The sequence below is a fragment of the Barbus barbus genome, assembly GCF_936440315.1.
Source record: "Barbus barbus genome assembly, chromosome: 25".
Classification (NCBI taxonomy): domain Eukaryota; kingdom Metazoa; phylum Chordata; class Actinopteri; order Cypriniformes; family Cyprinidae; genus Barbus; species Barbus barbus.
The window spans coordinates 7,620,421-7,753,809 of NC_136753.1; the positions used below are offsets into that span (position 1 = coordinate 7,620,421).

Here is a 133,389-nt window from a genome sequence, read left to right on the forward strand (position 1 = left end):
GTGAGCTCGTGCAAATTGTAGCCTCTTTTTCCTATTTGTAGTGGAGATGAGTGGTACCCGGTGGGGTCTTCTGCTGTTGTAGCCCATCCGCCTCAAGGTTGTGCGTGTTGTGGCTTCACAAATGCTTTGCTGCATACCTCGGTTGTAACGAGTGGTTATTTCAGTCAAAGTTGCTCTTCTATCAGCTTGAATCAGTCGGCCCATTCTCCTCTGACCTCTAGCATCAACAAGGCATTTTCGCCCACAGGACTGCCGCATACTGGATGTTTTTCCCTTTTCACACCATTCTTTGTAAACCCTAGAAATGGTTGTGCGTGAAAATCCCAGTAACTGAGCAGATTGTGAAATACTCAGACCGGCCCGTCTGGCACCAACAACCATGCCACGCTCAAAATAGCTTAAATCACCTTTCATTCCCATTCTGACATTCAGTTTGGAGTTCAGGAGATTGTCTTGACCAGGACCATACCCCTAAATGCATTGAAGCAACTGCCATGTGATTGGTTGATTAGATAATTGCATTAATGAGAAATTAAACAGGTGTTCCTAATAATCCTTTAGGTGAGTGTATATTGAATTCCTCATGTGTTCTTTTGATTAAATGTGCATTAGAAGTGCATGTAAATATTTACTGCAATTGTTTCAAAGAAATTAATTAATGTCAATTTTCCTCTATGTTTATTTAAAGGTAGGGTGTTTTAATGCTAAAAACAATAATGCTAAGTAGGATACTGTCAAATTTGAAATCAAATAAAATGGCATTCTGCATGTTCTTTAATGTCCATGAGCCATTTTTCTCAAGTACTGCTAGAAAATAGAAACTTGTTGTGTGGGCAAATTACATAGTTCAGCCAGTTGAATTAACTTAACATTACAAGTAAGATTAACTATTCTTGAAAAAGTAACCTGGCTGCCTTAAAAAAACAAGTTAACTCAACAAGATGCTTAGTTTAGCCAATTTTTGTTTAGTTTGCACAACTTATAATTATAAATTTGTTCAACAAAATGCTTAGTTTAAATAAGTAAACGTTTGTTGATCTCACAAATTTTATGTTGTTTCAACTTGGATTTAGGTTAGCCCAACTTGTCTTGTTGGTTAGACAAAGTATAAAGTTGATTCAGCTTCACCTTTGTTAACCCAAATATTAATTATAGGTTTAAGGAACTCCAACATATGTTTAAACAACAAAAGTTTTTTAGCTTATTTAACACAAGATTTTAAGGCAGCCAGGATACAAATTATTTTAAGTTGAATCATTTTGTAAATTTTTACAGTGTAGTATTGATATCAGTGATGCTGGCCTTCAATCATAAAGATGCCATTAAAGAAATATTAAATATATACAGTCTTTGTTGTTTGTACATTGTACATTTGAAGATTGAACGTGAAATTATTGCAATATAAAAATATATTTAAAAACTTTAATGTTAGGTGGGATTAATCGCGATTAATTTTAGAAAAATGTGCGATTAATTAGTTAATTTTTTTTAAATTGATTGACAGCACTACTATATATCTAATCATCCCTTTTCTATACTTCTACAGAACAATCAAGTGTTAAATTTAATGGATGATCTGCCACAAACTGTCTGAAGTGCGTCACCCGGATACAACAAGCTGGTAAGTGGCACACTTCCTCTGAAACTCACCTCAGAACAGACAGCACATTGTCCCTGTCCCTGTAGGGATCATCCACACGAATCGAGCATTCTGTTCCTACAATTTGATGCTGCCCTCACATCCATCCAGCCCTTAAGCCATCATTTATCTGTGGCAAATGCCATCCTGTGCCAACCTCAAGGGTTACACAAGGAAAGTGGCCCTGGACAGGACCCTTTTTGCCCTGTGTAAATTAAGTTGCTATTGAACTGGGAAGATTAAAGATGTATGCAAACCAGTCAACACTAACAGTTGACCCAGACGTCTGGAGATTCGAATCACCTTTAAAACAGCAAAGATTTGTTCAGGAGGTTTGCCTTTGTTTATCTATAATTAATGAGTTAGAGCCTTTCTCCATCTACTCCATCATCAGAGTAGTTCAGTTTAAGTGAGCATGATTTAATTTTCACCATCGGAGAGAAGAAACAATTTAGGAACTCATTAATGGCTATTTGAAAGTACATTAATTTAGCTAATCTCATATAGGATGGGATTAGATCACTAAGTATGGAATTGATGAAATGAAATAAGGAGCGTTTGACATCAGGCTGCAGGGGAAAATAAATTAAAAGGGATGGCAGGTTCTGAGAGCTCTCTGAAGAGATGAGCAGGTCACAGCAATAATGCTCTTTAAGCAGAGCAGTTTGACCTTCACAAACCCCTTCTTTTCATCTGAATCTGACATTTAGTGACAAGATAATATTCTCTCTGAATTTCACCAGCTCCCTTTCAAACACACACAGACGCGCGTTTTTATAATTAGCTTCCTGCTGATAGAAGTTCAGGATATTGGTCCCCTGTGGAGAGGTAATGTGTTAATGTTTCTTAGGGAAGTTGTATCAAGGGATTCATTTAACGGTGAACTGCGTGGAGCCCCTGCAGCTTGTATATCTAACGTAACTCTCACACATTGTCTCTTTCACACTTCACACTCCCATTTCATTTTGTTCGAAACTACTCGAACAAAATGCGAAAAGGCGAAGCAAATAAATTTCTGTATTAGATGCACACTGACTTTTGCAGTTATGACTCAGGAAATGCTTTACGGTACTATATTTTGCATAGCCACTGGGGTACATGGAAAGGACAAATCTTCCCATTTGTTACAGAAAAGCTTTATTATTCAACTTAAGTGTTATAAATAATAAATCATGATAAATAAATGAAAGCTCACGTGACCTTTTACTAGGCAGACATCTGTGTTTTTTGTGGCACTTGCCTGTTCCAGTAAATGTGAACGAGGAGTTGGTTTTTCAAAATTCAGTTATTAAAGTTTTCTGTTATTACAAACCACAATGATGATTAAAAAGCAGGCAAACTTTTCTTTTCTAAATTTAGCTTTCTCTGCACAGAAAATGGATGTTCTTTCATTGAAATAGAATAGAATTCTCAGGGCATTTGAAGCAATCTAACACCTCCAAAGAGCAGCATCGGGCAGCAAGCTGCCAGTCATCCACACAGCTGGGTCAAACCAGATTAAACTGCTTTATTTGTGGGGAAGACCTCTGCCAATACCAATGAGCTTATATGCATCGAACATGAGCAAGTCCACCCATAGCTTTGATTCATTTTGGACTTTGTTTGTGATGATGGATCAGGTGGAGGTTTATCTTTCAGTAGTTTCCTTTTATAATAGACTTGTTACACATCACAACACATTTATTACAGTATTATAAACCACTCCAACTGCCATTCTAATATTCGTCAGAAGTAGAATAGAATGTATTGAAAGAAACACAATTAAAAAACTGTAAAACCATTGAACGCTAACGTAACATAAGGTACAAGATTTTTCCAGTCAAAGGTTCCACTGCAATTTATAATCTTATTGCTTCGTTTTTCAAACACAAGTGTTAAACAAAGCCATAACAATGTTAACAAGGTCTTATCTATAAAGAATATTAAAACAGATATACACATCCATTGTGCTCTCTTCTGTCTTTGATGGGTTTACTCCACACCCCCCACCGTTTATCCACTGTACCCATTGCAATACTCAAGTCAGTCAGGTCAGGAAAATATTTGAACAAGTTTAAACGGAGAACAGCAGGAAACAATCATTGACAAAACATCATATATAAAGTTAGAGCCAAATGTGAAATACTGTGAGAAAACCTTATTCTTCCACAAATAGCTAATAAAAGCTTTAAAAAGTGTCAAAACGTTTTAAAAGCTTTCCTAGACATATACGATGGTAGGTATTTTGCATTTGGCTCCTTATATTTAAGTCTTATTCTTTGATGTGAGATAATCTGGCTTGATTATGAAATGATAGATCATGCAATAAAAAAAAACAAAAAACAAGAACAAAACCTGAGTCGGTTCATCTAAAAATTTGTTACATTTCCATAAATGCACAGCGCCCATTTCTTCATGTCTTAAAGACCACAGTAACTAATCTCTCAATGTGTTATTGTGTACCACAATAACCGATCTACTGATGAAAAAAAACTAATGGCTAACTCCGATTATAGCCATTGGCTTCTTTAGAAACATTAGTTACCATGGATTATCAGTGAACACTGACATTTCATTCTGATAATTTGACTGATATTCTATTTTAAAATATACATAATATAGGCAAGCCCTCAAAACAAGTTTGGCTATTAGGCTAATATAAAAGAGATATACTGAATATTGTTGAGTATTGTTATATTATCTGCAATTAGATGTTGAAAATGAATCCTCCTTTCATGCTGTTTGTGGTAAAACATGCCAGATTGTGCAGAGGATTAGCATTAATCTAATATTTAATCCATATATAAATTGCTATAAGTATAGATTGTCCCTTTTACTTAATTTCAATTTCAGAGGAGGTAAATGGGCAAAACGTGTATACATATAGAAGTCAGTTCATTTTAAACTCAAGCCTGTGAACCTCTCCGAATTCATTTTTCTCAGTTTGGGAGGCAGATGACCATCCATTCGTCCTCCGATTCCAACTCCACCCACCCCGACCCCTCCAGCCAACCTTTGCAGCTTCGGCGGCAGATCTGTCACCGATTGGCTGATGGGGTCAGCCCCGCCCACCAAGCCCAGCTTGGAAGCCAGTCTGTCCTCATTGGGGCTCAGCACAGCACTGATTGACTGAAGCCTCTCTTCTGCCACGCCCGGAGCCGAGCTGATTCGCTGGAGTTTGACGGGCAGGTCACCCAGTTTGTAGGTGATCTCTGAACTCATTCGCAGAAGCTTGCGGGGCATTCCGTCCCGGATGGGAGCCTCCCGTCCTGTAAGCCTCTGAAGTTTGGCAGGCAGTTTGGTGGTTGGCATGGGGGTTGCTATATTGATGGAGCCAGTTTCTGCATCGCTCTGAAGTTCCAGACCTTCAAGAGTGCCGCTGCCCTCCGTCACCCCACCTGCGCTGTGGCACAGAGAGGGCGCCGTCAGAGGCGAGGACAGGAGCAAACTCTCCTCTTGTTCTTTAACGCTGTGCGGAGGTGTAGGAACCTCAAAAGTGCCATGAAACTGCGAATAGTCGACCTTGAAGAAACCGTCCTCCAGAGAAATTACCGGGAAGAATCGGTGACCCCACAAAACCTCGTCCTCTGTGTACGAAGTACGAGCCTGGCATGTCATACCTAGGATAATACAAGAAACAAATTAATTTAATAAATGAAACAAAGTGTGAGCGAAGGCGACGGTGCAACTTATTAATAAGAATCTACATCAAGTTCTGTGCAACAAATCTGTTTCAGAGGAGTGTACTGTGCAACAATGGTTGGGTGACTAAAACTAATAGATGCATTACTGACAGGGTGTGCACTGGGTGATTACTGTTGAGCAACACCCCACGGGAACGTCTGTTCACGGTCCATTTGGTTGCATGAAAACAAGAGCTTTATCTGTGGGAAATTCATTAGATCTGTGTATCACCCACACCAGCGAACATCCCTCCTTAATTAAAGCGTGCAAAGCCTTCACTATAAAGAGCTCATTTTATGAACCCCCTAACAAGCGAACGGATTTGCAACACGGCGTTCTACATCAGTCAATAGCAAGGAATATAAGATAAGACAATTGCCGACTGAAAAGCAAGAGTACTCATGATGACACAAGAAGGGTGCATTTTTCTTCCATCTGCAATTGCAAAGACAGTCCCTTGAAATCCACCATCTGTATCTCCATGACTCCATACAGGAGTGTGGTTCTTTGTCTACCTCTGTGCCTCAGTGCAGTAGGGGCCAGAGGAGAGGAGATTTGAGATGTTTGCAGGAGAGATACAGTTGAGGACTTTGTTCAATACAGGCATTTGAGCAGCTGGATGAAGGTGCTTAGAAAGCGTGACAGAAGGAAGCAGACACGGTCTAAAAAGAGACGGTTGCCGAGTGCACATTATAATAAACCTCAGACCTAAATATAAAAACCCAGCAAGACAAAACATACATTATACATTTTTGAAACTCAAGATCGTTCTTTTTTTCTCACGTCGCCGCCTACGACCATCGCACACCTACACACTCTCACACACACAAACACAGGCACGGTTATCCTCCCTTACTACAGTAAAAAAATCCCTGCTTTCTGAGCTGACAAATCCTGGGCTTAGCAGTATAACATAATATTATTCATCTTATGAAATATTTAACAGGCTTTCTGCTGTTTGCTGGGAGAGGGGAAGGTAAGGTCTCTGCCGGAGTTGAAATCCAGTCTGGCTCGCCGCGATTTCGGCTTACATAATCATTCCATATTCTTCTATTACGACAAATTTCATTTCTGCGTTTGGGAGGAACGTTCGCGCACATTAGCTTCCACCAGAAAATAAAAAAATTGGTACCGCTACACTCCAACATCTGACAGTTATGAGAACAATTTATATTTCCAAGAGGGATAATCTGTTTCTATGGTGACCATCATCAAGTGTTCGGTTCCATTGCCACAGAGGTGCTCTGCCTGACCTGTTTCTGTCATCTCTGTCTTTCTCTCTTTCACTCGCTCCCTCTCTGTCATTTTCCCCAACTCGCTCCACATTCCCTCCTGTCCATTTTAGTGTCTCTTCCTAACACACCTATAGCACTAACCATCATTATCATCACGACTCCCTCTCGGTCCCTATCTCACACTCTCTCTTGTTGTCTCTCTCTCTCTGTGGTGTGAGATAACAGTAAACTCTACTATCGGGCTGCTCTGAATGGTAATTGACCATGCAGCTGGGCCCAATTCTCTCCTGTATCACGCTGACACACAGTGTGTGGTCCTGAGGGTATGAAGCAGTGCCTCCCTTTTGATTTGCTGAGGCCCCTTGGGACGGTTGCGCCAAGCTGCCCTGTTTACTCGCACTGCTGAAAGTACAAGAAATAAAACTGGAATTCTCCAACCACAGGCCAAGAACTAAAAATAAAAAGTCAATGAATAATGCCAATACATTTTTCCTCCAAGCATAAATGGTTAATATTCAATGCTACTCAGTATGTACCAAGACAACTGAATCTGTCTCAGCGTTATTTGAGACACTGTTATAGTTTTTATTAATAGTTTGAATTAGTTTTTTTTTTAAATATTCATTTTCATTTTAATTTTAGTTAAAAGTTTTAGTAAATTTGTTGTATGTTTTGGTAAATTGTATTCGTTTTTTTAAAATACGTTTTTATAGTTTTAATTAACTTTTTTTGGTTTTAGTTATTTTAGTACATAAAGTTAAACTAAATGAAAATGAGTTTCTTGAGCAATTAGCTGAAAAAAACATTTAATTTGATTTCAGTTAATGTATATTTTATTTGAAGGAACAAGAAATGGTTTAGATTGAATTAACTATAATATCCCTATTTTGGCCATTAAACAGCAGGCAGGTGTCAGGCTGGTCTAACCACCATGTTATTATTTTGACCTGGACAATTTAGTGACAATAACCACCTTATCAGGGATCTGATCAAATGTGACAAAGGCAGTCACAGATGCTGCAATCATTCAATAAATAATACTCTTAAAACGGCACATATTTCAGATGTTTTATCTTATTTACGTCATATTTAAAAGTACAACTGCTCTGTCACAGCAAGGCTTGCGGAGAAGTGTACAGATTGCATTTAATCAAAATTGTTTAACACCACAATCTTAGCATCAGGCAAATCTGAGACATGCTCTTTAGTCAAAGCACATCAAAACAATCTAGAATTACGTTTTTGTTTTTTGGTGTAGATATGTTGGATAAGTAGTTTGAGGAAATGCCATGAAGTTTGAAATTGAAAATTTCAATGAACACTTTAAGATGTAATTTGCATGATGGGGAACAGGGATTGGAAGCTCTCCACACTGAAAAAAATCATATAATTGATTTTTTTTTTCCTTGTTTTTTTTTTTACCAAAAATATCCAAATACCCTTAAAACAAAGATTGATTTGGGATTTAAAATTTGTGTATTTCAGTATTCAGTATTCAGACTTCAGGAAATGTATTTTGAATATATTTTACTTATAACCCTGATCTATAAGTGATATTTTAACAATCAATAAATGAGTTTTTGACATGAAACTTTTTCCAAACAGTGACAGTTATTCTGACAGAAAATTCTAGATTTAGGAAATTTTTAAAAATAGGCCAATACTTTTCACATAATGCCACTCTTGAAACAAGCAAACTTATAATTTCAAAAATCGTAAAGTCTAGATTAAAAAAATGCTAATGGGTTGAATAAATGACTTGAGAATTCTTGAAACTAAGTATAGCCACTCAAACAATTAATGATTGTAATAATGAAACTCTTGATAGAAATAATTAGGTGAAATGCAGTCTTGTGTTGTGGCCTTGTATCAAGCAATGCTTTAATTACAAATCTAGTTTTACAGTCTTAATTCACCATGTTATTCATTTCTGCAGCTCAGCTGGGATCAATAATGCTGAGGTCAAAAGTTTGATGTCTACTGATAAAATATGTCTCATAAATGCATTTTAGATTGAATTAGTAAATATAATTTAATTGGTTTTAGAAATAAATAACAAAAAGGGTCATGCAAGTAATTTTTTTCTGTTTTTGCTTAGTATCAGGAATATTTTTGCTATATTTAAGAGACGCATTTCTGCAGTGTAATGTGAAAAGCTGTAAATAATTTGACAGATGTGAATGCTGGCACAGCTGTCATATTTATCTCTGAGGGCAACGGATGGCTCTGGGGTGTTCCTCTAAGACTCCTTGGTCTTGAAGTCGCTGCCTCTCTGCTTGAAGGAAATTAATGTATTAATGTCTAAATCTTCCTCCTGCCACATTGTGAGAATCATATAGAGAAGACTGGGATTAGCTGTCACACTTGTTACTCCAGAGTCCGTTTCTGTACAGGAACACACACCTTACATTTTCAGCTAAAAAAAGCTATTTCCATCGTGATTGTCCAGGAAGAAAGATACAGTTCGCTGAACATACCTTTAGTGACAACATGCTCTAATAACAGTGCTGGGGTACAACAATGTGTAAAAATTGTACCTTTAGGTCTATAACAGCTCGTCATTGAGGGAGTATGCTCGAAGGCACATCTTTGTACCTTTTTATCCCTAAAAGGTTCATTGTAGTAACGTAATCACATATTTTACAACTCATATGCAGCTTTTAGGGGTATATAACGTACAAAGTTGTCCTTTTAAGGGTACTGCATCAGTGACAAACTGTTGTATCTCTTAAGGTACAATTTTTCCACAATTTTTCTGACAGTGTGGGTTGTTATCGCAATTTGTACCTGCCATTTAAAAGCCTATCACTGTCTATTTAATGGCTCTTCAGCTAAATTTAAAAAGTACAATTCATGAAACGTCAAAAATATAAAATCTAACATTGTTTTTGCCAGCAGATTTATGCTGTCCTTTTACAGAAATGCAGCTATTACAGAAATATGAAATGTTGTAATTTTAGTTTGAAAGACAGAAATAATCCACACAACACCAGTCCATCAATTATTACCTTGTGAAGTGAAAAGCTGTGTGTTTGTTAAAAAAAATCAATCAATCACTGAGATGTTTTAACTTTAAACCATTACTTTGGGCCAAAATATGATTCCATTATCCATAATAACGCTTCTTCCAGTAAAAAACCCTGCTGTCTTCTCACATAGTCCACCAACATATTTGTTTAGAACTGTTTTCACTTACAAACAGTGCATATTTCTCTTCTGATTCAGACAATATAATTTCACTGGAGAAAGCATTATTATGAATAGAGGACTTGCAGCTTTTCATGTCACAAGACGTTATTTGATGGACTGGAGTCATGTGGATTATTGTGATATTGTGATCTGTTTGGACTCTCATTCTGACGGCACCCATTCACTACAGAGGATCTATTAGTGAGCAAGTGATGTAATGCTAAATTTCTCCATATCTTTTCTGATGAAGAAACAAAATTATAAATTCATCAAACCAACATACAAAAACAATTAGCTTACTGAGATGTAGCCCTTGTGACAACTAGCCCCGGTATCGGCTATGTGAAATGTGAGCTTTCATATACTGAGAAGCGTCCAAACAAAGACTTTAATCAGAACTGAAGGACACAAGAACACACGCACACATACAGTATACACACATGCAGAACGTATTTGAGCTGTATTCCCACATGCACATGCCATAAACCTAGCCATAATTACAGGACATAATTCAAAATGTATAATGAATTATTTGATAAGTAGTAATTAGTATTTGATTTGTGAGGCTGATAAACACAAGTTTCGTCTCCATACTTCAAACAGCCGGTGAGACTTTACTGTATGGAGACCGCTTAAGAAGGGGCCGATTTAGTTGCTATGGAAACTGATTCACAATGGGGAGAACAGAGTGCTGACTAACTACATAATTCTGCTTTTTTTCCATTCTTTTTTTTTACCCACAAATCCCTTCACTTTCTGTAGGCGGAATATTCAGATGTGCCATCAATAAGGAAGACCGGACAGCATATATGATTGTCTTGATTATGTTAAATAAATCACACCATGGAAGCATGCGATTCTGAATCTAATTGGATATGTACATATACAACATGTATGCTGCAGAGATTTTCCGCTGTTGCTTGGTCGAATGCTGTTTCTTACTGTAAGTGCGTGCTGTCTTGTATATGGATGGATCAATGTGTTTGACACTGCAGGCTGAGAAAGTAAAGGTGAGCTGTGATTTGATTGACAGGTGGCTTAATCTCGAAGCATGCCAGACTACAGAACCATGAGGCAGAGAGCAAAATGAAAGACTAACTTTGTATATCATTTCTTACATAACACATCAATCTCTCTCTCTCTCTCTCTCTCTCTCTCTCTTTCCATCTTTGCTGCAGTAGACACCAACATTCATTCTTTTATATCATAAAAAGCCGATTTGCACCAGCAAACTGGCTTCTGCAGACTGACTCACACACACACACACACACACTGAACCTCACATCTGCAGCACATCACCCAAACACCTTCACCCTGCACAAATATTCTACTATTGCACAAAAAAACGACACACATGAGCAAAACATTAAAAATATAGGGATTTGGAAACTTGACTGCATGCACTGGTTTGTAAATAATGTGTATGATTTAATTAAAAGAACCATTTGCGTAATATTTTTTTTCTATTTGACAAAAACATTTGCGCATATTAAAAATGTATAGTGTGGAAATGTACTGTAAACATTCAGTGAATCAAATTTTAGCTTTCAGATATTGGTTTCTGTACATTTTTTGGCATCTGCTTTGTGTGTGTGTTATTAAAACTCACCGGTGGTCTCCACAATCCCCTCTAAGATGACAACAATCTCAAATTGCTCTGTTTGCATGGACCTGAGCGAGAGGTCGTAGAATGGGCTCTTGGAGTCGATTACATGGCAGATCGTCAGAGGGGACACTAAGAAAAGCTGGTCGGCTCCAGTACTGAAACCAACATCCAGCTCAAGTTGATCCAGAGGCAAAAACTCCCCTTCAGGAGTCTGGCGGGACTGTAGGGAAAGGTAGAAAAATAGCTACTTAGGACAAAACAGGGAAATGATGGAGTGAGAGAGAAAGACCGGGTCTAATGCATCTACAGTGATCCATAAAGGACTGTTGCATCCAAGTGGCATAGAGTGATCAATAATTTGTCCACTGTAGGTGAACAAATCAAATTACAGGTCTGTCTCATTTGTCTCAGCTTGAGGTAGCTAATGCTTGTATTAAGTTAAAGAGTGAACCCTTGCTTGAACCCTTCAAATATTCATTGATATGCTTTTCTTCTATAGCCACAGGTTAGGATTGAAATTCATTGATGCATATTTCTAACCTGCACATATGTGTTCCCTTTTCTTTTGAATTGGTTCCAGTCGTATACTCACTTTGAGTAGTTTGCAGCGTATTTGCGCGGAGACCATATGGCTGTTCCGCAGGTTCCCCACTCGGAACATCAGGGTCAGTTTGCCGTCACGCATGGAAATAACTGCGTGCTCGCTGAACATCAGCGTCTCTGCGCGTTTCTTCGGCTGGGACATCTTGATGAACATGCAACCGATCAGAAAAGCGTCCACTATAGAGCCTAGGATGGACTGGAAGAGGAAGAGAATGATGCCTTCCGGACACTTGTCTGTAATGTAGCGGTAACCGTATCCGATAGTGGCCTCAGTTTCGATGAAGAACAGAAAAGCGGAGGGAAAGTTGTAAACGTTGGCCACGCACGGTGAGTACTTGTCATCGTGGACCTGGTTCAGGTCTCCGCGTATAAAGGCAATGACCCACCACATAAAAGCCATGAAGAGCCACGCCACCGTGTAGGTAAGGATGAAGATGAATAGATTCCAGCGCCATTTGAGATCCACGAGCGTGGTGAACAGGTCCGACAGGTACCGGCTGGTTTCTCCTCCCAGGTTCCCGTGCTGGACGTTACAGCGGCCGTTCTTGTCCACAAAGCGCTGACGTTTCTTTTTCTTCTCGGGGGCCGCCTGGTTGAACCCGCCGCCGCTGGACGAAGTGGTCACCACTTGATAATCATCCCCAAATTTTTTCCGCAATGCTGACATCCTTCACGGTTAAAGTTGTCCCAGATATAGGCTGCGAGAATGCTTGGCGTGCTTGTTCCTGACAAACTGTTTTCGGTTTTCTTCACACTTCAGATGCACCAGTCTCTCGCATTTCTGGGCGGATGATTCCAAAAAAGTTATTTTTAGGTCTTACCGCAGGAGTTTGTCAATAGCAGCGCGCTGGTCTTGGGATGGAGCGATGCAGATCTCCTTGTCTTCTCCAAATCCGCATATCTAAAAAAAGATTCACTCAGCCAAGGCTGTAAAATGTGGAGAAAAAAATGGATGCGAGTAATTTGTAATCTCAGATTGGCTTGGCGCAGTCACTTGTGCGTTGGCACCCTCCTCTACCTTCATCCACTACTTCTGTTTCCCCAGGTGTATCGCACCAATTTGATAAGATGGTAGTTGGTAGACGCCCTGAGGATCCTGTCCAAGTTTTAACTCACCTCCTCTGCTGTTCCTCGCAGCTGGCAAGCTTTATTTGATTCTGTTCGTCTTCTCACCGTTCTCGGTTCCTGCGCACTGCGCGCCTCCTGCTCTCCAACTCCATCTCCAGCCCCGACAAATAAGACAAACTTCTCCGAGAGGGTGGTGGAGATGGGAGGTGGGGGAGGGATGAACACGTGTTCTTGTGTTGGATACATCTTTTTTGCTGCGCTTGTAATATGCTTCTCTGAACAGTAACGTAATCTCTGCCAATATGTAGGATGCGAATTAGAGGAGCGGGGGGTGTTTGCTGACCCACCTAATTAAGTCTTGTTAATTAATGTCCCCCAATGGAACTCAAAATATAAAGTTAAATATAAATTGCGTTTTCAGACGTTGGTAATCACAAGTTTCGAATTTGAATTAGTCGTTAAATACATGCTTTTAAACACAGTTTGCATTAGGATGAGGAAACAAACCCATAGCAACAGCAGCTGCTTGAGCGCTTTTGTACAATGACAAATTTACATATCACAAAAAAGTGGGTTTTCCAAAACGGGTTTTCGTTACAATTTAAGGTGTCTTTGTTACAGTGTAATTATACATTTAAGTACTGAGTAATAGTAATTAACTGCATGTACTTACTAAATGGTTAGGGTTGTAATTAGGCATAATGTATTTGTATTATAACAGTAATTAAATGTATAACAGGTGTAACACCTTAAAATAAAGTTAAATTTTTAGTAAATTGTTGAACTTTTTTTTAAAGAACCTTCACAAAATATTAAGAACCTATAAAGAACCTTTTGTGCAATGGAAAGGTTCTATGGATGTTAGGTTCTTTATGGAACCACTGATGCCAATAAAGAACCTTTAGTTTTAGAAGCAACTGCATCCAGAAATTATAACTATACAATCAGATCATCCTAGAAACAAGACAATGCAAGAATAACAGTGTTAATTCAGGACTTGAAATGGTAAACAGATTTGCACACGTTGAATGAGCTGTCAGAGCAGGTAAAGTTGTTGTAAAGGTGTTACGTCCATTGCGAAATAGTAATAACCATATGTTACAGTTTAGAGATGATTTAGTTTTATGGTTTAATCTATTTTCTAATAATAACACAGTTTGAAGTACTTTGATCTTGCACCGATATTTCAGACAGAAATTTCTGTAAACAGTCCTACCCAGAAGGTCAACTAATATTTCGCACCAATGTAGAATTTATCAGAAAATAATTCATGTCCAGCCTTTAATATATTTGGCCCTTTATGTGTCAAAATGATGGATGAAGAAGATACAGGTGATGAATATACCGCCACAGCAGTGTCAGATAGAGCAGAGGGAACAAGCTTTCTTTAACAAAACACATTCTTCATTTGATAAAGCTTCTGCCAACTGTTATGACCAGGGCTTATTTATGACCCAGCCATATTGTAATTTTCTGACACTATCTAAAGAAAAACGCTCACTATATTTCTCTCTGAAACCGTATTTGAGATCTGTGTGTCCTTTTGCAACTCTGAGATTTTCAATTTCAAGCCAGGCGGGGAGCTGGAAGATAAGGACACAATTAGTGTATTATTTTGGAGTCATGCAAATGACTCTCAGTCTATAATGGACTGACTCTGCTGCTCTGGAAGTGTCAGCACTATCCACAATGGAAGACTGTGACAGAACGTCATCAGCTACACTAATGGGGATGGGGTTTTCACAGTGATGCCATAGACTCTTAAATAAAGGTTCCAAAATGGGGTTTTCACAGCAATGCCACAGAACAGGGGTGGGGAACGTTGAACCTGGAGGGCCAGGATCAACATTCACCACCCCTGCCACAGAAGAAACATTTTAGGTTCTCCAATTATTTAGTGGAACCATTTTTTCTTAGTACGAAGAATATTTAAAAAAATCTAAAGAACCTTTTCCACTATGAAGAACCTTTTGCATAATGGAAAATTTCAGGGAACCATCAAAGCCAATGAAAAACCTTTATGTTAAGAGTGTAAAAGAACCATTTTGGCTTCTCCAAAGAACCTTTTGAACAGTATTTAGAAGAACCATTTTTTTCTTAGTGCAAAGAATATCTAAAAAAAATCAAAAGAACCTTTTTCCACTGAAGAACCTTTTGCATAATGGAAAATTCTAGAGAACACTCAAAGCCAATAAAGAACCTTTATTTTTAAGAGAAGAAACATTTTTGGTTTCAGTGAACAGTTCTTAAAATACCATTTTCATTTCTTAGCATAAAGAATATTTGAATAATCTAAAGAATCCTTTTCTCTCTGTAAGAACCTTTTTTTGCAATGGAAATGCCGATAATGAGTGTGTATCTCTCCCATTCTCTTCCCCACCTCAGTTCTGCTCTCTCTATTCATATTATGTAGTAGGTTGCACATTCACACATGCACAGTGTTTGAGCTCTTTTGGAAGCAAATACAAAAACAGGATGTGGCTATTTTAAGCCCTTCTGCTGAACCTGCTAGTTCAGGCTATTTTGTTATTGTTTTTGGAAGCATTCAAATCCAAGTGCACCATTAGGATGCTCTGTTTGTAGTGAAGTATCTGGTTAGTGTAGAACAGGCTTAAGGGTGTCTGTGCCAAGGACAATCCCATTCACATGCAAACACCAACGGCATGCTTACTAGACCAAGCATCAGACACAACATGCACTTGTCTGAATGCTGAAAAAGCACATCGTGATCGTTAACGTAGCGCAACTGCTTCATGCCAGCTGAGGTTTTCCTCAAGACACTAGCTCGGTCTTCTCCAGAAAGCCTTAATGACCTAAAGAAACAATTATACCGCTGGAGGACGACCGACAGAGCATAATGAAAAGTGATGAAATGCGTCCAGACAGCTTCTAATGATGTCACTGGTGAGAATGACACATAACGATTGGATTAATGCGAGAGGACTTTTACCACCACTGGCGCTATAACTAAAAACACCCTTTCTGACTCTCGACAAGAAAGTCTGCCTATTTGTTTACTAAATAGATTCATCAGCACAGTGGGAAGCTAATGACAGGTTGAGAAAAACCAATCAGTAACTCCTATTTCTCTCATGTGATAATCACTAGATGGCAGAGTTCGTCAGAGTGATGCCTTTAAAAGCCCTGACATTAAACATTCCTGTCCCCAGAGCTTAGAAAGAGAAGCAATGTGAAGACTGTACCAACAGATAAATATCAACCAGCCAATAAATCTCAAGCATATCACACATTTTTGCTTTCAGATCAGAACTGCTCTCAGCTATTTAGTAAGCAAAATGCATACTGTTATATAACTAAAGATACATCATGTTACAATATATCCCAGTCTTGTTTGACAAAAAATGTTTATATGGAAAATATACATGACCTGCCTAGTAATCGTGTAGTTGCAAGACACACACTCTTAAAAATAAAAGTTCCTTATTGCCATTGATGGTTCGCTAAAGAATCTTTAATATCCCCATTGCACTAAAAGCTTCTTTATAGTGGAAAAAGGTTCAAATGTTCTTCAAACAAAGAAAAATCTAAAAGTTTTTTTGGGGAACCCAAAATGGTTCATCGCTCTGAAACCCCTTTTTAGAACTTTTATTTTAAACAAATGCAAAGCTTTTAGGAAAATGGAGGCATTTTTATTCATATTACGAGGAAACAAATATGCACAAATATAAATGTTATTGCCAGAGGAGTCACGAATCTCAGGTAATTTTAACAGATTTGAACTTCTACCTGATCAACATCATCATAAGGTTCAGTTTCTATTAAAATGCATTAACATTTTGCTGTTTTTCTCTCCACAATCATCTCAGATGCCTCCTTTGACTTGTTTCTATCTCTCCTGAATCTCTCCATATGACAAATTTCTGTACCCTTCCATCTGTAGCCTCTTCTACCCATAACCACCCACACTTCTTCCTCCTCTCTCTCTCTCTCTCTTTCCCTCTTTACCTCCACCGCCCTCCACCACTGAGGGAGAAAAGCAAGCGCTCAGTGAAAGACATTTCAATGTGCACAGAAACACCCAGACAGGAATAGCCTCAGTGCACTTCTCTCTCTCTCTTTCGCTACTAGATAGGTCTGATGATTCATATACACATAGAGAGGGTGATACGGGACAGAGAGGACATGTAAATTAGGCTTCGTGTGAGGGGACCCTCAGTGCTGCTCATAAGACCCTCGTTTATGGACTCACTCCAGGAGGCGCATTGTGGGATGTTTACATTGCGCAGATCCTGGCTGTTGATTAAAAGGCCAGGTTTGAGAGGCTCTAAGCACCCTCCATGATCGATTCTTCCTCCCACTACTGAATGTTTCACAAAAGGGGCTTATTATATGCCTGATATCTAAGAGCTTTGATGCTGTTAAGTGCTTGTTCAAGACGCATTTAACCCTGAAAGAGCATAAAATAAAACATGACTAAGATGTGGTGATTTCAAAGACATATAAATACTATAACCAGCAGTTAAAGGAGCACAGGGTGATTTATTGTGGAAGTACAGTCAATTGCTATAGGGGCGCACAGATTTTCACCTGAGACTGTGTAAACAGAAGCATATTAGAAAGATTACCTTTAACTGCCACGTTGCACAACCCCCTCGGTGGCTTCTAATGGAAATATCGCTCCCATATATTTCCGTGGTAATCCTGCTGTTCTCTATCCATATGTTTACAAGGACATCACTCATTCCTGAGGGTTTATAATGGTTTCATTAATTATGGATTTCCATCTTCAAGTTAAATCCAACTGTGAGTCACAGCACGGTGACTCAGTATTTGACCAGGTTGGATTGTTTAAGCTGATTGTCTGATTAAAATATGTAAACGGGATCTTGTATAATCAACATGGCTGTAATTAAAACTCTTTTCTGCATCCATACGACAGCAAAGAAAACAGCATTCATTTGGATGCATTTTAGGAGCAACTCTGCCCTCTGCTGCGTGCATGACTGCAGACCACCTCATCACAAATGATACTCAGTTCAGGTTTCGGCTAATTAGCCTGGAGTTATCTTGAGCAAAACACACATTAATAAAAAGGAAACAATATGTAATACTTCAAAGTCAAATAAAACAGGACTAATTCATCTAATGCAATAAGATTAATTTGCAATTAGTTTCCCAGCGTTCTGCAAGCCATTGTAACATTTATTCCTTAAACCTTAGTATCTATTTTATGTCACTGGTACTTACATGAATTATTAGTAACTAATCCATTACTGACAAGAATATTTTTTCCCCCAATTTTACTAGTTTTGATTAGATGCAGATCACTATCTGTTCCACTGATTCTGGTTACTATTCCAGTTTTACTAGCAACTATTCATTGGGTATTACCCAGTCAACCAAAAATATGTTTTGCTAATATTTCCATTGAGCTATAAAAATGTTATTGCTTAATGTTCTTCTTAAACATCCATTTTGTACGTTTTATAAATTTTTTTTCTCTCGTGATTATAAGAATGTAAAGGAACATTCTATTTGATCATTTTGATCAAAATTTTACTTTTTACTTGTTACTTTTTTACTTTTCCAACTAAACTGCTTCAGGAAAAAAAGTTCCATAAAAGATGCATTAAATGTTTTTCTGTGCTAAGATTTTGAAAACATTATTAAATACCAAAACAAACATTCTATTAATGTTACTGGTTCATAACTTTGAGAGAACCTTATTAGAACATTAGCCAAAGTTAGTTGTGTGTGTGTGTGTGTGTGTGTGTATATATATATATATATATATATATATATATATACACACAAATTTTTTAAGTACTAGTAATTAACTGAATACACACTCCTCTCTGTTGGAATGAGTAAGTTTGCACTTTATTTTAAGGTCCAATTCTCGACATTAACAAACCATTAACTATTTATTTAGCCTCAATCAAGTCCTAATTTGCTGCTTATTAATAGTAAGGTATTGTTAAGTTAAGGTATTGGGTATTAGGGATGTAGAATATGATCATGCAGAATATGTGCTTTAGAAGTTCTAATAAACAGCCAATATGTTAATAATAGGCATGCTAATAAGCAAATAAGGAGAATTGGTTACCCTAGTTTCTAATAAAGTCATATGACTATAGTACTATTAAAAAATAGGTCGCCTATAATACATATCAGATCTTTAGTAGGCTACTATCTAGCTCTTTAGTATGCTACTATCTAGTTAGATGTTAGTAAATGTTATGTGACTCCCCATTTGTAAAACTTTATAGTTTTGATCGTTTTCAGTTTGTGTCAAAGGGGGCGCAAGGTGAACGAATCCCTCTGTAAGCGCCGCTAACACTGAACTCTAGTCGCTGGGGATGAGCTCAGCCCTGATTGTGTGTGTGCTCAGCAGTCAGACCCCTGTCCTCCACAGACCAGAGCCCCTAATTACCTAAACAACAGGTCCGAGAAGAACCATCCTCTTTACTGCATGTCGGCCCATAAATTCTGTCCAGCTCTTCTTTGCTCTTGTGACTTCAAAGTACTGAAGGAAACTTCAGCCGCTGTTTTGTGCGCACCTGCTCCGCTCTTCCAGAGGACCTCGGAGAGTAGTGCAAAATGAATTCAACTGTTTTTAACGACACAGACAGCGCTTTGTTTTCCAATAGAAGCAGCGAGAGCTTTCGTTCGTGCTGTAATTTGTCCTCGGTGGTGACGGACAGCGGGTTTGTGTCCGCGGCGCTGGACGAGCGCAGCGTGTTCATCATGCGCACGGCGCAGATCGCGGTGATGTGCGTGCTGGCGCTCACCGTGGTCTTCGGCATCTTCTTTTTAGGCTGCAACTTGCTCATTAAGTCCGAGGGAATGATCAACTTTCTGGTCACGGACAGAAGACCGTCAAAGGATGTCGAAGCGGTCATCGTGGGATCGTACTAGTGCGTAAAAGTTTCACGGACAGATGGGACGCGCGCATTGGTAATGTGTGAAACTATCCACATTGCCCTCCAGAAACAAAGAGATGAAGAAGAAATTGGCACATTACATGTATGATTAAATGTTTACCGTTTCCACTGGGGAAAAAGTGCGGTTTACGAGAAAAGCGAAGGTGAAAGAGAACCTTAAGACCTGGTGACTGAAAAGAACATAAAAAAAGAGGAAACATCACGACATGGACTGTTTTGCTCACTCCGTGGGCCACGAGTGATTAATGCGCATGTGATTAATGCTTGTGGAACAAACTGCTGAGATTTATGTGGGTAAACACTGCGTACATTGAGTAATGCATTTAAAGTTTAAATGAAGAAATATTTTATACTCCGTGTGTAACTAAAGCACTTCTTAAAGCTGGATATATAAGTCTGTTTTGGGCAATAGTCAGTGACAGATGTCTTTGTTGTGCTACAGTATCTTATCTAACTAATTTACTGTTAAATTACATTTGGAAATTTGTATATGTTGTCCAGCAAAACTGTGGTTTGCACTTATTGTAATGCTTATGGATGAATTCTGTATGGTGGATTTATTACAGTGAGATAAACTTGCATGCTGACAAGACCCCACTGTTCTTTCAAATAGTTTCTTAAAGTGAGAGGAAAAACACACCCAAAGAATGCAAGAGAAATATCTTATAGCAACAACATGACTAAATAATTTACTTCACTTAAACTAAGATGACACTCGGGTCACACTCACATCTTTTTACCAGTACAGATCACCCCATTACCTTAACTTTGTATGCCCTGTGCAGTGTTTGTATACCTTAAGGCATATTTTCACTCTACTACATACATCAGTATGCCAGACAGCTGTGCAAATGATAAACACCAGAATGCAAAAAGTGTCATGAAATGGGCCAGTACTCGAGTTTAACCTTTTGAGTTTTTACAGAAATTTCAAGGGGCTCTTGAGTTAACAAAACTCCTTGTGTCCTTGTCTGCGTTTGTGCACTTTAGTTTCAAGAGTGTCCACATGTTACACTGTTATATAATATATATATCTCAGAGAAAAACCCTTTTAGGACCCTTTTTCTTTCTTTAAAAAAACAAACAAAATAGCTGGTTTGGTGTTTTCAACATCTTCTGAATGCTAGGAATGAATGTTCAGTCATAATAAGAATGGAAAATAAACAATAAATAGCCTGAAATAAAAAGAAACAAACATATTTTTTGGTTCTATGCCAGAGTTATTATAGCGTACGCAAACTACACTAACTATACAAAATATTTGTTACTATAAATATAAGCTTTCACTGAAATAAAAATCAAGATTAATTAAAAAACAATCTTGAAAGACAATATTTTCAATCTGAATAATGAAATTAACTAAAAATACAGACATTTAAAATATATACACAAAAGACAAAAGCTTAACAATATGACTAAAACTTTAACTAAAATTTAAATTCTAAATATTAACCAAAACTATAATAGTTTATCAATGATATTAAAATACCACTGTTCCATGGAGCTCTTCATGTGGAATCAGACCAAGGCCAACATCAGATATTTTTATCTCATTCTAGCCAGTATCTAAGCAACACACATTATCTCTGTTTTCATTCAGCTTGTCCAACTCCATATCCAACACAAAGCCAAACGAGGCAGATTCTAGGCTATTGTTGATAGAAAAATTGTGCTCCCTCTCTCTCTGTTTGGTTTGGTTTTGTGATGGTGGAGCTCATGACGCAAAGCAAGAGACGACTGAGACGTTTGCATCAAAGAAGTCAGGTCTAATATCATCTCCAGATCAGCGGGTAAAGAAAGACAGATGGAAAGCACTAAGCGAGGGGGAAAAGGCCAAACACTGAGCTGGCCCATTAACTGCCTTGATGGATTTGCACACTAAAACTTGCAAGAGCATCTGCTGGTTTAATTTGTTCCATGGATTTATACCTTATACAAAGCAAGTCAAATTGACTAAAATTATTTTTCAAAGTTGTAAATAAAACATTTTTTTTCAGTCTTTCTACTTCAAAATTACAAGATTAATTTGTTACTTGCTGTTTCTTTGAGATTATTTGTGACAAAGTAAATCTTATACCAGCATTACTGGTCTATATTTCCGCTCAGATTTTATTTATTTATCTTCATTTCTTCTTGTTTTCATAATGGGAAAAAAGCTGTTGTTTAAAAAAAACAAAACAAACAAACAAAAAATCCTGTCTCCTAGATAAGTTTTCAGTACTGTTTCCCTGAATATTTTTCTTTTCCCTTATATGTGACCCTGGAGCACAAAACCAGTCATAAGTAGCACAGGTATATTTGTAGCAATAGCCAACAACACATTGTATGGGTCAAAATTATACATTTTTCTTCTATGCCAAAAATCATTAAAGATGACATTCCATGAATATATTTTGTAAATTTCCTACCATAAATATATCAAAACTTAATTTTTGCTTCGTAATATGCATTGCTAAGAACTTCATTTGGACACCTTTAAAGGCGATTTTCTCAATTTTTCGATTTTTTTTGCACCCTCCTATTCCAGATTTTCAAATAGTTGTATCTCAGCCAAATTGACGCATTGTCCTATCCTAACAAACCATGAATGAATGAATGAATGAATGATGCATTTATATAGCGCTTTATTGTGTATTGCTGTACACCCAAAGCGCTTTACAATCATGTGGGGGGTCTCTCCTCAACCACCACCAGTGTGCAGCATCCACTTGGATGATGCGACGGCAGCCACAGGACAACGGTGCCAGTGCGCTCACCACACACCAGCTACAGGTGGAGAGGAGAGAGAGTGATAGAGCCAATCAAGTGTATAGGGATTATTAGGAGGCCATGATAGACAAGGGCCAGTAGAGGGAATTTGGCCAGGACACCGGGGTTACATCCCTACTCTTTACGAGAAGTGCCATGGGATTTTTAATGACCACAGAGAGTCAGGACCTCGGTTTAACGTCTCATCCGAAAGACGGTGCTTTTTGACAGTATAGTGTCCCCGTCACTATACCGGGGCGTTAGGACCCACACAGACCGCAGGGTGAGCACCCCCTTGCTGGCCTCACTAACACCTCTTCCAACAGCAACCTAGTTTTAACCAGAGGTCTCCCATCCAGGTACTGACCAGGCTCAACCCTGCTTAGCTTCAGTGGGCAACCGGTCTTGGGCTGCAGGGTGATATGGCTGTGGCCATACATCAACAGAAAGTTTATTTATTCATCTTTCAGATGATGTATAATTCTCAATTTCAATAAAATTTCATGACTGGTTTTGTGGTCCAGGGTCAGAAATACAAACTCAAATGCATCAACAAAGAAGAGAATTTGCTTTCATACATAACCATATCAATAATAATCATCAATGACGTGCATGTTTGTGATGGCATGGTTGCAATTCCATTAATTCAAGCCCAGGGCTGGAACTTTATTACACCTTTGTGAATTGGAGCTCTGTTATTAGTTTATATAGTGTATTTGCAATTTGATGTTTTTTTTTTTGTTTTTTTATTTTGTTGTGTATCAGACAGATTAGGAGTCAATTTTGTCAGACACACAGCAAGCCATGGGTGTAATTTTTTTATTCTGCAGAATGATTACATGTCTCGCTGGCCTTTCGTGAAAACTAGCCTTGGGGGTGACAAGTAAAAAGGCATCATAGCAAATGCTTTCATATCGACTGCCACTCGCACTCACATCTGCGCTGTGCATTCTGAAGCGGAGCGCCCTTAGGCCTTAACTGGGATCTTTAGAAGCGCTCACCCACAAACTGCAAAACAGACGATTCCATTAGTTTTTATGTCTTTGCGAATTGCAGCACATTATGACTTTATGTGGAGGCTTTTTTCCATTTTACAAAAAAGGAAAAGCAAGCACATAAGTAGGGCTAGAGTGAAAAATTAAAGAATTAAAAATAAACAACAAAACCTGATTTTCTTTGTTTTTATTTAAATTGCAAATTTATTGCTTTTTGCATAAATACATTCTTACAAAATTATTTCTGATAGCGTTATTTGACACAATATACCACCTCCTGAGTAAGCAATTCCAGTGTTGTTTTTCATCCCTGATTATTTAAATGGCAGGAGAACAAGTAAGCAAACCACTCAACCTCCAAATCAGCTGGTTTCAGGACGGGATATCATTTGTGACAGTTGCACTGCACGAGTCAAGGCGAGTGAGACAAGGTTTACCTCAGACATACCTTCACCTCAACAGAAACATCATTAAGAGAGACACTTTGTCACCAAGTCATGCAAGAACATGTTTTTTTTAAGGCTAAAAATCAAAAACACGGACAGCGTGATCAAACATGCATACACAAATCTGCCTTTTACCTTAAGATACCTGAACAATCTAAAAACAACAGGGTTTGAGGTCGATAAACTACCTCTGGAAATGGTCAAATCTCAACGAACCAGAATTAACATCCACTAAAAATGGAAATGGAAAGGTCTTAAGGAAAACAAATTATAGGAGCCTGTTGCCACAGATACAAAAAGAACACACTCACACATGAGGCGGCAGTGCATTAATACTCCATATATACATGAGACAGACCAGTGCATTAGCGCTAGCTGAAATGAGTCGCTACAGGGCCTGCTAATCTAATGAAGAAGAAAACAGTAATCATGGCCTGGCAGAGTCTGCATCAAATAATTAAAGTCATAAATTAAATCCACACTTCTACACTCTCTGACCTTCTCCCAGGCTCTCAACAATGCTTTAACACGGTCACTCTTCATCAACCCCAAAACAGCTATTGTATTAATGATTTCCCCCATTAAAACGCTCAATAGAGCAGCAACTTCCAGCTTTAATAAAGCACGACTGCAAAGGGACTGTAGTCTTTGCTACGCGGAGGCCCTAAATCAAATTTATTTAATAGATTTAAACTGCATCTATGTGTTGCCACGCTGACAATGAATGACATCAAAAGGGCAAAAAGCAGATTTAATGCACTATTGTAATGATAAAAATTCTGTAATAAAAGCCTTTTACAAGACAAAATAACTGAATAACAAGGAGACCCTGACTTCACTAATGTTATTTTTTTTTTAATGTAGTCCATTACGAAAAAGTCATTGTGCGTTGAATTGAATTGAATTTGTCAAATTAGCATGAAAATATGAGAAATCTTCTAAAAATAAAACATTGTCCTTAATTGTTTTACTTGTTGTTATCCAGTGTCTGAATGACTAAAAATGTAATTTAACTAGTATTCCATTCTTTGTGTTTGTTTTTGTGCTTATTTAAAAAAAAAAAAAAGGTTTGATCTGTAGTTCTATTAGTAACATTATTTGACAACTCCATCTGCCATTAAAGCAACAGTTCACCCAAAAATGATGGCACTTATTCACAGCAGAGGACCCATTGGTGAGCAAGTTTCTCCAAATCTGTTTCGTTGAAAAAGCAAACTCATCTACATCTTGGATGGCCTGAGGGGGAGTAAATGTTCAGCAAATTTTCATTTCAGGGTGAACTATTTAAACTTGGAATTGCCTCCTTGTAATTGCAAGTTAAATGACAATGGAGGTGTCCACAGATGGGCGGCAGTTGAGGAGCATCAGGTGAGATACCATATAAGAGTGAGCGCAGCCACTATGCCGTTGAGTATAGCCATACTGTAGCCCATGTGGAAAGAGTGTCCGGTCATTCTTCTGCAAAACCAAAACACAAACATCCAAAGCATTAGTTCACAGCGTGGCTATAACAAAAATCATAATGGTTGAATATTGTCCTTGATATTTTGATTTAACATGAAAATACTTATTTTGGACAAGTGCATGACATATTCGTAACAGTATGTAGCCTAAATGACTAAAGTTCAGAACTGTGTTCTTAAATTGCATCAGAAAATTAAGTGTCTAAACAGTTTTACACTGGCATGCTTAGGAGCTTGAAAAATAAAATGCTTCAAAAAAAAAAAAAAAAAAAAAAAAAAAAAAAAAAAAAAGGAAAATAAATTACACTTAGAAATCAAGAAACATTCTAATATTACTAAAGCAGCCACAGCAAATGTACAGCTTTATTAGGAAACTTTTTGATCCTTTAAGGCTGGAATACACTAGAACTTTAAAATTTGAACATCGACTAAGTAAATAGTTCCTGAGAACATCATACACTGAACGACTGACAAATCACATACTACCAGTCTTTTGTCATTCTGAACACAACAAACTCATGCAAAACGTGAATTGTTACTAGGAGAAGAATTTATGAAAACAGTATAACATTGTCTCAAAATATCAAACATGATATCCGCTGGCTGGATGAATCACAATCTAAAGCCCATCATAAACCTCACACTAGTTTTGTGGGAATCTGTTAAGTGACAAGACAAGAAAAGTCATGTGGTGTATTCCAGCCTTTTGTTCAGGCCTACTACTTAGGTCTGGACTCCCACAAAATCTTCAATATAATTAACGAAGCAGTTTACGCTGTGATGTAATTTACACTGTCTGTGCCTTGATGATCATAATGGGATTGTTAATGTATTGCTGTGAATCCACCATAATGCTTTTCACTTTGATTCCAAAGTAATCTGTTTAAAAACATCACTTGAATTCTTGTGCACAACTGAAATCTGTAAATTGTTACAATGCTCAGCTGCTGCAAAATGCACACTGCAAATCGAAACCTCTGATGCACTGTATGAGGTACTGTAATCAATACACTTGTAATCGTAACAGCTGTTATAATAATCTAAATTATTTATCTGATTAAATGTACAGCTACATGATGTAATACCACTTTTTATTTTATCACTCAGTCAGTCTGTTACTCTTCTAGAGGTGTCTAACTCTAATGCAGGAAGTTTAAAAGCACATGGAACAAACAAAACTGAGGACCGTGTATGGAACATAGACAAGTGCATTGATCATATCAGCTGGCCATTACTTTACTCTAGTGAGTGCAGAGGCCCATAAAAATCCCATTGTGAGGCATCCAGATGTCCCATCTTATCCACTCCCATGAGTCCTCTTTAATGGCTAATTTGAACATGCTTTTAGAGTAGCAGGTTCAGGAGTGCAGATCTGCACCAATGGGACAAATTGTTCATGTTTTGTTCAGTTAATCCATTTAAGAATGCATTCAAAATGCAAATAATACATGCATAGACTTTTAGAATGAGCAAGAAGGATACAACTCTTCTAAAATGATCATGTTTTTAATTTCAGAATTTTAGTTTGAAGTGTTAGTGTTAGATATATAAATAAAATAAATGACAGAATGATCCAATACCATGCCCTGATATCATAATGAAGAAAGTGGAACAATATTTTATAATTATTATTTTATCTAAAATTCTTCACTGTTTATTAATTAAAAAATAAATAAAAATAAAAAAACTTTCAAAAATGACATTCCACCCGATGAAATCTGTGTTGTGACCAAAAAAGTTATGTAGTGCCACCATAGACTGTAAAAAAAGATGGACGACGCGTCTCCGCTTCCTTCCATTATAGAAAAGTGAAGCGAAAACATCTATGTCTATGATCTCAGTATGCCATTGTGAGTAAATGACGTCATTTGGAGCCCGAGTCTGCGCAGTAGAGCTTCGTTTGGAGCCCGAGTCTGCGCAGTAGACTCCCGCAGACCCAATCAACCATAACGACACGCCCCGTTTTTATAGCATCAAATTACTAGCTAAAATCAAACTTACAACAAAAACAAACAATTGAACATATATCAGCGTGCTAACAACTACCTTAAATAACCAAAATCATATTTTGGAAAATTGTATTGGAAGTGCAATTAATTTTTTTGTTATGACTCTTAGTCATAACAAAAATGACTAAGAGTCATAGTCATTTTTGACTATGACCCCTCTCCATTCGTTTACATGGAGAGGGCGGGGTTTATGACCTGTACTGCAGCCAGCCACCAGGGGGCGATCAAAGAGCCCGCAGCTTCAATTTTCACGACATGTGAGACACACTTGGGTGCCAGCAACATGCAAAAACACAGAAAAAAAAAAAAAGAGGACCTCTGCAGACCCTCTCATGACGGTCAAGGTCAATACTGAGTCAAGGTCAATATTGAGTCTTTTTAAATTTTTATGACAAAGAAAGAGATCAGGTTGTAAAATGTCACGTGGTGCAAGTCCACAAAAACCTAAAGATTTGTCTATACCCAAATGGGACTCTCCTATTTTCTACAGAAAAAAAAAAGCCACAAAAACACGCATCATTTGGGTTTTCAATGGTTATCCACTTGCTAAGTCACAACATATTGAATACGGTTTCCGGGTCAATGCTTCCACTTTGTTTCAATTGAGAATATTACCATAACAGCCATTTATAAGTAATGCATGTTTATAGCCACAATTAAGCTACGGATAAATACTCACTACAGTCGCCAGGCTCACGGTGTCCAGGACACCAATATTTTAATGATTCATAAAAAAATTTATCACTGTCTGGCCAACTAACATTGCACTATGGAGATAAGGGATAGGATCATGATTTTTTGATAGTGTTACACACTGTGAGTGTATATTAACACCCTTTGTTGTTTGCTTTTATGATCTGATACAGCGTTTGGACTCGGAAACTGTGGCATACGCTGCATGGCATCAAAATTAACAAGCAGATTTCTGAATTGCTTCAGCTGGACTTGACCATGGCATATTAGGCTCATTTTCAATGATAAGTCTTAATCAGCCATATCACTCCCTCAGATACGGCTCTATCAGCTTGTGTCTGTTAAAGCCAGGAAAGGTTCATCTATCCCAAAGACACAACAGACTTAATGACACAATTTAGACAGACAGCAGCCTTGACATGGAACATTAGGGAGCCAAGCATTTCCCAACTAATCAATGGGGAAAAACAGTTTGGGAGCGGATTATAATTAAGGCCATCCATTCAGATAATTCACAGATGTGAGATCTGATCAGGGAACGACACAACTAAAAACCCAAAGCACCAAAAGAGACTAAACTAATTTCTATTAGACAGTTAATTAGACAAATCAATTGTTGTGCCGTGAACTCCCTGATCCTCACCTACAACGGAGGCAGATAATGTAAAGTTTATCTGCTGGAGACAGAACCACAAACAACTGACTGTGACCACCATATGCACCCAATGATTGAAAGGTTGGGTTTCTATGGAAACAAAGTGATGGGTGCATTATACTAATACGTGTGTGCGTATCTGGAAACAAAAGAGGAAAGCTTCTATTAGCATCCGAGTCATCTGAGGATAATGCAAGAGGCTAATTGCTAGAGCGGCGCTGTGACATACAGTGAAAACTGACATGGAGAATGCCAATAGGACAGAGTGTGTGTCGACCACTGCTGTTTTGTGCTGAAAAACCGGAGCTATGCAAGCGTGAAGGAACAAGCAGACCCAGTCACAGTTCCGTGGGGGTCAGTCAATACCACCCCATCCGGCTGCTGGCTGGTCGATAGCCTGTTTGCATTCTGAGCCAGCTGTGCAAGTTGGGTTTAGTACAGACATCGTCAAAGCACCGCTGTGTGATTAGATAACCAACTCGCTTGGCGATGGAGTGACCCTGGGTTTTATCGCCAAGCCTCCAGACACAATCAATAACTTTCAGCCTATCAGAAGCAGGCTTATAGATTCATAAATTGGAGCACAGCCTTAAACTCATTTGCAAACTCAAAGTTAGCAGAGGAGACACGTTTCAGCTGGCTTCCTGGCTGGGCTCCCTGTTTTTCTCACCATCTCATATGAATGAGAAGTTCAAGGGGTGCAATCCAGCATGAATTAATTGGAGTTGAAAAACAACTTTAAAGAACTCTGCTACAAACTGTTCCATAATATGTTAGGCTGTGTCATTTTTAGTTCAGTTTTAAGTCCCCGTTCAATATTCATTAGAGGATGTTATCATTTGACTGTCCTCTGAAGTCTTTTAAAGCTTCTCCTCATGCCTGGATCATCAAATCTAAATTGAGTTCATTTCAAAGTATATTAAATCTGCGAATGGCAACAGCTTGTCATGGCATCCCTCGCTGTACGCTTGCCTCCTACCTTGTATACACAAAGCTCCTGGTAATAAAGTACTAAGGTCACTAGAAATACAACAGAATTCACAGTCTGATGGGCTAACAGCAATTCATCACACCTTCCAAACACTTCCTCATTTATGCAGTAGGTAAACCACTGAGGGAGTGTGACTAATGCTCTACGTTCATTATTTTTCCTCTGTGTCAGTTAGTTTACTTACTAACCATGGAGACGAAACAGTTTCTAGGGTTTCACCAGCTCCAATGTGCACATTACTGAGTTGGTTGTGGCATTCTTTCGGTGGTTAACGCTTCCTGTTAACAGCTCAGACATATGTAGCAAAAGGAGACACAGTCACGAAGGTTTGTCCTTACCATTAATAGCAATCTGAATTATTCTACAAATGGAAAGTCCCTCCATCAAGAGTCCATGCTTTCAAAACTTTGATGCTTCAGTTGTTTGTAAAAGAAACCCATATAAATCAAGCCGTTTATAAGTCTTATGAAGAGGCACTTCGGAATCTAAACTGTACTTGCTTAACTTGCAAGAAGAAACCTCACTGGTTCTTGTGGAGGCTCAAACATGCTTGCGTGACACGCGACAACAAACCTCATTGGTTCTTGTGTGTCAGACAAGCATATCTGAGCTTCTATTTACCATATTTGATGTGCTCTTTGTATGTGCATTGCTCAGTGTTTCTATGTGAATAAATGCCAAAACTAAATCTATTCATCATATAAAGTGTTGTAAATTCATCATGTCTTCAGAAGATTTCAATTAAATCACTTGATTCATATGGATTTCTTTTTATCATCTTCATGATCTTTTTGAAGTATCAAAGTATTGGTTGTGTGGATTTCAATGGAGAGTCCAAAATCTCTGAGGTTTCTTATGGGTTTAGAATGACATGACAGAATTTTAATTTTTTTGAGTGAACTAATCCCCACCCCTCCAAAAAAAAAAAAAGCCAGCTAAATGAAAGTCAGTTACTCTGGAAAATGCAATACTAAAAAGTGTAAGCAAATTCCCCTCGCCGCTCACTTCTCCAAGAGCATTAGCATTTGGGGTAAAGGACATTTAGGCATAGTTGATAGGGCTTGGAGCCACACAAAATCCCTGAGGACCAATTCTGGAACAGTTTTTGAATGTTCCGCTTGGTGCAAGTATTCAGGTCCAAAGATGAAAAGCAATTACAGGAAAATTGCTTTTCTGTTCTCCTCAGAGTCTGTGCTTTCACCCGGGTGAGGTCCAACCAGCACAAAGAGATAGGAACAATTTTCTATTTTACCAGCTGACAAGCTTCTAAGGCACTGACAGCTAAAAACAAAATAGGAAAAATGGGTGAATAACCTCAGACCAGAGGAACAGCCTTGATAACATGTTCCTATAACTCTTGTACTCTCTCAGACTATTACACTACTGAGCAGAACTGGCCATGGGAAAAAAAAAACGGCTACTTATAGAGACAAAGACAATCAGACATCAAGGACTGAAATAAATGAATAGTGCTCACAGGATCAGTGAGATGACTGTCTCAGGTGCCGCGGCAGTAAATTAACTCACTAGCATGATAATGGGTGAGTCTGGAGTGAAGTGATTGGATGATCGCTTCTACTTGGAAATTAAGTTTTGAACGTGAAGAAGTTTCTTCTGATTTCTTTAGGGTGGACATAATTCTTAAAATTATTTTGAACAGTAAAAGACATAGAGCCTTTACAAAGTTTGAATTACTTGGAAAATGAAAATGATGTGTTTCCTGAAACTGCAGGTAGTTTGCCACCCAGACAGGTAATGTCTAAACACACATTGTTTTTGTATAAAGGTCCCTTTTACAGGTTTCAGACCGGTTTTCAAAGCACCATAAATCAGTTCTAATGATCTAGAACAAATTCATGTGAGCTTTCTAGATACCCAAGCAAATATTTAATGACTACCATTGGTCCATCAGATGCAATCTATGGTGCCATGAGAAATTGACCACATGGAGGTGTCTTAGTAGACCGGAAATAACTCAAATATCAGAGTCAGATGTGCGTTAATGACTTCCTCCCTTCCTTGTGCTTTAGAGAATATGGTTTGATGGTTTAATTGTGCAAAGAGATAAAACATGCTCACTTGAGTCTGGATGAAGAAAGAGGAGTTGGGGGAAACATTCCTGGCTCAAAGGAGTCAAAGTAGGTTAGGGTCCAGGAGAAGCTGCAACAAAGCACTCCAGCCACAGAAGCCAGCACCAAAATACTCCAAAAACCTGCAAGAAAAAAATCCTGTTTTACAACATGCAGCCACTGTGTTACAATACACACCGTCTATTTTGGACCTACCCAGGAGTCTCACTTCTGATCCATCTTCAGTGGTTATCCTCTCTGCTCTTAGATCTATAGATCAAAGAATTGTTATATGCATAATGCATACATTATTAGGTATTGGACATGCCTGAACTTCAGGAGAAGTGTTCCGAGAAATAGATATGAATTTGTTTTACCTTTTAATACGATGTACAAGAAGGAGACAAGCACAGCGATAAATGAGACGATGACTACGCTGCATAGCACAGAGACTATTCGAGCGGGCCACAGGTGTGTGTCTTTCCAGTACCGCTGACGCACAGGTAGCCGCCCAGGCGCTGCGCTACGGATCTCGCTGCTTTCACGCGAAGCTGCATTTATTTCCTCCTCCATGTTTCTTCTTCCTGCTAATCCAGCATTATCTTCATCATCAGAATAAACGTCTAAAGACTGGCCGTCTTTATCTCTGGCAAACCGCAGCATGGTCGCCAAGATAAGAGTTTCTAAAGTTGAAATTGTTGGCTAGTGAGTCACATCCTGCGTTTTTAGTTTGCGCGTTTCCGTTTCCTAGACAACTGGCTAGTTAGTTAGCGCGCTAGTTAATCTCACTTTTCAAATGATTAATAGCACTCGATTTGTACAATGCACCTGAAGTACGTTTTATACAGTTAGACGAGTAATACAACGGGTTTAAAGCGGATTTAGCCGAACACAATGGTTAGCAATTTGAAAATTGTCAGACTTTGAACACGTTTCAAAACATTGCGGTTTGTGTTTCCGTATTTCTGAAGCACCGCCTACATTTATCGTGTTGTCCAATCGTTATTGACGACCCATGCAATACGAGCATACGATTGGATGTGATAACCGTCAATAAACAAAAGTACTTGTTGCACATTATAAATCTTTAGCAGCACACAGAACTGTTTTAATTCAGACTGGAAGGTTTTATTAATGATACGCCTGCTTTAATATGACATTTAATGTACCAAACGTCAAAAAGCTCTCCTTGTTGCTTTTGGGCTTCAGTGCTCTAGTCATATTTTATATATATAAAAAATAGTCTAATGCTGACTGACCACAGACTGAATTGAGTTTGTCAGTGTTGTAAGAGATAATGTGGAAGAAAAAAAGAAATGACTGAAATATTACTTAATACATATATTTTTTTTTATAGCTTGTGTTTTGCTTGACTTTATATTTTCTTACAGAAGCTCATTACTTTGTGTGAAACGATTAATATTTCAAGTTAAATGTCATCTAGACATTTTTCAGCAATATCATGTTACAATCAGTATGTTCATTTTGGTTAAATGCGTCTGTTAACTGACTAATTACTTGAATATGTTTTTAAATTTTTAAAATCATCTCAAAGCACTTATCTATTGTAATATTTCATTTATGTTTTTCATAGTTCTTTCATGGAACACTTCTTCAGCACTCTTAAAGTTTCTGACAGTGGCAGTTGTGAGGTCTGCCCACGTTCTCCATAGCGTGAGGAGTTGTCAGCTTTTAACTTTCTCCTCTTTAGTTCTGCATCGTGAACTGGTCCCCAACCTTTAGTGATGTCCATTAGCCAGCAGACAGGATAGAGATATCCCACTGTGACCTGGTGAAACTGTTGAACTGAAGTGGTTGAAAATTTGATGATTCACCTATTGCATTATTTAATGCTCTTTATGTACATTAATTTTTAAATACAGAAAGGAAAGCATTGTTCATCACATATTTGAAAAATGAGGGTCTCAGTTTGACTGTTTTAGTATTTTGAAGCATTTTATCGAATAATTTATGCTGAACGGATCGCTCTTCTTTTACAACATATAGCAAAATATCACTGTCATTTTGTGCATTTTTAGTATTGCAGATCACAGCAATAGTGTCCTACAAGTGTTGTCACAGCAATAGGCAATTTTAATAAAACAATAGTTGTTTAAATAAATTAGTAACTGTACCATGTTTATTAGTCTAAATGCCTGTTCAATGCAGCTGGGGACACAAGAGATGGCTGAGGTCCTTGAACACAAGGGGTTGCTACCACCTTGTGGCAGCATTAGGTGCCCACACCACTTTTATTTTCAAGTAGCTCCAACATCACATTTATCTTTGAACGTCCTCACTTGTCAATCCAGATTTTCAGTAAAATAAAAATTAATTCTTGCATCAACCACACAAAAGAAAGAATCATTGTTTTTAATGGTGCTGGTGTCATTGCTTTATTTGCACACAACCACTGATTCCAGTTAAAGAGATCAAAGTAGAAAAAAGTTATATGTGCCACTAGTGTCTGTTCAAGCTTTCAAGTGTTACGTGCAACCACAGACATTTACCATATGCAACAATAGTGATGAGAGAGCAATTTAGGTCACAGAGTAAGTTGATTCACTGTCTTCAACATCAGATTAAATAATACTGTCATACTAAACAACATAAAAGTTAATAACATTCCAGTGATATTGCAGGACAAATTGGTTTGTTTCAACAATATGTACAGCACCACAATGGATGAACAATGTAAAAAATAAGAGGCTCAATTTTGTAGCAAAATATCTGTACATTTAAAAAAAAGATTTTTTTTTGTCCAATGAAATGTCTTCGTTTTTAAAAAAACAGCCAAGTCTTTTTCCACGGCTCACAAATGTCACATGAGATAAAAACCAGTAGGAGAGCAAGTCTGTGATTAAAATGAGATGTGTTGTACATACAATGTCACACTGGTTGTGAATGCTTGGTAGTAAACATTTTCTCAACATTTCATGTTAGTTTTCAGTCCGTAAAGAGTAATCCTCAATAGCATTACAGTATCTTATGATCGAACCTCCCTCTCGCACTTCATCCGTGTTTTTAATCAAAAGTTCAGTTTTAAGATGATCAAAGTTAAAAATAAAGAAAAATTAAAAGTGCATCTTGTAAATCTTCCCCTCAGAAAAAGCTGCTCAGTTTGGAGTTTTAAAACTAGAGGTTCAATGACAATGAAAATTAATTGTGGGCCAATCCAAGGACTTTGGCATTTCTGCTCTGTCTTGTACATAATACACAGTGTCACAAAAGTGAAGAGTTAAACATAAAAACCACAATCTTTCTTCCTAATGTTCATTGGTAGAATCCACATCTGACTAATATTGCATCAACACTCTACACCTTTTTTTTCTACATCTTTCTTTCTTTAAAACTGTCCATTAAATCGAGATGCCAGATCCCAGTTAAACAGAAGAGTGTCAATGTCACATTTATCCATCCTTCCATTGTTCTAAGTGTGCTATTTTTGTTTCTTGTTTTCCAGTAGTGTCATTGGCCCACCTTCTATCCTTAAAAGTGGATCAAGCTTGGCTAGCAGGTGGTGATCTCCATGTTGCGTAGCTGAAGGTGCTGTACCTCCAAGGTCCTTCTCCCACTCCTCCTCAGGGCATCGGCCCGTCGGAAGGGTTGACTGCGCAGGTCTGAAGATAAACAAGTAAACCGTTACAAAGTGAACACAACTACAGTCTGGGCTTGCGGATATGGATGAGACGGGGCCAAAGATGGGTACAAAACAGGTGTGTAGATGTTTTGTTAGTTTTAGATCAATTTAGTAGGGATGCACAATATTCTGGTACCATATCGGTTATAGGGTGTTTTTTGTAATTGTCATTGGGTGTTTCAGAAACCAATTGGCAAAATGGAATAGGAAAGTTTAATATTCTATTCCATCTATCTATCTGTCTATACCATTAATTGGTATAGGTTTGATATAACGGTTGGTACTGAACAGATAACTGGGCATACTCATTTCCCTTATTTTTACATTATAGCTATGGAAAAGTTAATCTTTACAAAACACTAATAATTGAATGATTTGTTGACAAAATTGAATATTTTAATATTAGCCATTTATCGGTCTCTTCCATTTAATGGCATAAGTTGATACTGGATATAATGGTTGATACTGTATATTTAACATAACATGCTAATTTCCTCTATTTTGACATTGACGAAGTGAGCATCAAATTATATTGTTTATTTGCAATTTTAAAGTTAATCTTCACAAACGACATTTAATGACAATTAGATGTATTCTTCAGTAAATGAAAAAAATGACAATATTCATTCTTCATACTGCACATTATATATATATATATATATATATATATATATATATATATATATACACACACAAATGGCCAATATAAAAAAAATCCATATGAATATATATATACACACATATATATATGTGTGTATGTATGTATGTATGTATGTATATATATATATATATATATATATATATATATATATATATATATATATATATATATATATATATATATATATATATATATATATATATCCATATTCATGGATCTTTACCATTTGGCATTGGTTGATATTGAATATGAACCTGTGCATATTTATTTTCCCTGTTTTTAGAGTGACAAAGTTAGCATCAAATGATGGAAATTGTGAAGTTAATCTCTACAAAACAAAACAATATTTTAATAACACTGTTGGATGTAATCTCTAGCAAATGAAAAAATTAAAAAAGGGAATATTCATTCTTCATACTGTACATTATAATGCTGTGATGCCTAAATTTATTTAGAGCATTTAAAAAGGCAGATTTTTGTTTTAAGTTATTCAGATAAAATAGAATAGTATATTTGTCTGTTATCAACAACAAAAATAAAATATTATCAGTTTATCGTATCAGACAGAATTGTAATATCAGTGCATCCCTACAATTCAGATCCTTCTGATAAGTCATGATATGTTGGAAGGTGGTTACAAAAATTATTTTTTTGCTTAAAAGTGTATTAAAACTACTCAATGGCACGTCAATAGATTTTTAAATCCGACAAGATTTGAACAGTGTGCAGGAAACAAAATGCAAAAAAGGAAAATTATTGAAGGCAGGCATGCATTTTTTATGCAGAGAATTCACGTTTCCATCCTGTATTTAATGCCCTCACCCAGGTGAATGGTAAACAAATGAAGAAACATATAGAGAAGGATGGAGGGAATGACTGGGAGATGAGTGAAGAAGAGACGGACTTAAGAGGCACCTTTCTGAGGGGACAGAATTTAGTTTAGTAATGGAAGTCCTCGGAGAGGGTGGGGTCACAGAAGAACCGCGAGCCACGTTTGGCTGATCGTGCGGTAAAGGGGACGGTCTTCAGCACTGCAGCAAAATAATAGCCAATCACAACACAGAAACACCAAAAGCTAGAAGCTCTAGAAAAAGCACAGAAACTTCAAGCCTTTAAACTCCAGTAAGGCTAAACAGCATGGCATCTACGGCTACTGTACGTCTACCGTTACTATCAAAAGAACAAGACCAATACACACTTAGGAAAACAGATTCATCTGATGTACGTACAATCAAATGAATCAGTTTGGGCTTGCATCCGGTAGCGTTCTTACCCGTAATGATGTCCTCAATGGCTCCATCTTTGCCTTCGTAGACGTGGCAGCTATCTTTGCCTTGTCTCTTTCTTAATTCAGTAATCAGCTCCTGCTGCTGCCGCTTGCCCTTGTGAGATGGTGACTTGAGTTTGTGCAAATTAATAAATGATAGAACATACAGTTAATGCACACAGTTTTGCTGTAATTTTAACACTTAATATTCCTTTAATGTACATTGTAGTGCACTCTAGAGCTGAGTATCGACACAAATTGCACGATTCGATTTGATTTCAATTCACAAGCTTGCGATTTGATTCAAATCTGATCTCAGTTCGATTCGATATTGATTCAGCAACAGTACATGTCAAGGAAAAATTCTCTATTAACTAAAAAGTAATGCTGTAAACTGGCAACCTGCATGTGGATCAAGTCTGAGGAGGAGGGGCCGGGTGAAAAAAAACTGTCTCCAATATTTTGAATTTGGACTGCAATACCTAGTTCAACCTCTAGGTGTCAATCCTACATACAGCACCTTTAAGCTATGATCATTGAAAGGCTTTCCTGAAGTAAAGGTAATATTGCATTTACAAGCAAGTTTTATTGACGACGTTCTGGAGTTGAAACACTTGTTTGTATGAATACAATAGACATGATACATTTTAGTATGTTGTACTGTATTTTTCAACCTTCTCATATTCATTTATGTTTATTTTGTGCTGTAACTAGCAGTAAAAAGGAAGAGAGGATCAGTTTATGTGCATGGCACATTGCTTGAACTAAGGCAGCTACAGCGATCTATTACATCACATTAAAGAGTTCCAAAATGGTATTTATTGTTCGAATTTTATAATAAAATTAACACTTTGAAATCTGACACTGTTTCAATCAATAGTTTGTTGGATGGAAGGCATGCTATATAATAATGTGTGCTAAAGTCTTGTTTACACACCAAATGAAAACAGCATAGAGTAAAAGAGAAATTTTTGGGATTTAAGAATCATTATTGGTTCCTCAAAATGAGAACTGATTAAAATCGATATTTTCAATCCAGCCCTAGTGTGCTCTACTACAGCTGTCATCTCATCATACCTGTTGATTCTCGTGCTCCTCCATCATGGCCTCCTGTTCCAGTTTCTCCATCATCAGCTGCTCTTGCCTCTTCCTCTGCTCGTTTTCTTCATCCGCATGCTGAAAACAATGACAAATTAGATCTGGGCCTTGTGTGAACAAGGAGGGAATTGATGCACTGATAGCATTCATACTCACCCTATAGGACTTGATGAAGCGAACAAACACAGGAAAGAACACAGAGGGTGGCATGGTCTTGGGGCTCTCCCCGAAGAATTTGATAACATCGTCAAAGGCATCCTGTAATTACATGCAAGCCACATGCTCATGGATTATGCCTTGTGAGATTCAAACCTACAGCCTTACCATTACCAGCTCAGATTTTTAACCATAATACCCTATACCCTTCTTTTTTCTACCTGTGCAATCCTAGCATCATCCAGGAGCTTCTTCAGTCTGGCCTCGTTGTGATGGATGAAGTCTTTGAGCAGGGTGTTGTGGCCATGCATGCTGTACTCTCTTCTGGTCAGATCCATACCTCTCTGTAGTTCCTTCACATCCAGAAGAACATTATCCAGTGAGACTGCAACATGGGAATAATGAGATCCACCGTCAAAAACAAACTTACTGTAGAATCAACCATATAACCGTATTATAGCACAAAAATGCAGATTTTTTGTATTTCTTTGTTAATGAGAGACCTAAGAACATTTTAAAATGTATTTAGAAAGTGCTACTTTAGTATTATTTATGTACTATTACAGAATTTATTAACATTGAATTATACTGTATTCTTTTTTATTTAAGTATCAGTGATTTTTTATGTGCTTGTAACTTTTATTCGTTTTTTTATATTTATATTTAATTTGTTTTGATTTTAGTTTTAGTTATTTCAGTACTTTATCTCAAACTAATTTTATTTCAGTTAGTTGCCAAGCCAGCTTTATATAATTATATAATTACCATGACCAAAATATAATTACTATTTCTAATTAGTATATTTTAAATATTTTTTAGGGTTGATGGAGACTTACCTGCAGCAGCTTTCTCAATGTAGTGCAGCTCATTGTAAAAAACACATACAACAGGATATTTCTCCTTCACCACATTGGCTATGTAGTGCAAAAGTGTCTGCTTCCTGTCTGTGGACTTGGTCTCCAACAGCTGAAGGCAGGAAATATTATAGTATTATAATAAAACTTAGTAATGTCAGAATAGATTTAATAATCTCAAAAAAACAAACAAGTGTATGGTTTTTAGATTTGCAAAGAGTTATGAAATGTAATGTTACCAAATCCAAGCTCTGAAGTTTGAAGCCATAAACGGCTCCTCTCTTACTACTGTTCATGTAGTTCCCAAGGGCCAAAATGATCTGAAATGAGAGATATCACGTAATTAATTACAAGTAAGGTTCTAAAACGGCTAGAAACTGTGTGACATTAAAGTTATATTGACTTACCTCAAGGATTTTCTTTAATTTCTGTGATGATTTTATGGATACAGATGCTGCTATGATAGCATGCAGTTGCTGTAGGAAAAACAGCAAACAGACAAATGTATAAATGCATTTCAGATTGATCTTTGTTGATATTAATATTAATAATGTTGATTTTATTCCTCTTTTTCTCTTTCCAACTTACCGGTGTGAGCATCTGCAGGCTATCGCTAAAGTTGCCCATGAAGGCCATGATGGTCATCCGCTGTGGCAGTCTTTCAATCTTACTGAAGAGCATCATGAACCGGTCCTCATCAGTGACCCCGTCCATAGGCCTTCGCTCCCGCTCATACTGGCGGAGCATCTTCACTTCACTTTCAGTGGGCATGAAGCGCATCAAACACTCCACGAAATCCACAGGCACTGTACGTAGGTCAAACCTGAGGGAGGTGAGAGAAAATCATCAGAGTGCTATTCAAAAAAACAAACCATCACAAAAATCAATAAAACAAAAAACCCACAACAAAACAAACAAAAAACAACAAACAAAAACAAAAACTAGCAGGGATAGAAGATGTAGGAGCTGAACTCTGGAAGGAACAGAACCAGAATTACCTGATATTCTAATAAACAGATGATCCAATCCAATCCTGAGCAATCCCAGTTTTGTAAACATCTCACATCTCACTTTATCTTACTATTAAAGGCAAAGGGAGACTTACGTCTGGATTGCTTTGCAGATCTCTTCTGGACTCTTTCCTGCCTTGCGGAGCGTGATGGCGAGGTTTTTGGCCCTGTTGGCCTCCAATAGTGATACTTTATTGGGACCCTTCTGAGGAGCCTTGTGCTTTTGCATCGTCATGTCAACGGCAGGGCCCTGGGCTTTGGTCTTGAACATTTCTTCAAACTCATCCACATTTAAATCCTGCAAACAAAAGCATTCTATTAAAGTTGTAATCCACAGCACTCCTAGAACTTGGTGTTCGAAAACATTAACAGTCACCACAAATGAAAACCTCATAAATGTGACAACACTAATGGCACCAATGCTTCGTGCACAGTAGGACGTCCTGGTCATTGGTTATTTCAAATACATTTTCTCCATATTGTTTTATCGAAATGTTCTTGCTCTACCTCCAAAATTCCTTTCCTTAACCCCTTCCCATCCAAAAACATGGCTCGTTCTAGTATTCAGCCAACATCAATCTACACCCCCCCCCCCCCCCCCCTCCCTGTCAGATTACTGAAGTACAATGAGCCGCCAAGGGCACTGATGTTTGACTTTCTGTGTGTGTCGTTTCTTGCGATTTTAGTAGCAGCAGTTACAGAATGTACTTTTAAAAATGAGCTGAAACTAAACTGAGCAATAAACACCATCTGGCAACTTCCTAATATGTAGCAGTAACTCAAAACAGGAACATGATAATCAAGTAGACCAGCTTGGCGGTGTAATACATGCAGAGTTAATAGAGATCACACATTTCACACCATGTGAAGTGCTGCAGACAAATACCTCTAGGATCCTCTCGTCATCGATTTCATTGAAGACAGTGCCGTTGATCTGATTTGGTTTCAGAGCCACCCAATTGAATACTGGCATGCGGAACTTGGTTTTGATTGGCTTTTTAATTTTCACAGCTGCCAAGAAAGAAACGAGTCCTGTGACTACCAAAACAACTACTCACTGAGATTAAAACGAATACATGATAACGTGTTAAGCAAAGACACACAACACATAATATGACTAGATCATGTCAGCTAAATGGTGGCCATGACAAATATCAAGAAACCTACAGAAGAGCTTGATTGGTCCATCTTTGAGAGCAGGAAAAAAAGAGAGTAGATAAAAACAAATGTTTAGAGAGTTATAAAGCACAAATGTCTAGAAAGAGAAAGCAGAAAATGCTTCTAAGTGCTAAGAAGTGCTGAACAAAAATTCACAAGAGCTTGGAAAAATATTTCAAGGAAAAATATGATTTAAAACAAGACAATAAAAAAAAAAAAAAAAAAAAAATCACAGTGAAATAATCGCATACACATACATACCCGTCAAGCCAGAGTTGAATATGACAGTTGGCATGCCGCTTCCTGGGAGAGGAGGAGCACAAGGAGGAGGAGGTGGGGGTAAAGGAGCAGAGATCTCAATAGAGTGCCCAGGAGGTGGAGGTGGGGGAGGAGGAGGAGGTGGGGGAGGAGGCGGCGCTGGTGGTGGAGGAGCGAGAGCTGCTGATGGCCCGTTGGGAACTACAAGAGAAGAGAAAGATTATGTGAACCTCTAACAATTAAATAGTTCATTGAAGACAGCAAGCTTGAGCACATCTGTATCCACTTAACAGACTTACAACATGTAACAAAGAATAACTAATTAGAAGAGACAGACTGATAATTGGTTTGGATGTTTACATTATTCTACTTGATCAGTTCAGGTTAATATATCTGGTGATATATCTTTAAATAATTGTACCCAAAAACACAATAACAGTAAAAAGTTGGTAAAATAGTGCTTTGTTAGGTATTAGTTAGTTAGGCCGCTGTCACAGAATCTAGGTTCAGAAAAACATTATTAATAGTTATGATAAGCTGGACTTCATGAATGTGCCAATAGCCCAACGCATTTACGGTTTTTCTCTTTTCTTAGGATATATTCAGTGAATTATAAGCCATCATACAACTAATAGGTATTAATATTTTAAACACAAGAGTAGTTTAACATGAATATTCATATTTATACTTTACATTTTAGTTTTATTCAGTAAATTTGTGTGTGTATATACAGTATACAGTGCCCTCCATTAAATATTGGAACAGTAAAGACTAAATTGCTCTGTTGGCTGTGGAGTCAAGACATATTGCAAATATGATTAAATGATGAATATGAGACAAAACTACAGAATGTCACATTTTATTATTAGCCGTTTCAACACATACATGTTTTACCAAATAAAAAGAACAGCACTTTTAGGGTTCATCCCACTCATTGATGTAAGCATAAGCATTGGGACAGTTGAACATAAGGCAGATATAAAATATTAAAAGCTATTATTTAGTTGCAGATCCCTTGCGCACAATCACAGCAGTGAGTCTGTGACCCATAGACATCACCAGACTCTTGGTCTCATCCTTTGAAATACTTTTCCCAGCCTTTAATGCAGCCAATCCCAATTGTTGCTTGTTTTGGGGAGTTTCTGCCTTTACTCTCCTCTCCAGCTGGTGAAATTCATGTTCAATCAGATTTAAATCTGGAGATTGACTTGGGCAATCTAAGACTTAACATTTCTTTGCCCTTATAAATTCCTTGACTGAACTGGCAGGGTGTTTTGGGTCATTGTCCTGATGCAATATAAAAAATATAAAAAAGTTGTGACGTATTGTCAAGTATGGTGACCCATACTCGAAATTGGTGCTCTGCGTTTAACCCATCCAAGTGCACACACACAGCAGTGAGTAGTGAACAAATGCACACACACACACACACACACACCGTGAACACACACCCGGAGCAGTGGACAGCCATGCTGCGGCGCCCGGGGAGCAATTGGGGGTTCGGTGTCTTGCTCAAGGGCACCTCAGTCGTGGTATTGAGGGTGGAGAGAGCGCTGTACATTCACTCCCCCCACCTACAATTCCTGCCGGCCGGGGACTCGAACCCGCAACCTTTCGATTACGAGTCCGACTCTCTAACCATTAGGCCACGACTTCCCCTATGAAGTACTTCCCCCATATGAAGTACTTCCCAATGAATCTGGTGGCATTTTCTTGAATATTGGTAGGCAAGATGGTTTTGTACCCTTCCAAATTCATTCTGCTACAGTCATCATACATTAAGTCATCAGTAAAGTTGAGAGGGCCTGTTCCAGAGGCAGCCATGCATGCCCATGCCATGACACCACCTCCACCATGCTTTACAGATGAGGCTGTATGCTTGGGATCATTTGCAGTTCCCTTTTTTCTCCACATTTTTGCTTTCCCATCACTTAGATAAAGGTTCATCTTTGTCTCATCGGTCCATAAACACAGTTCCAAAACTCTTCTGGCTCACCTTTGTGCTTTTTTGCAAACTCTAATCTTGCCTTTCTATTTTTGGTGCTGGTCAGAGGTTTGCATCTTGCTGTGTAGCATCTGTAATTCTGTGTCAAAGTCTCCTGAGGACAGTAGATTGTCAGAGTATCACCCCAGCTTTCTGGAAGTTGTTGGTGATTTTACAGACATGTCTTTTAGGGTTCATTTTAACAGCTTTTATGATTTGTCTGTCATCAACTACTGTTGTTTTCTCAGCCGATCGGGCAGTTGTTGGTTGCTGGTGTCGCTGGTGGTTTCCAAACTCTTGATTTCTCCATGCCCTTTGTTTTTGCTAGAGCTCTAATTGACTTCCTCTTTTCTTTTAGCATCCAAATTGCTTGCTTTTCTCTCAAAGTCAGCTCCCTCATCTTCATCCTGGTTTGTGTGTGTCATCATCGAATGCAAGATTCAGAATACAGAAGTAATGGATATAACTGATACGACACATTCCCTGCTTTTAATATCTGCAGAATTAATACAACAGGACACAGCTGATCACTTAGAAAGACATGTGAGGCAACTGTTCCAATACTTATGCTCACATCAGATAGAGGGATGAAACTCTAAAAGTGCTGATCTTCTTAGCTGGTAAAACATCTATGTGTTGAATAATAAAACGTGACATTCTTTAGTTTTGTCCCATATTCATATTTTAATCATATTTGTAAATTTGACTCCACAGCCAACAGAGCAATTTTGACTTTACTGTTCCAATACATTTGGAGGGCACTGTATATATATATATATATATATATATATATATATATATATATATATATATACCCATTTAAAAAATAAATGCAGTCAATTCAGTCTATTCTGAAACAGTTCTATTCAGTCAATTCTGAAACAAAAGCATCACAGTTTCCACAAAAACTTTTGACTGTTTTCAACATATAAGAAATTTTTCTCAAGCACCACATCAGCATATTAGAATGATTTCTGAAGTATCATGTAACACTAAAAACTGAAGTAATGGCAGCTGAAAATTTAGCTTTGCCATCCCAGCAATAAATCACATTTTAAAGGGGTCACATGATGCGATTTCAAGTTTTCCTTTCTCTTTGGAGTGTCAAAACCAAACAGATATTCTTTATAAAAGTTAAGACTCGACCATGCCCTCCTAAAACGGCTCATTCAAACACCCCCCCACGTCTACATCACGGTGTGGGAAGATTTGCAAAACACCCCCCAAATGTTTACGCAATGAAAGGCGGCGGAACTATTATTCGGAGATGCTGTGTTTCATTGTGAAAGCGAAAGTACTTTGTTTAGGCTTCCAAAAGAGGACACAACTAGAAATCAGTGGTTAAGTTGTATTTACAACACTGTTACAGAACAGTTCAACCCAAATATTAGAGTGTGTGCAGCGCATTTTATGGAGGACTATTTCCTGAACCTGGGAGAGTATCCTACAATGCTGGCTTGCACAAAGGCCGTTTCTATAAGGAGCAGGCAATTCCAACGTCGCAAGGACAGTCTGGCGCTTCTGACTCACAGCCTGTAAGTATGTTTTCATATTTAAAGAATTTGCCTCTGACAATTCAAACGCGAGTTTTGAGCAGTGTAGAGTAGTGCTTGTTGTTTGTCATTTCTCCAATCACAAATGCAGACACGGTAATGTTTATAATGACTTCTACTGTCATTATAATCAGTAATTATGTCCCCACTGGATGCAACAAATGCCTAATTTATAATGGGTTTTATTGTTTTTGTGTCATCGTGCCGGGACACGGCGTAACATTTCCGCTCACGCTTGAGGTATTTGGTCAATCACAATGCACTGGATAGCTGGCCAATCAGAGCACGACTCGCTTCTCAGAACAATGAGCTTTGTAAAAATTGGCGCGTTTCAGAAAGGTGGGGCATAGAGGAGCAACAATAATGTACAGTATGTGGAAAATGTTTTTGTTTTTTTACCTTAAACCGCATAAACACATCTCATTGCACACAAAATAATGTTCTTTTTAGCAACGTCATATGACCCCTTTAAAATATATGTAATATGTATTTTATTCATTTATAAAACATTTCTTTATTTGAAATTAAAAATATTGAAATTAATTTAAAAAAACATTACAGACTTGAAAATAAGGGACTTCTTTCATAAACCTTTAAAAAAATCTTGACCTCAAACTTATTCACATTAGTGTACATATTTATAATTATTAATATATCCATAATGTATATTATGTATTTAGCCAACCATCATTTTTACACACAATACAGAAACAATCCCCCTGGAGAAACCTGAAGTTAAATAATCATCATAGTTCGTGGATCAACAGAGGGATTTTTAGGGGAATATGGTTTCTTGTGACAAAGTGAGCCAATTAAGATCCTCTGTGGTACAGACTTTTCATTGAGCCTGTGGGAAGGGGACCCACCTCTAAACATTCAGTTCTCAGGCCCTGTAAATTGAAGAAGTGGCACTGTTTGAACCCAAGACCATGAGGCTACACCACCCCAATTAAATAAAATTATGGCAGTCACACTGGGTAAAACCCATAACATTAATCATCTTTAGCTGTAGAAAGTAATAATTTCATAATACCCTCATTAAATGTGTGCTGAACCATCAGATTGGTTGAAACCATTACTCACCAGAGGAACTTGCCATTGGAGGTGGTGGAGGGGGAGGAGGAGGTGGTGTGGCCATTGCTCGGAGAGTGCCAGTCTGGGACGTGCTGCCAGAGCTGTAAGCTGCACCAGCACAGGCTCCGGCCAGAGCCATGGCATCAGGGCAGGGGGAAAGAGCCATTGGCTGAGGAGGTGACGGCAGCGGAGACACGTCTCCTTCCCCATCTCCCTCACCCCTCACCTGGATCTGGAGACTGCCTCGGCGCTCAAGCTCATGGATTTTCTTCTCCAGAGTGGACTGCCTCTGAATGGTCTCATCCTTCTCACGAACTATCCGCCGAAGCGTGTGAACTTGCGAGCTGGCGTCCCGGTACACAGCCTGGGTAATTTCATGTTTAACAAAAAATGCATACAATTATCCCATGTTATTGAATAAAGTTAACATGGCTACATTATTTCTAGTATTTATAAGTTCTTTAAAAAAAAAAAAGTTTGTCAATCAATGAAACATTTAAATAAAAAAAAGGTCGAATTGCTTCTGGTTCGTGTCTTTTGTATATCCTTTGCTAAATACAGAGCTGTTTTACTTACCAAAAATAATCATAACTGATGTCCATCACATATACAGATTAATATCTAAAAGTTTTTTTTTATTATTTTTCTACTTCTTACTAACAATAAAAACAACTAGCTGTGTAGGTGCCGACAGCCTAGTGGGCAGTGCACCGATATATAACGCTGTTGCGTTGCGGGCGTTCCGAGTTCGAATCCTGGCTCGAGGACCTTTCCCGACCCCACTCCTCTTTCTCTTTCCCACTTCGCTTCCTGTCTACTGTCTACAATAAGTGAAGTGAGGTGTGGCCAAGTATGATGATCCATACTCAGAATTTGTGCTCAATTAACGCATTCAAGTGCACACACACAGCAGTGAACACACACCCAGAACAGTAGGGAGCAGTTGGAGGTTCAGTGCCTTGCTCAAGGGTCTCACCTGTCGTGGTATTGAAGGTGGAAGAGAGTGCTGGTTATTCACTCCCCCCACCCACAATTCCTGACTCTCTATCCATTAGGCCACGACTGCCCTTACTATCCTATATTAATAAAGGCAAAATGTCAAAAATAATTAAAAAAACCCAACAACAACTAGCTAGGTTATCTGATTATCACCATCAGTTCATACAGCTGTAAACACTCTCTCAGATAAGAGGATGTGATGAGACCTGTTTTCTGGTTTGGTTAGGTGACATTCAACATATACTCCATTGATCAAATTAGTCATTAAATGACATATATTATTTAATCAATGTCTATTAAATTTTAAAAATTGTTGGTCTATACAAATAGGACAATATTGCTGCTGTGTTGTGTGTCAATGATCTCAAATTTAAAACTTCACAATTTAAAAGATTCACAATTGTAATATAATTTTACCAGAGTTGTTATTGCTAAAACTATCAAAAATGTTTTTGTTAATTAAAATAAAGCTGAAATAAAACATTCCATTAAAAAAATTAAAATTAGAAATGTTTGCCTAGGCAATGTGAAATAAATAAAAAATTAAATAAATTTAAGTTGAAGTACTAAATTATCAAACCTAAAACTGAAATAAAAATAAAAGTTAAATGGAAATATAAAAAAGTACATAAGATTACTAAAACTTAAATGAAAACTGAAAATATGAATATAAAAAGGTAATTCAAAATATTATTAAATACTTTAATAATTACTAAATAGTACTGAATAAATGTGTTAAATTGTCAGTCCTAAAATAATTGGAAAGGAAACATCTCCTAACATATTCATATTATTCAAAACGCAGTCATTTCGCAGCACAAAAAGATTTGGACACTATCATCACAATTTCTTCCTGCCATTACCAAAGACTGGGACTTTAAAGCCTTAAATCTATTCTTTGAATAATTTGTAATTATTTATACTTAAGGAAATGTAATTTTCTTATTGCGTTTCCTTTTTTATTTTATTTATTATTGTATTTGATGTAATTTATATGTTATTGCCCTTTGTTCTAAAATTGCAATAAAAATAAAATATATATATTGTTTATTCTCAAGTCTCCAGAGATTTTGTGAGATTTTGTGAGAATTGGGACGCAGCAATACACTTTCCAATGAAGATATAACGTATTGGAGTTATATGATGACATGGAGTTGATAAAACGATACAAACTTTATCATCATTTTTTTTTTTTTGGTAAGTGACCAAGTAAGAAACTTAAAGCTATGGTCTACGATTTCAAAGATTGTTCATTATTAATAACCTCGTTTAGATGCTGGTTATGGTTCTACAGTACAATCCTAATAATATGAAGAGAAAGAAGAATGAAAAAAATCCATTCACTCTATTGGGTGTACACCCGCAGAGAAATTGACCAATGTAAGCTGTCCGGCCGGACAGCTTACATTGGTTAACTGCTCTCATCCAATCCCCTGCTCCACTCGCGTCTCCACCCACCGCACCCCACCCCGCCCCCTCCTGCGACATGAAATTTTGCGCGAAAGTAGGCAGCATCAACTCAGCAATGGAGAAAAACCAACAAACAGACAGCAGCAAGCGGCCCCTGCTCGCCCCAACAGTCAAGGTTAGAAGAAAGAGAAAGTCAATTGAGGAAAGAGCAGAGATTAAAAAAAAATGTGAAGAACGCCGGACTCAAAGCCGAATCAATATAGGGTCCACCATTGCCCGTTGGAGGAAGCTTCAGAGAAACCTTGGACTTAAAACCGACGCTGACATGGCTGACTTTTTGTTGAGCAGGTAAGCATTTATTTATACTTTTATGGTGTGGTGTATTACATAAATAGCTTTTTATCAGTCTGACAACATGATCATGCTACCGGTCGGCATTGGAATGTTAGCCGACATCGCACATGGTACATCTCTGTTCCATGTTTACTCCTGCTTGACTGAGTGACGTTGTTCAGGTCGTTTCCCGGTGGGAGGGATCAGGTAGCACAGAGGGGAGGGGGTGTGCGTGTGGAGGGGCGGGATGAGTTTTTTAAAAATTCTGGCTTTCTCGACTGATTTTCAACATCGTAGACTACAGCTTTAATAACTTCTTCCACTCCACAAAGCAATGCTCTAATTGCAGAAATGTACGGTGGCCAAGAGAGCTCAATGCGCTGCAAATAGAAAAAAAAAACACCTGCAAATTAAGAAAACAACTTCATCAATTTGAAAACACACTCTACAAATGCTCACAACACAAACAAATAAAGAAATGCACTGAAAATAAAATTCTTTATTTGGTTGTGTTTTGAGCATTTACAGCACCTGCTGTCAAATTGATGATGTTTTCTTGTTTTGCAGGTGCTTTTTCTATTTGCATGCGTTTCAGAAGTTCTAGCGCGTTGAGCTCTCTCGGCCACCATGGAAATAATAGTAGTAATTACATTTTTTTTTGCTGGAAAATTGGAAAAATGCAGCAACGCATCGGTGATGACACAGTGAGCAGGGTCTTAAATATTGCGGTACTAACCCGACCAAACACAACTGAGGCCAAAAGTGATGTGTGGAGGTATTTCTTATGACCCCACATTTTACTTAAACCATCAAAATATGAATGGGAAAAAAACAATGACCGGTGTTGCTAACTGCGTTTTACTGAAAGTAGCTAAAACAGTCACTAAATGTTGCTAGATGAGGTCAGAATGTTGAGTTCACATAAATATAAATTTAGATCAGTGGGAGACTCTTAGAATCTAAATAAGGTTTGCCCAAAAAAATTTATTTTGTTGCTATGATTTTTGAAAAAAGTCTCTAAAGGGGTAAGGAAGTCACTAAATTGACAACATTGACATTGACTACAACATAATCAGTTATTAATATTTAGTTGGTCCTCTTTTGTTTTTGCATGTGCTCATAATTTCTTTATATGACAGCATGGCCAAAAATGATGACCGCACAATTTGGCATGTTTCATTGGATTATTATCATAAATAAAACAACTGACTCTAAGCAACTATGCTTACAAAATAATTAACACATTTTTTTTTCTTTTGGCCACAACTATATGACATTCCATATAGCCACTGCTATACGGTTCATTGACTTTCCAACTGACCGTCAAACCATGCTGCAAAAACAAGCCACTTTTATGAGGATTCTGGGCTTTCCTGGAGTTGTTGGAGCTGTTGATGGAACTCATGTTCACATCATTGCTCCAACTGTAAACAAGGAGACATACCAATAGAAAAGGATTTCAAAGCATCAGTAATCATTTGTGATACATTTGCACAATGCAAAGCATTTAAAAAAAATACATTTAAATATTAAATAGTGTTGTAATTAAATGCTTTTACTGCAGTTACATTAAATGATTGGTGTTGTGCTGCTGTGACTTCATATGAGCAGGCTCACTATTGGCTGTTTCAGAGGTCGAGGGCAGCCATTTTGGGTTGGCATCATTGTAGTCCTTAGTTCAGAACACTTAAGTATCACCTCAGTCAACTCATAAGAATCAGTCTTAGACTTTACTAAAAGTCTCCAACTCGTAGAAAAGTCCTACTTTTTACTAATAATTTTTTGACACTTAAGTCAAAGCTTAAGGCTATTCTCAAGAGCATTTCTGAAAAGATTCATACATACGGGCCCAGGGCCCGTATTCACAAAACATTTTCTCTTTCCACTAAGAGTTTTCCTAAATAGCAGTAAAAGTTTTTATCTAAGAGTTTTCTCTTAAAACCTATTCACAAAGCTGCTGAGACAAACTTTTACTAAAGAAGAGAGAAGTCTTAAGCTAAGAGTAAAGGCATATTGCTATGGATGATATCAGCTTGCGTACTAACTATGCACACAGTGATTGGCTGATAGGAGAGGGGAGGGGTCTCTGTCAGAGATTTATTCATAAATATTGCAGAGCGCAATGTTATGTTGCCACATTCAAATAAAGATTTTAAAATGCAGATTTTAAATGTCACTAATTAAACAATATAATATATGTATATGTTCAGCTAATTGTCAGCCTGTATGCTTCTCATAAAAAAAAAGTGTGAATATGCATATAAACAGCCTTTTAATTAGAGTAGAATAATCATGGCTGATAGTAAGACATACAAACAAAAAAGAAAACCAAACTGGACGCAAGAACAGCTGTTACTTCTTGCACAATGGGTTAATGAAAACAAGGCTATAATCAAAGGAAAATTTGGAGTTGGGATAACCTCCAAAACCAAAGGCGATACCTTTTTAAAAGCACATTATCGTCAAATGTTTCTAAAATGTTTACGTTCCGAGGCAGATTGCCGGCAACAGCGATTTTAGGATAGTCTGTGGCTTGGTCTTAGTGACTTAGGAGTCCTCTTCACTACTCCTAACGTTTCACAGATTAAGGAGATAGTTTTAGTGCTAAAACGCTTTGTGAAATTTAGGACTGACACACCCATTATTTTTAAGATTTTCTCCTAAATTAGCGAGTTATGATATACTTTTAGCCTTAAGATGCTTTGTGAATACGGGCCCTGGGTTCTAGGTCAGGTGGTGTGATACTGACCCGGACGGTATCCAATTCTTTGTTCTTCTGCATCAACTGCTTCTCAAGTTCCACGAGTTTAGACATGGCTTCATTCTCTGTTTCTAAGAGTTTGTCGGTCATCTGTCAACACGAGGAATAGTCAGAATGAGATAAGGGAAAGATGCTACAGGATTCAAATACATTTATCATGTAAATATATATTATCCTGAAAATTAAAAGGAAACAACAAGGAATCAGTTCTAGAAAAAACAGTGTGGTGTCTGAGTATTCGCTCACATGTGAGAGATTCTCTTCCAGTTCCTCCACACGTTCCAGGGCAGCGTTTTTGGTCTCTGCGTCCTCTAGAAGCGTTCCCACGTCAAACAGGTTATCCAAGTAAGCCTGGATCTGTACTTTGAGTTTATCACTTTCAGTGTGCTTCAGCCTCTGTGCACAAAAATACACCCCAGAGACAGTAAACAACAGTGAGTTTCTGAGGGAGCGTCAAGAGAAGATACTTTAAGTACTAGGAACAGTTTTCATACCTCCAGATAGTCATCCAAAGCGAGCTTAGTGAAGTCATACTGGAGATGAACTCTGAAGTTCATGTCCTCTACTGAGTGCACCACAATATTGATGAACTGCATGCACGCCACCTGAGTCACAAAGGGAGTGATGATGAGATTTGACATCAGTAGTAGAGAGAGCTTGTCAGTTTAAAAGGCACTCTAGAGGAGAGGGGAAGGACTCGGTAATATAGACCCACCATGAAATCAATATTGTTGTCTTCATTTTTGAAGTGTTCCATCAATTTCTCAAACCTTTGGGATTCTGAGCAGACCTGAGAAACAAACACCACAAGTTATATTTTAATAACCCACAGAAAACAACAATGTGCTTTTTGGTACTTTAAATGTAGCTTTTTGCTTTGAGTAGTTTCTGTGTTAATGCATATGACTCATTAATTATCTATGGTCTGGTTAAGTTTACTTAATTATTAAACAGTTATTTTCTTTGTTATTATCAGGATATGTAAATATTATTAAAGCCCAACAACTGAAATATTACCCATGAGCAAAACACTGTCATTCATAGGCAGCAGCAAAAACACATGTAAGATTAAATCTACAAAGTGTGGGAAATGTTCTTTTATTATTGATGTATTGCAGATTTTTATTATCGTGCTTCCTGTGAAGTTTGTGAATCTATTTGTAACTAACTGCTACATCAATCTAACTCTGTCCAGTATATGTACTGTATAAACATATTCCACTATGCATGTCATCCATATAAATTGTTGACCACAATAAATAAATATTTTTTGGTTCTGTTTGCTTAAAGAGGAACTGCTTGTATTTGCCATGTAAAATGTATAATTTTAATTTGATTAAATATTCTGTCTACAGGCAGTTTTAAGATGTAAAAAAAATATTTCATGCAAATATATTACTATTTATAAAAATTAGATTCTTATGACATTATCTCAATTATTTTGAAATATATAATAAAACATACAATTTGTATTCATAGAGTAAGGCTTCGTGACATATTGAAATAAAATTGATATCATAGCTTAATGCACTTTAATTAAATAAATATATGCTTTGCCAGTTTCAAGCTTAGCATTTACTCACGTGTAATTTGTGATATTATTTCAGCATCTGAGAACAGCTTGACTCATTTACTGTGAATAGAGTCATTCTGAAACTGGCAGTGCATATTTTTATTTGTCAGCAACTCATCAAAATAAAAGCTTGACAATTTACCATTTGAAAATGAAGAAATTATGACAATATTAGTGAAATATCCCCCCCCCCCCCCAATCTTGCAGCCCTGAAAGGATTTCATACACAAAAAAATCTTTAGAGTAAAAAATATATATATTTATAATAACTCCCTAAATCAACCAACTAACTTCTAAATATAGTCATAAGACCAGATTAAATTATCTGGTGAAAACTCCTGTATTTTGTTTTATATTTCTATATATACAGCAGAAAAACAATCTTGCATTGCCAGTTTTTTCCAATATCATGTAGTCCTACATCAGCGTGAAATAAACTGAATGCAAAAATGGAAGAAAGAATATCTTTCTTACCTCTTTGAAATGGTCAAAAGCAGCAAGGATGATCTCGTGTCCTCCTCTGACCAAACATACAGCGGCCAACAGCTCCAAAACCAGGGCTTTGGTCCTGCAGAATGAAAACAAAAGGACACTTATATCAAGAAACCAAACCTGCACAAAATACTTAGTGCTACAAACTCTGATAAAACATTCCAAGGAAAAATTAAGAATTCTCCATTTCAACTCCCAACCAATCAAGAAATCTCCAAGGGGCAGGTCAAATGGTCCTATTGGTTGGCAAATTACAGAGGAATTATCCCACCTATACAAGGAGCTATTCATTAAGTTTTGGTTAACAGCTTTGAAAGATTCTGTATCATGGTCTCAGGGAACAGTTTTAGTTACAAACCGTTATCTTCTATTAACCTTAATCAGCACAACTGACAGACAATTCATCTATTTATAGCTAAAGTTTCCAAAGAACAGCCCTTCTAAAAAAGGTCTTTGATCAAATGTAATAGCTTAAGGGTTTGGATGAAAGCCTTGACAGATAAGAGAGTTCTCATCAACCGTTCGAGAGGTTTAAACACAGAAACTGGAGAAACGTTCGAGGGCAATGATTAATGTTTTCACATATATGTTGCTTAAGAGAAACCAATATACAGTAGTATGTGTGTGGTTACCTGGGGTTTTTGTTGTTAAGGCTCAGAGCAATTTCATTTACAGCATGGGGATGGGACATAACCATGTTGAAGCCATACTTTAGCCGAATAACGTGTGATATAGAAAAGGGAAAAATGAAAAAAAAAGATTAAAATAATTTTGTTCTGTTTTTCAATTCAGGTGTTCTTTAAAAATTACATTTCACAATCTGCTTACCTGGTAGTTCATAATAGCTCTGAGACACATGATGCAGACATGAACGTCATCTTTTTTACACACCAGACGTGAATTCTTCAGAGTTCTGCGACTGGGCAAAGTATTAGACCTGAAAAAAGCAGGTTAAGGGCGGTCTTTCAAAAATATATTCCAATTGTCAGAATGAACACAAATGTGCTCGTGTCTGTTTGTATGCATCTACCTAATGGAGTGCCGTGTGGATCGTGGTATGCTGCTGCCGCTGACCGGTGATGGTAGATTACTGTCGCCATGGAGATCTTCTATAGACCTGCTCCAAGGGGTCTCTACAGAAGTCTCACCTGTGGTGCTCTCTGTTACATCTCCATCAAACCTAATAGAGAATAAGAGTGTTTAAAGCATAAACAGAAAGTGATGTATAGATTGTGTACTATTTTAAAAGTACGACAAAACACTGTGTGCTCCCAACTCCTTGCTGAGAAAGTGTGTTTCAGTCACATATCAGGCTCCATCACACTTAATAGAGTTATTTGTTACCTGTCAAGGTAACAAATGACTTTTGTCTTCTAAATTTGGTATTTCACTGCTAATACTATTATGGCTGGCCTTTACAGAACCACTCTTTTGAACAAGCTTAAGAATCCTGTTAGCATTTGTGGACAGGTCTGGTTTAGCTCCTACCTGTCAGATTGATATCTATATGTGTGTGTTTGTGTGTGTGTGTGTGTGTGTGCGTGCATGTATGTAAAAGGACAACTGTCCAAACAACAGTAAAATATGGTATGCCACAAGGTTCCGTTTTAGGCTCAGTATTGCTTTCCTTGTATGTGCTTCCTTCAAGTGATATTATTAGGACACATGGTCTTTTGTTTTCATTGTTTTGCATAACACACACAACTGTTTATTTCCTCCAGACCAGAACAATTTCCACTAATAATGGAAGTTCTATTCATTGGACCAAATGACCCTAGAGACAAGGTACTATAATCTTTGACTACATATATAGAAAAATATATTATGAAAACTTTTGCTTGCTTATAAAGTTCTTAATAGTTTATTCAAGTGGTTTCTAATCCTGGTCCTGGGACCCTTAGACCTGCACATTTTGTACATCTGTCTTATCTGACATGCTCATCATTTTACTACTTCACAAACTCATTAAGATCCCAAAATTCTTGCCTTTTGACAGTGCCAATTAAGAAAAACTAAATAAAGAAACAAGATGAGCATTTGCTTACATCGTTTTTAGTCTTTCAAATGGCATCTCTAACACTGTTCAGACAAACTCTTAAGTCTGCACTTTTAACTCATCTGTTTAGCCAGGCATATAGTTAAATCCCCATAGTCAGCTTCTAATCCTGCTACACTTATTCGGTAGGCTGGCTATTGATCCTTTCTTTATTAGAAGCACTAAAATTACTTCCATTTCTTTTCTTCGCTTACACCTTAAGACACCCATGCAGAGTTTCAGTAGACCCTATCATGCCCAATCCCCTGGCTCAGCATCAATCCACACTTGAACTCTTGCAATATTTAATAAAATTTTAGTTTAACTACTTATTAAAGAGCAAATATAATGAAAAATACCCTGTTGCAAAATTAACATGTACATGTTTATATTAGGGCTGTCAATTAATTACATGGTGTGGCGATTAATTAATTAATTAATTAATTCACAAACTAAATTTGGGTAAATGATGACAGATTTTTTTTGGTGAAGTATCCTTTTAATGTTTTTATTATTTATTTATTTTAATAAATTAAATGATCCTCTAAAGAAGAAACTAAAACTGCCAGCAGGTGTCTTTGACCATGTACACACTTGCAGATAAATTCGGTTGTCAGTTCACCTTTTACTCTGCATTAATATGTTAACTGCATTAACTCCTGAAAAATACAGGTAGTGACAACTGCATTTACAGAAATTCTACACAGTGTGTACGGTACTGAACTGAACAACTAGTTGTTAATGACGCATCAGAAATGTGTCTTTGTATGTGAGATGCAAGAAAATAACAGTGAAAGAAGTCTTAAGCTTAGCACATTTTGACACGGGGCTAGTTGCCAGATCTTCATAGAAAAAAAAACAACAAACTAGGACAAGCACAAAAGCACTAAAACACCCAAATGTTTTATGTTTATGACTCCAAAAAAATCATACATCTCATATCCGCATCAGACCACTTTATTAATTCCATAAAGTGCCTAGCTTTATGAGCTAAGACCAAAACAACATGCCTAAAAGTGCTTGTAAATATGAGGACATGGCAACACTGCAAGACAGCGCTCTCTAAAGCAGCCTCCCGAGCATAAACAAAACACAGCATGTCTATCAGCAGTAGTTTAGTTAATCAACGAATAAAGAGAGTCTTTAGCCAAAAAATGGCAAATACCAAACAGCTAAATTCTTATTCACTCCCTCAAGACTCCAATATGTTGCTATGGTTACAAATGCGGGAGTGACTGCTGTTCCGTACACACATGGAACGATAATTTTATTTCCCGCATTTAAATGCGGTTGTCACTCCTGAAACTCGTAGTGTGTACGTGGCCTTTATGAGTCATTCATTCATTCGACTCGTTCAAACAGGTGATTTAGGAATTAAGTAAATGGCTCTCTCTACGAATGACCTTTGAATCATTGATTCACACGATTCGTTCAAAACATGGATTCATTCAGAAACTAAACACCACTACGTTGCTCACACAGATACACAACAGTTCTGCTGTGACTATTGGTAATATTTTCGTTGGCAAAATTGAGCAAAAACACACAATATTGTGTTTAAAATATAACAATATTCTTATTTACTGAACTCTTGTATAAAATCACATTTGCTATTCACTATTTTACTATTCAGACATAAACAGCACTCTCTGCTCGTGTGATTTCACTTATGTGATATAAATGAGACAAAAACTTATACAGGGGGATTTTTTTGCCCCAGTATCTTGAATTATAAGGCATAACTGCATTTATGAAGTTGTTGCCCTGCATCATATTTGTCAACCGTCAACAATGAAATGTAAGATGACGCACAGGCCTGGGGCAGGGCTAGTGTGTTAAAAGGGTCATATGATGTGATTTCAAGTTTTCCATTCTCTTTGGAGTGTTACAAGCTGTTCGTGCATAGATAAGTTCCCTAAAGGGTAATGTACAACATGTGGAAAATAATGTGTTTCTTGAACCTTGAACCGCGTAAACACATTGCATTACACCAAATACACAAAATAATGTTCTTTTTAGCAACATAATATGACCCCTTTAACTGCGTTCAAATATTTTAATTACATTGCTTCATAAATAATTAAGTTATTGCGTTAAACTGACAGCCCTGGTTTATATAAAACTTTAGATACTTTTTAAGTTAAAATGGTGATCACATGCTCTATCTTGCTTTCACACTAATTTATAGAAATATAAACCTTGCACATTTCTATTCATCAAACCTTCTGTCAAAGCTAAATGGGGCACGTATTTTATTCATAACCCCTCTTTCTTTTGTCAAAAGCAACCTAGCAGTGAGGGGTGACAAGACTTCAGTAACAACAGTCGATTGTTGTGACAACCCCTAGCAAAAGTGTTCTGAGGTGGTAAGCGAAAGACAGCAGGAAAGACAAGACAAAAATTAAGATTGACAAGCAAAAGAAATACTTACGTGACAGCATACTGGGCAAAAGACAGGTATTCCACAAGAACATCAAGCCCTTTATTTTCCTCATTGAGAAACTCTCTCACCCACCTAAGTGAAGAACAAAACATTTAATAACCTTTCTCTGGCTGAACACCTCAAAAGAAACCTTTCACAGTTCTAAAAAGAACTTAACTCATGTTACATTGAGGTTGATTCATTGGACATGTGACTCACCCGATGTGATTGGTCCTAAGAGATATCTCCAGCTCTCTGAGCACCTGAGTTGACTCTTGAACTCTCCTTCTAAATTTCTGTCAAGAGGAAGAGATGTCCACTTCTGAGCAAGTATGTACTTGATTTGGTTGGAAAGTATCAAATGCCAGTCTTTTAACATCAACTTTTTGATGATGAATGTGAAATACTTTCTAACAAGTTGTCAACATATCAGAAAGTAAATATTTTACACACATTTATATATTTTGTAACTGTTTCTGCGCTTGATCTTGAAAAGAGTGCTGTTACACTTATAACCTTGAAGGAAACTATCAACATGTATCCAAATTTTAGAAAACCTAATTTATAATTTAGATTTATGAAATGTACCTCTTGATGCCATCTACAACTCCAATTTGAGAGGCCCTACATTAGAGGAATTTTATTCTAAAGATTTTTATTTAAGTGCTATATGACTTGTATATTCAATAAGGATTTCTGGACGGGCCATTAAATTTAAGAGGATGGTGTTTTTCCATTACTTAGACACAGTTTTAAATTTTTTTTATATCTTTTTATTATAATTTATTATTTAGTATAATTCCTTCAAGGCATCTTTACACATACATGTACATAATATCTACTAAATACTAACCACAAGTTCCTTGCTTAAGGGCACAGTGATAATCACCTCTTACAGAACTTGAATGTTTAACCTTTGGCTACCAGAGCTAGATCTTTAAATATTTATGGTCTATTAATATAGCAGACAACAAGCCACAGAGACAGTCTGCATACATGAAGGAACTCACCTTCCTGGTGACGGCAGGGTCTAGAAAGCTTCTGAGCTTCTGGATGTACGTATGGGGAGGATTCTTCACTTGGAATCGTTCCTGTTAGACACACAGATTATGCTATATTTATATTATTCATATTTAACACTCCTCTTGAATCAAGTTCAAACGCCCTCCCCAACTTCAACATAAAACATTAACTAAGCAAACCTTCTTTTCTGTTCAGTTCTTCTCTGATCTAATTCCCAATCAGAGTCTCACTTTTACCCAATCACTTCTGAACCACATTTCAGCCTTGAAAGAATCATGGCAATCACTGAGATATGATCATTCATTATTTAGACAGCAGGCATTTCACACTCTTTCACCTCAACAAACATTTCCACAGTCAGCCATGTTCTCCTTTTCTTACGTCAGTGTAGCCATGGTGACATGATATGGTGGATGTATTAATAAAGAATGTGTTTACTTAGTGGTGCTGTTATAATAAAGAAACTCTCCTCTGTGTGTATGTATTAGGGCGATGTATTATATATCTGTACTCATTTTCAACTTGGATCAATTTAGAGTTCTACAGGAACAGCAAAATACAACAAAGAAAAGGTCAGATGTAGTGTCATTTAACAAACTTTAAAAACACTGGATAATTAAATATGATTTTTGTCATTGTAAAAGATAATAAAAGAGATATCTGCTTTATTGGAATCATTCTTATACTAAAGGATGCTAACAGGAAATAAAATAAATAAAATGACAAAGTTTTGCTGGGGCCCTGCAAAAAATAGATCAGTAAAGGAGTGTATTGTGTATTCCAGTGGTTATTTAATCGGCTGACCAGATCACAAGTGTCTGTTGTTGTTTTTTCCAGTGAATAAAAACCTAAGAAACCACAATAGAGCACTTGGTAGGACTAAAAGAGCTCTTGCTACAGAGGATCTTGTGATATCAATGTCACATTAAATATCAAACATTACAATATTATGTTGAACGTTGTATACACATTGTAACTGGAATTTTGTTTTTGACTATTTTTTTTTAAAGTCAAAGAGGATTTAGGTTGTCATGCACATGGGTTGTCATTTTTGAATTTTAAAGCAGTATTTTTTCTGACATAAGATGATTAAGGGATGTACAAATTCCTCAAAAGCCTGATTTTTCATATTTGATACTGACAATTTCATATAATTTCTCTACCTTTTCATCATTATAATTTTTTTTCAAAAAATAAACAAACAATCAAAAAAACAAACAAACACATAATCAAGTTGCTTCAGTCCAGTAAGTAAGTTTTCCTCTGGGAATATCACAAACAATATAAAAGTTATTCTTACTGTTTATAAGATTTCACAGCAAAAAGACACATGTACTACAACCTAAAGGAGGACATTTTTAGAATTATAATAAAAGGTATTTTACGTGCTAAAAAGTATAAACTATCAATCAGATGAAAAAAGGCATGTGGTAGATTTTTTACAACAGGTTTTTCAGCAAAGGTTTGAGCATGTTGATAATTTAGAAGCGATGAAACTTGCCTATCAAATATGATACAGTAGGCTTTATAGAGTTAACATTGGGCATAATAAAGACTTGAATTTTCTGTGAAAAGGAATAAAGACAGCTGTAACAATATGGTTATATAACAGTTCTGTAAAATTGCTTGCTGGCTTATCTGAGACTCATTATGCAGAATGCATGTAAACAGACTCTCTCACCTGATCACATATCAGCTCCCATTTTTTTTCATTGTCATACTGTCTAAGGAGCCTCACTTTATCTGGAGGAAGGTTCATAGAGTTCTGAGAAAGACAGAAAAAGAGAGTTAGCATTCTTTTTTTCCCACACGTTTGAAGGCATTCTGCACATAACATGTTCATCAACAACACAAGTGATGAAAAGCTAAATAACTAGTCTCTGAAATTCCTGAGACACCATGGATTTTTCTGTGCAAGTTGTTCAAAAGCAAAAACATCACCAGCAGTGTATAACCAGTTTACTATTTTGTCCCATCTCTCATCTAAGTTCAAATCTAGATTCCATCTGAACAGACTAAATATCTCCAGAACAGCCACATTCTTCTCTACAACAATCATACAGAATATAAATCTGCACAGAATTTCATCAGCGTTAAAATTTTGTTTTAAAAAATTTAATGAAACCTAAAGGAATAGTTCACTCAAAAATGGAAATTGGAGTGAAGATAACTTGTGGATCGTTTTATTTTTAGTCAACTTTTTTCTGTGACTGTATCAAATATAATATAATGCTAAATTTGTCCGAATCTGTTCCAATTAAAAAACTCGTCTACATCCAGGTTGGCCTGAGGGTGTTCATTTTTTGGGGTAAACTATTTCTATAAGACAAGTAGATTTAAGGAAAGAAACCCAGTATGAAACATTTTCTTTTATCCACCATGAATTTTATTGAAAAATGTCTCCATAGTGGTTATGAAATTTTTGTTACACACTTATATGCTTATTTTGTACAAATATTAGGTAATATAATTAAATATATTTAAATGAATTTAACTGAGCCCATCAAACATAACTGACTGAAGCATACTGTTAGTTCCTCATACATTTTTCTTGATACTTTCTGTTCTTCTATTTGGGCATAATAAACCATGCCCAAGTTTGATTAAATGATTAATGAGAGAAAAGCTCTGGAAATCAAACAGTCTGAGCATCAAATGAAAACACAGCAGCAGCGCCTAACATGTGGAAGAGGGTGAAGAGATTTGGGCTGCAAAAGCCAACTCTATTGGGACAGAATTTGTGATGCAAATCTGAGAAAATGAGGCAGCATTAACCGATTTGCATTCACTCCCCCCGCTCCGTTTCTCCTCTCTCCGGCACAAACACAGACACAAACAGACAGACATGCCCACACACATGCACAATGCACACATGGCATGAAGCGGTTATGCTGATTTGCAGACTTTTGATTCTCAATGCACTGATTAGATCATGAGTGTTCAGAGGGCAGCTCTCTAATGTAAGCAAATGACGTGTGTCTGTTTGGAGGACACGCTGAAAATCCAATCAGGGAGATAAGCAACAGATGACCTAAGTGCATTGATTAAAGACCCTTGAGAACTTCACATGTAAATCGTCAAAAGAATGTGGTTTTGAATCTGTCACATTAATCAAGGCACTGTATTACAGACACGAACAGGACCAGCTAATATCTCAATAAGAAACAGGTCTGATCAAAGTCAATGGTACAATACAGAGACAGGTAGTTACGCATTATTGATCTCCGAAGGGAAATTTAGGGTCTCTGGGGAGAAATTTGTACCACTCCAAATGTAATTTTAATAGACTGCAAGCTGGATTCTGAAGAGAGAATTAAATCACAGGATAGATATCATGTATGTCCCCCAAGATATTATCTTGAAGAGCCCTTCCTGACAAACTGGAGTATTTCAGACCCCAAAACAGACAACAATCAGACAGGTTGTGCCAATGGCTGAAATCTCAACCAACAAGACCATACTGACATAGTGGCTCTATCTGTATCTAAATACTTGCATTTACGTTTGATGCCACAGGGGTTATTGCTCATGTTAAAGCACCTAAAAGAATCATATTTAAAAGCAAATGCAGGGCACACAGTGGCCTACAGAGCACGTTGCGATTAATGGATTAAGGACAGACTCCTTAAATCATACATGAATGCATGCATAATCACCGCAATAAGAAAGCATGTGTGCAAGTTCACAATTCTGGTGACGCTAAAACAGATGGAAAACCCCAAAGGATTCCACAATAAAGGTGCCGCGCGCCTGCAATTAGTAGCTATCATGCTCGCGCAGACAGCATCAAAGCAATGCACACTGCCAACCACACACAATAGAGGCGTGTGTGCTGGCGTGGGCTGCCAGCTTCCATACTAGTTGTGCACATGATACAATTACATCGATATGGCTTTTGAGGATATAAATGAAAATTACCAGTGCGATTGCAAATCTCTCCTCCAGTTCGGCCGGGTCCGGCATGGGCAGTTTAGGGGGTTTGCTGCCCCTCGCCCTGAAATCTGTGAGCTGAGCATCCATACTTTCTGCGTTCCCCATGTTTTTTGTCTGATGCCCAGCGACGGTAAACCCTTTGGAAAAACGTATTCAGCACCAAAATGTAACCAAGAGGCAAAAAGCAACCAAAAAAGACAGTGCAGGCTTTTTATAGGTGACCAGACACCCTCTCCATTGATGCAAACCCGCAGCGCTCTGTATCAGATGCGAGACTTCGACAATAGCATCCCTACATTGTTAATCCGTATCTGTCGGGCCCTCCGTTCATTTTTCGGAGCTGTTGAGTATCGTTTACTCAACGGCAGCGGCTCTGAAGCTGGGCGCATTTATCTGTATCATGCACAATAAATGCACCGCTGGAGGTTTGCGGCATGATAACGCGCATGGCTCGGACTCGGGCAGGCCAGTTAATCCGCGCTGTGTGGATGATAACAGACGGATTTTGACAAAACGCAAACTCCCCCATTCAATCCCCGACACAATGAAGCCTTTCAGCACCAATCCCCCGCTGGGGAGTGCCAAAAAGCCATGCTGAGGAGTCGAGGGGGAGGCAATGTTTTGTTCTGTTGCATGCTGGTATTTGTAGTTTGGACAGCACGGCAGCGACATTATAGAATTACTGTAACCTTCTGAAAATTCGCCTCCTAAAGTACTACATTTATTGTAGTGTATTGTAGAAACGACTGTGTTCATGTAACGTTATGACGTTGTGCGTTATTTGATACATTTTATGTTTTAGTTTGTTGTTGTATTTTACATTTACATTCTTCAAAATAGCCACCATTTCCCTTCATAACAGCTTTGCACACGCTGCCTGGAATTCAGGAAACTTTGAAGGAAAAGAGGGAAATTATAATAAATGAATTTAAGTTAGAATTACAGAGAAAATGAATACGTTTATGGGCTTTTATTTTATGTTTAACGAGGCAATTACGCCTTTTTAAGTGATAAAAAAGTAGTTTATCACCTGTCATATAGCCTACTTTACTGAAAAACTTTAAATCAGTCAAAGTGTTAGGCTATGTTATGTTTATTTTTTATATGTTTTTATAATCATGTGACCTTTCATTGCATTACCTGTGTGCTTAATATTATATATATTTTAATGTATAAATTATAATAGATTTGCAGTAAAAATCTGATTTTAGCTTAAATAGATTGGTATATTAGCATTAGCTACATAAACTAATATATAGGCCTATTGTTAAATTTAGTAAATTGCTCCTGTGGTCATGTCTTTTCCACTAAAGACCTGAAGGAATCCTGATTCCTCTCCAACTATTTTAATAATTCCAGTGAAGACAAATTTGTTATTTGTTATACAGTGGATATTTCCTTCCAGACTAAATGTAACTATGTAGCACAAACATAAGATAACATGTGTTACATGTGAACAGTCATGAAAATGTACTCTCTTTAAGTACACTTAGGCAGTCTTTTATTTGATTAATAATAAGCACACTTCTTTTTCGCAAAGGGTCACGCTGTGCTTTGAACTGCCTGAAAAAGAAATAGTGGCATTGCATGCCAGTATGATGAAAATCTGCATATCGAAATAACGGTAACTTTGACAAACAAACAACATAAATGTCACAAAAGCACAGAAGGGAAACACTTTATTTATATGTTCACTGTTCAGAAAATCACTGCCAGTTATGATGAATAAACCAAAACTTAGATTTGTGTTATAAGTTTTAATATAGGCCTACTACTTCTGATGTGAAGGGAAATTTAAAGCATTATATGTTAGTGAAAAATAAAAAGATAAGACAAAACAGCTCTGAGTTTTAATTCTATGATTAATTCATTCTCAGAGAATAGTGCAGTCACTCAAAGGCAGCAGAAGCCTGTACGAGGTTTATAAATATCATATGAGGGGTTGTATTGCAGGTTGCAGCACAAAATTCACCTCATTGCTCTGTCATGCAAGTATATTAACTCAAAGAGGGCAAAGTGCAAACAGCACAGACAGTCTAATGATGGTCACATTCTTCTATCAGCTACAGCTTCTAAATGACTGAATTAACTATATTCAATCATTTAGCACCAATAATTCGTATAACTATTAAATAAAACATAATAATATATAATCATTAGTTAATATCTTCATACAGTAAAGTCTCCAAAAGTATTTAAGCTGTCTTCATATTGATTCCAATACCATGTAGACTAGACTAGTGTTATTTGAAGAAGCACTGTCGTGTTTATACCACTAAATTGCACTGCAGTGCAGACCTAAAATGTCAAATGTGTGAGTACTGACTCACAAAATTACTAACATGGATGAAATCAGTGTAACGTAATCAGTATGATAAAACAAATGGTGGATTTTTTCATTGCTATACAGGCATATGGTTGTCACATTTAGTTTTGTAGTCCATTTTGGTAAATCAGTTGGGATAATTGTCTGGACACAAAGGCAAAAGCTGGAATGTCTTTGATCGTGGCAAACAGTTTTACCCCAAAACAGTTGCTCTATCCAAACTATTCTAGGCAAATATGAAGATGGTGTAAAAAAGAAGAATGGAAATGGTGTTTAAGATAGTCATAGTTTCTGTGTTATTCAGTCTTTCACTTCTCCATCATTATCCACTCCTGTTTCCATCATTATTCAATCCTCTTCCTCTCCTTCAGCCTCACCCTCTCCTTCCTCCTCTTGCATAAACTCCACCATCAGTTCAGCAGTACAGGAGGCTTCTCCCAGACTGTTGACGGCTTTGCAGGTGTACTTGGCATCATCATCAGGACAGATCTCTGAGATCACCAGGCTACAGTGGCCATCCTCTTCATAGTCAATCTGGAAGTGACGCGTCTCCTTAATAGGCTGGTCATCCTTGTACCACACAACCTCAGGGTCTGGGTAGCCTTTGTATTCAGAAGACACAGTAAATCAGTAATAAATCAAAAAACGCTGTTAAAAATTAAACGCAAATGCAAGTGGACCACACAACAACAGTCATTGAACTTATATCTGTAAGGGCATACTGTAGCATTTAAATATCAATATACAGAGTAGTGGACCATGTTATGGTGTAAATGTAAACTACAAATCATACGCAGTGCTAATTTGTACATTTTCTGACTCATGATGATCAAATTGCCAAGCTTTTACATTATTTTTGACTTTTGAACATCCCCATATTAAAGGGAGAGAAGGTAAAAAGAATCCTCATAATATTGTTAATAAGGAAATGGGTAGGTACAGACAATAACTGTTTTTATTTTAAATCCTAAAGGAGATTAAAATAACAATACCTTTTGAAAATATGTTTTTTTTAGATGCTCAACCAAAGGGCTGATGAAATTTGAAGGTAAGATAACTAATAATAACATTATATTATAGCTGGTAATGTTAGCATGTACAAAAAGCATGTACAAATAGTGTTTTGTTGCATTAGGATTAAAGTATTTTCTTATTTATTTAAATAATTACATTTTATAATTTTAAAGAAATCCCTTCAGTCCCTTAGACGTGTTTAAAAACCATAAAGACATTTATTTTTCTTTTGCATCCAACGACAATATTAAGATTTAATAAGAACCTGGAATTTTACTTACAAGCTAAAGTATATACCTTTCAGAAGTTTAGAGTCAGTAAGAAATGAATAAATTTATTCAGCAAGGATGCATTAAATTGATCAAAAGTGACGGTAAGGACATTTATTTAAATTTAAGGGAAGAGCAGAAGAATTATAACTCAGCACTTAGGGCCAGATTTATACCAGCGCAACCCCTCTTTTACGTTAAAAACTACTGTCAAGATTTATTAAAGACAAATGTTTATCTAAAAAAATGTTTTAACTCACTGCACCTGTGTTGTTAGTAGATACATGCACCTGATCATCATCATCATTGCGATAGTTCTGTGTCCGAGTCCAAGGGTGTACCCAACAGCTCCAAGTAGAACGTCACGTGTTGTCATCTCAAAATTACAGTAATTACGATATGGCATGAATGCAGCATAATTTACGCTGCTTTTGGTAGATTGCATTGGTCATAACGAAAATTATCTGGCTGCATCTGTGTTGTTTAATTTGCACATTGTCATTAGATCACCTGCAGAATTTTCCACTCCTGTTTTTATGGGATTGCGTTGTCACACTAATTTGCCCCGTTTAGTAAATCTGTCCTTTAAAGTATAAAAGCCTTCAAGGTCAAAGGTCATTACCCTCGATCTTGCAGTCAAAGCGGGCAGCACTGCCTTCCACCACTTCTACATCCTGTATGACAGAGGAGAAGCTGGGGGCCACAGGGGTGCGGTTTTCATCCTCCACACTCTCAAGGAACGGTGCAGGAGGCTCTTCTAAACACAACCACATTTATTAATGTGCAATTAACATTTTAACATATACAGGTGCATCTCAAATTAAAAAATTTGGAAAAGTTCATTTATTTCAGTAATTCAACTCAAATTGTGAAACTTGTGTATTAAATAAATTCAATGCACACAGACTGAAGTAGTTTAAGCCTTTGGTTCTTTTAATTGTGATGATTAGGCTCACATTTAACAAAAACCCACCAATTCACCATCTCAACAAATTAGAATACTGTTACAGATGAGGTACTCAAACGGCGTGACATGATGTGAACAGGTTTTTATTGACAGACTTGAGGATATGGAATGAGACAGTTGAGCGATGATTCTCGGATTATTCGGTGATCAGGAGGAATGTTTACTTGGAAATCCTCTTTAAACAGGAGACACGGAACAGGAGTTAACCACACACCTCACCAACACAGTGGACCAGGACGAGACTCGGGAGCTGACAGACTTGGGATCGCTGGAAGACACACTTGGGATGAAACACAGCAGGAAATGTAGACAAGACGGTAAGTATCAAGCATAGCGATATGAATCTTATAGTAGTCCTCTTCGTAGGAACGAAGTTGTAGGTAGTAGGGTTGTAACGAGACCGGACACTGGAGTGCTGTGAGTTGTGTGTTTTTAAGGCTTGGCTAATGAGTGAACAGATGACGTGCAGGTGTGCTCAATCAGTGGCTAGGTGAAAACAGGTGCGTGCGTGCGTCGTGACTGGTGGAGAAATGACAGATCCATGACAAATAATTCATAAGACCAAAAAAAAAAACATTTTTTGTGAATTGTTGGCCTTCTGGAAAGTATGTTCATTTACTGTATATGTACTCAATACTTGGTAGAGGCTCCTTATGCTTTAATTACTGCCTCAATTCGGCGTGGCATGGAGGTGATCAGTTTGTGGCACTGCTGAGGTGGTATGGAAGCCCAGGTTGCTTTGATAGCGGCCTTCAGGTCATCTGCATTGTTGGGTCTGGTATCTCTTATCTTCCTCTTGACAATACCCCATAGATTCTCTATGGGGTTCAGGTCAGGCGAATTTGCTGGCCAATCAAGCACAGTAACACCATGGTCATTGAACCAGCTTTTGGTACCTTTGGCAGTGTGGGCAGGTGCCAAGTCCTGCTGGAAAATGAAATCAGCATCTCCATAAAGCTTGTCAGCAGAAGGAAACATGAAGTGCTCTAAAATTTTCTGGTAAATGGCTGCGTTGACTGTGGACTTCAGAAAACAGTGGACCAACACCAGCAGATGACATCAGCCCAAATCATCACTGACTGTGGAAACTTCACACTGGACTACAAGCAACATGGATTCTGTGCCTCTCCACTCTTCCTCCAGACTCTGGGACCTTGATTTCCAAATTAAATGCAAAATTTACTTTCATCTGAAAAGAGGACTTTGGACCACTGAGCAACAGTCCAGTTCTTTTTCTCCACAGCCCAGGTAAGACGCTTCTGACGTTGTCTCTGGTTCAGAAGTGGCTTGGCAGCCCTTTTCCTGAAGATGTCTGAGTGTGGTGACTCTTGATGCACTGACTCCAGCTTCAGTCCACTCCTTGTGAAGCTCTCCCAAGTGTTTGAATCAGCTTTGCTTGACAGTATTCTCAAGCTTACAGTCATCCCTGTTGCTTGTGCACCTTTTCCTACCCAAATTCTTCCTTCCAGTCAACTTTGCATTTAATATGCTTTGATACAGCACTCTGTAAACAGCCACACCTTTCAGTAATGACCCTCTGTGACTTACCCTCTTTGTGGAGGGCGTCAGTGTTCGTCTTCTGGATCATTGCCAAGTCAGCAGTCTTCCCCATTATTGTGGTTTCAAAGAACAAGAGATACCCAGAATTTATACTGTAGGGATGGTCATTAATTGAACCTCAAATGTAAATATTCTAATATTTTGAGATACTGATTTTTGACTTTCATGAGCTGTAAGCTCTAATTATCAAAATTAAAACAAAAAAACTTTTGAAATGTTTTACTTCACATGCAAGGAATCTAAAATATTTGAAAGTTTAATATTTTGAAAAAATTAACTTTTTCACGACATTCTAATTTATTGAGATGCACCTGTATGATATTTATTATGCGATGTTCATCATCGATACTGAAAATCGGTTGCTGGACCATTACCATCAGTCGGGGAACTTTTCTTTGGACCGATTCCTCCTAACATTCCCATAGAGCTGAACCTGGAGATGGCTCGCACTGCATTCCCTGTTTTCTGCACAGATACTCAGAAACATGAAGAATACATACATCTCATAGAAATGTATTCTTTGTCTGATAAATCAAAATAAACGCCAGTGCTTTCACCTGCCAGCGGCGTCTCAGGATGTACTTCTTCATCCTCTCTTTGGACAGTTGTTTAGCTTCCATATTTTTGGTGTCCTGTTTGAGCCAAGAGTGCTCTAAACACTGAGCGCAGGTCAGTCTGGCCCTACGGAGTGGGATTTATAGGGTCACAGAATTCAGACCAAATGCTTAAAATCCTTTCATCAACATTCAGCATGAGCTACTGATAATTAACGTTTCCCATTACACCCTCCATATTCAATAATGTCTTTATTGAACCCGTTGTTACGGGTCTGTGCCAAGAGCTCAGGATGTGCTGTTCAAGAAATGTGCTTCTACACAGTGCTCTACAAAGGTTTTGATTATCTTGGAACAATGTTGGTATTTCCATAAAAATGATAATGTTTCTGATTCAAAACTTCAGGTTTTCTGAAGCTTACCTCATGTCCTTTTTTAGGAGACTGCTGATGAAGTCTTTGGCCTGATCTGAAATCTCATCAAACGCCTCATCCTCAAAATCCCAGGTGGCTGAGGTGACATTGGCAAGAGTTTCATTGTCATTGTCTCCCATGAATGGAGATAGACCACTAACACTGAGGGTTAACAAGAGGATGGGTATTGGCCAATAATCTTTGATTCTGTTAGTGCACATTCAACCAAAATGTGATGTAAGGTATAACAGGACTAAAAGCATCCCTTTAGAACCCATTTTCTTTTTTTTTATTCAGCAAGGATGCATTAAATTGATCAAAATATCAATTATATTGTATCACAGTTTCCACAAATATTTATTTAGCAATAAACAAATAAATAATAAATAAATAACCTGAGAACTAAATCAGCATATTAGAATGTTTTCTGAATGATTTATGTGACACTTAGCTGCAAATTCAGTTTTTTCACAGGAATAAATTACATAAAAACATCTAATATAAAACAGCTATTTTAAACGTCAATAACATTTCACACTATTAATTTTTTAACCATATTTTTGATCAAATAAATGCAGCCTTAGTGAGAATATTGCTAACATAAAACTCTTGAACGGTAGTGTATATATTCTGTAAATATTCATATTTATTGATGATGGTGTTACATATTCAATGAAGTGTGTATTCTGTAAAAAAAAAAGCTAAATATCTTATAGTTTAGAGATAGTAATAAAGTCATACAGTTTACAGTAGAGGCAATATTTAAAGAAATAAAGGGAATGTTTAATGGATGGGGGTGGAGCAGTTTCAGGCATTCTCATTATATTTAAAAAATATCAAATTTGATCATGACAATTTTGCAGTTCATAGCAAAGAAAAAAAAAGAAAAGATGTTTAGGAAAGGATTGAGTATTTTATTTAAATAAATTTTTAATGGCTGTTTAGTGTTTTGGAAAAAAGATAAAATCAAAAATGTCCTTTTACCACAGGGGGCCATTAACCTCTTGTAACCTGAAGATAAAAGTAACTGACACAAGTCAGTTTAAACATTTAGACTCTACCTCCAAGGAATCAAATTTGTGTTTATGTGATAAATTGAAAAAGCAAGCTTGGCAAGCGAGTTGTCCAAAAACGAATAATAGCCTTAAAAGGAAATGTTTCCAGTCCTCAGCATTAATTACTGTGTCTTTACTGCCACGGTTGTTAGCGACTGTTGGAGGAGTGATACCGATGTAGCTGAGATACTTATTTATCACTCACAGAATGTAACAGATGACGCCAATACTCCACATGTCTGTTGGGTAGCTGATAGCTTCATAGTTGATCACCTCAGGAGCTACAAACTCAGGAGTTCCAAACAGAACCTTCAGAGAGCCAGAATCCTCTGAAAACAGAAATAAAAAAAATAAAACTGTGCCAGAAAACCAGACACTGTTTGTTTTTGCAGTTGTTTATGCTTGTTTACCCAGCCTTCGAGCAAGTCCAAAGTCAATGAGCTTGATCTTGCTTCCTGTCTTGTTGATGCACATGATGTTCTCAGGTTTGAGGTCCAAGTGGACAATGCCCTGCTTGTGGATAAACTGAACTCCATCAATGATCTGCAGCATGTACTTAATCACCTCTCGCTCAGTCAGCTCGAAATCTTCATCAACGATTCGCTCAAATAACTCGCCGCCAGAAATCCTGCAGCCAGTGGGGACCACAATGACATTATCGTTAAGCGATGCTAACCAATCAGTGTCAGACTGCAATCTCAATGCATTGGAACTGTTTATGCACATTCCATTTAACAACAAGATGAACAGTGTCTAGAGTGCTAAACAATTCTCTTACAGTCAGGGAGATTTAATTCTGGGCTATTTTCCATCATGGCTGCCAAGCTGAAGCAGAGAGCATCCATGCTTTCTTCTCCCCACCTCCCTGTTTCACCATCTCACTATATAAGGACATGTGACACGCACTTCTCCCATCACAGGGTGCTGGATTTTACATTCCTCTCTCGCCATAAAAAGCTAAACTGGTGGAATGATTTAAAGGTGTTGAAAAAACAATTAACAAACACTACAGCCTGTTCAAAGACACCAGGACACACAAGGTAGGTTCACCATAGTGACCTAATGTGATCACCGCTCCCAAACTGGGACATTCTGGCCTTTTCATGAAACCTTTTATTTAGTCAACCTGTGTCATGTTAGTCTTTCTGCTTGGAAGATAGAAGACATAGGGACTCACATCTCCAAAACCATGACCATGTCAGATTTTCCCTCAAAGGCATCCACACATTGCACCAGTTTGGGGTGGTGGAGGCTGTTCATGATGTCAATCTCCTGCCTCACATTTTCTTTTTCCTTCTGTGAGAATGCCTTGATGAACTTCCCTGCCCATACCTTCTTGGTGGACTTTTCTACAAGTTTGAAGACTTGACCAAATTTACCCCTTTTAAAAGTAAGAGAAAGGCAATGAGAACTGGAAGAAAAAATCTGGTACAGTAAATCCAAAATGGTATGTTATATTGATAATCTCGATGATGGATATCACAAATACATCACTTACGTTCCCAAGCGGTCCTCTATATCATAGAAATCCTTCACACTGCAGTCTTTCTTAATGACCACATCTCTGTATTCTGGCTCTTTTTCCTCATCTGTGAAATGAACAGGATATGTATCAGACTGACCATGTGGGAGTCATGTTAGTAAACTCTGGATTCAGGAGGGATGGAATGGTGGGCTAACTGCTTTGAACTTCATACCATCATCAGACACAGTGGCTCCAACGTCCTCCTCTTCCTTTTTCTCTGGAGAAAAATATGAATGTTTTTTAAATGTTTAGTTTTTAAGTAGCTCATCACATTTATACTTTTGGGCTTCGGTAATCTGAGGCCACAGTAAATATATTTTCCCCAATTAAACATGAACAAAAACAAAGAAACAGACCCCTCTTTTTAAAATGCATATATATATATATATATATATATATATATATATATATATATATATATGCATACATACAAAAATATTGACCTAAATGAATAAAAAAGGGGAACACACACATGCACACTGATACATTACATGCATTGACGCATTTGATACATTTCATAAATGCGTTTCATTGATGCATTTGACACAATATTGATATAATATGCAATGCAATGCACTTAATATTGATATAATATACAATGCAATACATTTGCATTTAATTCATGTAATATAAGATCGATAAATATAACACACACACACACACACACACACACACACATAGTAAATCTGATAGACTATTGATACATTTGACCCATTGCATTTGTTAACATATTGTACGACATTCATTATATTAATTTATGCATATAATATTAGGACTTGAGTTTAAGCATCGAGTGATGCTGCCATAAAAGTAGGAGAAATTCTGAAATTAAAATAAATTAAATTGTTATGACGATAGTCAAATAAATGCTTGTATTATATCAAACAAGAATGCATAACGTAGGAATTTTCACTAGTGGCTTCAGATTTTTGGTCCCCGCACTTATTCTTTCTCGATCAATAGTACCACAATTAATAAGATGTTCTTTCTCACCTGTTACCTCCTCTACTCCCACTGTAATGGGCTCAGATTCTGCACTGGGCTCTCCAACTCCATACACATTAACAGCTCGAATGCGGAACTTGTACTGACGATCGGCGAGGAGGTTCTGGACGTGGTATGAGGTGCTGTTACAGGAGGTGAGGTCATTCCATGTGTTGTCAATCGAATTCCAGATCTCCAGGTTGTAGGACTGGACGATGCTGCCTCCATCATAAGTGGGGCCGTACCAGGAGAGGGTGAGCGAGGATTTGCGGATGTCAGATGCAGCAGGGATGCCGGCTGGGGGATCTGGCTTATCTGGAACACAGATTTACATCGAAGAGGTCAGCATTAGGTATATAGAAAGCAATGCATAGAAAGATAGGGAGACTACTAGTAAATATGATTTATGTTACTATGTTGTATCAAAGGGCTAAATACAGTACAGTCTCTCATAATCGCATCTTCCTCCTTCCTGCTTCTCATTATGTGTCACTTCCTGTCTTTGCTTACTCCCTTACCTACAATGGTGAGGTTGAGTGAGGCCTGCTTGGTACCAAATTTATTCTGCAGTTCAAGAGTGTAGCAACCACAGTGATCTTGGTCACTCGCTTCGATTGTCAGGTGGCTGCTGTTCTCTGTGGTCTTTATGGAAATGCCTCCAGTTCCTGGCTGGATCTAAACAGGAGAAGAGTATACAATGTATCTATGTAAGTATATAGGACTTTAGGCCTTTAAGCTTTCATTTTCTTATTTTCGCCTCTTCTTTAACCACTTTTTTATCAGACATATACACCAAGTAATCATGAAATCTAAACTGATCCTTATACTGTAATTATTCAGTAGGTTTTCCAAATAATTGTTTTTGTTTGTTTTACAGGAAACAACATGTAAAGATCACAATAGGCAACAACCACACCATCCTCACACTCTCATTTCACCATCTGTCATCTAACATTGGTTCCCAAAGTGAGTTCTGCATAATCTCTGCTTCATTTTAAACATTAATGTATCAGTTTAAGTGTTTTGTACTTCGAATGCTTCAGTTAATCAGTGGTTTCTGAACCTGATGAATAAAAAAAAAAACAATCATGCTAATGACACAAACGGGGCAGCGAATATCAAACGCTCGTGCAACATGCAGTTAAAGTTAACAGGTGGGGTATAATACAAAATTTGGTTGCACTTTATTTTAAGGTCCAATTCTGGCCATTAACAAACCATTAACTATTACTTTTGCCTCAATAAACTACTAATTTGCTGTTTATTAGTAAGGTAGTTGTTAAGATAATATGTTGGGTAGGATTAGGGATGTAGAATATGGTCATGCAAAATATGTGCTTTATAAGTACTAATAAACAGCCAATAAGTTAATAAGAAGGCATGCTAATAAGCAACTTATTAATAGCGTGAATTGTTCCCTATAATAAATTGTTACCCAAAATACTTTATTAAATAATTTTCAATTTACATTAACAGTAGCAGCTGTTCAGTTCACATATGCTCTATATCTTCACAACTCTTCTCTCAAATAAAAGGCTGTTGTCTTAGATAGTCAATCAAAAGTCAGACAATACAATTCAAAAATAAATAATTCAATATGTTTTTTCTATGTTACAATAAAATGATTCTTGATAATTCAATTAAATATATTTCTGTTTATCTGAATATCCATTAATTGACCTATAATACTTTTTGTCACATTGATTTAATGTTAATACTGATCTCCAAAAAATGGTATTAGAATCTTTTTTTGAAATGCATTTTTACAATAAGTATTTGTATTGTCAATTTTAGATTAAAGGGGTGCTCTGTTCTCACATGGGAGATTTATTTGGGGTGCAGTCAAAATTCACTGTAAATAGTTGCCTTTATTTCAGAAGATTTGGGAACCAATGATCTGTCATTGTACAAACTCCCTGTCCTTTTTCCTTACCGGCTTTTTAAATTTGAGCCAGGTGCAAGTTATTGGTGCCGCCCCTCCAAAATTGCCCAACAGCTCCACCTTTTCTCCTGCCCTGATCTTCTGATCTCCAGGGAACTGCAGAAACTGTGGCGGAGAACCTGCATGGCATCATAAGCAAACATAGGTTCATATTCAACACTCCCGTGGAAAGTAGTTATTCCGTATTTTCTCTCTCTGTCTGTCTACTATCAGTATTCTGGAAGACAGTTTATCACACAAGAATGTGTCTCTGTACATGGCCTTCAGGTCAAATATTCCTTGGGCCTGTATGGTTATGTAAGGGCTAATGGGAGAGTAATCTTACCCTGTTTGGCGGGAGATGGTTTCTTCTTTATTCTGGCTTCATCTGCAGAAGAGAGTGAGCATGTATTGACATAAGATAGCATCTACTCCAACAGCATCTACTGTATATTTTTAGCTAAACATATTTACATAATTATTCAAATAAACATTTCATTAAAGGTATAGTTCAGCCAAAAATATTCATAGCTTTCTCCTACTCGTGTTGGCTAAAATGTGCATGACTTTCTTTCTTCTACAGAACACAAAAATAAGATATTCTTAAGAATATTGGCAACCATACAGTTTCGGTTACCATTGATTTTCATGGAGAAAAAAAAAAATCTCAAAATATCTTCTGTTGTGTTACATAAAAGAAACAAATCAGATGAGGAATCACATGAGGGTAAATAATGGCATAATTTTTTATTTTTGGGTAAACTATCCCTTTGGAGGAACAACAAGCATAAATGATTTTAGAAAGATTTAACAATTTTGACTTTGCGCAAAATTTGCAGCTTCAAATAACAAATTTTCAAAACAAATTTGAATATGGTAAACTTTTAATTATTATGCTTTCACACATTTTTAATAACCAAAAGTTATTCATCAATAGGTTTATATTTAGTTTTATGATAGCAATGATTCTAATCTGGTAATTGTCAAAGAGGTCTTTTATAGAGGCTATTGCTTTTGTTATAGGTCTAATATGCAAATAAATGCATATTAAGTAATATTGTGCCTAATTTGCATATTTGAAAAAAAATGAGTAAAGTCACAAAATAATGTGATATTATATGTATTTTAATACCCAATCTTCCTTATTAAATTGATAAATTATAAACTCTCCATTCAGTAAACAATCAAACAATCCAGTGGTCAAAAAAATCCAGTAATCAACCCTGTTCACATGTTTGAAATTTCATTTTACACCATTTCAAAGGAAATAACTAGTCAACATTCATCTGAGAACTGACAGGAGTTCTAAGGAAACTGCTGCTTCTGATCAGCATCCAGGGAGAGAGTGTCTGTATGGACACTGTGCCTTGCTGGAATTCCCCTTATACGGACATGCTAAATATAGGGTCTCCAAGATCCAGGAAGCAGTGGCTCTCTCTCTCCACTATTTATTTAAGGTTTGATCGCCGTCAAGAAACAATGCAACATGTAAACCCCACTAATACTCCAGCACACTCCAAACAGAGAGACTGAGAAAGGGGGAGAACAAGGGTGAGGAAGACAGAGAGGACAGTCAGATCTTTATGTGTTTCAGCTCACAGAAGTCTACCATTTTAGGCCTTCTCTTCGTCTTCAATTGCTTCTTTCCTATCTTTCATTTTCTCCCTTATGCTTGGACACACCTGAACTTTTTCCACAAGCACTGTGGGAATACAATGTACTCTGTTCTGGTATTTGCCAGTAACATGCTTTTCGTGCACTAAATTGTAAATCATTTTGACATTGTTTGTTAAGAACATAAGTGCAATGTAAATGTGAGCCACTTAGAGGCTGCTATTCTTATGAAATACTAGAAGACCAAATGCAGCAGTACAACTGGTTGCATATTGTTCCAAAACATCATCGGCTGAGTTTATTTTCTACTCTATCGTGATCACATTAAAATGTAGGATCTAGTGCGACCATTGTGTTAAAAGGCGGAACAAAATGTTCTCTATGTTCTATTGTGAATAAATTATTGGCTCATGTGATTTGAAAGTCTTTTAGTTTTCATTTTATTCAAATTTAAAAAACGTCCTAACATTTTCGGAATTCGGGTTGCACCAATCTCAGATGTATGATTGTTTACGTCACAAAATGTCACTATATTATCGCCCAGCTCTTTATATATAGTTTTTCAAACTTTGTCTGCATATATGTCCACATTTATCCACATACATATACTTATGTAGCCCAATATATAGAAAATCTAAACTGCTTGTATCATCACAAAATGTAATATAGATTATCACTCAGCTCTAATTTAATGAATGCGACTATAAGGCATGACCTGACTTGACTTTCCTTTAAAGGTGCTCTCATAAATGGACAGTTCACCTAGATATGAAAATTCTGCCATTGTTTCCTCATCCTCATTTTGGATGACTTTTGTTTTTTAGGTGGATCACAAAAGGATTTTATTTATTATTTTTTTGTTTTTATAAATATCAAGCTGCTCCTTTTCATACTCTAAGTGTCAATGCTGACCATGAAAACTTGCAATATAGTCCATGAGTTTGTGGACTACTTTTATGTATAATTTTTGGACCATGTCAACCCTTTGGTCCCCATACTCTTATAATGGAAGAGAGCAACATGGACATTCTTTAAAATGTCTCCTTTTATGTTCCACCAATGGAAGATATGTTGAAGATCCCAATTTGGAAAGGACATGAGGTAACAAATTAATGGCATTTCATCCCTTTATAAATAAACTATTATCACAAGTAAACAGGCCACAACATGTGTCCTTACTCACTTTCTGTAGTGGGAGTTGCAGAAGAGCTCTTCCTGTTTTTCTTATCTGCTGATGGGTCTGAAGGATCTAGAGGAATGCAATAAAAATGAATATAACAATATTTTCCCCCTTTTTGTTTCAAATAAATTCTGAGTTCCGGGAGGGATTTGGCATTGTTAGTATTGTTATTGGTAAGACACCCTAATTCAATACTATGTTTCCAATGACATGCATAAGGGGAAGTCTAGAAGACAGGACACTTACCATCTACAGTGACCATACAGGAACACTCTGCTTTACCATGTGCATTCTCTGCCTTACATGTGTAGCGTCCTTCATCCTCTGGTAGAGCCTTGTCAATTGTAAGGGAACACTTTTCACCTGATGTAAAACAAGAGGTAGCATTTAATGACAAGTGTATATTGTCCTAGTAAACACATACACAAATCACTGGATAATGTAGGGGACACCCATCACATTCCTGTTTGATTTAGACTCAGAGGGAATCCTCTATTGCTATTTCAGAACTTTCTAATTGCCACCCAGATCATCATTCTGTCTCATGCCAGTGGAAGGGGTTAGAGAGACCTTAAACCCTCAGATCCAGAACCAAGATAACACTCAGTTGGCAATGAATCAGCCTCAGCTTTAAGATCATTCCTCTCAGCATGTGATCTACAACACAGCTCAGAACACTAAAGTAGGGACTTTAGTAGGAAAAGAGGATTTAAAGCTGTCCTTATCATTAAATAACTCTACAGACCCAAGGTTATCACATTTCATTGGAATTGTATGTCACATTTAAACATCTATTAATCAAAAGAACTGTGTAGAAAATTCAAAATCGATAGTATTTTGCATTGTAAATTGTAGTCAAAGGTATCTATTTTCATACCTTCCTGTGACAAGACAATGAACTTGGATGCCTTCACAATTTTCCCATCAAGAATCCAGGTGATGACAGCTTGGGGGTCAGAGGTCGCCTGACACTCTAACCTCAGCCTCTCTCCATCCACCACAGTGATGTCACTCAGGGGCTGTTTGAAAACGGGCAGCTTTCCTGCATTCTTCTCTCTTCCATTCACAACTTTTGCCTTTTTGTCATTTGTCTCTGTTATCTCTCCATCAGTTGTCTTATTCTCTGGGCTGGCTTTCTCCTTTTTTTCAGTTGTCCCTGCATCAGTGCTGCTTGCTTTTTTCTCCTTTGTTGCATTTTCCTTTACGTTAACCTTTTTATCAATTGCACCACCATTTACGCCATTGACATCGCTTTGCTTTTCCTTCTGTGGTGTCTTGGGTGCTAGCTTTGATGAATTCTGTTCATTTTTCTCAGACTTCTCTGGTTCCAGTGCTTGCTTGTTCAGGAATGACCTGAAGTCTGAAGGTGTGCTGCTTGGAGGTGGAACAGCAGCAGGTGCTTTGGGTGAACCATCTTTCTTGTTGAGCAATGACCTAAAGTCAACCTTTGTTGGGGTGCTTGTCTTGATCTCAGACCCTGGCTTAGGCCCCGAACGGGGCTTTAGAGCTGCCCTAAAGTCTGTCATCTGGCTTCCTTTGCTAACCTCTAGAAATTAAAAACAAATTTATGAAAGACTTTCGTCGGTCCCTCTCAGTTCCTTTGGTAGGGGTTTCTTCAAGCTATAAATTAATACAGATGCCCAGTTGTATGAATGTTCCTTCACGATCCCTGTGGTCCAGTGCCTTTGTGGAGGTCCTGTTCTGTCTGTGGTCACTGAGCAACTCTCTGTTCCCCTCACTCAAACCACTGCTGGGACAACCCCTCTGGACCAGAATGAAAGAGGGAGGAGAGAATAGAGGGTAGAGAGAGGACATACAGAGGGAAGGAGAGAGATATGTGAGGGTGGGGAGTGGAACTGGATTGTTTAAAAGCTTAGACTCCTTTCTATAATAGGTTAATTGGAGACAGGAACACATTTCATATCTGTGTGGCATCAAAGGGGGGAGCGCCATTGCCTTATTAGGGAAACACTTCCAGTGCATGGGCATCAACGCCGCGGAACAGAGCTAGGAGGTAAACAGATGGCAAGATAGCATCAGAATCTGATACATTATTAGTATGTTAAAAACACAAATGTAGATAAGCATCTTGAGCCTGTCACCAGTGCCTGATTTGGAGTTACATTCACTGGAAGCAAGAACTTTTTAATAATTAGAAAAGAAAGAGAATCTCACTGTTCCTTTGGTGCTTGGACAGAAACCATAAAAGAAGTGTTCTGATTATTCTGTGGGTTTTTCTTTGGATGCTCCTAACTTTTTTACCTCTCTATAAAATGGGGGCCCCTCATTCACCAATCAGAGTTGAGTTGCATGTCTGCAACAGTTTATATTAAAATGCTACATGGGCAGCCTTATATGGCTATGAACCTCTCTGTTACTCTTCTCTTCTTGTGCTTGTGTGTGGAAGATGGACACATCGTGGGAATGTCTCCTAGATAAAATTGCTTCCTGTGCTGTTTTGCTTCACCACAAGGTGAATTGGTGAGTGAATTTTCCATTGCTGCTGGTTTGAAACAGTCAAACTCACATAGTTAAATGAATCTCCCTTATATTCTGAAAAAGTCCAGTCCTCAATGGTAATTCTAGAGGTTTAAGAGATAACCATAATGAAGAGACGTGATTTCACGAGTCATAATGAACAGGTCTGATCAGGTGCAGCTGCTGACATCTGATGATTTAAATAGGAGATTTATAAGCAAAGTCTCATTTTGTGTTGTAAAACGCCGAAAAACACATTACTATTGTGTGGGTTTTAAACTCTGGTCAGCAAAATTCCAGATTCTATTGTTAACAACAAAACAATGGTAAAGGATACATCATGAAAAGACACACGCTGCTTTGTTCTGGGAGTTTATCTTCGGCACTGGGGCAGGAACATTAACCAGACTTATAAGGAGCAAACAAAAAGAGTGAGCATCTCATTTTTAACTGCCACCCATGTATGTGCTATCCTCAAGCATTTCCATAGCTTTACTCTGCTATAAACATCTCTCTTAGCTTGCAATCTTTAAGAATATACCATGGAGAAGACATTTACAGTATACAACTGTTTTTTTAAAGCATTAATTGTGCAAAATAAAGCCAACTATCAAAAAGAAAGAAACCAGTAACTGTAGAACATAACTTTTATTAACCTTTATAAAGTTACAACTAATTTATTCACATAAGAAGTGTGAAGTTTAAAGTCAACATTTCACACATACTTTGTCTGTTTTTATTTGCACAGGCCAGAAACTAGTAAACTGTGACTGTCTACAGGCAGCTTTTACTGTAGGAATTAGTTTTGCTAAACACAAATACAGAAACAGTCCAACAATAATTATTTATTCAAAAGCAAGCAAAAGGCCATTGCTTATTCCTTAAAGAGCACTCAGATTACTAACACATAAAAGACTTCATTCAAATGGTTTATTAGGCTAAAAAATACCTAAGAGGCAAAATATGATGCCTGGAGGGTATAAACAAAACCCCAAACTTTCAGAAAAAAATATTTTTGAACCGTTTTAAAGCTACAATGTGAAATATGTTAGATGTTCCAGGAAGTTGTTTGCATCTGAGGAATAACTGGATAAAAATAACTGACTGGAGAATAAAATAGCAGGAATGTTCTAGAATGAAGAGTATAAGCATGAGTTAGGAGGATACTCTCATTTAGATATGATAACAATAGTTTATATATAAGAATACGAGTATGCCTGATTGGATTGAAGGAGAGATACCAAACCAATTTAAGGTAATCTTAGGCCTAAACAATTCTTAATGCTTTGCAAAACTTAATATATTGATGCACAAGTAAACATTTAATCTGAATATACTCTTCAATGAGATTTAAAAATGTATAAATACGACAAATTCTATGATCAAAACCAGAATCTCAGTCAAAGTTATTAGTTAGTCAGTTTTTAGGACCTTAAGACTACTGTATATGTGTTTAAATGTGAACATACTGTACATACTATACAACCCAAATCCTGGAAATGTTGGGACGTTTTTTAAATTTGAATAAAATGAAATAAAAGATTTGAAATAAAAGAATTTCAAATCCCATGAGCTAATATTTTATTCACAATAGAACATAAATAACATAACAAATGTTTAAACTGAGAAATTTTACTATTGTATGCACAAAATGTGCTCATTTCAAATGTGATGCTTGCTGCAGGTCTCAAAATAGTTGGGACGGGGGCATGTTTATCATGCTGTAGCATCTCCTCTTCTTTTTAAAACAGTTTGAAGACATCTGGGCATCAAGGTTATGAGTTTCTGGAGTTTTGGTGTTGGAATTTGGTCCCATTCTTACCTGATATAGGTTTCCAGCTGCTGAAGAGTTCGTGGTCGTCTTTGACGTATTTTTCATTTAATGATGCGCCAAATGTTCTCTATAGGTGAAAGATCTGGACTGCAGGCAGGCCATTTCAGCACCCGGACTCTTCTACTACGAAGTCATGCTGTTGTAATAGCTGCAGTATGTGGTTTTGTATTGTCCTGCTGAAATACACAAGGCCTTCCCTGAAATAGACGTTGTCTGGAGGGGAGCATATGTTGGTCTAAAGCCTTTATAAACATTTCAGCATTCATAGTGCCTTCCAAAACATGCAAGCTGCCCATACCGTATGCACTTGTGCAACCCCATACCATCAGAGATGCTGGCTTTTGAATTGAACGCTGATAACACGCTGGAAGGTCTCCCTCCTCTTTAGCCCGGAGGACACGGCGTCCATGATTTCCAACAAGAATGTCCAATTTGGACTCGCCTGACCATAGAACACTTTTCCACTTTAAAACAGTCCATTTTAAATGAGCTTTGGCCCACAGGACACGACGGCGCTTCTGGACCATGTTCACATATGGCTTCCTTTTTGCATGATTTTAGTTGGCATCTGCAGATGGCACAGCGGACTGTGTTTACTGACAGTGGTTTCTGGAAGTATTCCTGGGCCCATTTAATAATGTCAATGACAGAATCATGCCGATGAGGGATGCAGTGTCGTCTGAGGGCCTGAAGACCAAGGGCATCCAACAAATGTCTCTGGCCTTGTCCCTTACACACAGAGATTTTTCCTCTGAATCTTTTGTTTCTCTGAATCTTTTGATGATGTTATGCACTGTAGAGGATAAGATTTGCAAAGCCTTTGTAATTTGACGTTGAGGAATGTTATTTTTAAAGTATTCCACAATGTTTTTATGCACTCTTTCCCAGATTGGAGAGTCTCTGCCCATCTTTATTTCTGAGAGACTCTGCCTCTCTAAGACATGCCTTTTATAGCTAATCATGTTACAGACCTGATGTCAATTAACTAAATTAGTTGCTAGATGTTCTCCCAGCTTAATCTTTTAAAAATGTCTTGCTTTTTCAGCCCTTTTTTGCCCCCATGCCAACTTTTTTGAGACCTGTAGCAGGCAAAAAAATTTAAATGAGCTCATTTAGTGGATAAGAGTGCAAAATGTCTCTGTTTAAACCTTTGTTGTGTTATCTATGTTCTATTGTGAATAAAATATTGGCTCATGTGATTTGAAATTATTTTAGTTTTCATTTTATTCAAATTTAAAAAAACGTCCCCACATTTCCGGAATTTGGGTTGAATAAACTGTATTTTCTCTCAAGGGTTAACAAGATAGTCTCAGTGATGCCCTGGACTATATACAATATTAGCAATAAACAATTCAAAATGGGAGTACACAAGTGAGAATTTTTTTATACCAATAATAAACTCTCATCTCCTCCTTGCATTTAAAATTATGACTACCCATGACACATTCTGCAATAGTAAAACAACAGTGGGTGTGAGAGAACAGAGGGGGTATCCCTTAATATCCTTGCAGAGAGAGGTGTGAAAGGAACATTACTACATGCTTTGTGTCTGAGAATGGAGAGGATCTCATCTGAGGCAGACAAGCAAGGGGACACTGTTTACAGAGCAGCTTGTGTGGTCTTTCTTCTTCTGAGACCAGAACCTTATATGTCCATAAAGACTTAAACCTCCAGATCAATCAGCACTTCTCATACCAGTCATGATTCAAGGCTTCTGCATACTGTTCAACAATGGTTATTTTCAGAGAATGTTGTCGGGTAGTATATAATGTTTCACATTTCACTTTGAAAGATGGATGTTAGTTATATCATCAGTTCATGATTCATGGCTGTTCCTACTACATACCTCCATTAATATGGCTTTGGTATACTGACAATGACACACACCCCCCTCCCATTTTTATTTTCTAATTAATTTTAAGTTATTCAAAAATACATATATGTAATTCAGACTTTAACACTTCTATATCTTAAAACACAGCTTCTGTTATTTGTTATTTTCACCTTAAAATATAATTTTTTTTAATGAAATATAAAGTATTATACATTTTTAATAAAATAATGGTTATAAATCATTTTAATGATTAAAAAAACTATAAAAGTTATGCACACTCACTCAGACCAAGGAAAGTACTTTAGTAGTTTTTACGTGATATTAAACATTTTACATTTTAGAGTCATCAGAAAATGGTTATAAATGTTACACGTTGGTGAAAAACGCAGGGGAGATTGGGATGGTTGCAACATGGCTTTCTTCAGTCAGGAATGAGCTACAGTGATGATTTTACTGCACATGCTCAATTAGCCCTTCATCCTTCCTGGAAGAAAGCAGCCACATGTGACCATTCCTTCTACAAAAAACAAAACCAAAATTGTAATTTTATGAATTAATAAAGAACCCCTTTCAATAGTCAGGTCTCACTTCTTTTTATTTAAGTAAACAGGTTTTTAAAAAATCAGTCTGAGCCTAAAGTGGTCTATAATGTGAAATTTCCTTCTATTTCACTCTCTCTTTGTAACACAAATGTCACACAATAAATCTGTATGATTTATAAGCGTTTTGAAAAGTGGGGACATGGGGCAATGTCGTGAAAAGTCACATTCACCTTGTAATACCTGTGTCATTATACAAATTTATGTCCTCATTTGTCAGAAAAACACTCTCTCTCTCTCTCTCTCTCTCTCTCTCTCTCTCACACACACACACACACACACACATGTTGGTTTTTGTGGTTTATGGGGACTCTCCATAGGCGTAATGGTTTTTATACTGAACAAACTGTGTGTGCTATTGCCCTACACCAACCCTACACCTAAACTTAGCCCTCACAGGAGACTTTGTGCATTTTTAGATTTTCAAAAAAACACCATTTAGTATGTTTTTTTTAAGCCCTTTGAATTACGGGGACATAGGCAGTGTCCTCATAAACCACCTTCATATTGTAATACCTCTGTCATACCCATGTCATTATACAAATTTGTGTCCTCATAAACCACATAAACGAAGCAGGAAATTATTAAGTCTCAGTTTTCGAACTGAAGGAAATGCTAAAAGTGTTGCAACCTCTCCCCCTATATACAAAACAATTTGGTATGTACGTGTTGAACTTTGAATATGTTTTAAACATTTTACAATGCTTTTTTTTTTTTTTTTTAGAATTCTCTTTATAGGCCTATTTATTATCTTCATTATCTCATACATCCTTAATTGTCACTGACCCAGGTGATAATTATGGAATCTACACTCTATGAATGTTGCAAACAAACTAGACAGGGGAAAAAAAGACTAGGTCTGCCATCTTGTGGCAGAAACTTTGAGCCAACTGTCCTAATGTGAAATGAGGTAAGAAAGAGAAACGTTAAGAAATGTTTTCTGTTATCTGTCTATAATCTGTCATGAGGCCGAAATTGTGGTCTTTATTAAATCTTATTTAATGCTTGTCTGACCTAAATATGGAACAACTGGACCAGTCTGTGCATAAATTGGCCAGACAGGCGACCTGATTGGTAAGTGGAGCAGACACGTCACAGTGGGCGGGATTACAGTACACTCACTTCCGCATTACTGCGCTGAATGGATTTAATGAAACTGGTTGTTTATGCTGAAGTTGAACAAGTTTTAGACGCAGTTCAGCGTTGTCAGTAATAAAAACTTGACTTATTTCGTAAACAAAGTTGGTAACCATTCATTTTCATAAACAGATTTACATGAATTAAATAAAAACTAGACGTGATATATTCAGCGTAATAAATCGGTATTCAGTCGTCTTAAAGAGTGAACTGCATCATAACTGAAAAATGTTAAAAACGATAATCCTAATTGGAGGCCCTCAAAAAGGTGAGATTTGAGTTATTTTTCTAACTGTACGAATGTTATGAATGAAATATGAATGATACCGCAACAACATTATCACATATGATGACGTGGCGAAAAGGACGTAGCTACGTGATAGCGTCTGATATGATACACTTGAATTAGCTGTGCAAAGTTACTGTCTTAAAAGTAGCAATTATGGTGATATATGGATAAAAAAAAAAAAAAAAACTATTAGAAAACGCATTTCATAAATATTCCCTGAATTCAGGTACCAGGTTCCGCCCCCTGTCATTCGAGGTGCCCAAACCACTGTTCCCAGTGGCAGGAGTCCCCATGCTGCAGCATCACATTGAAGCCTGTGCCCAAGTAAAACACTGCAGATTATGTTTAGATCACATCTAAAGCATAAAGCTGAACATTCTTCACAGTAATCAATATCTATTTTGAAAGTTTGCCATGTTTTATTCTCTTACAGGTTCCTGAAATGAAAGAGATCATACTAATAGGTTTTTATCAGCCCAATGAGGAGCTAAACCGCCTCATTTCTTCTGCGCAGCAGGAGCTTAAAATCCCAATAAGGTAGATACCAGTTCAGATCAGCATATCTTAAACAAAGACAAATTTGAACTATTTTCTTGTGTTATATAATACAGATGATTGCTACTAAATTGATATTTTGTCTCACAGACCTGATTGCCCTGTAATTTAAAAACTAGTCAAATACATATACTTAAACACACAATTTATTTATTTTTGAATCTGAAGGTACCTGCAGGAGTTTGCCGCTCTGGGCACAGGTGGTGGGATCTATCACTTTCGTGACCAGATCCTGTCTGGGGGTCCGGCTGCATTTTTCCTCATGAATGCTGATGTATGCTCCAAGTTCCCCTTGCAGGAAATGCTCCGGTTCCACCGTCAACATGGCGAGAATCATTGTGGAGTCTTACTCGGAACTACAGTAGGTTTACGTTTCGTAATTAAGAGTTGGTAATATGATCTCTGAATATAATATAATATAATATGTAGTACTGTTCAAAAGGTGATTTTTTTTTTTTTATGTTTTTGAAAGACGTCTCTTATGTTCACCAAGATTGCATTTATTTGATCAAAAATACCAGTAATATTCTAAAATATCATTATTAAAAAACTGTTTTCTTTTTTAATATATATTAAAATGTAATATATTTCTGTGATGGCAAAGCTGATATTTCAGCAGCCGTTACTCCAGTTTTCAGTGCCACATGATCCTTCAGAAATCATACTTAATCATACATATGCTGATTTGGTGCTCAAGAATTTTTTTTTTTTTTTATCAATGTTGAACATAGTGGAAACAGTGGTAAATTGTTTCAGGATATTTCTATATTTCTCTCATTGCAGGCCAATAGAACACAATCTCTGAACTATGGCTGCATTGTGGAAAACCATGAGACAAATGAGGTACTATATATAAATATGTACAAGATTGCTTCCTTGTACACCAATTCATATGATCTGAAGGACAAGCATTCCGTTCAATAAATGGCATTAAGAAGATGCTTATTTTTCACATTATCCTAATCATCACTCATTTCTTTCAGGTGCTCCATTTTGTGGAGAAACCCAGTACTTTTGTAAGTGACATTATCAACTGTGGGATCTATTTGTTCACACCAGATATTTTTGGCCATATTGGGACGGTTTTCCAGAGGATCCAGTGAATGTCACTGACATAATTCAGCCTCTAAACCGCTTTGCAGCCTTCACCGGACAGATATCCGTGTATAATAATAGATCAGCCTGACCTGTTTGCACTGAAATGAGTTATTTTTTTTCCACAGGGAAGAACTCACTAATGGCAAGCAGATGCCAGAGGTGATTCGGCTAGAACAGGACATCTTTACAACCCTAGCAGGACAGAAAAAACTCTTTGTCTACAAAACACAGCATTTCTGGAGTCAGATAAAGTCTGCAGGGTAAATCTGCCTTTCTCTCAATTTTTACCTTTCATCTCCCTTTTCTGTCACTCTTTCTTATGCATGATGTTATATAACGTAACACAGGTCAGCAATATATGCTAGTCGTTTGTACCTCAAGCAGTATCATCAGACACATCCTGAAAGACTGGCCACAAGCCAAGATGGAACCCCCAAAATAATAGGTATGTTGCATGAAGAATTCTCTCTGAACAAGTTTATCTTAAAGCTGTGTTTTTAATTATATAACACTAGTTGTATTATATAATTATAAGCAGCTACAAGGTCACTGAAAATTAGTTTTCCACCTTCAGGGGATGTTTATATCCACCCTACAGCAAACATCGATCCTTCTGCTGTGGTAAGTACAAGGAGAACAACTTATATACAGTAAATATATGCTTCTGTATTGTATTCAATTTCTTTCTCTCCATTCAGTTGGGTCCTAACGTTTCCATTGGCAAAGGGGTGACAATTGGAGGAGGCGTAAGAGTGAGGGAGTCCATTATTTTACATGGAGCTGTGTTACAGGTGAAGTGGGTCATTCTTGTGTTCACATTTGCTACAGTGACGATCAGACATTAGCAAGAAACATGACATTGATTATTATTTAATATATGGGTCTCTGTTTCAGGATCACTGTTGTGTGTTGAACAGTATTGTTGGGTGGGACAGTACAGTGGGGAAATGGGCAAGAGTAGAAGGAACTCCGAGTGACCCCAATCCCAACGACCCATATGCCAAGATTGACAGCGAGACTCTGTTCAGGGATGGAGGTCTAACCCCATCCATCACCATCCTTGGTATGAAGATCTTGCCTCTATTATAATCTACACTGTAAAAAAATCTTTTGTTGACTTAACTCATTATTTTTTGTTATCTTTTTGCATGGGTTTTTTTAAGTTAAACTAACTTATTTGATAAAGTATACCTGACAAATATGGAAAGGTTTACCTGACAAGTTATAAAGTACAATTAACTGATTTTATTTAGTTAAGTAAACTTCGAATTTAAGTTCAGCCAACTAAAGTTAAGTTTTCTAAACTACATCCAATAAGTTCAGCCAACTAAAGTTAAGTTTTCTAAACTACATCCAATAAGTTCAGCCAACTAAAGTTAAGTTATCTAAACTACATCCAATAAGTTCAGCCAACTAAAGTTAAGTTTTCTAAACTACATCCAATTAGTTCAGCCAACTAAAGTTAAGTTATCTAAACTACATCCAATAAGTTCAGCCAACTAAAGTTAAGTTATCTAAACTACATCCAATAAGTTCAGCCAACTAAAGTTAAGTTATCTAAACTACATCCAATAAGTTCAGCCAACTAAAGTTAAGTTATCTAAACTACATCCAATAAGTTCAGCCAACTAAAGTTAAGTTATCTAAACTACATCCAATAAGTTCAGCCAACTAAAGTTAAGTTATCTAAACTACATCCAATAAGTTCAGCCAACTAAAGTTAAGTTTTCTAAACTACATCCAATAAGTTCAGCCAACTAAAGTTAAGTTATCTAAACTACATCCAATAAGTTCAGCCAACTAAAGTTAAGTTATCTAAACTACATCCAATAAGTTCAGCCAACTAAAGTGGTGTTTTGAAACTTTAAAACCTGCAGCAGTACCAAATAATAAATTACTACTCGAACATTAATTTGTATAATACATTTGATTTAAAAAATTGATGGCAAATTAATGATCACTGATACAATTTTCAATACAAAATGTATTGCAATGAATGCCTTAGTTATCAATTATCCATGCTCTCAAGCTTCAACAAATTCATCAATTGACCTCAACACTCTAAAATGTCACTCTCCCGCAACATACAATATATAAACATCCTGTTCACAACATTTCTTTCAAAAAGAAACTCTGAAAAGCATTAACACATTAAAAAAACTATGAATTGGTTTCGTAACACTTTAATCTCAACTAAGAAGATGCTTTAACAAATTCATCAATTAAATTGAACATTACTTGTAAAAAAAAAAAAAATGCCAAAAGTTAAAAGCACTTCACCGCATTAGTTTGTTTTTCAGTCCATGAACTTTTGCGGAGCAGTTTTCCGCATCAATCTTCATGACGATCCGCTGGATCACTTCAAAGGTGTATCGCAGCTCTTTTGGATAGTTGATATTTAAAGCGTAAAGCAGTCCAAACAATGTGACGAAGGCATTTGGAATGTCTTGGAGATCCACAATGACAATCTCCCCCTCCAGTATCACAGCCATATTCACAACATCGTCTGAGAAGGCACAATCTTGTCTGGTGTCCTCGCTCACTGACAAGATGCCCACCTTAACACTCTGTACAACATCAATATTGTCAGTCGGCTGAAAAAAAAGAGAGAGAGAGAGAGATTAAAGATTCAGCGGTGGACTAGAACTTTCATTACCACATTAAACATACATTACCAAAATGTAAATGTTGTATTTTTTACAGTCTATGCCAATAAAATGTTTGTCTATGCCAATCTAATTTTTCTAGAATGATTTTCCAAATAGAGCTATTCAAGTAATCTGATGAAAATTCTTGTACTTTTTATAAAACAAAAATCACAGAAAAATGTCAAAAGGAGGTGTGCACTATGCACAATCAGCTGTGTTTTTAAATTCAGAATAAGGGTATGTTTACATGACAATGATGTACTAAAAACAGACAACAACGTTGTAAAAATGTTCCCCATTCACATGGATCTGCGAAAACGACAGTAGTTGGCGATGTCACTTCATCAAAAAACACCTTGTGAAAAAATAATATGCACACGTGAGCATTGTTCACTTCAGTTTTTGAGTAAACAGCCCTTAAGTTTTAGAATAGAAGTTATTGATAAATGATTATTTGTTTGTGAAAATGTTGGTATGCAGATTTCATACACAAATTCATTTGTACATATACTTATCGAATGAGATCCAGTTTGCTTGGTACTTTTTTTGGTCTTGTTTGACAGCGAAATAATTCAGAACAATTCAACAATTCACAATTAAAATTGATGATTCACAATTAATGATTCGATTCTGCATTTTTAATATAGGGAAATTAGTTTAGATGTACTGATAAGTAGTGTTGTTTTTGGCGGCCTGTTTTAATTTTAGTTTTAGTCTAGTCTTTGTGTCAAGCTGTCGTTTTAGTTTTTATTAGTTTGTCACGTTCATACTCTTTTTAGTCTAGTCAAGTTTTAGTCGACGAAAACTGATGACATTTTAGTCTAGTTTTAGTCAATGAAAATTGTATTTTAGTCTCTTTTTAGTAATGCAATTCTATTTAACCCAGTATTTCAAACAAGGTTACTTTATTATATTTAGGGCTGTGACAGTTTTTTTTTACCACCGCGGTGGTAATGGACCAACTACCGGCGGTGGTTGGGGGGGTTGTTTAAAAAAATAAAAAATCTTTTATATTTCCACACAAAGACGCGTGATATAGCCTACCACTCAGCACTTTTGAGAGGGATGTGGGACACATCTCTTTTCTGATATCTTCATATTTTCTACTTGATGTCAATTGGTCTGAAGAGCGAATTTTATCTTCCACAAGGACAAGATATTTAGGCTATGTTATGTTTGAGATTGCGCTGCCAGAGAAAGTGGAACTAAAAATCACCCGCGCGTGTGAAGCGTGCTTTACAAATAAACTTGACGCGCCTTACCATGTCTAATAACAAGCACAAACTGTGTTAAAAAGAATTTGACATGCAAGTACAAATGTAGGCTATCTGTACAGCGTTTTTCTACTTTACCACAGTAAAGAATATGAATATAATAGGCCTAATTAAAAGCGAACCCATGAAGAAACGTTTATAATCCCCTTAGAAAATGAGTGAGATGTGAGTGAAGATTTTTGAAAAGAAACAAGAGATTCCATGCAGGGATGAGTCACGATTTGTGAATATTCGATTAGTTTATTTAATTATAGAATATGGAATAGTTGTGCGATTATTCTCTAAAATAAAATCTGCATGTTCTAGTGTTGATGCGGTGGTGACGCATTCATGTAACCAGAGGGTGACGCTGCCAATAACCCACATAACAGCTGTCACATAAAACCGGCAAAAGTAATGATTATGAATATGTCAAATATATCAATGAGACATTTTAATGGAATAACTAATGGAATAATATTGTTAAATTCACTGATAATCGGGTGACTAGATCGCAAACCAGAATTTAAAGCCGACAAAGCTGGGTTCAAGCACAACTCTCTCATTCGTCGTGACGTTATAACATTTTGTCTCGTCTCGTTTTGGTCAACAAAAATGTAGAGACATTTTAACATAGTTTTTACGTTGTAAACCACATTTAGTCTCGTTTTTATTCGTCAACAATATTGCATTATACATTTATTTTAGTCATCGTCACATGACCAGCAGTTACGTAGCGTCTTGTCTCGTTTCGTCAGGTGATAAAGGTTCGTTGACGACTATATTTCGTCATAATTTTCATTGACGAAAGCAACACTACTGATCAGTCACATGAAAAATAGTAAAACCAACATGAAAAATAATTGTGATAAAATCGTGAATCGTTATAGTCCTGAAAATAATCGTGCTGTGATATTTTTGCTATATCGCCTACCCCTAAGTTGAAAGAAAATATGATACAGCAATACAATACATTTTAAAAGGCATAATTAAGCATAAAATAACTGAAGGAAACAACTAAAAATAAGCCAAACAATGTTTCATATTCTTATGGCTTCAATGAAAATACAGGCATCTACAGTGCGTGCAGAATTATTAGGCACATTGATTTTCTGATCATATTTTATTCCCAGGCACATTTTGCCAATTCCAAACCATATTAATCTTAATAACTACTATTAATTTTGTATTTAATCATTTATAAGTGATATGTAATTGTTCATGAAGGCTGGAAATGAAAAAAGCCTTGTGTCTTCTAACATGTGTCTTTTCTTCTCCACCTGTTTTTGCCTGACCCTGCTGACCTGATGAGCATTTCACTGTCCAATGGTCATGCCTTAACTGCAATCTCTAGTATATCATTAGTATTGTATCCTTCTCATGTGCATTTAATAATTTTTTGACTTTTCAGTCTTCGTTAAATGTCTTTTTTGGCTTATTTTATTATCTGTAAAAGAAAACGTGCCTAATAATTCTGCACACCTGAATTAAAGGCTTTTTTCATTTCCAGCATTCATGAACAATTACATATCACTTATAAATGATTAAATACAAAGTTAATAGTAGTTATTAAGATTAATATGGTTTGGAATTGGCAAAATGTGCCTGGGAATAAAATATGATCAGAAAATCAACGTGCCTAATAATTCTGCACACACTGTATAATCGGTATCACCAAAATATAAAAAGTACTAAATAAAAGCATCACTATCATACTAAAGTGATATTGGTGCATCCTTATTCCAGTGTTAATAGGAAAAAAGTACTCAAGTTTTTACCTCACAAACTCTGAAGAAGTTTTCTGGATTCTCCCTCATGTAGTATGGAAGGCCCAAAATAACTGCTCCCCTCTTCTTCTGGTTAGAACTCTGCAAAAAAAAGTTTTTTTTTTTTTCTTCTTTTTAATAGAACAAAAAGAACTGAAGTCTACTGTTAAAAGTACTGGATCGATAATTATAGTAATAACGTTAAAACCTTAAGGATACCCATTCCTACTCATCTTCGGAAAAATCATTCTTTATCATATTGCATGAGAACTGTGACTTACTGTGAACAACTAAGTTATTTAAATAAACAATTAAAAGTGCCACAGAAGTACCTTGAAACATGCAGCATTATTTAGTGTTTACACAGTTAGACAAAGTAGGGTTGATTGAGCAGCTCAAATTCCATTTTAGTTGTATGATCAAAATTATGTCTAATTAATTGAATTCATAAAAACAGCTTAAATGCAGAAGATCTTATGATTTTATTTTATTTTTTGTTGAAATTCCTGTGTATTTTAATTTGTCTGGTAATCAAATGGAGGCATAAAACATTTATTTTTAAACCAAATGAAAATTAAACAAACCCTTTTAAAATGCTGTTAAATGAATTTAAGTTTTTTTTTAATTAATTTAAACGTTATTAATAATAATTAAGTATTTTTTATATAGTTTCATCTATATTAAAGCTGTATTTTGTTGTTTTATTAATATCAATGACAAAAAAACTAATATATATATATATATATATATATATAAGGGGTGTAACGGTTCACAAAATTCACGGTTCGGTACGATACGATACACTTGTGTCACGGTCCGGTACGTTTTTGATACAGCAAATAGAAAGAAATGCCAGAAATTTCCTTGATTTAATTTTTTTAAATTCTTTTTTTTATTAAAACTAACATCGTAAAGTATGATATATTTTTACTTTCAGCAATTCTAGAGCTATAATTGACTCTTCTTAGGAGCATATAAAACAAAAAAGCTCCTTGGAAAAAATGAAATGTAATATTGTAGTAGTTATAAACAAAGGTTTATTTTAGTTCAGATTGACATTTGAGGGCAGCAATTGTATTCATAATGTCAAAATAAAACCGACGTAATGTTACTTGAAGGCATTATGCCTACTATTCCTGCCAAACTTCCATGGTTGCAGTTAGTGTTTCTACAGTAAATCCATGGTGAATGTTGCTGATCTGTGGACACTGGATAGTTCATTCATGGCACAGTGTTTCTTCCTGGTTTCCGCGCGCTGTTTGATCCGTTAATAACGGAGAAATGTGAATGTTTCTCACTAGATCTCGCAGCGATGTTATTACTTCTGTGGCGAATTCAAATGCTTTCTTTACTGGATCTCTTATTAGCACTGTGTAGTAACAGTGTCGCATGATCACGATCGGCTCGCGCTGCACTGGTCCAAACTGATAAACGGTCCTTCAACCACACAATAACGAGCAGTTTCGTTCCGGCTGCATTACGTTTGCCATTTGATGTTGGGCAATGTTGTGGTCGCGCCGCGGCGTCTCTTACATTATGAGCGCGCTTACCACGCGCAACACGCCTACATTTGAAATAACGGCGTTATAACCAACGAACCGTTCGGTTTGAAAATGCCTACCGAAAACCGAACCGAAAGCCTCGTACCGAACGGTTCAATACAAATATCGTTACACCCCTAATATATATATATATATATATATATAAAATATTAAGTGTGTGCTGTCACTTAAAGACTGACTGCACGGTCCGAAAAAAACTGACAAACATCCGTCTCTTTCTCAACTGTTCACATATGACATAAACAAGAGAATAATTGTCGAGACGGCCATTTAGACAGGTATTTTGACAATTTTGTGTTTATGTGTCCGTTCAAGGGCAAGGAAACGTGAAAGAGGAATCAATTCTGTATTCGAGAGCTGTCTGACACAGACAGCGCCTCTCTCTGCGCTTCGAGCGTGTGTGGCTGTGCGCACAGATAACACGCAAGTCCCGTTTTACAGATCTTCTTCCACGATTAAAATTTTTGAATGTGTAAATTGGCAAGACAATATGGCAAGACAATACACATCCAAATGATAAACTTTCAATCACTGATGGTTAAATTTAGCAGTTAATCCGCGAATCACATGCGTGCCGAACCGAATCTAATGCGATCTGTTCCACCCCTGAATATCATTGGCAGAAATGTAAAAATGCAGGATTAAGATCACGTGAGGTGTTGAATCGAGATTGCGATCTTTTAACGATTAATCGTGCAGCTCTACTATAGGAACTATGAAAAGGTTCCTCCTGTGCGAAAGCCCCTAATGTGAGACGGCAGAGGCTGAAAAAACACTGCAAGTGTCACACGTAGCTACTTCAGTATGTGCAGTAAACACAACTGCATGTCTGCGACATTTATTCACACAGAACATGCAGGATGTATATTTAAAGAGTCTTTTTGCGGTTTTGATTTAAGTGACTGGCCTACTTTTGATTTATTCATCTAAATATTGACAAATTCTGTGACATTCCATGCAATACAGTAAATTTTTTTTTTATTAATATATTTTGTGATTCCATCTGTGTTTTGCGCATAACAGAAATCATAGGGCCCAACTAACAAAATGAGAAATCATTGTTTTTACCAGCGGGATTTTTTGCAACACTAGCAAATAATATAATTTTTCTGATGCAAATTTCTTTGAAAGCTAATAACAAATTAGTTTTGCTGTATAAATTAAATTGGACTTGCCTGTTCATCCAGACACTTCAACATATTCAGAAGTTCTGGAACTTCATTGCTTCGCTTGGTGTATAATTGCAGGAGCCTGGGTAGGTGCTTGTCAAGCACTTAGAAGAATGCTCTTTTTAAATCAATGGAGACAAGCCTACAGAATTCAAGAGCAACCTGCAAGCAAAAAAAAAGAAAAATACTTTATAAAAAATCCCACTTACTTAAACTAAACATTAAAAGGGACCTATTATGCAAAATTCACTTTTTATAAGGCATTTAAACACAGATGTGTCCACAGTGTGTAAACAACCAGACTATAATGATAAAAATCCACCCACCCCCTTTTTTAGAATCCCCATAAATCATAACAGTCTCTCAAAACAAGCGATTCCAGATTTCTCCCTATGTTAACGTCATCGTAGGGAAAAGCCCTGGCCACTGGTGAAAATCTCTGCCTAATTAGCAGTCTGCCATTGTTATTGTCACTGGAGCAGTGCAGGGATAGATGACATCGGTATTGGAGTACAGCTGTCCTGCACGGTTTAGCTCCACCCCTAGTCAAACACACCTGAATGTCTTAAGAATAACTACAGCTACGCAAAGGAAAGTGAGTTGGGTCGGAGCTAAACTCTGCATGACAGCAGCGATCAGGATCGACCATCCCTGAACTTGTGGTATGTCTCAGCTACAGTATGTAAACATTATAACTGATTTGTTGATGCCTGTAATAATAAACATTAGAGTCTCCATTAGGGATGTTGTTTCAATCCTTTATGAATTTCTTTCTTCTGCTGAGCATAAAGGGAGATATTTAGAAGAATATCAGTAACCAGAAAGTTTCTGGTCTCATTGACTTCCATAGTAGGAAAAAAATATATACGTTACTATGGAAGTCAATGGGACCAGAAACTGTCTGGTTACTGATATTCTTCTAAATATCTTTCCTTTTTAAACGATTCACATGATGAATTTAGAAAGATTGTTTAAATGTGTTCTCAAATTACAAATGACTCAAACATGCATCACTAAAACAAGCAGTGTGTCAATCACAACCATTTCCAGTATTACTAAAAACAGTAACATTTAAAATTACAGATATATTTAAGCTACTTTTACCCACATCAATTCAAATTGATAGTCATTTAAGAATTTCCAGAGATTGCTGCGAAAACTCACCTGTATCTGGTCCTCTGCTAACCTAACAGTTAATGTTAGTGACTGAGGTAAAAAATCCGGACTGAGGTAAAAAAACTTGACGGAACCTGCGAGTCAGCACGAGAAAGTACAATGAGTGAATCTTCTTTGTGCAGAAATACACTCAATAATCTTACATTCGTGACAACATCATGTGTAATTCGCCTTATTATCAAGATTTCTTAAAACTAACATGAACAAAAGCGCGATGAAATGGCGCGAGGACGGCAAGATCCAAACTCTGAATAGTAATGAAAACCGTGACATTTCAAACCACAGACGTATTCATTGTTATTTCTATCACCCATATCGATTCAATTTGACAGTTGAGTTACTTTTTTAATTCAAAGATTGTGGTGAAAACTCACCTATATCTGGCGCTCTGCAAATGAGAAGTGACTGAGGTAAAAAAAATCCGGTTTGGTCCGGTTGGTGCACGAGCCGCTTTCAATCAGCTTGACTGAAGTGAACAGAAGGAAGTACAATCAGCGAATCATCTAACGTTATGTGCAAAACACCCTGACTCGAAATGGATAATATAATTATGAAAACTGCTTTTACTAATGGTCATTTGCACTTATGAATTTAATGTATGATTTATTGTCAGAAATGACGGATTTGTTAACAATATTTAGACTGTGACTATAACAAAAATTTAATTGTGTGCTTTACAAGTCTTTAATATATTTTTAGATAACACAATAGGCTACTATAAAACGCTTATTACGAACTAAAAAGTTGCAACAATCCACTTTCACAATATAAATTGTCACACTTACTCACTCTTCTGTGAAGTGAAGACACGTGTAAGGTCCAACAATCATCCAGTTTCCGCAGGCTTCTCTCGAAAATTCTCAGAGAAAAAAAATGATTCAGCGAATCATCTAGAGCGAATCATTTTCATGAATCGCTCAAATCCGCCCATGATGGATTGAAATCTGACCATGAATAAAACAGCTAGACAAATTTTTGGTGTAATTTAATTAATCTGTGCTCATAATTGTAAATAACAGTGATGTTTTTAATGTACACACTAAAATAAAATACACTGTAAATAATTTATATATACCACAGTAGTGATAACTACAAGACAACCATTGACATTGGCTTGAGAAAACCTGAGCAGAAAGTTTGAAATAGTTGTAATGTCTTGAAGTTTGAAGATTTTGTTTAAAGCGGTTTAGGGTTTAAGACCATGCAGTCTACCAGACAGCAAGATGGATATATAAATTAAGTTTAGTTTAGTGCTATTAAAGCATTAGATTATAATTGAAGTAAATCCTGCAAATTGAGTGCAGTTGTTTCAACTTACATTTATAAGTTCAAATAACAATTATACTTGTTAATTCAACTGAAAATCTAGTGTAGTTGTTTAAACATACATTTTTGAGTTAAAATAACAATTTTACTCGTTCATTCAACTTTCAGTCTAGTTGAGGACAAGAAAACTTAAAACTTCTTGTTGTCTGGACAATCTAGTTATCTCTACACACAAAATTAAGTTGAAATAACTAAATTGCAAAAATATTTTTTACAGTAGTGGCAACATAGATAACTCATTATAATATAATGCTTTAATTTTTTTTAATATTTTTAACGTTTTTTTTTTTAAAGAATGCTAATCAAGACCTCATTTATTTGGTAAAAAACTTACTCTTACTCTTCAGTATCATTAGAAAATCACAGGTAGGTGAGTTTGATCAGGGTTAGAGCTAAACTCTGCAGGAAAGTGGATCTCCCGAGCCAGATTTGACTGGTCAGATTATCACTGGTTTAAAGCATCATTGATGAATGACTACGCAAAAAAAAAAGAAAGAAAAAAATTATACTGACTTTAAACTTTTGAATGGTAATATAATATAATATAGCCATGTTGGAACTGCATTACTGATAATCTAATGAGTGTTTTAAACACATACAGTAAATACGATGTACTGGTTGATTTATCCAGAAGGTGGAGCTGTTCCTTAAGAAGTTATAGCAATCATCTTGCTACTGAATGGATGTGGCAACAGTTTTTCCACAACAGGAAGTTTGTCTGACCATCTATACTCTATATTTTCCTTCTAGGCTGCAATGTGAATATCCCATCAGAGGTCATTATTCGAAACTCTATTGTCTTGCCTCATAAAGATCTCAACAGGAGCTTCCAAAACCAGATTATCCTATAGAAGACACTTTCCTCTACTGTCTTTCTGAATAAACACTGTACATTGGGTCATGTAGAAAGTATATAGCCTAAAGATTGCACAAAGTATTGTTTATTGTTTATCATTATTTAATGTTTATGTATTTGGTAGTTAAAGTCCAGAGAAAATAAGTGCACTTGTGTGGTAAATGTTTTATTGTAGTAATATAGCGTGAATAATATGATTCAATGGGGTATTTTCCTGATCATTTTTGGACTGGAAATTTTGTATTTAATATCTTATTGTAAGTTGAGACACCAGCCTTATACACATACAGTAGTAGACAACACTAGATTTATTCCTTAATTACAAATCACACATACCTGTATTGCCTTGAAGGTTGAGACTTTTTTTTAGAAACGGACAGATTTGAAGGCAATATTTTTTTTTGGCAGGAATGGAAAAGATGGCGATCAAGTTTAGTTTTTTAACAAAAGACAAAAAACTAACAAAAAATAGTTTCAGAGATTTTATTCCTGTTTATTCCTGAATTATTCCTGTTCTCTGTTGCAACCAACAACAGAAAAATAGAAACATCAGAACATGTGGAGTTTTATTATGACAAATTGACGAGTCCCCTGTGAGCACAAATTGAGCCTGAATGCATTTGTGTTTTAATTAAAAGATTAGAAAAATTTAATCGAATGCATCATACTGTTTTAAATGTGTTACTGAAGTTTACATATATCAAATTATTGTGCTATGGAAAAAATAAAACCGAGAGAGCCATGTGAGTGACCAGTCTGACTGGAAGGAAACAGTGAGAAGAGACTGACATATCTGTGGTTATGTGTGTCTTGCCATTTACAAGCTCTTTATCTAGTTTTCTGTCAGAAGGTGAAATGCAGAATAATTGAGTGCTTAGACAAACATAGTTGTCGTTTTGTTGTTTTTATTTTTTAATGACCATAGTAATGCTGCAAAGGTGAGATTGGGTACAATGACATTTTCAAATTAAGTGTTCCTACTGTATGTAAAAAATGTAAGTTAACTTTTTTTTCAGACATATAGAAAAGGTCTTATCACACATTATGTTTCTTTGATTAATCTGCCTGGCAGAATGGCATATCATTTTAAAAAGCAACAGTAACTGACAAAATATATTCTAAATAAATATCCTATTAATAAAGTATTACTACAATATTACCATAGAGTATCTGTGTTATAAAATATAACATTATGTCATCTTTATTGGGTTAAGATGCATCTGGTATCATGTGGGAAAGTGATGGCAAACTAAGTTAAAAACTTTTTTGAAATACACCCATTCATTGGGAATGACCATTTTGTTTCTGGAAAGTCAACATTGTAAAAGTGATTGTCTAATATAGACCTTGTTTTCTTGGGGGATGGCACAATTGTTTGTAACACATTCAGTAAAAAGCACATTAATCTTCTTTGAGGGTTAAGGCTACAGCTGTGGCTACTGGGCATGCACACATCAATATAGTGTCATTTTTGTCACACTGTCAAATAATATTTGTACAATAATCACTGTTTTTGCATTACTGTAAGGAGTAGGTTTAGGGTAAGTGTAGATGTTTATAAAACACAATCTAAAAGGTACAACATTTTATTTATTGTTAGTTTTTGGCTGTAGTATCCCTTGTATCCACAACCACATAAATAAAAATAGTTCCACAAAAGTTCAACAGAGCAGTTCCTAGTGAAGAACTATACTACCCATGATCCTGCAGAAAAATGTCCACCAATCACAGAACTGGGGCAAACTAATGGCACCAAAGGACCTCTACAGCAGAGCCCTTCCCCAAGGGGGAACCTTCAAGGTTATCAAAAAAGCGTAATGCAGCAGTACACTGGCAAGGAGACAAGGCCTTTTTTTTTTTTTTTAAATGGATGTCAATAGAGGAGAGGCTTCAATGTGCTTAATAAAACACCTTTTGTGAGGAACCACCTTATCGCGATATCACTTAATAAAAACTGACATATGGTTGGCTAATCTTCAAAATTTTTTCAAATAAATATTCATTTAGGATGGAGTTATACTTGGCGATTACAACAGAAAAATTGCTGTTTGCTTCATTTAAAAGTTTGTAATGTTGTGATTCATCTCAAAGCTGGTATTTGGTCTTATAATTTAACAAAGTCTCTAAGAAAATCATTAAAGGAAAAATGAAGAAGAAAAATATGGAAATAATGGATAAGCACTAATGCAATCTGCTGCTTGCTCATTTTGCAAAGCAATGTTGTGCGAAGTAGCTAGATATAGAATCAGTAGAAGCTAATAACCAAAAGCAAGTAACTTTGGCCAGGCAATTGCATACTTGTGTAAGGTATTGCCTGAGCGTGCAATTACATGACAAAGACATACTAAAAATGGAAAAGCTTTTCCTTTGTGTTTTTGAGAAGTTTAATACAGATGACAATGTTGTCAAAACAATCCCCATTCACACAGATCCGCAAAAACTACTAAAAGCCCTGTATTATGCACACCAGGCCAGTAGTTGGCAATATCACTTTGTAAAGAAACAATACATGCCTGCCTATAGACTTCACTTTTTAGTAGTTTATACAGAAATAATAATAACATTTGCAAAAACTTGCATTTTGAACCCTATTTTAAAAAGTTAGCATTTTTAGGCCCCCAGAATGCTGTTGTAATGTAAATAAATGGCCAAAATGCATAAAAAGTTTTTCAGTTTTTTGTTGAAAATGGTGTTGCCCCACTCCCCCAAGTTACAATTTATGTATTACTAAATACGACTACAGCAGTGTGAGTGTATATCTTTAATCCTTTAGACATGCATGATGATGAAATGCACACTTGTGTGCTTTTAAGGAGAGCAAATTATATGCATAAATTATTTATTAGTCCAATTAGCATTAAGCTATCTTAAGTGTGCACTTTACCTTCTCAACTCTTATCACGTCCATGCCAGTGTTTAACACAAAAGACTTTAAATAAATAAATGTACATTATTACAGTTTGTTGTATTAGCATTCATTAATTTCCCTTGACTAATTTTGAAGCAGTTCTGGAATATTTATTATTTATATTTCCAAAATATACTGTTTAATATATCACTATTATTAAAGTAGCCATTTAGTAGTATTTCAGTTTAAAATTTGGAGGTTATTGGATCATAAAAGGCAAACATTATGCAACCACACTTTGAGGACTCACAACCTACTTGATGAATTTTGCTTTGTGAACAAATAGTTCAACCAAATTAGATATAGAGCTACAAAGAAACTAGTTTTAAGTCCCTAGTTTCAAATTTAGGTCCCAGTTTAAGGCTGGCTCAAAAAGTTAGGCCTACAATTCGCCCTAGTACAGAATCTGCACCATCCAAGCAGCTGCCAATGAGATAAATGGAAATGGGACATGATATGAAGTTGTTTAGCTGGTAGACCTTTGTTGTGGTAGTTAATAATAATTCTACACCAAACTATGTTTAACTTGCCCTTACAGTCAGGATACATGGAAATAACTTAATACAACAGAAGACCATCGTCTTGTGCGTAGGCTTGAATTAGCTCAAACAGAAGATTGGATTCTGCGTTTTTTTCTTCCATTAGAATAAACCACAGAGTACCTTATACATTTGAAATAATGTCTCTTTGCTATACAGATAATATGTAATTCAGAAAGGTGACAGCCTCCTCCTTCCTCAGTAAACATGTTGATTATTCACAGAGTGGAGTGGGTCAGAAGAGGTTTAATGGCTCCTTTGTGAGTGGATTCTTGCAGCTTTATCTTTACTCTCACTTTCCTCAGACGCAGCACATAATTCCAGTTTGGAAATAGAGTTATGTGTTCTTTTTCAAAGCCTTTTCATGTCAGATTATTAAAAAAAAATAGCCTAGTGGTGGCATGTTTGTTGAGAGAAAAACATGGGAAAAAGAGAATGGCTTTAAATGCATAACCACTTAAACCTTCGAGTATGTTACACAGCCAAAGGGCACCAGGGTAAAGCATGCATGTGCAGAGTGTTTTGTCCATGCATCATATCTTAGTATTATCCCTATATGTGACCCTGGACCACAAAACCAGTCATAAGGGTATATTTGTAGCAATAGCCAAAAACACATTGTATGGGTCAAAATGATTGATTTGTCTTTTCTTTTATTGATTTTTCCATTAGTGATGCACATATCACCTTGAAATCGCTGAACTTGAATCTGCAAATCACTGGCAGTGTGAACAGGGCTTAATGCACCAGAACTGAACGCCAGAAGTGAAGGATTTCAATGAAAATAACTTAAATTTCAGTCTGTTCCTCACATGGAGTATCTACGGCTTCAGGAATATAGTGCACAAGTCATATAGACTGCTTTCATTATACTTGTATTTGCTTTTTAGAATGAGATCGTTATCCTATGATCCCTTTTGTGTTCTGTATTACTACTGAGCAATTCGTTTTTCAACACAATATATTTTTAATAGAACAACAACTGCATACTTGACAAGAATTAACTTGACAAAAATTAATCAATACATAATCAGAGGTTTGTCCACCTAGAAAATGATTTGGATAACTATACAAATCAAATATTAGCTAAACATTGTTTTAGAGCAATTGATGTGAGTAAAAGTCAAAATTAAAGGGATTTAAAGGGAAAAAGGGAACAGGAACCATGGATTTTCAAAGGTGTGAAGCATGAATACAAGACTGAAGAAAGTGCCTGAAGCTGAAGAGAAATTCAGATAAGAAATGTTTCTTAACTCTTAAAGGAAGTCTTGTTTTCTACTGTAATAGACTGTTTGTTTATGAGGAATAATATGCTTAATAATATAGTGGTGAAAACTTTGCGGTTTCTGCAAAAAAGGACTCCTGATGAAACATTAAAAAGGTCTATTAAACAGACATATTTGGAACATTTCTGGGGATGAAACATGCATTTGAAAAATACAAAAGATATTTATCTTAAACCTTGAAATTACTGATTGAACATTGGTGAGCTTGGAATGCACATTAAGTATCTGTGAGCTTGGATACTGTATGTTACATTAGCATTCTTCCCTTTAGTTTCTCTTTGAAACCAAAAATGATCTGCAACCCAGTTAAGTATTGGTGCATCAGCACTCCTCTTCTTTTTTTCATATTAACTAAGTTCACACGAGCTTAGCATTCGAAGCCTGTAAATTTATTAGCATTTAGCTTAGTACAGTGGTCCTCATTTGGGTTCACTGTCCTCTTTTGATGAGTTAGCTTTTTCTACCCTTCTTTAAGCGCATTTCTCCACATAGGCTACTCACTTAATCTGACAGCTTCAGACTGTGTGAAGCTGGGAGGAGAATCTCTCCCTATCAGGATATTTACAATCTCTTTCTCTTTGATTAGAGATCTGAAGGTGTCAGGCGTGATTATCTTCTTTTCAGTGTAAATAACTTTAGTCTTCAGTGCTTAACTCACCCCTCCAGTTTCGTCAGTGGTCCCTGTCAAAGTTCTGAGTTGTAAGGATTTTAGTTTCCATGGCTCAGTCTGAATTTTAATTAAAGTCTCCCAGCTTTGTACTTTTAATGGCGTGTTCTATTCATCTACTTATGTTCTGATAATAGAAAGTAAATCCGCCATGAAAGGAAATAAGTGAAATGAATAAGGTTTGAAAATGAATGTGGGCAGTTGTTGGGTGGCCAATGCCATATAAAACAGTATATACACTAAAGTATGCATATTTTATATATATATATTAAAATAGAAGGCAGTTATTTTAAATAGTAGCAATATTTCTTGTACTTTTGATAATGTGGCATGGTGAAATACAGGCATGGTGAGCATAAACATGATCTACATTCAAAAATATTATCTATATTCAAAATCTTACCAACCCCAAACATTTGAATAGAAGTAATATATAAACTACATGGACAAAAGTATTGTGACACACATCCTAATTATTGAATTCAGCTGTTTCAATCAGACCCATTGCCACAGATGTAAAAAAAAAAAAAAAATGAAAATGAATAAAAAGCACCTAGCCGTGCAGTACACATTTACATTTGTGAAAAAATGGGTTGTTCTGAAGAGCTCACTGAATTCAGCTGTGGAATTATGATAGGATGCCACCTTTGCAATAAGTCAATTCTTAAAATTTCTTCCCTGCTAGACTTTCCACAGATAACTGTAAGTGGTATTATTGGAAAGTGGAAGTGTTTAGAAACGGGAACAACTCAGCCATGAAGAAGAAGACCACAGAGCATGGTGTGTAAAAGTTGACAATGCTCTGCTGTTTCCATAGCTGAAGAGTTTCAAACTGACAGCTTTTTTGCAATGGGTTTCCATGGCTGCATGCAAGCCTCACATCAACAAGTACAATGCCAAGCACTGGATGGAGTGGTGCATAGCTCTGGACTCTGGAGCAGTGCAAACCTGTTCTGTGGAGCAACGAATCACGCTTCTCTGTTTGGCTGTCTGATGGGTGAGTCTGCTTTTGGCATATGTCAATAGAACATTACCTGCCTGACTGCACTGTACCAGCATACAAAGACATTTTGGACAATGCTACACGTCCAGGAACAGTTTGAGAAAGACCCTTTTATATTCCATAATGACTGTGCCCCAGCGTTCAAAGCAAGGTCCATAAAGACATAGTTGGATGAGTTTGGAAGAACTTGACTGGCCCACACAGAGTGTTACAGAATAGGGACTCAGACAGCGTGATGTGAACGGGTTTTATTGACAGACTTGAGGTTGAGCAATGAAACAGGCAAGCGATGATTCGCAGAGTCTTCGGTGTTCAGGAGGAATGGTAACTTGGATATCCTCTTTGAAACAGGAGACACAGAACAGAAGTAACCACACACCTCACCGACACAGGGGACCAGGAAGAGACTCGGGAGCTGACAGACTTGGGATCGTTGGAAGACACACTTGGGATGAAACACAGCAGGTAAGTAGACAAGACAGTAAATATCGAGCATAGAGATATGATAACTATAGTAGTCCTCTTCATAGGACCGATTCACGTAGTATGGTAGAAACGTTGTAAGGTTGTAACGAGACCAGACACTGGGGTGCTGTGAGGTGTGTGCATTTGTAGCCGTGTTGATGAGTGAACAGATGACGTGCAGGTGTGCTCTATCAATTGCTAAGTGAAACCAGGTGCGTGAGTGCATCGTGACTGGTGGAGAGATGACAGATCCGTGACACAGAGCCCTGACCTCAACTCCATCGAACCTTTAAGCCCAACATCATGGGTAACTTCACAAATGCTCTTTTGGATGAATTGGCAATCATCCTGACAGGAACACTCCAAAATCTTGTGGAAAGCCATCCCAGAGGAGTGGAAGCTGTTATAGCTGCAAAGTCCATGTTCGTGTAATGGTCAGGTGTCCCAAACTTACAGAGCATATACAAAGGAATAGTTCACCCCTCACTTCATTCTAAACTTGTATGATTTTCTTTCTGTATACAAAAGATGACGTTTTGAAAAATGTCTTAAGAATCTGGGCTTGAAGAACTTGAGTACCCTGTACTTACTGAACATGTTTGGGATGAATTAGAACATCAGCTCTGTGCCAGGTCTTTTGCCCAACACGAGTGTCTGACCGCACTGATGCTCTTCTGAAAGGAGGAGGGAAAAAAGCCCTGCACCCAGGTTCCAAAGTATATTTGAAAGCCATCCCAGAAGAGTGGAAGCTGTAGCAAATAGTGGACCAACTCCCTATTAATGCCTGTTGTTTTGAAATGAAAATTTCTCAGGCACATATGGGTGTGGTGTATGGCTGCAGTTCTAAAATTAATTTGAGCTTGAATATAAATATTTACACTGATCAGCCACAACAAAACCACCTTACTACATTTACATTTATGCATTTAGCAGACGCTTTTATCCAAAGCGACTTACATTGCATTCAAGTTGCAGTTTTCACATTTTATCAGCTCTTACTAATATAGTGTAGGTCTCCTAGTGCCAAAACAGCAATGATGCATTGAGGCAGGAACTCCATAAGACCTCTGAAAAATGTCCTGTGGTACCTGGCACCGAGACAGTAGGGTCCTGAGGTTTAAAGGATATACTGCTACTGTCTTGGTGCCAGGTACCACAGCCACTGCCATGAGGAAACACCACTGCCATGAAGGGGTGTATCATATTCCACAACAATCTTTAGGTAGGTCAGGTGGTATCAAAGTAACATCCAAATGAATCCATGGACCCAAGGTTTGTCCAGTTCTGATGCTCACATGCTCATTGTACACGCTTTCAGTAGTCATCACGGGCACTCTGACTGGTCTGCGGCTATGCAGCCTCATACTCAGCAAGCTGTGATGCATGCTGGCAGCTTTCTGTTGTGACCAGTATTAAGTTTTTCAACAATTCAAGCTGCACCAGCTCTTTTGTATGATTGGACCAGATGGACTAGCCTGCACTTCCCTTGTGCATTAGTGAGCCTTTGGCACCCATTACCTGATGCCAGTTCACCGGATGTTTCTTTCTTGCAGCACTATTAACTGAATACAGTGGGAACACTTGACACAAGGCTTGACATTTGAGAGATGCTCTGACCCAGCCATCAAGCTTTCACTATTTGTCCAATATCTTTTTGCTTGCCCATTTTACCTGCCTCCAAAACATTAAATTCAAGAACTGACTGTTCACTTGCTGGGCAATAGATCCCACCCCTTGACAAGTGCCATTGTAATGCTATAATCAATGCTATTCACTGTCAGTTGTTTTCATGCATACAGATTTGAAGATTTTTAATTTGTGTTACACAATAAATACACAAAACCCCTGTCACATCAACCATTATCTTTATATGATATGAAAAAAAACCCATCAGTTTTTCAAATATGTGATATGCAATTGTTTTGGACATATTCCCTCATTAAATGGAGTTCTATGTTATTAAGACACTGTGTTATCTGAGGACATTTCTGCAACAGTGAACACATTAGTGAGGCTTTTATATTGTCCCACTGGCATTTTGTTTATCCATCAGCTCTAATCCTATATTCAGTGGTTCATTGTATGATTACCAGAAACATCATACCCCTGCCCCTGTCTGGAGTAGCATTTTCATTTAGGTCACAGACATCATTTGCCTTGTCCCTTATACTCTGATCACTAACTTTCATCAATGTTTTATGCTATTGTGATGACTCAGTGGGCTTTAATTGGTTAAAACACCACTGTAATTGAATCTAATGAGCCAACACTTTTGGCACTTCTTTGCGTGATTTTCCCTAAGCATGGCACTGTATATTTCACTTCACACACGTGCATGCATTTAAATGTGCATGTATGCAAACACATTTGCATGCATCTTAACTGTTGTGGGTCAATGAATGTAACAGGATAATTGAACATTGTACGCACACGCCAAAGAGATGAATCTTCAGCCATTACTTTTGGGTTTAACTCTTCATTAGAGGAATTAAAGCATCTAATACAGTGCTTCAGAAGCAACCCTTAGGAAACTAGTGGGAGGTAAGAACAAAGGCCTTGTCTTGACTGTTTCATTTCAACACAAGCTTTAAAAGATTTAAAATGGAGCATTAACTGTAGTTTCTGCCTCACCCACTCGCCCTTCCTAATGGCTCAGTTGGAGGTAGATGGCGAAATATAAATTGTGTCCGTCTGTCTGCTGACGAGAAAATAATGTCTTTTTAAAGTGGTGACAGCACTTAAAGAGAGAGACGGAGAGGGTGAGTGAGCAGTGATGCGTAAGGGCCTAACTTACACAGCACTGTCAGCTTTTCTACAGCAGGCAGGACCGCCGTAGGTTAAACTGGTTCATCTAATAGCTTGCATAACAGAGATTCGCAAATTAGTCTACTTTTTTTTTAAACCTATGCCTATGGTTTATGAAATATTAAGTAATATCCCAATTTAAAAACCTAACCTATCAATAATACACTCATTAAATATATAAATATACCCAACGTGAGCATTAAGTTTTTTCCATTTGAATGAGCAATGGATGTAAATTGGTATAATGTGAAAGATTGGTGCGATGCTTCGTATTCATGCACACATATCAACCAATTAGCCTTTAGACTTATCTTGCATTATAGACTTATCTGACTGTTGCAGTCAGACTCGACAGCAATCCGTGTTAGTGAAAAACCCAGAGAATCTGTACTCTGAATGCATTTTAACACCACACTCCACAGACTTGGCATCTTCAGCATAATCTTCTACCCTAAAGTTCTTTTCCACTGCACTAAAATCCTCTTAATGTACACTTACAGCATTATTGAGGAGCAAAGGAATAATTTTTGAAATTCTGAAACATCTACTCTTATTTAAAGACTGTCTCTCTGATAATCATGTCATCTTGCCCATCAGGAAACCTTTTAAGCGAGAGCTGTTTTGCTTTGCTAAATTAAATTTTGAGTGCAGCCAGTGTTTGATTTGCAGTCTTCGTCATATGTTCCTCTGTTGGTGAGAGAGATGAAGATGGGATAGGTGAAAGCAGGATATTATGTAAAATAAACAAATTTACATCCCTAATCAAATTTTTGCATAAATGAGCATGCATGATGTGGAAAGCTGGTGGAATAAGAACAAATGTCTTCTCGTACGATCTGAGAGAACAGGTCGGGATGTTTAATTAATCCTCTTAGATTGAGATTCATACAATCTGTTGTTTCATGCCTCACCTGTCTCTGTACGCTCTGAGCTTTTAAACAAACCAAATGCTTTTAACAGACAAAAGTCTGCTGACATATTTGTGCAGGAAGTGCCTGCTTTTTAGCTTATATTAAAACACATGGAAGTGAAATAAAACTTTACATCAGTTTTGTTAGTTTGAACTTTTATCTGCTGCCTGTGACGTCAGTTCACAAAAAGTAAAGAACAATGCAGCTCTCCAAAACCAGCTCTGTGTCTTTCAGAAGTGGTCCTTTGAAGACCAACATTGTTACTGTAGCTTATTTCAATATAACGTTAACTTATAATTCTTCAGATGGAATCCGAACTAAGCGGCTGCTTAGGGCCCCGTGGGCATCAGAGGGCCCCCAAGAGTAGTCTACATGAAAAGACAGTTTATTTTATTTTATCTTATCAATATTAAAACGCTGTTTTCATAATGCCGCCAGGCGTTAAATAAGCGCTATTAGTATGGCAAGCCAGCGTAGCGTAAATCTGACCCTGTTGGCTTGCCATACATTAGGCGATAAGTTAACGGCAGACGCCACCACACGTTAAAATAACGCCACACACCGACCGACGTTAAGTTAAGGCCACACGCCACTTAAGATGCAGATTTATTCGCTCATCTACATGGACACACCTCTCATGGCTACGAGGAATCAACGGCAAGTCTGAGCATCCAGTTTGCTACAGCGCGAAGATGGCAAGGAGAGCTTTTGTTTTGCAGTGTAAACACACTGTAAATGACTGCACTCGCCTTTTACTGTCTGATAATCTGCATACTATCCACCCTATCTGCCCCAAATAGTATTGAAATGTACTAATATTACATATAATTTAGGATGGATAGTGTGCATGTTGGGACGCAGGCATTAATTCAAGTGATTCATTCGCTCAAAACGCGGATTCATTTTGAAATTAAACCCTGCTGTGTGTTGTTACTAGACTCTGGGTTTATATATAATATTTCCGTTGGAAAATTTAGCAAAAACACAATGTCATGTTTAAAATACAATACTTTTTGTTTTTTTGCCATTATTTTCCCATTAAAATTAACAAGTTAAATCGACAGCCCTTATACAGTAATGCTAATCGTGTCTATCTAAACTTGACCTTTAAATGTCCTAATTGAACTAAGGCTTAATCCTGGTTTAGTCTAAGCCCTGTCGGGGAAACCAGGCCTAAGACTTTGAATGTTAAAGTGAAAATTAACACCTGACCACTGTTGTAAATTTGCAACTGTTACAATTAAAAATCACAGAAGGGTAAACACATGCAGGCATACAATGGTATGATGTAAGCAACACAGCTACAACAAACAAAACTGATAATGGGTGTGTTAGATTTATAGTGTGTGAATAATTAAGCTTTGACAAGAACCAGTCATATTGGCGGCACCGAGGGGCCCCCAAATAAAATTCTGCTTAGGGCCCCATAAAGGCTTGGGTCGGTCCTGCATCTCACAAATGCTGATGTCCAGATAAAAAGTCACAATTAATAAGAGCAGAACTAATAAATAAATCTTTCAAAAATTGGTAATCAAGTGGAAATTAATGGCCATATGCATACAGGCATCATAGTCTCATTGGAAAATTGTGCCTCTATCTCCAAAAACGTACCTACAGTATACATACAATTCACTGTAACTTGTATGAAAACTAAAATTAGGATTACAGGGACAGATTATTGAATAGTAAATATTTTTTTTGCATGGTTTCTTGCATGGTAATTTTTATATTCTGAAAATGAATGTGCTTTTAGCACCATTTACTGGACATCATTTTGTAGAAAGTTTGCCACAGGCAGGTATTTCCAATGAGCCTAAAGTGGTATACCAGAACACAGGGAACAGGGAGCTCTGAATAGATTTCTCTCACTGTAACATCACACTGACTATGTCTTAAATCTTAGATTAATTAAAAAATTCTCCTTAGGTCTAACAATATTGCTTTCAGCTGTCCTTTGCCAACCCCTTACTGTGAAAGTAAATGCTCTTATACTTACAAGGGTTAAATCCTCAATATATACTAAAGCACTTTGCCATTGTGCTGCCTTCTTGTGGAATAATTTATATTCTAATGTCTGATATTCATACTGAGCCAAGCGCTTAGAAACATTTTAGCCATGCTAGGACTATAAGATTTGTCTTTATTTTGGAATGGGGCCAGTATCAGAATCATAGTGGTTTGTCCTGTCATCTTCTCATTGATTGGCTGTGTTTTGCTTGCAAGTCATGTTGGTGGGACTGCATCTTGCTTACACTACTGATGGTGATTCCCTATGCAGTTTATACCTTGGTTATGCTGCCATGCTGGTCTGAGAGAATGCAAAATTACCCTCATCATTACCTTACTATAATTGTTCTCCCTTTCAAAGCTCCAGAGACTATTACAGTATCTCATTCATCAGACCTACCCTACCTTTGCCCTGGGCACAATCCACCCTGGGATCTTTCTGACCTTTGGTATAATTTGTGCAGCTTCTACTCAAGGCCACATGCAGATGCTCCTAACCTACCTTCAGCCTGTCTTCTAGTTTCTCATGAGACCTGACCTTTAACCTCAGTATCATTCAGTGTGTGATAATGCTTATATGTGCATTTAATATTATCACATATATAGATTTTTAATGACAATAACGGCTTTTGGTTTAGCTGAATTATGGTTGGGTTCATCCTTTCCACTTTCTTCTATGAAAAAGAGGTTGTCTTTTGCATGGTACCTCATTCTTGCATGTTGTGTTGCAATACCATTAGCTTTTTGGCAATCCTGAAGTTATAACACTATATATGTGTGGGTGTATGTCAATGTATGTGGACAGTTTTCATATAACTTAGCAGTCTGTTCTTTCTTTCTACTGTTTTAGACAAAAAATAATTAGAGAGATGTTGGAGAACCCTGCCAGACCTCACAGAGCGGAAAAGGTAGAAATCAATAGTCTCATACCAAAAAAAGACCCTCTCTGTGAACTGAAATCAATTACAGCTTTTAGGTCTTCTCAGTTTCCTGTGGATTTTTATTTTGTGGAGTTGTATTTATTTATTTTTATTTATTATTATTATTTTTTGTAGAAGTTTATGAAATGTTTGGCAAGAATTGTTGTTTGGAGGCGTGAAGTAAGATAGATACTGCTGCTATTTTTTTGTCAACAAATTTGTATTTACCTTAGGTATTTTTGTTGTTAAGTTTAGGTATGGGGAAGAATTAAGGGATCTAAAATATGGTCATGAAGAACGAGGCATTAATATGTGCTTTATATACAGTATACTAATATACTGCCAATATGCTAGTAATATGTATGCTAATAAACAGCTAGTTAAAATTGTTACCGAATTTGTGAAGTCATATAATTTCATACAAATTTGCAACCTATGAGAATGGTAGTTCACACCTCTGGTGGTTGGGTCATACTGAAGATCTGCAACTTAAATGGTTCATAGAGATGTTACTTTTAGTGTCCATTTTAGTTAAATTTTTTATGAAAATACAGATATCTGTATTGAAAATCAAAGTGTCTCTCTCTTTCACTAGCTGTCTTTTTACAGCTGCTCTTTCCAGACACTTTGTCCTTTTTGTATCCACCCTGCTTTTCTTCTTTTAAACTGCCATAGATGGTTATCACCAGGTAATGGAGTGTTCTGATAAAATCGACTGAAATCATTTGTCCTAACAATAAGCAACCTGCCCAAAAGATGTTCCCTCACCTCAAATCTAGTAAAATTTCTTATTTTTTAGCTCAAATTTTCAATGATTATTAACCATTTTTGAACAGACCAAAAAATGCTTTATTGCCTCCATTTGTAATCCTGTAATGTAACAAGAAACATTTACCACATTTGCACTGCAAAATATCTTAACAATTTCTAATAGAGATATTATTTGAGAGCTGAAAGGACTGGAAAACAAAGATAACACATGGCGATGATATTAAAAAGTGGCATGATCATCAGATCTTTGTGATGATCTTTGACCTCTGGTATAAGGTGACCACTCAAAAGCAGACTTGAAGAACCACTCTTGAGAGTGTTCTGCTACGCATGCAAAGCATATTTTTAATGATGCATAATGAACCACCATTCAATCAGGGAGAAAAGCTATCCATTCTGAATGCTGCGTTGGCTGAAAATAATGCTGATGACAAGCAAACTGACCCAAACTATTCAATACCATCTCCAAATATACAGGAAGTCACGTGTAGACAAAAAGCTAACAGAAATGTTTCTTCATGCTAAAAGAGAAACACTCAGCCGGTTTACACAATGGTCAGTTCTGCCAGAGAGAGAGAAAAAAACAAAACAAAAAATAAAACGTACAAATTGCTGGATTTCCTTGCTCTACTTAATCAACACATTATTAATCAAAACCTTATCACTTTTAATTAACATAATTTCCTTCTGATCTACATATTGTGTTTTTTGTTGTTGTTATCTCTGTGTTTTTTTTTATGATACTCTCTCATTGAGCAGTGCTGCAGGGCTTTTTGTGTTTGTCTGTAATTAGCTGCTGGTGTTTGGCCTTCATCCCCCCTGCAATCATAATCACTAATTAAACGCCCGTGTTCATTGTGCAATTTGCTGCTTATTGTAACATGATTAGGTTCTTTTTTAAAACTGAATTCTCAAATTTATTAGGGTTGCAATGCACCAAGGTCATTTTAAGGTAATTTCCTTCCTAACTTGCTAAAGAAGTTTATCCACTAAATAATAATGTAACGTTAAATATAGTGGGTATGGGTATCTAACATCGCTGTGTAACCCACCATCATCCATCTACTGTTAAAAACCTTGTCATTATGAAACATATCTTCTTCTGCTGAATTTTGTTATCAAGCAAAACTGATAATTTGCATAAATAGCATAAACAAATATTATAAAACAAGGCACAACATACAACATTATATATATATATATATATATATATATATATATATATATATATATACACACATTGTATGTTGTGCCTTACTTAATAATATTTGTTTAATGTCTTTTGATTTTGTATTGAGGTACTTTATATTGCTATTTTATTAGTAATTCAATTCAAAATCTCATTTTTCGTTTTAAAATCTTTAATAGTTAAAATGTACATTATTTCCCCTCTTGAAAGACAACAATTAATGTACTTTCACACCTGCCTTGTTTTATAATATTTTACTTTTGCACTTGTTCTCTGGCTACTTGAAAACTAGGATGAAGTTTCTCATGAAGTTTGAGAATTACTAGAGGGAGAACATTTTAGTGCAATGGAATAATTTTGACAATAGGATAACATTAGAAATGGCTCCCTAGCCAGCACACTGACTGAACTAGGAAACCTTCAGCCTCTGTAGTAGGAATCAAATCCCCAAAGACCTTGTAGCAGATGTTGTTAAAGAAAACACCTGATAGTGAGCTCACTAAGTATTTGCCTTGGGTCAAGTGTATACCTTGTGATTGGATTAGGAGCATTTCCCACTAGTATCTTTACTGGCTTTTTGAATGTTTGTGAAGGCGTGGAGGAATGGCAGCCAAGCAAGGAAAGCAAAATGATGATAAGGGAATTTCGGGTGAGCAAAAGCACTGATGTGAACAAACTTAATATATCTAACACTTGAGAAGTCTCCTCAAATACCATTTGAAACAGTCCTTCTGATACTTAGAAATCTGGCCTTTTGCACAAATGTGCTTTTTTCATTAGCAAACTGAAATCAGCAGCGCAGAATCTTAAATGTATATTTTTTTGTTCATTTAACATTTCTTTGTTTTAACATTAAAAACCTAAAGCTTTCTGTCTGGACTTGTGAAAAGGAATACATATTCATATGCACACACACACACACACACACACACACACGTTTACTAAGCTATCTAAATGGGGACATTTAGATAATTTTAGATCATTTTAAAATAGATAAGGTTTATTTTAAACCCGTTTTACAAATGAGGACGTCCCCAAAGGAAGGTTTTTTGAGATTTTGTCAGGTTTACCTCACTTTTGGGTACAAATTTGTCCCCAAAATATGGTTAAGTAGGTACACACACACAAACACACACACACACACACACACACACACACACACACGTATTCCTCTTTTATGTCTTAGACATAAGATGCCTTTGCCTATAGGCATCATTTATGAAGGTAATTGCAAGTTATTAAGTGTTTTAACAACCTCTAATTTGCTTGAAGCTATGTGTTGTCATCTTGGGTTAAGATCAGTTTTATTCATGAGAAATTAATTGAATCTGTTGCACTGATATGGATGGTCTGGCTGTGCCCATATTTGCGTAACATTTCATGGCAAATGTCAATATAGATCAGTTTGCATCGCAGGCATAAAATGTCAAATTATCATATGTTTGGTGTTTCAGAGGTTTTCAGTAGACAAAAGATTCCTCCTCTAGACACAGTTTGCAGTAACAGGAGAAAATTGTAAATCAGATATCATAATAGTGGGGGCACCAAATGATTGAGAACTATTACACATCCATTTCTGTGTACCCTTGCGTATGTGTACTTACAGGTGTATATGATTCTGCACACCAGCCTTCGGGCACCCAAGAGTGTCCATCAGTCATCAGGGCGTTGAGATGATGCTGTTTGTGTGTTTCTGTGACAGAAAATCGATGGCTTTCTCCCCACTGTGACTGTTTAACAGTCAGAGCAGCACGCTGTGAAAACTGGGTGTCTGTTTTAGTCAATGACCCAGCACTGAAGCCCAGCAACTGAGTATGGAAACACAGATAGAGAGAAGAGGTCAAACACGTTAGATCAAGAGTATGTGAATCTATCCTCTCTCCTTGCTGTCTTTTATTCCTTGCAAACGTTTTATTCCATTATTGGCTAAAGCACAAAAACACTTCAAGTAGTTCTTCTCCCAAAACACCTTACTTAAAACCACTAATGTGGAACCCGGTCTAAAACATTTTTGATTGATGAATTATCCATTAAAACATCAATGATGATTGAGACACAACTGAAGTCCACTGTGTTTAACAAGGCTTTAGTAGTCTGCTAACGGCTACGTGTCTGAAAGTTTCATTTTTCAAACTGACAGCCTGATATGAAATGTAGCACCAAGTGCTTTAAGTACAAAATGGACCATGAACGAGTTTAGCTTATTCTGGTCAATATAAAGCAACAGCTTAATGACATCTTCCATGCTTTTCTTTACGCTGTGCTCTCTTCCTCCTTTCAATCTGTCCCCCACTCCTTCTTTTTGATCTTAATAATAGGTCAAGTCTAGAGCTGCGTTTTTCTGAAAAATGATTTTTGGGTACAACAGAGACATGTTTGAGAAGATGTTTAACAATGACAGATATATTGTTGTTTGAGAGTTTCAAAACACAGCACTCTGTGTGCTTGATTTAACATGTGTTTGATTTTCTTGCTTCTGTGACCAATGTAGAACTAGTGGACCAGCACTATAACTGTTTATTGTCTGTGCGTTTCACAACTGCTGTGATTGGTTTGGCTTATAGGTGTTTGACAGGGATGAAGCGCTTGAGCTTGTGTAATGTAAGTCCGCTTTGTGTCTCTGAACCCAGAGTCAAAGCCATTACCAGAGAGGACGCTGGGAGTATCTGAGGGCTTGCAGCCAGAATCTCTCCCTTAAGAGGTCACAGATCTGGAAACAGTCTTTCTGTGCATATGCTTCCCTCATCATGCCCACAGACTGAGTTCCTGTCAGTGAAATCAGAACTGGCAGATGACTCAGTTAATAGCTTACAATTTACAGCACAAGGTGCCTGCAGAAGTGCGGACGGACTGCTAGAGGGGAAGGATTGCCAGAAGATGTAAGAAGTTGCACCTGGGTGCTTGTTAGTGTGCAGGTGTGTGTCATCATGCTCTCAATTGCCCTCTATTGCATGAGTCCCGGTAGTGCTAAGAAAAGCTTTATTTGAGAAGCAGATTTACCAGGGAGCTATTTAGTATTCATGTCAATGCTACACGTACATATAGACAAGCTTATTCTCATTATTTGCTATTTAGTTAGGCCTATACTACTGTCTGGTCAGAAAATTACCTGGGTAAGGTTGCACCGGCTGTACATAAGATCTTACTTAAATTGGAGAGTATAGTCCACATTAGAGGCTTTTTTGTTTGGACCATTTGTTCTTAAAGCAGAATATAGCTAGTGAATCATAAGCTCTCCGTAAAGTAATGTGTAGTCACATAATGTGTCATTTTCCCTTAATGATTCAATAGCAGCCTTCAACTATTGTGTTGAAATACTGTGAATTTTAGCCAGCTTATTCTTTTTTACTCATGTAACTCATGGTAAAAATATTTCTATTGATATTATGATGCTTATTATGCTACTATTAAGAATAAAATAATAGATATTTTAATATCAGTCAGACATTTTAAGAGTGTGCCTTTTAAAAAATTATTAAGGAACAATAAATAAATACTGATGAAAAATCATGATAAATTACACTTATTTACTGCGATTGATGATATTTTTGTGGTATATATGTGTTATATTTTACATGCACCAAGGCACACTGTTTAGGTCATGATAATGTTCTCTCTTAAAATGAAAACAAGAGTAAATATCAACATTATCATATATGTTTAAAATATTAAAGTTTAGTTTTTATTAAAACTAACATATTTCCTTCATTATATTATATTTTTTGTTGTTGTTAAATTAATTTGTTTTATCTAATGTGACCTTTTCTTTTTATAAAATGATCGTGATTTTAACGGTAAAAAACTGTGAAAATGCTACATTTAAAGCCTGTTAAATGGTTAACGGAAAGTTCCTGTAAAATTTACAGGGAAAAACAGTAAACTGACGTTCCCAGAATTCCCTGCTTTGCATTTCAAATTTAGTTTGAATTTGATGTTTTTTCTTTGAAATAACTATGTTTCTTCTTATTTTTTCTTATCCGTTATGTTTATTAGGGTTGTATGTTACATCTAATGTTGTTAAATTAATGTTTATAGCATATTTCCGTTAAATGAGTCTCACCATGATGGTGTTTCGTGCTTGTTTGAATGACACTGTGCACCTTTTATGTATGTTATTATTTAAAAACTGCTTGTGATGGGCTTTGGTTCATCATGTAACTCTCTCATCAATGTCTGCATTTGGTGGTTCGCAGTGTATTTCAAAGGTACAAAACAGATTTCAGTACTTTAATAGGTTGGTATATTAACATTATATCAGTTAAACAAATAATTCTGGACATTGACTTGGGCAATCTAAGACTCTCTATTTCTTTGTCCTTATAAACTCCTTGACTGAACTGGCAGGGTGTTTTGGGTCATTGTCCTGATGCAATATGAAGCACTTCCCAATGAATCTGGTGGTATTTTCTTGAATATTGGTAGGCAAGATGGTTTTGTACCCTTCCAAATTCATTCTGCTACTGTCATCATACATTAAGTCATCAGTAAAGTTGAGAGGGCCTGTTCCAGAGACAGCCATGCATGCCCATGCCATGACACCACCTCCACCATGCTTTACAGACGAAACTGTATGCTTGGGATCATTTGCAGTTCCCTTTTTTTCTCCACATTTTTGCTTTCCCATCACTTAGATAAAGGTTCATCTTTGTCTCATCGGTCCATAAACACATTTCCAAAACTCTTCTGTCTCACCTTTGTGCTTTTTTGCAAACTCTAATCTTGCCTTTCTATTTTTGGTGCTGGTCAGAGGTTTGCATCTAGCTGTGTAGCATCTGTAATTCTGTGTCAAAGTCTCCTGAGGACAGTAGATTGTCAGAGCATCACCCCAGCTTTCTGGAAGTTGTTGGTGATTTTACAGACACGTCTTTTAGGGTTCATTTTCACAGCTTTTATGTTTTGTCTGTCATCAACTACTGTTGTTTTCTCAGCCGATCAGGTAGTTGTTGGTTGCTGGTGGTTTTCAAACTCTTGATTTCTCCATGCCCTTTGTTTTTGCTATAGCTCTAATTGACTTCCTCTTTTCTTTTAACATCCAAATTGCTTGGTTTTCTCTCAAAGTCAGCTCCCTCATCTTCATCCTGGTTTGTGTGTGTCATCATCGAATGCAAAATTCTGAATGCAGAAGTAATGGATATAACTGATACGACACATTCCCTGCTTTTAATATCTGAAGAATTAATGCAACAGGACACAGCTGATCACTTAGAAAGACCTGTGAGGCAACTGTTCCAATACTTATGCTCACATCAGATAGAGGGATGAAACTCTAAAAGTGCTGATCTTCTTAGCTGGTAAAACATCTGTGTTGAATCGCCCAATAATAAAATGTGACATTCTGTAGTTTTGTCTCATTGTTACGGAGCCAACGAGACGTGAGGCATACGGATCCATGTGCAGGCTTTTATTAAGAAACAAAGTCAAACACAGGCAGGGTTAAACATCAATAAACAGCTATGCTAAGGGCAAGACACAGTATTCCTAGGACATGCGTGGGTCGTCGATTGGCGAACAAATCCAAAGGGCTTGACAAGAGGGGCAATCCAAGAACCTGAGCAATAATCCAAACAAGGTATAAACAGAGTCCGAACAGCGAGACAAAGGTTAATTCAAGATACACGGGCAGGAATCAGGAAACGAGGCTATAAACTAAATAAACTAAACTTAGACTTAGAAAACATGGAAGGGCTCCATAATGTAGCTATCACTAGGAGAGCAATAAACGCTAGACAATACTGGAACTAAACAAACACAGAATGGCTCGGTGAAGCAGCTGTCACTAGGAGAGTGATAAATGCAAAACAATACTCAGATATGAGGCACCACGTAGGATTTAAATCAAACTTCGCTTATCAATACATACATAAAACGTGCATATACACCTATAAATTACTCACATATACATGCATACTATTGGATGTTTAATATATATATATATATATATATATATATATATATATATATATATGAAATACACGTGCACACTAATATGAAATCCATACCAATACATATTGTTAGTAATGAATGCATATACACTTGTGAATAACTTGCGTATACATATAAACTTGATGCATGCATGCACCTATAGACACTCGCTAATACATACACTCACCTAAAGGATTATTAGGAACACCATACTAATACTGTGTTTGACCCCCTTTCGCCTTCAGAACTGCCTTAATTCTACGTGGCATTGATTCAACAAGGTGCTCAAAGCATTCTTTAGAAATGTTGGCCCATATTGATAGGATAGCATCTTAGGAGATTTGTGGGATGCACATCCAGGGCACGAAGCTCCCGTTCCACCACATCCCAAAGATGCTCTATTGGGTTGAGATCTGGTGACTGTGGGGGCCATTTTAGTACAGTGAACTCATTGTCATGTTCAAGAAACCAATTTGAAATGATTCGAGCTTTGTGACATGGTGCATTATCCTGCTGGAAGTAGCCATCAGAGGATGGGTACATGGTGGTCATAAACGTATGGACATGGTCATAAACAATGCTCAGGTAGGCCGTGGCATTTAAACGATGCCCAATTGGCACTAAGGGGCCTAAAGTGTGCCAAGAAAACATCCCCCACACCATTACACCACCACCACCAGCCTGCACAGTGGTAACAAGGCATGATGGATCCATATTCTCATTCTGTTTACGCCAAATTCTGACTCTACCATCTGAATGTCTCAACAGAAATCGAGACTCATCAGACCAGGCAACATTTTTCCAGTCTTCAACCGTCCAATTTTGGTGAGCTCGTGCAAATTGTAGCCTCTTTTTCCTATTTGTAGTGGAGATGAGTGGTACCCGGTGGGGTCTTCTGCTGTTGTAGCCCATCCGCCTCAAGGTTGTGCGTGTTGTGGCTTCACAAATGCTTTGCTGCATACCTCGGTTGTAACGAGTGGTTATTTCAGTCAAAGTTGCTCTTCTATCAGCTTGAATCAGTCGGCCCATTCTCCTCTGACCTCTAGCATCAACAAGGCATTTTCGCCCACAGGACTGCCGCATACTGGATGTTTTTCCCTTTTTACACCATTCTTTGTAAACCCTAGAAATGGTTGTGCGTGAAAATCCCAGTAACTGAGCAGATTGTGAAATACTCAGACCGGCCCGTCTGGCACCAACAACCATGCCACGCTCAAAATTGCTTAAATCACCTTTCTTTCCCATTCTGACATTCAGTTTGGAGTTCAGGAGATTGTCTTGACCAGGACCACACCCCTAAATGCATTGACGCAACTGCTATGTGATTGGTTGATTAGATAATTGCATTAATGAGAAATTGAACAGGTGTTCCTAATAATCCTTTAGGTGAGTGTATAAACAAGATCCATGCATACAAACCCACAACACACGCACATGCATATAAACTCACTGCATGCAGACACACCTATACATACTCGCATATACATATAAACTTGATCCATGCATATACACCTATAAACACTCGCACAAAACTCAATGCGCGCATACACACCCATAAAACACTCGTACAAACATACAAAATAAAATTCACAAACGTATACAGTTCTGATAAGAAAGACGCATGCTTTAGTTGTGTATATATGTATATGCAAGTGATTTCATATGTGGATGTGCATGAACTTTTCAGTGCAAACGGAAGGCATTTCAGTGTAAAAGGAAGCAACGGCACTTCCGGCGGGACATTTGAAAATGCTTAATGTGGCTTAATGCATTAAAACCGTGCTTTTAAAAGACCAAACTCAATAAACACATACACATAATTAATAAAGCATATTATGTATAGACAAGCAGATGAGTCCAGAATAAGAACGTAACATGTTTAATTTCTTGTAAAGCGTTTTCCTCCACCTTTTATAGGTGTATATGCACGTGTTTTATGTATGTATTGATAAGCGAAGTTGGATTTAAATACTACGTGCGCCTTTAGAGCTAAACATAAACACAGAATGGCTCGGTAAGGCAGCTAACACTTGGAGAGCGCTAAACGCAGAACAATACTCAGCAACTAGATCAGGAACTGAATGTGTTTTTATGGTGTGTGTGTGTAATAGCTCTCAGGTGTGTGATCAGTCTCAGGTGTGAGCTTGGGATTAGTGAAATGGCTGCTGGGAAATGTAGTCCGGGGTAATGTGAGAGTCAATATGGTGGAGAGTCAATATGGTCTGTGCAATGAGAGAGTCAATATGGTGGAGGAGTGACCGGATTTGTGACACTCATATTCATCTTTTAATCATGTACTGTAAATCTCTTGACTCCACAGCCAACAGAGCAATTTTGTCTTTACTGATCCAATACTTTTGGAGGGCATTTTGATCTGAAATGACCAGTAAGTGGTGCTAATTGTGTGTTCAATTTTATCCAAAACAGAATGTGAATCTGTCAGTGACTTTCTACATTGGTTGATGTATGTAACAAGGAAGTTTGTAAATAAATGGTCTTGTGAGTTTCGCTGCTCTATGCTCTGTTGCATTTAAAAATAATGTAGCCTACCACCTACGTAAAATCCATCCAATAGTGTTCCAACAAAAACCAAAAGTGATGTGAAATGCATTTGCTAAAGCAAACATGCCATTTTAGCTTGCTTCTTCAAGTCTTTGAGGTCTTTTATCGTGACTTATGTTTCGCATGACTCCAGAGTGCTCAGTATGGGAAGTAGTGATGTAACGATTAATCGTGAGCCGGTTGAAAATCGATTCATATATCTGACGATTCAAATCGGGTGAGATGCTAAACAAATTGCGATTCAATTAGGGGTAGGAGTTTATATGAATGTCTGAGGGGAACTTACTGTCTTTAGAAAAGTTTAGATGGTATTTTTTGTTTTCATCTTGCCTCTGTATAACTCATATTAAAGTTCATAAGTGCAGCGCTGCTTTGTTTACAGCGGAAACCAAGGAAATGCTTAAAGCTCCACCTACTGGCAGAGAGTGAATCTGCATCTCATTCAGCTCGTCTGCTGTTTCATTTCATGCAGATATTTTTTATGTATACGGTAGTTTCACAAAACTGAAGTCAGACCATTCTGTTTTTGCTTCAAATTTCGAAATTATACAATCTAATTTAGATTAAAAACGGCTCATGTTGCATGTATGCAGCATCTTTGTTTGGATCATGATTAAAATGCAGTGGTTGCCTCTAATTTTAAATGGAAAGAGCACAGACAAAGCTGTATTTTGTTTATGTGAAGAGATTTATTTTATTTGTGTTACTTAGTTATTTGATTTGGAGCTTGTTTTAAAATTTCAATTTAGTTTTGTTATTTAGCCTACATTTACATTGTATTTACATTTTGTTATTTAGCAGAGGCTTTTATCCAAAGCGACTTACAAATGAGGAGAATAGAAGCAATCAAAACTAACAAAAGAGCACTAATATGCAAGTGCTATATTAGTATATTATTATAGTGTTATATTTCAATTTCACAAAGAAACATGCTGCATTTTGTCCAAGCAATAATAAAAGGACACATTTAATTTATAACTTGTCTTAAATCTTTTTGTAAAATTGTGAATCAAATCATGAGTTGAGTGAATCGTTACATCCATAATGGCAGATGCAGTGCTGTACCAGGTGAGCTACTGAGCAATTTTACTTCAGCAGAAAAGCTAAACATATGGAGCTGGTTATGTGATGCAAATGTCAAAATGTATTAGTTTACAAATAATGCACTATGGCAAAACTGTTTTGAGGTCATATTCAAAGGAACAGCGTGGAAATAGTATTTATTAATCTATAATCTGCTATGTAATTAATTTGTGTTAAAAGGAATAAAAGTGGTTAGTGTTTTCCTGCCTCTAGTGTTCATTTCAACAATGAATTTTAGATATAGGTGCATTTTTTAGGTATAGTTGCATTTCAACAGTATTATTCTTCATAGTTTTCCTGAAACTCAATCAACTTTTTATTTTTTTGTATTCATCTAAGGCTACCTTTTAAATGACAATAATTATGGGCCTGTATTAAGTCTTAAAAGTGCAGATTAATATCAGATCTCTTCTTGTACTTTTAAGTTAGACATAAAGAAAATATTTTCTAAGAATGCACAGAGCATAAATTATGCAGTGGACTGTGTGGTTGTTGTAATCTGTCTTAAAGGTCACTGCTTAGGTTAATTAAATTTAATTCACTTGTTTTGCATCAACATGATACACACTCTGCCATTTTATCAAATTACAACATTCTCAACATTGTTAGTTACAGAAAACAAACAATTAGATTGATTGATTCAATAAGTTGAAAAGATTTTGACATAGTTCAATGAAATAACATGATTTAAAAATTCTTGCATTAGAGTACAGCATGCCCAAGGCCAGAAAACATTTCAACAGGCCACTGCAAAATGCCATTTCATCATCAACCTTGTCCAAAGTCAAAAATCCTCTCTATGCCTGTTGTGTCCACACAAATTAAGTTTGGAGTGACTATGCGCAGACTGAAAGAGAAGATAGATAGAAAGATAGATGGAGAGGGGAATACATTTTAACTGACAGTACACTCTAGGGAAAAGCTTCAGGCCAGCCCTGCACAGGCTTGTATAAATCAAAACGGTTTTGTGTGGCCAAATCATCTTACTCATCTTCTTCTGTAACCTAAAAGATGATGTGATGGTCCCCCCAAGGTGCAGAAAGATGTAGGCTACAGATGTGGTTGCAAAAAAAATAAAAATATTGACCTATTTGAATGAGTGTGAGCAAATATTGCACAATATATACCCGTGGCATGTTCAGTCAACTGTCCTCCTGGGCTCTCTCTACCAGAGTATTGCTATTATATTATCAAATAAAAGCAGGCAGGATAATAAATTCTGCTTTTAACAATTCTAATCATTTCAATTACAGAGTGAGAAAAGATGAGCATAAGATCATTAGCAAGATACTAATAACAACCACTATTGTTACAGAATCACAAACTAGTATTTTTTAACCTGTAAAAATAGTAGAAAATAAAAGATCTCATCATATTCCAGAGTGCTTTCTCACTCTGACAGAAAAAGGCTAGAAGTGTGTTTAGAGCTAAATTGTACACAAAGATTTTCCTAGTTAATATATTCATGTGTTTTCAGCACCTCTTTATTTTTTCCTGCATTGCGAGCATCAATAATGGCATTCATCTTCTCATTTAGACATGGTGCCTGAGGCAGTCCGATAAACAGAAATCATTTGCATAAATATGAAACACCTCAGTTTTGGAGTGGCATGGGGTGATCTAATGAACCCTCTTTCTCCTGTGTGTGGAGAGAAGGAGATTGATTCCTAAATTAGACAGACAGGTTGTTTTCCATTGCTCTGACTGAGGCAGTCGTATAGAATGTTTCTTAATGTGTCTAATATATGGACTTTGCCTGAGTAGAGTTGGGTCTTTATCATTTATTTAATCTGGAAGCGTTCCAAACTTGTGGTCTGACTATAAAATGGCATCTAAATCAAACCTACTTTAAAATGCAATGTTAGTCTTGTTAACAAACAAATAGAGGTTGTAACATATTAAAACACCCACACTTTTACTTACCTCAAGATTAATGAATTCCTTTTGGTGATAAACATGTTTGTTAAGTGCTCATGCTGTACATCCTTTACCGCGGTACCATGATCTAGTATTCAGGGACACCAGCATGCACTAGACATCCTTCAGCTCACTGCATCTGATGTCTTCGATCTCACACCTAGACACCTGGAAATGAGCAAGGAGCAGTTACAGATAACAGGTACATATAAATCCAGAGTTTCAGAAGTAGCTTTCCTCATAGCTGCTTTGTTGTACGTTTCAGGTGTGATTGATAGTAACTGATTTTCTCTCCCAAGAGACACGAGAATCTTCTCACCCTGGAATTGCACATTCCCTGATCAAAGAATAGGCCAGAGCCTGATGCATTTTTCTATGTGAGCTGTCTCGGTTGATCAAAGTGATTACAACTCATCCAAAATACCCAGATGATGCAAAAAGGAAATCAGCTTCTTTCTTACAGCAAAGACATCTGTGTAACTGCACTAAAGCCTATTTATATGTTTTGTAAACTGTGTTTAACATAATTCACTCAAACACTCTGTACACAGCAGGACACATCATTCTGCTTTTCTCCACACTCATTCATTCTTTTCATAATCCACTCCTTTAGTTCCTCTTCCACTCATTTCTTTCTTGTTGCTACTTCCCTCTGAGTCATCTCACTGTTCTTCATGACGGAAGAAGCAAGGAGCCAAAAAGAGAGCGTTGATTGAGATCATATGTCATTCAGATTATCGATAATGATAGGTTGTGGGCAAGACGGTTTCAAATATGCACCTCTTAAACAAAACCGCTGGAAGTGTCCTGAATTTCTATACTGGTTCAACACAAGTCCATTACAAAGTTTTGTTGTTGTTGTTGTAGTTAAGTAATTCTGTTAGAAATTGTTATTTGTTCTTGTAAATTAAGCATAATGGAATAAGTGACCTAAAATAAATAGCCTCAGTTGATTTTATATGTATCCCCGTCATGATTAATTTCTTTGTTTTTATTTAAATTTGTGTCAAATTAATTTGCTTCTACTTGATTAGTTTCTACTTGATAGCTAACCACTAATGGCATCATGTTAGCACACTATATATATAAAACACTTTTACTAACTATATTTTATGCCATCGGTGGGAAGTTCAAGCAGGAGGTGTCACTGCACTGGCTTTTGTATAGTAATTGCTCATTTTTAGGGGAATGAAGAGGATTTCTATCAGTATCAGTAGTGAATGCTGTCTGAGTTCTGAGCATAAATGTTGGATCTTATACGTTTGTGCAATGTTGATTTGTGTGAATGACCGAAATACATGAAGCTGATGGGAATGCATCTCTGTTGGAGTGCATCTTCACAGCATGCTGGGGGGTGTTACTTCAAAATTTTCATTTTTGGAATTTTCATTTCAGTGCATCACTACTGGGACTATTTCAAAGCCATTTATTCAGCTGTGTTTATTTCACTATTATACGCATATACCCTATCAATCGCAACATGAAATGTAAATACATGTGATGTGGTTATAGATTATAGTATGTGTATGTACTGTAAGTGCATTCATTTTCTCTCCCGGTCAGTTTTCATGGAGAGCATGCTTGTGAACTGTAAAGTCCCTGCCCAGTTTAAGTTAATGCTAGCGAAAATGATTCATGTAGTACAAAAACAATTGGATTAAATAAACTTTTTATTATTATTATTATTTTAGAAATTTAAGTGGATTACTTAACATGCAATGAAATTAAGTTGCGACAAAATGATAAAAAATGTATTACTTTAATGTTAATTGAACAAGCAATAAAATTATTTTTGAGTATACACTTGATTTATGCACATCCACATGGTACAGCTGACATATGCCTGTATTACTAAATTTTTTCATGTAAACACCTTATTCAGAATATCCACCTTTCCTTAACATTCATTCATACCTGTGCATGTCCGGACAAAGGTAACTCTGGGTGATAGTAGTTCAAGTAAGTCAAGCTATTCAATAAACAAGAGTCTCATGACCTACATTCTGCAATTCATCGCACTCTTGTCTGTTATTGTTAAAGACATGAATGAGAATGAATGAGCTGGTTAAATTACTGCCCACAATTACTAAACTGTAGCATAATAAATGACAAGAGCATCTCCATTATTTCCAGAAGAAATTAGCAGGAAATTTAGAGAAGAGCAGAAAAAGAATATTGGCATTTAGAGGGGTCAAACAAAGATGAAAGAGATCCGCACTCTTTCAGATTCAGCCCAAAAGGCTTATTTTATTTATTGCTCAGATGTCACAAAAATAGGCCTATGGGAAAAAAGGTGTAACAGTGCAAAATTTAGAACGTTTTCGGGTATTAACCCTTCCTCAGTGCCCATTTAGAGGGGTCATAAATTGAGAAATCAAATTTCCTCTGATCATTTGACATAGCCTATAAGAGGTCACTACAGGTGCATCTCAATAAGTTGGAATGTCGTGGAAAAGTTAATTTATTTCAGTAATTCAACTCAAATTGTGAAACTCGTGTATTAAATAAATTCAATGCACACAGACTGAAGTAGTTTAAGTCTTTGGTTCTTTTAGGCTCACATTTAACAAAAACCCACCAATTCACCATCTCAACAAATTAGAATACTTCATAAGACCAATAAAAAAACATTTTTAGTAAATTGTTGGCCTTCTGGAAAGTATGTTCATTTACTGTATATGTACTCAATACTTGGTAGGGGCTCCTTTTGCTTTAATTACTGCCTCAATTTGGCGTGTCATGGAGGTGATCAGTTTGTGGCACTGCTGAGGTGGTATGGAAGCCCAGGTTGCTTTGATAGCAGCCTTCAGGTCATCTGCATTGTTGGGTCTGGTGCCTCTCATCTTCCTCTTGACAATACCCCATAGATTCTCTATGGGGTTCAGGTCAGGCAAATTTGCTGGCCAATCAAGCACAGTAACACCATGGTCACTGAACCAGCTTTTTGTACCTTTGGCAGTGTGGGCAGGTGCCAAGTCCTGCTGGAAAATGAAATCAGCATCTCCATAAAGCTTGTCAGCAGAAGGAAACATGAAGTGCTCTAAAATTTCCTGGTATATGGCTGCGTTGACTGTGGACTTCAGAAAACACAGTGGACCACCACCAGCAGATGACATGGCAGCCCAAATCATCACTGACTGTGGAAACTTCACACTGGACTTCAAGCAACATGGATTCTGTGCCTCTCCACTCTTCTTCCAGACTCTGGGACCTTGATTTCCAAATGAAATGCAAAATTTACTTTTATCTGAAAAGAGGACTTTGGACCACTGAGCAACAGTCCAGTTCTTTTTCTCCACAGCCCAGGTAAGATGCTTCTGACGTTGTCTCTGGTTCAGAAGTGGCTTGGTAGCCCTTGTCCTGAAGATGTCTGAGCGTGGTGACTCTTGATGCACTGACTCCAGCTTTTATTGAAACCAAGCTGCCAAAACAAATAGTTTTCTAGGTTTTTATTACAAAACAGAGATGAAAGCACTAAAAAAAAATCTTTTTTTATAATCACCTGAGCTGTCAATCACAAAGGGTGAGCTCACTGACTGCACTTCTCCATTATAATCAATGATACAGACTACACTGCTCAATTTATCTCTTATTTACATTGTTGGGACATGAAGTACAGACACAGCACACTCCAAATCTGATGTTCTTACTCTGTATTTACCAAATATATTTGAGGACAGCCGTTCAGGGAGAGTCATCGCAGAGTAAATCATGTGTGAGAGGCATTTAAAACTTCTTCTCTGTCAGTCGAAGTGGCTTAGAGTGGTTGATGCGTGGAAAGAAGTCAGAAGTGGGGCGCTATCAGAGCAGGAGAAGTGAAGCAGCACTTACTTTCACCTTAAATCTTTCTCAAGCTGAGTGTGTGTTTGATTACGTGTTTGTTGAGTGAGGAGGCGTGGATCACTGTCAGCGTTGCTTCCTGGGGGTAGATTAATAATTCATGAGATGGTTGGTGAGACTCAAAGATTCGCCTGGTGTGTCAAGACTTCGTTACACGTCTTTGCGTGTTTGTATGCTGCAGCGCAACACGTAACATTCCCCTCACAGCAAGGATAAATGATGGGACCACTTCTCTTTTGCTCTCAGATCTCTTCATAAATATAAGATGGACTTTCTGTCTTCAGGTCTGTCACCACTGAAGCTTTGGAACGTCTCGAGTGTGTTAGACAGGCTGCTACTCAACCTTTTTTCAAAGAAAAAGTCGACAAGAGTTGTTCTAAGGTTCAGACTAAACAAAATTGGGACGCGGTCAAAATGTCCTCAAACATTCTCCCCCAAGGTCCACCTCAATGTTATTCTTTGAATGAAATGCTATCAGACTAAATTACTTTATGATTCACAGGACCAATTCTGTTCAAAACTCAGAGCTGCTTTTGAATAGCTGGTCATCAGAAAGCAGACCCGGTGGCCTCCGATTATCTAATGCTTTCTCTGTTGAGATGGATGCATTTGTTCAGTAGAAAAGTCAGGTAGGCAGTTTTGTTGAAGTACTATATATAATACATATTGCACAAAGCGTTTTCTTTTAGATGATGGATGACGAGTCAACGTGGTTTGAAAGCACTTTTCTAAGCACAGTGTTCTATTTCACTATGTACATATCATTTCTGTTTTTGTTGGGCATCTTTGTGTTTAAAAGACTATTGATGATTATTGCATTTATTTATAATTTTTGCAAAGAGACTATGTGTGTGCAGCTAAGCTTTGTGTGTGTTTGTGTGTGATCACGCTACTCCTTAATCACTTGTTCTCACATCTATCTAATCAATGGACTGTCAGTCTCTTTTTTTCCGGCAGGGAGGGAGATTGATCTTCAGGAGTCGCCTCACACTCGTTACAATGTTCTCAGTCTTCATTAACACCACCATTAGTCTCACATTGTTACTCTCTAACACAACAGCACAAACAACACTTTGGCTACAGCACGCATGGGGAGAGTGGAATAGACAAGTTTGGAATAGATGCAACTTTGGAAGAGTGACTCATGTGCATGCACGAACATAAATGCAGACATACAAAAACAGATAATACACAGTCAGCATATCATTTCATTTGATGCATACATTAACATTTGTTCATCTAGCAGATGCTTTTATCAAAAGCAACTTATAAACGAGGAGCATCACAAGCAATTTGTCATGAGAAGCAAAAATAGTTATAGTACACAACCGAGTGCTGTAACCGTGACGTCAAAACCCAGAAGATTTATTCACCATGGGTTCCCTCATGATTTTCCTATGAGTTTTTATAATGGGGTTTTTCAATTTATATTTCAAATTAAAGCAATCTGCCCTGTTTCAGTACAATGTCATTAGGCATTCATATGTAAAGTGTGTGTTCTAGATACCATAAATTTTCAGACATTTTCCTAGACATTGAGAAATACCAAATTCAAATATTAACAGCATTTGCAATGTAACTTTTACGTATGAACAGCTTTAGAGACATACATGTTTGCAAATCATTGTTATAAATTCTTATGTTGCTAACCATAACATATCAAACAAATTTTTGACATTCACCATGTGGACTTCTTTGTATAAACGGTCAGATTTTTTATTTATTTTTTTGCCTCTGTTGAAGCACAAAAGAAGCTCTTTTGTGCTTCAACGGAGGCAAAAAAAAGCATGGATCAAGTCAACTTTTATTTATATAGTTCTTTTCACAAACCATGTTGTGAGTCTTATTTGTGCAACAAACTTGCAGAGTGTGCTGTCTTTAAACCATGAAGGGCGTACCAAATGTGATGCATTTTTTTCTAGCAGATTCTTGCACCCCACTTTACCTACAGTGCAGTCACA

The 133,389-nt window shown here is 36.9% G+C and overlaps 5 protein-coding genes and 1 pseudogene across 7 annotated transcripts; 1 reads left to right on the forward strand and 5 right to left on the reverse strand.

Annotated features, from left to right (window-relative positions):
• Positions 1–3,275: 3,275 nt before the first annotated feature.
• LOC306844952 (G protein-activated inward rectifier potassium channel 1-like) lies at positions 3,276–12,602 on the reverse strand (the record flags this gene model as incomplete). Its single annotated transcript, XM_079377402.1, has 3 exons — positions 3,276–5,238; positions 11,336–11,552; positions 11,925–12,602. 3 exons carry the CDS (start codon positions 12,600–12,602, stop codon positions 4,514–4,516), a joined length of 1,620 nt encoding a protein of 539 aa, XP_079233528.1. The 3' UTR covers positions 3,276–4,513.
• Positions 12,603–23,840: 11,238 nt separating this feature from the next.
• Positions 23,841–35,030, reverse strand: LOC306845468 (ADP-ribosylation factor-like protein 6-interacting protein 6). The gene is made up of 4 exons (XM_079378301.1): positions 32,355–35,030; positions 32,194–32,247; positions 31,988–32,120; positions 23,841–25,555 (listed from the first exon to the last, which is right to left on the reverse strand). The coding sequence occupies exons 1-4, from the start codon at positions 32,638–32,640 to the stop codon at positions 25,462–25,464; spliced, it is 567 nt and encodes a 188-aa protein (XP_079234427.1). The 5' UTR covers positions 32,641–35,030; the 3' UTR covers positions 23,841–25,461.
• Positions 34,353–64,254, reverse strand: LOC306845467 (formin-like protein 2). 2 transcript variants are annotated; one of them, XM_079378300.1, is made up of 27 exons: positions 63,657–64,254; positions 61,420–61,503; positions 59,726–59,806; positions 58,935–59,011; positions 58,725–58,808; positions 55,289–55,438; positions 55,087–55,195; positions 54,891–54,967; positions 54,241–54,334; positions 52,909–52,983; positions 52,688–52,798; positions 52,440–52,589; positions 52,182–52,283; positions 46,700–47,054; positions 42,083–42,280; positions 41,550–41,674; positions 40,759–40,961; positions 40,242–40,476; positions 40,061–40,129; positions 39,893–39,973; positions 39,636–39,765; positions 39,021–39,184; positions 38,800–38,901; positions 38,623–38,721; positions 37,552–37,675; positions 37,194–37,309; positions 34,353–35,597 (listed from the first exon to the last, which is right to left on the reverse strand). In XM_079378300.1, the coding sequence occupies exons 1-26, from the start codon at positions 63,774–63,776 to the stop codon at positions 37,218–37,220; spliced, it is 3,291 nt and encodes a 1,096-aa protein (XP_079234426.1). In that variant the 5' UTR covers positions 63,777–64,254; the 3' UTR covers positions 34,353–35,597; positions 37,194–37,217. The 2 variants fall into 2 exon arrangements, with proteins under 2 accessions (XP_079234426.1, XP_079234425.1); XM_079378299.1 differs by lacking the exon at positions 37,194–37,309 and adding an exon at positions 41,831–41,851 and having other exon boundaries at positions 63,657–64,251.
• Positions 64,255–65,153: 899 nt separating this feature from the next.
• On the reverse strand, positions 65,154–80,797 carry LOC306845374 (myosin light chain kinase, smooth muscle-like). Its single transcript, XM_079378137.1, has 17 exons — positions 79,931–80,797; positions 79,300–79,416; positions 79,057–79,122; positions 76,606–76,647; positions 76,272–76,399; positions 74,857–75,013; positions 74,348–74,653; positions 73,527–73,571; positions 73,328–73,418; positions 73,007–73,210; positions 72,240–72,457; positions 72,035–72,158; positions 70,784–70,936; positions 70,365–70,488; positions 70,182–70,272; positions 67,903–68,037; positions 65,154–66,599 (listed from the first exon to the last, which is right to left on the reverse strand). The coding sequence occupies exons 1-17, from the start codon at positions 80,577–80,579 to the stop codon at positions 66,346–66,348; spliced, it is 2,904 nt and encodes a 967-aa protein (XP_079234263.1). The 5' UTR covers positions 80,580–80,797; the 3' UTR covers positions 65,154–66,345.
• A 6,132-nt stretch (positions 80,798–86,929) lies between these two features.
• Positions 86,930–100,628, forward strand: LOC306845386 (mannose-1-phosphate guanylyltransferase regulatory subunit alpha-B-like; annotated as a pseudogene). The gene is made up of 12 exons: positions 86,930–87,203; positions 87,451–87,548; positions 87,658–87,761; positions 87,948–88,140; positions 88,563–88,622; positions 88,763–88,943; positions 89,003–89,137; positions 89,225–89,322; positions 89,452–89,498; positions 89,576–89,668; positions 89,772–89,940; positions 100,528–100,628. The product of its transcript is annotated as a mannose-1-phosphate guanylyltransferase regulatory subunit alpha-B-like (transcript).
• Positions 90,793–99,339, reverse strand: LOC306845385 (uncharacterized protein). The gene is made up of 6 exons (XM_079378161.1): positions 99,237–99,339; positions 98,826–98,917; positions 98,440–98,525; positions 97,282–97,437; positions 94,557–94,646; positions 90,793–91,471 (listed from the first exon to the last, which is right to left on the reverse strand). Exons 4-6 carry the CDS (start codon positions 97,303–97,305, stop codon positions 91,154–91,156), a joined length of 432 nt encoding a protein of 143 aa, XP_079234287.1. The 5' UTR covers positions 97,306–97,437; positions 98,440–98,525; positions 98,826–98,917; positions 99,237–99,339; the 3' UTR covers positions 90,793–91,153.
• Positions 100,629–133,389: the final 32,761 nt, after the last annotated feature.

Bases quoted from the DNA above. Each gene is read 5' to 3' on its own strand.
- LOC306845467 (XM_079378299.1), bottom strand. From the start codon at position 63,776: ATGGGGAACGCAGAAAGTATGGATGCTCAGCTCACAGATTTCAGGGCG. The intron at 58,809-58,934 runs GTGAGTCACATG...TTCTTCACTTAG, and splicing joins CTTAGGACCAATCACATCGG to GTGGGTGAGAGAGTTTCTCA. The intron at 35,598-37,551 runs GTAAGAACGCTA...GTTTATCTTCAG, and splicing joins CATTGAGGACATCATTACGG to ACCTGCGCAGTCAACCCTTC.
- LOC306845374 (XM_079378137.1), bottom strand. From the start codon at position 80,579: ATGACAGACTTTAGGGCAGCTCTAAAGCCCCGTTCGGGGCCTAAGCCA. The intron at 70,489-70,783 runs GTAAGCTTCAGA...CCCACTCCGTAG, and splicing joins CTCCTAAAAAAGGACATGAG to GGCCAGACTGACCTGCGCTC. The intron at 68,038-70,181 runs GTAATGGTCCAG...GGTTGTGTTTAG, and splicing joins GAAAAGTTCCCCGACTGATG to AAGAGCCTCCTGCACCGTTC.
- LOC306845385 (XM_079378161.1), bottom strand. From the start codon at position 97,305: ATGTTGAAGTGTCTGGATGAACAG. The intron at 94,647-97,281 runs GCAAGTCCAATT...TTTTTTTTGCAG, and splicing joins TGAAGTGTCTGGATGAACAG to AGTTCTAACCAGAAGAAGAG. The intron at 91,472-94,556 runs GTAAAAACTTGA...CTTTTTTTTCAG, and splicing joins ACTTCTTCAGAGTTTGTGAG to CCGACTGACAATATTGATGT.
- LOC306845468 (XM_079378301.1), bottom strand. From the start codon at position 32,640: ATGCTGCGGTTTGCCAGAGATAAAGACGGCCAGTCTTTAGACGTTTAT. The intron at 32,248-32,354 runs GTAAAACAAATT...TTTGATCTATAG, and splicing joins CTTGTACATCGTATTAAAAG to ATCTAAGAGCAGAGAGGATA. The intron at 25,556-31,987 runs GTGAGCATGTTT...TTGGTTTTGCAG, and splicing joins CTTTCTTCATCCAGACTCAA to AAGAATGACCGGACACTCTT.